The sequence below is a fragment of the Chiloscyllium plagiosum genome, unplaced genomic scaffold, assembly GCF_037043375.1.
Source record: "Chiloscyllium plagiosum isolate Xiang-an unplaced genomic scaffold, Cpla_swu_hap1 HiC_scaffold_35, whole genome shotgun sequence".
NCBI lineage: Eukaryota > Metazoa > Chordata > Chondrichthyes > Orectolobiformes > Hemiscylliidae > Chiloscyllium > Chiloscyllium plagiosum.
Genome location: NW_028270173.1, coordinates 60,691,257 through 60,820,265, shown reverse-complemented (window position 1 = coordinate 60,820,265; position 129,009 = coordinate 60,691,257). Strand labels below are relative to the sequence as shown.

General features: G+C 43.4%; 3 protein-coding genes and 2 pseudogenes across 4 annotated transcripts; 4 read left to right on the top strand and 1 right to left on the bottom strand.

The window, feature by feature from the left end:
- The first annotated feature begins 4,724 nt into the window (after positions 1-4,724).
- Positions 4,725-10,166, top strand: LOC122541638 (uncharacterized). The gene has a single exon (XM_087978786.1). It carries the CDS (start codon positions 5,186-5,188, stop codon positions 5,879-5,881), a length of 696 nt encoding a protein of 231 aa, XP_087834912.1. The 5' UTR covers positions 4,725-5,185; the 3' UTR covers positions 5,882-10,166.
- A 45,773-nt stretch (positions 10,167-55,939) lies between these two features.
- LOC148141033 (uncharacterized) lies at positions 55,940-112,489 on the bottom strand. The gene is made up of 3 exons (XM_087978803.1): positions 111,081-112,489; positions 108,527-110,285; positions 55,940-57,042 (listed from the first exon to the last, which is right to left on the bottom strand). The coding sequence occupies exons 2-3, from the start codon at positions 109,867-109,869 to the stop codon at positions 56,079-56,081; spliced, it is 2,307 nt and encodes a 768-aa protein (XP_087834929.1). The 5' UTR covers positions 109,870-110,285; positions 111,081-112,489; the 3' UTR covers positions 55,940-56,078.
- LOC122541587 (uncharacterized) lies at positions 84,164-101,613 on the top strand (annotated as a pseudogene). The gene is made up of 3 exons (XR_015752932.1): positions 84,164-84,256; positions 96,636-98,611; positions 98,713-101,613. The product of XR_015752932.1 is annotated as an uncharacterized LOC122541587 (transcript).
- On the top strand, positions 84,172-89,708 carry LOC122541604 (uncharacterized). Its single transcript, XM_043678472.2, has 2 exons — positions 84,172-84,256; positions 86,071-89,708. Exon 2 carries the CDS (start codon positions 86,537-86,539, stop codon positions 87,722-87,724), a length of 1,188 nt encoding a protein of 395 aa, XP_043534407.1. The 5' UTR covers positions 84,172-84,256; positions 86,071-86,536; the 3' UTR covers positions 87,725-89,708.
- Positions 112,490-116,379: 3,890 nt separating the features above from the next.
- LOC148141032 (uncharacterized) lies at positions 116,380-117,175 on the top strand (annotated as a pseudogene).
- The last annotated feature ends 11,834 nt before the right edge of the window (positions 117,176-129,009 follow it).

The following is a 129,009-nucleotide window of genomic DNA, read 5'->3' as shown; positions in this document are numbered from 1 at the left end:
TAACTTTTTCACGTTTAAAACGAGGATGGAATAACTTCTCTATGTTGCCACTCCACCAAACTCTCACAGAATAGATTCAGCACTTTCTGCGACAGCCCCAGCCTTTTCAGCCTCTCCCTGTGGCTCAAATCCTCCAACCCTGGCAACATCCTTGTCAATCTTTTCTGAACTCTTTCAAGTTTCGCAACATCCTTCCAACAGAAAGGAGACCAGAATTGCACACAATATTCCAAAATTGACCTAACCTGTACAATGGCAACATGACCTCCCAACTCCTATACTCAATGCTCTGACCAATCAAGGAAAGCATACCAAACCCCCTCTTAACTATCCTATCTACCTGCGATTCTACTTTCAAGGAGCTATGAACCTGCACTCCAAGGTCTCTTTGTTCAGCAAATGGGACTACATTAGGTGAGAATATCTGGTGGGCGTGGATGAGTTGGACCAAAGAGTCTGTTTCCATGCTGTACTTCGCTAAGACTCTCTTGGCCTCTGGTGATCAGCACTGCCTGCTAGCCCGTCTCAGGCCACAGTGATCAGCACCATTTACACACCTCCTTTCCAGACTCGAGAAAAAGCAGGACAGCAGGAATAAAAGCCAGAGATGACATTGTATTGAATGAGATCACTTACGGACCTTTCTCAACAGAAAGCAATTCCCCTCCTTCATCCCACGTTGATGCCCGTATCTGCCTAAGACAGTTCTCATACAGAAAAGCGAATGGGATGTTGAAGAACTCTTTAGGTACTAGCCACGCCAAGGCGTGGATCAGAATGTTGCCCAGAGAGAGAGAAAGAGAAAATGGCCACAATCATCCTTGTGTATTGCATATTGAACAATATCACCAATTATAAGGTTTAGACTAGGTCAGCCTGGTAGAGGTTCTGGGGGGCATAACTGAATAAAAACATCCTGGAAGTGAAACAAGATGTGAATGTTGAACCGATGCTGGGGGCAGCTGAAGTTACGCAGCAGGTAACCCGTAGGCAAGGCTATCAGTTGCCAACTCACGGGCACCTCCTTACACAATAAGACCCAACTCATACGTTGAGACATTTCACAAGTCCCAGAGCTTGTGCACCTTCTGTGTACTTCCACTTGCATCCCTTTCTCCTGTCCCTTCTCTTATGTGTAATCAACTCCCACATCCCTTTTGTGCATCATTGCCTTGGATGCTGTGGGTCTTCCTGCTCTGATCTGGTGTCAAATGCATCCGAGGATTCACATCCCACACTGATTTTGTCAGTTTGAAAGTCTCCGAGGAAGAAGAATGCACATTTCTAAACTAGAAATCTCTGGGGAACTGAGACAGCAGCTGCAACAAGTGAGGTTTTATTCAGATGGGACAACGACAAGTTTAAATCCCCACCTGATCTGCTGCTCAGAGTCACCTCCATTTAACCGGTCAGTTTCCCAAGTTTCATGAAACGCATATTAAAGAACAGAAACCAGCATATCCTATCATAATAGATGAAAGTTTTAATCTAAGATTGCTTACTATATCACATTTTCTGTGATACTGGACTCCTTTGGCTATACATTCTATGAGCATGATCTTAACCTACACAACCATCTGATGGAGGAGTGGCACTCAAAAGCTAGTGCTTCCGAATAAACCTGTTTGACTTTAACCTGATGTTGTGTGATTTTTAACTTTGTCCACCCCAGTCCAATACCGGCATCTCCATATCAGAAATATTTGGATTGACTGTGAGAGACGTCAATCAGAGAGCCCACCCACTCTGCCCATTGTCTCCTCTTCCTCTTCCAGAGCTGGTTCACTTCCTATAGGGACTGAAAACCAAGTGAGGAGATGGTGAGTGAAGGAGCAGCTTTTATACAAATTGTATCCCATACTATCCACACCAATCTTCAGGCAGTCTGACTATCCTGTGGGCAGTCAGGGGGTGGAAATGTCCCTTATGCTGTGTGAGAAGATCCAGCTGAGAGAGCTGTTTACTCGGTACTTTGTGCTGAACTGTGTGACTGGAGCTGTGTGTTGGATATTGAGTGTGTTTATTGGAAGCATTTCCCTCTGATTTCCAGGCTTGAGTTTTGTTGATGGCTCATTCCTGAACATCAGAAGGTGAGGTGACATTATCTGGGAGATGCAGAATGTCTGGGGATTCTTATTAATTTCTTACTTTTGAGTTGTGTATGTGTTGGGAGTTGACTATTATCCTGCAGACTGGGAATAGTCAGTTCTTTTTATATTGGGACCTGGATTTTGTCTGTCTTATTTAATCCTTCCATGGTATCACAGCACCCTGTCTCTGTGAACCTCTTAAGAAAAATAATTACAATGGCATAGAGCTTTTCACTGTGGGAAATAGAACCCACTCACTTCAATAATTTCAGTTCGAAACAAGATCTGAAGCAACAGTATCGTTTATTATACGCTTGCAAGTGTGGTGCCTAAAATAGACACACAGAGTTTAGCAAGTACATATCTTAGAGTCATAGAGATGTACAGCATGGAAACAGACCCTTCGGTCCAACCTGTCCATGCCGACCAGATATCCCAACCCAATCTAGTCCCACCTGCCAGCACAGCCCATATCCCTCCAAACCCTTCCTATTCATATACCAATTCAAATGCCTCTTAAATGTTCTTATATAGGATTCGTTTCTCTTTCCCTCCTCCCACTACTCTAAACCCGGCACCCATTACTATTGCCTTGTCTTATCTCTTGCCTTATCCGGTCTTGTGCACAACAAAATACAAGTTTTACTTGGCCATTTCACCACATCCTGCTGTGGCCCATTGTTAGGTATATCCTCCTTCACTACCATCTGTTTCCCTTACTTGTAACATTTCCTCCCATCCATATTGAGCCTTATGACCTTTTAATTCTGGTTTGTTTTTGTTTTTGCAGAAGTGGGAAACAGATGCTTATAACTACTGCTTGTATAGGCATATCTAACTTAACCCCCTCCCCTCACAGCACCTTATCTATTTGTCTGTAACATCTACCATTGTTTGTAGGCACATTTCATTCTTGTATGCACATTTTAGCTAATACAAAAACAATTATATATTTCCTTCACATAATTTTCGTTCTTGTTGACTCAGCTCTTAGTTGAAACAATTATACACTGGTGTGAGTTCATTTACCTTGCATAAGTAATTATGATTGCAGAAGTAACACTATTTTACCTATATCCCACATCACAAACACAGATGTCCCACAGTGCTTAAAATCCAGTTAAAACCTCAGAAGTGTGTTATCTGCTGTTCTGTCAGAAACATGGCCATCAAAGTGCTCAGAGCAAGCTCCCATAAATATCAATGTGATAATTTAGGTCATTTTGTTTGGTGGTGTTGGCTGAGATATACATGGGATCCTGACGAAATTTTAAAAGGCATTTGAATTCCAAATGACATGATTTCACATCTTATAATGTTTATTCTGACAAACCAGGTCAAAGCAACATTGTGTTAAACAATCCTTATCCACAACTAAAACAGTAAACTGCAGAGGAGACCTCCCTTCTTAATTTTTAACACCACGATATACTCATGCTACAGTTGTACTTTATATTCTGCAATCTGCACTCAGTATTTATAGGTGCCAGTCCAATGACATCCTTAACTTGCAATGGGCTTAGTTATTAACACATGAATTCGGTGCAGGAGTAGTCCATCTGGACCTTTGACCCTGCCCAGCTATTCAAAAAGATCATGGTTGATATCTATGTTGTCCTTTTTTCATGTAAGGGGGGGGCATGGTGGCTGTGCTTAACACTGCTTCCTCACAGCGCCAGGGACCTAGGTTCAATTCTAGCCTTGGGTGACTGTGTGGAGTTTGCGTGTTCTCCCTGTGTCTGCGTGAGTTTTCTCCACGTGCTCCGGTTTCCTTTCTCAGTCCAAAGATTTGCAGGTTAGGTGGATTGGCCAATGCTAAATTGCCCACAGTGTCCTGGGGTGTGTGAGTTAGCCATGGGAAATGCAGGGTTATAGGTAGGGGAGTGTGTATCTGGGTGGGTGCTCTTTGGAAGATTGGCGATGGGCCAAACAGCCTGCTGCCACACTGTAGGGATTCTATGTACTTCATGATGATAATCCTGGAATGAGGGCTGAGAGATTCTGGTGAAATACAGTGCTGCTGCTGATGATGATGATAGCTCACTGCGCTTCATGGACATCTGGTTTTTGGATCTCTCCTTAGTCTACTTCCCTCATGATGATGAAGTACCCATTCATCAGTTGGGAGGGGAGTAGTAGTTTTCCTTGAACTTGTTTCACCTGAAGCCCTGGCAATCCTTGGAGTTAATATTAAGGACTGTTCTACCTCCCAGTAGAATGGGACATATCCAAGGACAGTGACCATGAGTCTGGGATGTATCCAGATTGATATGATTTAGTGTTGATAGTTCACTGTGAATTAATGGCCCAGTCTAAATTCTGTCTGTCTTTCCCATTGCCCAAATGGTGCCTGGGACAACGGGGGACGTGGAGGGGTGGTTATGCTTGGTGAAGGGAAAGAAAGTAGCCACATTGTCTGCTCCGAGTCACTATCCATGGTTCCTGCTAGAAACACAGAGCGCGTTACAATCAGTTGAGGAAAAAGAAAGCACTTGTATCTGATTCCCCCAAACAGTTGAATAGGAGCCTATCACTCACTGTGGCACAGTCTCTAACTGAGCAGTCAGCCCCCTCAGCAAAGGAAGAGAGGGAGTTGGAAAAATTCATGTTTCCTCTTGCTGTTTTACAGAAGGATTGCACTGTACTACACCAGAGAATCAAAGAGGATATACACTGTAGATAGATCCTGATTATCACCCAAGGAGCAATTGCACAGCCGTGGGAAGACATTTAGTCCTGCACAGCATTGCTCAACACAGAGAAGGTTGGGCAGTGAAATCGTCATCTGGAAATCAGTCAGGTCAGGGGAGCTTTGACATACCATCAGATCTGAAACTGGTCAGTGGTGTGGAGCCTTCCATCAGAACCAACCTTTCTGAAGGTTCGGCTGTGGGTGATCGGTCAGGGTGAGGCTGGGAAGAAGTGTGAGTGGCTTCAAGTGTGGTGAGACCTTCAATCATTCATCAAGCCTCATGAACTACTGACCCTTTCCTCTGGGTAAAGAGGCTTTTCAACTGTGAAGTTTGTGAGGAGAGTTTCACAGACTCATCAGATCCCCAGCAACAGTGAATCACTATTAGTACAAGGTCAGCTGCATGGAAGAAAAACCTTTCAAGTGTGAATTGTGCAACAAATCATTCTGGTGCTCGTCAGACTTTCTTGTGCACCAACGCACTCACACAGGGGAGAAACCATTTACCTGTGACGTGTGTAAGAAATCATTCTCTCAGTCAGCGACCCTACGTGTTCACCAACGTATTCATACAGGGGAGAAGCCATTTACATGTGAGGTATGTGAGAAATCATTCACACAGTTATCGAGTCTCCGGGTCCACCAAACAATCCATACAGGGGAGAAATTCTTCAAGTGTGAAGTTTGTGATAAAGCATTCGCAACATCTACGAGGCTCCTGGAACACCAGAGCATCCATACAGGGGAGAAACCTTTCAGGTGTCAGGTTTGTAACAAATCATTCTCACGCTCAACTCACTTCCGTACACACCAACGCATTCACACTGGGGAGAAACCGTTCACCTGCCAAGTGTGTAACAAATCATTCTCACGGTCATCGAACCTCCTTGAACACCAACGTCTTCACACTGGGGAGAAAACTTTCAAGTGTGAGGTGTGCAATAAGACCTTTGCACAATTGTCAGGCCTGGTGAAACACCGACACACTCACACAGGGGAGAAGAAAATATTCACTTGTGACGTGTGTAATAAGGAGTTTGAACAGTTGTGGGGAATGTTGGATCACCGTCGCATTCACACAGTCGGGGAAGCTAAATGAGGTGTGTGACTGAGCATTCACACAGACAGTGACACTCATCAAATATGGACACAACCACACCGAGAAAGACTTTTTACTAGGCTGTGACAAATGCTTCACCACGGAACATTGCTGACCAAAGAGAAACCATTGAAATGTAAGGTATGCAGTTGTGTATTCACACTGTCAATGACACTGACATGTCCACGTAATGCAAGGTGTTTAATGAGGCCTTTGTACAGTCATTAGGCTTGATGTATCACAAAAGTATTCCTGCTGGGGAAACAACTGTTGATGTGTGAAATCTGTGACATTTTCTTCACAAACTCACCAGAACTGCTCCCTCAGAGAATCTCCACGGTGGAGTACTGCGTGCGAAATCCTTGACTCTTTTGTAACACCAGAAGGTTCAAGCAGGAGATGAACTCTTCCAGTGTAAAGTTTATAATAAGATATTCACCCCAGATCTCCAAAAATACCACTGGATCCAGACTTGTCTAAAATGTGATACACAGTGAGCGTACCTCCGGTCCGTCAATGCATTCATGTAAGGGAGAAACACTGTCTGTGTGAGTCCTGTAATAAAGCATTCAATTCGCGGCTCTCTTGGTACATCAGTGAATCCACACGGGAGACAAATCTTTCCAGTGGTGATGTATGTCCAGATTGTTTCACATTGTCCTCTCACCAGACACCGACATCTCCACATGGGCTCAAAGCTGAGTCACCTGCTTCCATGGCAATGAGAGCTGTCTGTGTTATTTACCCTGCAGTGCTCATGCAGGGGAGTTATTGTTCCAAAGTACTGTCTGTCTCAACAGTATCTATTTCAAACCTCTCCCACTATCAGTCCTATTGTTTCAAAAATGTGTAACACTGGGCCTGATTACCAAACATCACCAGAAGATATCAATATGTACAGAAGCTCCTGTATAAATTCAGCATTCTTTCACTTTCACCAAAAAAACAGTCAGGTAGTCAGTAGTTTGAAAGGCTTCAGTTTCTGATTGACCAGCACAGGCACCGGGGGTAATAACGGATGTACCTCAATTAGCCTCAGTATCTTTAGACTGTGGAGGAGGAGAAGAATCAGCCAGCAATCCCATTCCTCATCAGTGAGCCCAGCTGGGAGGTCAGAGGGAGGGCAGGATGTGCCTCGACTGTGACAGTCTCCACTGTCTCGCAACATTCACTCTGTCGCTGACCACATGCTGAGTGGTGACTCGAATAGAGCAGTATAGGCCAGTCAATATCTATAGACTGTCCTCCAGGCTAGTACCTTGAAGACAGAAGAATAAGCAGACAACAGCTTGTATATATTTAGGGCCCAAAGTGTTTCCTAGAGATGTGATCCGATAGAAATTAAAGCAGCAGAGACAAAGGTTTGACAAGAAAAAGATTAACTAAAATATGGTGTAAGTGATGGGTTTAACAATGGTGCTAAACAAGAGGGCACAGGTAATGATGCAGAGAGGTTCAAAGAGGGAATTCTGAAAATTACTGAATGCTGAAGGGGCATTACACATTGTTAACATGGGGTAGGGGAGAAGAGAAACCCTTCAAGTAAAATTTACATTCAAGCTTTCATGATACTTTGAACCTTTTGAGACACAGAGGAATCAGGTGTGTGTCTGATCCCCCAACCTCATACTCCTTCTCGCCTTCTCCCCATGGTACTTTTATATTTTACAGTTCTCTCTTGAATTCTCCATTGGGCCTGCCTCCACAACTCTTGAGCCTTATGTTCCAGACCCTAACCACTCACTGTATGAAGTATTGTTTCTAATGTCATCACTATCAGTTTTGCTAATCACCTTAAGCTTGTGTCCCTTCACACTGGATCCTTGCATGAGTGGGATCAGTTTCTTCTTGTTTGGTCTATCTGGACCCCTCGTGATTTTGAAAACCTTTATCACATATGCTCTTAACCCTCTCTTCTCCAGTGAGAATAGCCCCTCTTCTGCAATCTTATTCTATATCTGAAGTCTGTCATTCCTGGAGCCATTCACATGAATCTTTATTCCACCAACAATAATATCTTCACTGGACACAGCTCAGGTGAAGACAATATTTAATCTGGGTTTCATATGTAATTATCTTGCTTTTGTAATCTGTGCCCTTGTTGATAATTCCTAGGATGCCATTTGCTTTATTAACTAATCGCTCAAACTCTCCTGCAACTTTCATTGATTTTGCACAGCTTCACAGAGATCCTTTTGCTCCTCCACCCTTTTAGAATTGTACCTTTAGATTCGGTTGCTTTTCGGTGCTCTGTTTATCAAAATAAACCACATCACACTTTTGAGCATTAAATGTTATCTCCCATCTCTCTGCCCCATTTCACAAACCTGTTTATTTCCTTTTGAAATTTTACAGCATCCTCCTCACAGTTTATAACATTTGCACATTTAATGTAAATGTTGTTATTGTGCTGAGCACACCAAGATCTAGGTCATTAATTATATCTCAGGAAGAACTATGTCCCTTAGCACCAATCCTGGAGAACATCACTATAAACCTTTTTCCCACTTGAGATACATCCATTAATCACTCCTCACTATTTATTGTCACTCGGATCATGTTATAACCACGAAGCAATTTTCCTTTTGCTTAACTTTACTCACAAAGCTGTGTGTGGCATGTTTTCAACTGCGTTTTGGATGTCCATGTACACCATATTATCCAGGCTTGAGCTGACATGTGGCAAATATTATTTGCACCACACAAAGGCCAGGCAATAACTATCTCAACTAAATGACCATCTGACCAACTCCCTTTGGCATTCAATGTTAGCACCACTGAATCCCCTGCTATCAATATCCTGGGGGTTACCATTAACCAGAAACTCAACTGGATTTGCCACATATACACAGTGGCTATAGGAGCAGGTCAGATATTAGGAATACTGTGGTGAGGAACTCACCTCCTGACTTCCCAAAGTCTGTCCACCATGCACAAGGCATAAGTCCGGAGTGCAATGGACTACTTCCCACTTACCTGGATGGATGCAGCTGCAATAACACTCAAGGAGTCTGACACCATGCTTCATCAAGCCTTTCTTTTGCATCATCAGAAGATTTCTGGAGATTAGTTAAATACTCATTGCCCTTTATCTTTCCTTAGTTAACTCACATTTGCCCAAGTGACCTATTTTGTCCTGACTTATTATTTCTAGAAGGTTTACTCCTACTAATGTCAAATACTGCATTTATCTTACATTCATATTTGAACGAGGCTGTAATACTTGCAGTTTTTCCAATCTCCTGCTCCACACCCAATTCTCAGGGAAGACTGGAAAATTATGGCCAGTGCCTCCACAATTCTCACTTCAGCCAAATAATCTCATCTTTAAAGGCAGCCCAATGTACATTTACCATTTCACCTGATAATCTATTATTCTAATTTATCTTGCCAGATCTGTTCCTTACCCAACTGCAGTTGTTTTTTTCCTAGTTAACTATTCTTGTTCATGGTTGTTCCTTGTCTTTCTCAGTCACCACACCTAAACCTTCTGATATAATGGTCACTATACTCTGTGAATACCCCTCCTGATACTTGTACCTGTTCAGTAACATCCTCAATCCTGGCATTAGCAAGGTAACATACCATCTGGATTCATGTCTCAGGCCACAAAAACATTTGTCTATTCCTTGAACTATCAAGTCTCTTACTGCTGTTCCAGTCTTCAGGGTACCTCCCTGTAAAGATGTGCCAACTGTGGTGCCATGGTTCCTAGATCACCCATCTCTTTCATCAGGATTCAGAGCTCAGGACTGGCTGGAGAGTGAGATACATTCAGAGGTCCTGCACTACTTGCCTTCCTCTAACTTCCTAAACCCATTCCTTAACAGCCTTGCTCCAATTTTAATGTAATGGCCACTGTGCTTGTAAAGGTATCCAGTTCCCAGGAATGGGCAAGGGGTAGAAACAGACCTGTTGTGATGTGAATTATTGACAGATCCTCCTCAGGTGCTGGGTGTTTGAATAATACTATGGTGAATATTTGTACTCTTCTGTCCATGAAGACTACTATCCTGAGTATGGTGAGGGAGTGGGGATAAGCCTCTACAGATCTCTTGCATTCCCTCAGCCCGTAAACACCTTGGTGTTATAACAATGTGATACATTCACCTTACACCCTTCAGAGATTCATTTCATGATCGGGGAAACATCTTGAGTTATTTTCAGGTTCTTTGATATTTTGGCTTGACTCTAAATTTGGTGTAAGCTAAATATTGCGGTGATGTTCCTGTGTTGTTTTATCTCACAATAAATTCACTGTTTAGCTTAAGCCAAGCAGTCTAATTTCTTAGCCCAGTGTGTTTTTTTTTCACACAAACACTTAGGATCCTATGTAAGAGTCTGGTACACAATATACTGATCCATGTCTCTATGAACTGGGACAGTCCAGGGGTTTATAATGTCAGTATATAGAGTCATGGAATTGTACTGCATGGAAACAGACCCTTAGGTCTAATCAGTCCATGACGACCATAAACCCACAATAAACCAGTCCCATCTCCCCAAGCTTAGCCCATATCCTTCTCAACCTTCTGTATTCGTGTACTTATCCAAATGTTTTTTCATTTTTTTGACTATTAAAGATTCCAAAAGAATCACAACAAAAATATTAAACTACTGAATTGTAATAACTTTCATAAGTTAGAAGTAAATTTGCAATCTCAGGTGCTCTCAGTCCACCATTTCCCATGATGCATCCATATTCCTAAAAGAAAAACTTGCATATGTCAACTTTCACCACCTCAAGGTGTCAAAAAGCACTTCACAGCCAATGAAGTTAATGGTTGTAAGTAACTGATTTCATAAATCATGTGTTCCCAAAAGTAGCAACATGTCAGAATCAGTACTCTGGTTTTTGAAGGGAGCCAAGAAACTACAACCTTCTAACTCAGAGACAAAATGCACACTAAACCATAACCAGCCTTCAGTCACACAAACAGCCTCCTACCACCACCCTCTGCCTCCTGTCACTAAGCTAATTTTGGATCCAACTTGTAACTTACCTTGGATCCCATGTGCTTTTATCACCTTTAATCTTTCTTCCACATGAAGGCATGACCTTCCTTATTAAAGGCATTGCTGAAATTCATATAAACGACATTAGCTGAACAGCCCTGATCAACACACTTGGTCAGCTCCTTGAAACATTCAGCCAGATTTGTAAGGCATGACCTTCCTCCGACAAAGCCATGCTGTTTCCCCCAGATAAAACCTTTCTTCATTAGATATATGATAAAGTGGATATGAAACAATTGGCTCAAAGTGGTGTTGAAGGAAGAGGTTTTGCTTAACTCTTGTAATGCACATAAGAAATCCTGAGGATTTGGCATGTTTTAGAATTGAGCAAGTGGTGACCACCAACTTGTTAAAGACTGAAAAATTAGAATAAGTATAAATGAGCCAGAAACAATAAAACTGAATCTGAAACTTTTATAAATGTAGAAGAAAGAGAGCGACTGAAGTAATTGCTTTGGTCCTTCAAGCCAGAAATGGGAAATTGTCACAAGGAATGAAGGAAGGGAAAACAATTTGTTACATACCAACAATAGATTGCAATTAAGGATCAAGTAAAAATGAGGAATTCCAATCTTTCTCTGCTTCTGTTATTTACTTTCGGAGAAATTTGAGACAAAAAGCTGATGAATTTCTATGATATGATTCTGAGATTATGAGATGGTTAGGTTCAAAGAATAAATTGTTGAATACTCCAGAGAAACACTGCACTCATTTTATCTTGAGATCTCAGTCCTCACTTTTACCAACATTTGAATACACTCTTATGCATTGTGACTGTTGAAGTTTAAAAAAAACACATTCTACTGCCACAAGAGGTTCATTTAATATATTTTCTGCTTCTCCACCAACATTGATTACTGTTATTGGATTGCAGCTCTCCTTGTATTGGCTTAAATAGGATATTATAAAATGGAAAAAGGTGCAGAAAGATTTACAAGGATATTACTGAAGCTGGAGGGTTTGACTTATAAGAAGAGGCAAGATAGGCTGGGACTTTTTTCACTGGAGCATAGGAAGTTAAGGGGTGACCTTACAGAGATTTCTACGATCATGAGGAGTATGTTGCCAGGATTGGACAGCTTGAGCTATAGGAAGACACTGAATAGGCTGGGGCTGTTGTCCCTGCAGCACTGGAGACTGAAGGGTGACCTTATAGAAGTTTATAAAATCATGAGGGGCATGGATAGGGTAAATAGACAAGTTATTTTCCTTGGGATGGGAGAGTCCAGAACTAAAGGGCATAGGTTTAGGGTGAGGGGGAAAGATTTAAAACGGACTTACGGGGCAACTTTTTCACGCTAAGGGTGGTGTGTGCATGGAATGAGCTGCCAGAGGAAGTGGTGGAGGCTGGTAAAATTACAACACTTAGAAGGCATCCAGATGGGTATATGAATAGGAAGGGTTTAAAGGAATATGGGCCAAGTACTGGCAAACGAGACTAGTTTAATTTCGGATATCTGGTCAGCATGGACGAGTTGGCCAAAAGGCCTGTTTCCATGCTGTACATCTCTGTGACTATAGATAAGGTGAATGGCAAATGTCTTTTCCCTTGAGTAGGGGATAATTTTAAGGTGAGAGGAGAAAGATTTAAAAGAGGCAACTTTTTCACTCACAGTTCGTATGTTGTACATTCGAACTGCCAGAGGAAATGTTAGATGTAGATGTTGTTCTAACATTCAAAAGACATTTGGACAGGTACATGAAAAGGAAAGATTCAGAGGTATATGGACCTAGTTTAGATTAGGATTCTTGGTCGACAATGAGAGGCTGGGCTGAAGATTCTGTTTCCGTGCTGTAGACTCTATGACTGACAACAACATATAATATTTCTGTGTAAGGGGTTATGTCCCAAGACCATGTACAAAAGGCTTTTCAATTTCAAACCTTAAAGTTTGATTTGATTTAAAGTGGTGACCAATTAGAGCTGCAGGTGTCACTTTTGTCTGGGTCCCTGAAGCTGTGAAAGGTAGTAAAGTCCCTGGTGTCAGGAGGCATAAAACTGATGGAGAAAAGTGGGCTGACTCCAGAAGTGATGAACAACGTACTGATAGAGGTTCCCCACATCAATAAAGCCCCAACATCAGAAATCCTTCTGGGTAATCCAAGATGGAGGATGGGAAAAGATTTCTGGCTGTAACAGCTGCTCCTTTTTTGAGGTATTTTAGGTGCTGGAGGAGATTTCTTCGAATTCCAGGAGCAGCAATTACTGTTTTATATGCTGTTGCACTGATTTGGAACTTTGTGGAAAAACAAGTCAAAACAACAGCAGTTTTAAAAGGGAGAAGAGCAGACAAAGGAAGCACATGGTGAGGTCAGTGCAGGGGAGAGAGAGAGAGAACCTGCACAGTTACTGCCTTTGCTGTTTGAATTCGTGTATCGCTGGATATCGGAGTGGATAACAAACAGTGAATTTCGCAAATGATCTTGGAGGAACCGGTTTGGACGAAGTTCACAACGAAGTAGATAAGTGTATTGTTTTTAAGTGGGACATACAGAAAGTCTGCAGTAGTGAATAGTGTTGGTTCTTTCTTGATTATATATTTTTGGAGATATGTCTCATGATTAAACTCAAAATATAAGCCATAACTATTAATTTAACCTGAGGCAGTGTTTGTAGAGGAATAAGACGGTGTTATTTTCTGGGTCTGTAGATTGTGAAGGAGCAAAAATGGTCTTTAATAGAGTGATATGTGCTTCTTCTCAAATGTGGGAGTTTAAAGAGAGTTTAAGGGTTACTGCAGATTATATCTGCAATAAATGCTATTGGTTGCGAATCTTATCAGATCGAATGGATGGGTTGGAGAGACAGATAGAAGTGATGAGGAATTTGCAACAGCAACAGTGTGTGATGGATGGCAGTTATAGCAAGAGGGGCAAGTCTCAGATACAGTCACATAGATGGGTTAACTCCCGAAAAGGTAAGAGAGGTAGGAAGCTAGTGCAGGAGCCTTCTGTGGCTATACCTATTTCAAACAAGTATTCTGTTTTGGAAAATGTAGGAGGTGATGGGTTCTCAGGGGAATGTAGCACGAACACCTAAGTTTCTGGTATTGAGACTGGCTCTAACGAAGGGTATGTTGGGTTCCAAGAGATCAATTAGACAATAGACAATAGACGCCGGAGTAGGCCATTCTGCGCTTCGAGCCTGCACCGCCATTCAATATGATCATGGCTGATCATTCTTAATCAGTATCCTGTTCCTGCCTTATCTCCATAACCCTTGATTCCACTATCTTTGAGAGCTCTATCCAACTCTTTCTTAAATGAATCCAGAGACTGGGCCTCCACTGCCCTCTGCGGCAGAGCAGTCCACACAGCCACCACTCTCTGGGTGAAGAGGTTTCTCCTCATCTCTGCCCTAAATGGTCTACCCCGTATTTTTAAGCTGTGTCCTCTGGTTCGGCACTCACCCATCAGCGGAAAAATGTTTCCTGCTGCCAGAGTGTCCAATCCTTTCATAATCTTATGTGTTTCAATCAGATCCCCTCTCAGTCTTCTAAACTCAAGGGTATACAAGCCCAGTCGCTCCAGTCTTTCAGTGTAAGATAATCCTGCCATTCCAGGAATTGACCTCCTGAACCTACACTGCACTCCCTCAATAGCCAGAATGTCTTTCCTCAAATTTGGAGACCAGAACTGCACACAGTACTCCAGGTGTGGTCTCACCAGGGCCCTGTACAGCTGCAGAAGCACCTCTTTGCTTCTATACTCTATTCCTCTTGTTATGAAGGCCAGCATGCTATTAGCCTTCTTCACTACCTGCTGTACCTGCATGCTTGCCTTCATTGACTGGTGTACAAGAACACCCAGATCTCTCTGTACTGCCCCTTTACCTAAATTGATTCCATTGAGGTAGTAATCTGCCTGCCTGTTCTTGCCATCAAAGTGGATAACCATACATTTATCCACATTAAACTGCATCTGCCATGCATCTGCCCACTCACCTAACTTGTCCAGGTCACCCTGTAATCTCCTAACATCCTCATCACATTTCACCCTGCCACCCAGCTTTGTATCATCAGCAAATTTGCTAATGTTATTGCTGATACCATCTTCTATATCATTAACATATATTGTAAAAAGCTGTGGTCCCAGCATGGATCCCTGCGGTACCCCACTGGTCACTGCCTGCCATTCCGAAATGGAGCCGTTTATCACTACCCTTTGTTTCCTATCAGCCAACCACTTTTCAATCCAATCTAGTACTTTGCCCCCAATACCATGCGCCATAATTTTACTCACTAACCTCCTGTGTGGAACTTTATCAAAACCTTTCTGAAAGTCCAGGTACACTACATCTACTGGATCTCCCTCGTCCAACTTCAGAGTTACATCCTCAAAAAATTCAAGAAGATTAGTCAAGCATGATTTCCCCTTCATAAATCCATGCTGACTCTGTCCTATCCTGTTACTACTATCCAGATGTGCCGTAATTTCATCCTTTATAATAGACTCCAGCATCTTTCCCATCACTGAGGTCAGACTAACTGGTCTATAATTTCCTGCTTTCTCTCTCCCACCTTTCTTAAAAAGTGGTAGAACATTAGTCACCCTCCAATCCTCAGGAACTGACCCCGAATCTATCGAACTCTGGAAAATAATCACCAAAGCATCCACGATTTCCCGAGCCACCTCCTTCATTCCCTGGGATGTAGACCATCAGGCCCCGGAGACTTATCAACCTTCAGACCTAACAGTCTCTCCAACACCAAATCCTGGCAAATATAAATTCCCTTAAGTTCAGGTCCTTCAGCCACTGTTACCTCAGGGAGATTGCTTGTGTCTTCCCCAGTGAACACAAATCTGAAGTACCCATTTAATTCCTCTGCCATTTCTTTGTTCCCAGTAATATATTCCCCTGTTTCTGTCTTCAAGAGCCCAATTTTTGTCCTAACCATTTTTTTGCCTTGCACATACCTAAAAAAGCTTCTACTATCCTCCTTTATATTCTTGGCCAGTTTACCTTCGTACCTCATTTTTCCTCTGTGTATTTCCTTCTTAGTATTGTGTTAGGGGACTCTCTAGTCCGAGATACAGACAGACGTTTCTGTGGCCAGCAGTGAAAAATCAGAAAGGTGTGTTGTTTCCCTGGTGCCAGGATCAAGGATGTCTCTGAGAGGGTGCAGAATGTTCTCACGGGGGAGAGGGGCCAGCTAGAGGAACCAACACATAGGGAGGGAAAAGGTTGAGATTCTGAAAGGAGATTACAGAGAGTTAGGCAGGAATTTAAAAAGGAGACCCTCGAGTGTAGTAATATCTGGATTACTCCCAATGCTACGAGTAGTGAGGGCAGATGAATACATGGTTGAAGAGCTGGTGTATGGGAGAAGGATTCACACTTTTGGACCATTGGAATCTGTCTTTTGGGGTAGAAGTAGCCTGTAGAAGAAGGACGGTTTGCACCTAAATTGGAAGGGGACTAATGTACTGGCATGGAGATTTGCTAGAACTGCTCAGGAGGATTTAAACTAGTAGAGAGGGGTGGGGAGGTGTGGGGGACCCAGGGAGATAGTGAGGAAAGAGACTGGTACAGTTGAGAACAGAAACAAGTCAAACAGTCAGGGCAGTCAGGGACAAGGTAGGACTAATAAATTAAACTGCATTTATTTCAATGCAAGGGGCCTTACAGGGAGATGAACTCAGGGAATGGTTAGGAACATGGGACGGGGATATAATAGCAATTGCAGAAACATGGCTCAGGGATGGGCAGGACTGGCAGTTTAATGTTCCAGGATACAACTGCTATAGGAAGGATAGAAAGGGAGGCAAGAGAGGAGAGGGGGTGGCATTTTTGATAAGGGATAGCATTACAGCTGTGCTGAGGGAGGATATTCCTGGAAATACATCCAGGGAAGTTATTTGGGTGAAACTGAAAAATAAGGAAGGGATGATCACCTTATTGGAATTGTATTATAGACCCCCCCCCCCGCCTAATAGTCAGAGGGAAATTGAGAATCAAACTTGTAAGGATATCTCAGTTATTTGTAAGAAAAATAGGGTGGATATGTAGGGGGATTTTAACTTTCCGAACATAGACTGGGACTGCCATAGTGTTAAGGGTTTAGATGGAGAGGAATTTGTTAAGTGTATAAGAAAATTTTCTGATTCAGTATGTGGATGTACTTATGAGAGAAGGTGGAAAACTTGACCTACTCTTGGGAAATAAGGCAGGGCAGGTGACTGAGGTGTCAGTGGGGGAGCACTTTGGGGCCAGTGACCATAATTCTGTTAGATTTAAAATAGTGGTGGAAAAGGATAGACCAGATCTAAAAGTTGAAGTTCTAAATTGGAGAAATGCCATTTTTGACAGTATTAGACAAGAACTTTCAAAAGCTGATTGGGGGCAGATGTTCGCAGATAAAGGGATGGCTGGAAAATGGGAAGCCTTCAGAAATTAGATAACAAGATTCCAGAGAAAGTATAGTCCTGTGTGGGTGAAAGGAAAGGCTGGTAGGTATAGGGAATGCTGGAGTTCTAAAGAGGGTTTGGTTAAGAAAAAGAAGAAAGCATACGTAAGGTATAGACAGATCGAGTGAATCCTTAGAAGAGTATAAAGGCAGTAGGAGTATACTTAAGAGGGAAATCGACATGAAATAGCTTTGGCAAATAGAGTTAAGGAAAATCCAAAGGTTTTTACAAATACATTAAGGACAAAAGGATAACTAGGGAGAGAATAGGGCCCCTCAAAGATCAGCAAGCCAGCCTTTGTGTGGAGCTGCAGGAGATGGGGCAGATACTAAACAAGTACTTTGCATCAGTATTTACTGTGGTAAAGGATATGGAAGATATAAAAAGTAGCGAAATAGATAGTGACACCTTGCAAAATGTCCATATTACAGAGGAGGAAGTGCTGGATATGTTGAAATGCATAAAGGTGGATAAATCCCCAGGACCTGATCAGGTGTACCCTAGAACTCTGTGGGAAGCTAGGGAAGTGATTGCTGGGCCTCTTGCTGAAATATTTGTATCATCGATAGTCACAGGTGAGGTGCCGGAAGACTGGAGGTTGGCTAACGTGGTGTCACTGTTTAAGAAGGGCGGTAAAGACAAGCCAGGGAACTATAGACCAGTGAGCCTGATGTCGATGGCGGGCAAGTTGTTGGAGGGAATCCTGAGGGACAGGATGTACATGTATTTGGAAAGGCAAGGATTGATTCAGGATAGTCAACACGGCTTTGTGCATGGGAAATCATGTCTCACAAACTTGATTGAGTTTTTTGAAGAAGTAACAAAGGGGATTGATGAGGGCAGATGTGCTCTATATGGACGCCAATAAGGCATTCGACAAGGCTTCCCATGGGAGACTGTTTAGCAAGGTTAGATCTCACAGAATAAGCCATTTGGATATAGAACTGCCTCAAAGATAGAAGACAGAGGGGGTGGTGGAGAGTTATTTTTCAGACTGGAGGCCTGGGACCAGTGGAGTGCCACATGGATCGGTGCTGGGTCCTCTATTTTTTTTCATTTACATACATGATTTGGATGCAAACATAAGAGGTATAGTTAGTAAGTTTGCAGATGACACCAAAATTGGAGGTGTAGTGGACAGCGAAGAGGGTTACCTCAGATTACAACAGGATCTTGATTAGATGGGCCAATGGGCTGAGAAGTGTCAGATTGAGTTTAATTCAGATAAGTGCGAGGTGCTGCACTTTGGGAAAACAAATCTTCGCAGGATGTATACACTTAATGGTAAGGTCCTAGAGAGTGTTGCTGAACAAAAAGTTATTTGGAGTGCAGGTCCTTGAAAGTGGACTCGCAGGTAGATAGGATAGTGAAGAAGGTGTTTGGTATGCTTTCTTTTATTGGTCAGAGTACTGAGTACAGGAGTTGGGAGGTTATGTTGCGGCTGTACAGAACATTGGTTAGGCCACTGTTGGAATATTGCGTGCAATTCTGGTCTCCTTCCGATCGGAATGATGTTGTGAAACTTGAAAAGGTTCAGAAAAGATTTACAAGGATGTTGTCAGGGTTGGAGGATTTGAGCTATAGGGAAAGGCTGAACAGGCTGGGGCTGTTTTCCCTCGAGCGTCAGAGGCTGAGGGGTGACATTATCAAGGTTAACAAAATTATGAGGGGCATGGATAGGATAAATAGACAAAGTCTTTTCCCTGCGGTCGGGAAGTCCAGAACTAGAGGGCATAGGTTTAGGGGAAAGATATAAAAGAGACCCAAGGAGCAACTTTTTCATGCAGAGGGTGGTACGTGTATGGAATGAGCTGCCAGAGGAAGTGGTGGAACCTGATACAATTGCTACTTTCAAAAGGCACCTGGATAGGTATTTGAATTGGAAAGGTTTGGAGGGACATGGGCCAGGTGCTGGCAGGTGGGACGAGATTGAGTTAGGATATCTGGTTGGCATGGATGGGTTGGACTGAAGGGTCTGTTTCCATGCTGTATATCTCTATGACTCAAGCATAATCCATTTCCCCTCTGAAAATCCGTGGGATTCTTCAATTAGTCTGAACTGCAGTGACTGTCCCACCACTGGAAGTGCTGAGCCTGAAGGGTTTTATCCAGGTGCTGCTCCCAAACCTACCATCCCAAGACATTAAGGTCAGGAATACAGCTGTGTGTGAGTAACTTAGGCAGCACAGTCTTGATCCTGATTTTTAAAAATTCATTTGTGGGATGAGGGTGTCACCAGCTCAGGCAGCATTTATTACCCATCCATAGCTGCCCTTGAGAAGGTGGTGCTGAAGTGCCTTCGTGAACTGCCACAGCCTGTGTGCTATAGGTTGATCCACAATGCCCTTGGGGAGGGAATTCCAGGATATTGACTCAACGACACTGAAGGAACGGCGATGTGTTTCTAAGACAGGATGGTGAGTAGCTTGGAAGGGAACTTTCAGGTGGTGATGTTCCTATGTATCTGTGGGTGAGATTCTGCATTTTCGAAAGGCAAATCAGCGCAGGACTTATACGCTTCATGGTAAGGTCCTGGGAAGTATTGCTGAACAAAGAGACCTTGGAGTGCAGGTTCATAGTTCCTTGAAAGTGGAGTCACAGGTAGATAGGATAGTGAAGATGATGTTTGGTATGCTTTCCTTTATTGGTCAGAGCATTGAGTATAGGAATTGGGAAGTCATGTTGCTGCTATTTAGGATATTGTTTAGGCCACTTTTGGAATATTGCATGCAATTCTGGTCTCCCTCCTATCGAAAGGATGTTGTGAAACTTGAAAGGGTTCAGAAAAGATATACAAGGATGTTGCCAGGGTTGGAGGATTTGCGCTACAGGGAGAGGCTGAATAGGCTGGGGCTGCTTTCCCTGGACTGTTGGAGGCTGAGTTTATAAAATCATGAGGGACATGGATAGGGTAAACAGACAAGGTCTTTTCCCTGGGTTGAAGAGTCCAGAACTAAAGGCACAGATTTAGGGTGAGAGGGGAAAAATTTAAAAGGAACCTAAGGGGCTGCTTTTTCATGCAGAGGGTGGTGTGTGTTGCCAGTGGAAGTGGTGGAAGCTGTACAATGGCAACATTTAAAAGGCATCTGAATGGGCACGTGAATAGAATAGAATCCCCACAATGTGGAAACAGGCCATTCAGCCCATCAAGTCCACACCAACCTGCCGAAGAGTATCCCACCCAGACCCATTCCCCTATATTTACCCCTGACTAATGCACCTAACCTGCACATCCCTGGATTGTGGGAGGAAACTGGAGCACCCAGAGGGACCCACGCAGACACGGGGAGAATGTGCAAACACCACACAGACAGTCGGCCAAGGCTGGAATCGAACCTGGGTCCCTGGCGCTGTGAGGCAGCAGTGTTAGCCACTGTGCCACCCATGTGGTATTTATTTGGAGGGATATGGGCCAAATGGTTGCAAACGCGACTGGATTAGGTTAGGATATCTGGTTGGCATGGACAAGTTGGACCAAAGGGTCTGTTTCCATGCTGTACGTCTCCATGACTCTATGACTCCAAGTTGGGATTGGTGTGTTAAGGGATATTTGTTCATACTGTGAGGGTTTGCAGTGAGAGAAAAAACATTAATGTATTACGTTAGCAGAAGCTTGGCTCAGCAAGAATTTTTAAAGATTAGTTGATAAACTTTTGGGCCATTGGACGGAGACTTGACTGGAGTCCGAAGCAAGTAAAGTTTGTCTGAGAAAAATAGATTGATTAGAGTAGTTGAGCGAATGTTACCTCAGCGAAAGAATTTAGTTTGTGAAATATCCAGAACATTACCTGGTCTCTGGATTCAGCTATAGTACCACCAGGCTATCATCTCCCAAAGGAACCAAACGTACACACAACACTCCAAGTGCAGTCTCACTAATGCCTTGTACAGTTGCACTTACTTGCCTCTTTTAATATTGTATTATTTTAGCAATAAATGACAGAATGCTATTTGCCTTCCTTATTACCTGCTGTAACTACATACTAGTTTTCTGCAACTCAAGCACAAGGACACCCAGATCTGGCCGATATTTGACTCTAGGCTAACTGCCCACTAGCTAGCAATGGTCATATGCTGTGAATTACTTAAAACTAAACTGTGAATTTGAGGCAGTTGAGAGGAGATTTACCAGATTAATTCCAGAGTTTTAAGGTGAGAGGGGAAAGATTGAAAAAGGGAGTAACTTTTTCCTGCAAAGAGTGGTGCATGTATGGAACAAGCTGCCAGAGGAAAAGGTGGAGGCAGGTACAATTATAACATTTAGACCATAAGACATAGGAGCAGAAATTAGGCCTTTCAGCCGATCGAGGATGCTCACCATTCAATCATGGCTGATAAGTTTCTCAACCCCATTCTCCTGCTTTCTCCTCATAATCCTTGATTGCCTTGATACTCAAGAACCTATTTATCTCAGTCTTAAATATACTCAATGACCTGGCCTCCACAGCTTCTATGGAAATGAATTCCAGAGATTCACCACTGTTTAGCTGGAGAAGTTTCTCCTTAACTCCGTTCTAAAAGGTGTTCCCTTTACTCTAAGACTGCGTCCTCGGGTCCTATTCTCTCCTATCAATGAAAACATCTTCCCAGCATATACTTTGTCCAGACCATTCAGTATTCTTTAAGTTTCAACTGGATCTCCCCCTCATCCTTTGAGTATAGACCCAGGGTCTTCAAATGTTCCTTGCCTGTTAAGCTTTTGATTCCTGGGACCACTCTCGTGAACCTCCTCTGAACACGCTCCAAGGCCAGTACATCCTTCCTGAGATATGGGGCCCAAAACTGAACACAATACTCCAAATGTGGTCTCACCAGAGCCTTACAGAGCCTCAGAAGTACATTCCTGCTTTTCTATTCAAGTCCTCTCAAAACAAATGACATCATTGCATTTGCCTTCCTAACAAATGACTCAACCTGCAAGTTTACCTTGAGAAAATCCTGAACTAGGACTCCCAAGTCTCTTTGCACCTCAGACTTCTGAATTTTCTCCCAATTTAGAAAATACTACAGTCCATGCCTGTATTCTTCTGCTACTTCTTTGCCCACTCTCCTAATCTGTCCAAATCCTCCTGCAGCCTCCCTAATGCTACCTGTCCCTCTACCTATCTTTAGGTCGGCTGCAAATTTAGCCAGAATGCCCTCTGTTCATTCATCTCGGTCGTTTATGTATAAAGTGAAAAATTGTGGTCCCAACACTGCCTTGCAGAACACCACTTGTCACCGGCTGCCATCCTGAGAAAGACCTTTTTATCCCCACACTCTGCTTTCTGCCTGACAGCCAAGCTTCTATCCATGCTGGCACCTTGCCTCTAACATCATCTTACTCATAAAATCATAGAGATGTACAGCACGGAAATAGACCCTTCGGTCCAACTCGTCCATGCCGACCAGATATCCTTACCTAAGCTAGTCCCATTTGCCAGCATTTGGCCCATATCCCTCTACACCATTCCTATTCATATAGCCATGCAGATGCCTTTTAAATGTTGTAATTGTACCAGCCTCCACCACTTCCTCTGGCAAGTCATTCCATACACGCACCACCTTCTGTGTGAAAAAAGTAGCTCCTTGGGTCCCTTTTAAATTTTTCCCCTCTCACCCTAAATTATTTATCCTATCCATGCCCCTCATGATCTTACCCATGACTGAGGTTAGGCTTAATCGATCAGTAATTTTCTGTCTTTTGCCTTACTCTCTTTTTAAACAGGGGTGTCATGTTAACAATTTCCCAGTCTATCACCACTAACACCTCCATTATCTCTTCAGCTATCTCCCTTAGAACTCTGAGGTGTAGACCATCTGGTCCAGGTAATTTATCCATCTTCAGGCCATTCAGATGTTCTAGCACCTTCTCCTTGGTGATGGCCACAATACTCAGTTCTTCCCCCTAACTCTTCAGAATTTATGGGACATTACTCATGTCTTCCACCATGAAGACTGATGCAAAGAAATAATTCAGTTCCTTAGCCACTTCCTTGTTCCCCATTACTATCTCTCCAGTGTCATTTTTCTGTGGCCCAATGTCTACTTTTGCCTCTGTTTTGCTCTTTATATATTTAAAGAAACTCTTACAGTCTTCCTTTATATTACTGGCTAGCTTAACCTCATATTTAATCTTCTCCCTCTTTATTTATTTTTGTTGCCCCTCTGTTGGTCTTTGTAAGCTTCCTAATCCTTTGGTTTCCTACTGCTCTTTGCCACATTATATGCTTTCTCTTTTGCTTTTATGCTATCGCTGAGTTCCCTTGTCAGCTGTAGTTCCCTCATCCTCTCTGTACTCAGCCTCTGAAGTTGCCTTTATTCAGCTGTAATACTGCTGATTCTATCTTCTCCCTCTCAAATTCAGTCATGTTATGATCACTGCTTCTTAAAAGTTCCTTCACCTTAAGCTCCCTTGTCAAGTCTGCCTCACTGCATAACACTAAATGCAGTATTGCCTGTTCCCTCGTGGGCTCCACCACAAGCTGCTCCAAAAAGCCATCTTGTAGACATTCCACAAATTCCTTTACTTGCAATCCACTACCAACCTGATTTTCCCAGTCCTCCTGCATAATGAAATCCCCCATGATCACTGTAACTTTGCCTTTCCTGCACATCTTTCTATCTCCTAGTCTATCTTGCGTCCCAGCTCCTGACTATTGTTTGGAGGCTTGTATATAACTCCAACTATGGTTTTTTTTAACATTGCAATTTCTCAATTCTACCCAAGAGATTCTACACCATCTGACGCTGCTTCATTTCTTACTATTAATTTAATTTCATTTCTTACTAATAAGGCAACCCCAACCCCTCTGCCCACCTGCCTATGTTTCAGTAGGATGTATATCCTTGAATAATCAGCTCCCAATCCTGATCCCCTGCCAATTTCGATCTGCGCTACAAGCTCATTTACCTTATTCCTTATACTGTGTGTATTCAGATATAACACCTTCAGTCCTGCATTAACCATCCCTCTTCTCATTGTCATTTGTTTGTCCAGTGTGGTTGAAGTTTGATTGCTAATCCTTTCCATACACTCTGCCGTATTAGTGTTTGTGCTGGAGATTTTAATAGCCTCTCGAGTTTTGCACTCTTACCTCCTCCTTTATTTCGGGTTTTCTAATTTCCCCTATAACTGAACCTTCCCATCCCCTATTTAGTTTAAAGCTCTGTCTATGGCCCTAGTTATGCAGTTTGCTCGGACCCTGGTCCCAGCACAGTTCAGATGAAGACCGTCCCATCAGAACAGGTTCCTTCTCCCCAGCACTGGTGCCAATGTCCCATGAATTCAAATCCAATTCTCCCACACCAATCTATGAGTCATGCATTTACCTGCTTAATCTTATTGACTTGGTGCCAATTAGCTCGAGGCCCAGAATTTATTACCTTTCTGGCTCTGCTTTGTAATTTAGCTCCTAGCTGTTCATACCTCTGCCCTAGTTTTACCTGGGGTGTTGGTACCATGACCACTGGATCTTTACCCTCCCACTCCAAGTTCCTCTGCAGCCCAAATGAAATATCCCAAACCTGAGCACCAGGCAGGCAACACAACCTTCAGGACTCTTGATTCCAATCACAGAGAACAATGTCTATGTCTCTAACTATACTATTCCCAATTAAAACATTAAAAATCATGCAACACCAGGTTATAGTCCAACAGGTTTGTTAACAGGTTTGATGAAACAGCAGCACTTTGAAAGCTTGTACTTTCAAACAAACCTGTTGGGCTCCAACCTGGTGTTGTGTGATTTTTAACTTTGTCCAACACTGGCAACTCCACATCATGGATCCCAATTACAACCACATTTCTCGTTCTCACCTCACTTGAATGGCTCCCTGCACCACGGTGCTGCGGTCAGTTGACTCATCCTCCCTGTAATCCCCATTCCCACCCACACAGGGAGCAAAACTTTTGAACCTGTTAGATAATGACATGAGCTGAGGCTCCTGCAACTCTACCTGCCTCACTCACAGCCACACCCAGGTAAAAACAATGACTGCAGATGCTGGAAACCAAATTCTGGATTAGTGGTGCTGGAAAAGCACAGCAGTTCAGGCAGCATCCGAAGAGTAGTAAAATAGACATTTTGGGCAAAAGCCCGTCATCAGGAATACAGGCAGAGTGCCTGAAGGTTGGAGAGATAAATGAGAGGTGGGTGGGGGTGAGGAGAAAGTAGTATAGAGTACAGTAGGTGAATGGGGGTAGGGATGGAGCTGATAGGTCAGGGAGGAGGGTGGGGAAAGGTAGCAATGAGTACAATGGGTGGATGGGGGTGGGATGAAGGTGATAGGTCAGAGAGGAGGCTGGAGTGGATAGGTGGAAAAGAAGATTGGCAAGTAGGACAAGTCATGGGGACAGTGCTGAGCTGGAAGTGAACCTCTCCATCTCCATTAATGACGACCAACTTGACACCGACATTTTTTACAAACCCACCGACTCCCACAGCTACCTGGATTACACCTCTTCCCACCCTACATCCTGCAAAAATGCCATCCCATATTCCCAATTCCTCCGCCTCCGCCATATTGGCTCCCAGGAGGACCAGTTCCACCATAGAACACACCTGATGGCCTCCTTCTTTAGAGACCGCAACTTCCCTTCCCACGTGGTTAAAGATGCCCTCCAATGCATCTCGTCCACATCCCGCACCTCCACCCTCAAACCCCACCCTTCCAACCGTAACAAGGACAGAACCCCCCTGGTGCTCACCTTCCACCCTACCAACCTTCGCATAAACCAAATCACCCGCCGAAATTTCCGCCACCACCAGGGATATATTTCCCTCCCCACCCCTTTCCACCTTCCGCAAAGACCGTTCCCTCCGTGACTACCTGGTCAGGTCCACGCCCCCTACAACCCACCCTCCCATCCTGGCACCTTCCCCTGCCACCGCAAGAACTGTAAAACCTGCGCCTACACCTCCTCCCTCACCTCCATCCAAAGCCCTAAAAGAGCCTTCCACATCCATCAAAGTTTTACCTGCACATCCACCAATATCATTTATTGTATCCGTTGCTCCCGATACGGTCTCCTCTACATTGGCGAGACTGGACGCCTCCTAGCAGAAACTTTAGGGAACATCTCTGGGACACCCGCACTAATCAACCACACCGCCCTGTGGCCCAACATTTCAATTCCCCCTCCCACTCTGCTGAGGGCATGGAGGTCCTGGGCCTCCTTCACCGCCACTCCCTCACCACCCGATGCCTGGAGGAAGAACGCCTCATCTTCCACCTCGGAACACTTCAACCCCAGGGCATCAATGTGGACTTCAACAGTTTCCTCATTTCCCCTTCCCCCACCTCACCCCAGTTCCAAACTTCCAGCTCAGCACTGTCCCCATGACTTGTCCTACCTGCCAATCTTCTTTTCCACCTATCCACTCCACCCTCCTCTCTGACCTATCACCTTCATCCCACCCCCATCCACCCATTGTACTCTTTGCTACCTTCCCCCACCCTCCTCCCTGACCTATCACCTTTATCCTCACCCCCACTCACCTATTGTACTCTATGCTACTTTCTCCCCACCCCCACCCTCCTCTCATTTATCTCTCCACCCTTCAAGCACTCTGCCTGTATTCCTGATGAAGGGCTTTTGCCCGAAACATCGATTTTACTGCTCCTCGGATGCTGCCTGAACTGCTGTGCTTTTCCAGCACCACTAATCCAGAATCACAGCCACACTCTCCAGTCCCTGGTCACTGGCCAAATTTGAGTTCATTCGTCTAAGGTGTGTGACTGTTTCCTGAAACACAGCATCTCCCCCTCCTTGATATGTTACAATGTTTGAAGCTCAGCTCAGCTCATCGACTATGGGCCAGAGTTCTTCCAGTAACCAACATTTACTGCAGATATGGTCACTGGGAACCACAATACAAAAGGCATCTGGATGCATACATGAATAGGAAGGATTTAGAGGCATATAGGCCAAATGCTGGCAAATGGGACTAGGTCAGATTGGGATGTTTAGTCGACATGGACCAGTTAGACTCTACCTAAACCAAATATGTTAGTTAGAACTCTGCAGGTTATTAAAGACTGAGAAAGTCTAAGACCTCAGTTGTGTGGTTGGTCAAGGGAAAAGATCTCACAAAGAACAGGACTTCAATTGGGAGCAAGCAGCTAAGCCAAAACTACAGTTTTGATAGGGAAGGAATTTCTCTGCATTTTGAAACAGAGAAACTCCTCGCATTTTAAATTGAAAAAAAAAAGATTCATCAATCAGATTTTATTCAGGGATCTGACTTGGGAGCATAACAATTTCTCAGATGTTTTATCTATTGAACACATATTTTCAGGTAAAATTGGTCTTTGCCAGCGCAACTCAAGCTAATGATGAATTAAGAGTCAGTTGTATACTCTGCCTGACTGTCCTTTCCATTGATCTGTTATCTAGGGAGATGAGGTGCCGCTAGGCAGAGCAAAGAAAGAAGCCACATTGTCTGCTCCCAATCACTATCCAGTGTCTCTGCTGGAAACAGAAGATGTGTGACAGTCAAGTGAGGAAATCTGCATCTGATTCCCCCACACAAGGGAATAGAACTCGCTATGGAACATTGTCTAATTGAGAAGTTAGTCTCTTCAGTAAAGGAGATGGCGACGTTGCAAGAAATCATGTTTCCTTTTCAGTTTTACAGAAGGATTGCACCACACTCCACTAGAGAATACAGAGAGGATAGACTACACAGATATATCCTAAACATCACCCAAAGAACATCCAGTCCCTTCACAGCATAGAGAAGGTTGTGCAGTGAAAGCATCATTAGGAAATCAGTTGGGTCTGGGGAGCTTTGACATATCAGATCTGAAACTGGTCAGTGGTATGAAGACTTCCACCAAACCAACTTTTCCAAAGCTTCAGCTGTGAGTGATCAGTCACGATGAGGCTGGGAAGAACTGCGATTGGGTTCAAAGTGTGGTGAGCTTCAATCATTCATCAAGTCTCATGAGCCACTCAATCATTCGTATTGGTGAGAGACAGTTCAATTATAAGGCTTGTGAGGGGGACTCCATTGATTTATAAAATCTCCTAACACACAACCCGCATCTTTTGAACAATTGTTAACATAAAAGTAGCCACATGGAAGTGAAGCCATTTGAGTGTGAGGTGTGTCACTGAGCCTTCGTAAATTCATCAACATGAGATAGCCACCAGCATATTCAAACTGGAGAGAAGCCGTTGAAATGAGAGGTGTGTAACAAGGTTTTGCACATTTAACAAGCCTCATACAACACTGCCTTACTCACACAGCCGTTCACATGCAATGTGTGCAAACAATCGCTCTCCCAGTTGTCAACTCTTCAAGTGCACCAACACATTCACACGGCAAGAAATTACTTACCTGCAAAGTGTGTGATGGAACATTTGTATCACCATCGTGTGTACACAAATGAATTCACACAGCAGAGATGTGCAAGAAATCATTCTCTTCACCATCGAACTTCCATAAACACAAGCGCATTCACATATGGGGAAAAACCTTCACGTGTGAAGTTTGTGCCAGATCATTCGCAGAATTATACACACAGGGGAGAAACCATTAACAAGTGATGTGAGCAATGAGTTGTTCTCACAGTCACAACAATTCCACTCCATTAGAGAATTCACACTAGCAAGAAAGCATTCATATGCAACGTGCATGACAAATCATTCCCCAATCACTGAGCCTCCATGGCTGCCAACATATTCACATGGGAAGAGAAACCATACATGTGAAATTTGTGACAAATCATTCTCAAGGTCTCATCATACCTCCTGCTCCATCAGCAGATTCACACGCAGGTCTGAAGTTTGTGCTGAAGCATTTCTGATGTTCTTGACCCTCCTGGGCACCAAGGATTCAAACGGGAAAAAAATTCTTCAAATGCAATGCATTGATAAGTTTTCACCCATCCCTTAAAATTCTTGAAGCAACAGCAGATCCACATTGGTGAGAAGCCATATTAAAGTGTGACAAGGCTTTCGAACAGTGTATATGCTGAACAATAAAGCACTTAGACTGGGGAGAAATCCAATCAATCTAAATTCTATAGTAAAGCCTGAACATTGTTGCTTTATTTCCCAAAACATTACCGATCCTACACAAGGACTACCTGACTGTGTTCTTGTCCAATTTGTAGTCAGGATGTGTTTACCTGTACACAGTCTCACTGTGGAGGATGTTCAGTGGGACTGGGGCACAGAACAAGAAGCAGCTTTCACTCCCATCAAACAACTAGTGATGACATCACCAGTGCTGAGGGATTATGATGTAACAATGGAGTGACCCTGCAGTGTGATGTCAGTGAAACAGGACTTGGAGTAACCCCCAGGCAGTGAGGACAACCCGTTGTGTTTGTATCCAGAGTGTTAACACAAACTGAACAACACTGCCCACACATTGTATACTTTTCATCCATGTAGCTGTACAAAAGAAAGAAAATGATAGTAGGATCTGAGCACAAGCCAATGCAAATGATCTTTCTTGAACCCGCTTCTTTCTGCTCCACATCATTTGCAAGATGTTTAAAGGATGATTCATTTGCAGAGATATCAGTTGGAAATGAAGTATAAGAAGAGAAGCAGATGTACATTATTGCCATGCTGTAGGGAACTGCACTGTCTTTGAAGGAAATTGATGCTGGTACAGAGTGTGAAATATTTCAGATTCAACAAGAAGCAAGAAGACAAGAGTGGTCTGAAACCATTCAGGCACACCTATTGTTGTCAGAGAGTATTGGACAAGTGTATAGTATATTTTAGAAAGGATATGGTTCTCATGTGAGTTCTTCTGACAATACTTTTTCTCCACTCATGATATTTATGTTTTTTCTTTTTTAATCTATGTATATGTGGGTGTGTGTGAGTGAGACAGAGAGCGTGTGCACGCGCGTGTGAGAAACAGGGAGAAAAACACTATTTCCAAAACCAAGGATTGTTGAAAGCAAACAACCTAGCACCCATTAGCACCATTTACTACAGCTGCTGATTCAAGAAGTAGCAAAGGATGGCGATTAACCAAGGGTGTGTAGCAGTGAAGATTCAACCAGCAACAACTAGTTGGTTTGTGGACTACAGACAAGTTTTCAATGGAAAAAGCCTTCTGCCTGTCGACAACTATGTGATTAGTTCTCAGGTATCTGAACAAGACAGGGGGAAAGCAATCAGACCTCTCTCTGTTCTCTGCTCTAAAATCACTTTAAGTCTGAAGAACATTAGTTTATTTTTCCTTCAGCAGATAATGTAGGTTGTGACTTTTAATAAATAAATCAGAGACCTTTTTATGTTTGAAACAGCCATCCTGTGCCTCCTGCAAACCAATGAAAGACTCCAGAGAACGAAGACCAACAATCAACATACTGATCAGCACAAGAACCATCTCAGCAGATCGTCTGAACAGAGACCTCTTTCCCAATTTTCCCTTCATCAGTAACACCCATGTTTTTCCATGTACTTGTTTGTTTATGAGGGGTGGTTTATAATGGTATTAGAGTTCTAATTTCTGTAGATATGTGGAGACAAATAATAATTGTTGATTTGTAGCCAGAGTCTATTTATTTTTGAAATAAGTATAGAAACTTTTACTGTACTTTCTGCCAATTTGGATTTGAAAGACAGGTAAATTAGGGAGTTCTGCATACTTCAGTAAAATGCTTAATGATTGTGATGACTCTGGGAATAATAGCACTTCATTTCCAGTTCACTCTCCCTGTGAAGTGTGACAGTATGTGTAGGTCTCTGTGTTTGTGTGTGCGGGAAGGGATTTGAAAAGGGTAAAGTTTAATGTACATAAATCAAAAATTCTGTTCTTGTTAAAAGTTAACAATATGTTATAATAAATAGTTTTTTATTGTTACTGAGGTGAACTGGTATGGTGTACTTTTATCGTGGGGAGCAGTTCATCAAAGATAAATGGACAACTTTAAGTATTTATGGTGACTTCAGGAATACTGGGTTTTGATATTCAACAGTGCTTTTAATTCCAGTTTTTGTTGTGGTGGGATTTGAATCTGTCCCCAGAGAATTAGGAGAAAGTGAGGGCTGCAGATGCTGGAGATCAGAGTCGAGAGTGTGGTGCTGGAAAAGCACAGCAGGTCAGGCAGGATCTGAGGAGCAGGAGAATCGACGTTTTCGGCATAAGCCCTTCATCAGGAATCTCTAATGAAGGGCTTATGCCCGGAACATAAATTCCCCTGCTCCTTGGATGCTGCCTGACCCCTGTTGTGCCTCCCCAGAGAATTAGTCCAGTTGAACCGCTACACCATCACCTTCCTCATGCTTCCACCTTGCACTGCTTAGTGCCATGTGTTTGATACCATCATGACCTGACAAAGTCGAAGACTGTCTTTAAAGGGCACTTGTAGAGTGGACTTAGATGCAATGCTGATTTTTTATTCTTTATTTGTTGACAAAAAGATTAACCCTAGTGGTTTATAAAATCAGGTGGATTGGAAAGGTTTAGAGGGCCACGGGCCAAACGTATGCAAATAGGACTCGTTCACTTTCGGAAATCTTCTTGGCATAGACAAGTTGGGCTGAAGGGCCTTTTTCTGTACTGTATACCTTTATGAATTCCAGAGTACCACCTCAGTGACTCATAACACCAATAACACTTGGCGTGGCAACAATATTCCCAAGAGTCGCAAGAACCATCAGACACCAGATGAACAGATAACAGTATTGCACACATATCCCATAAGAAGACCTGAGCACTTAAAAGAACAAGACAGGTTAAGAAGGCGTTTGGTACGCTTGCCTTTTTTGGTCAAAAACGTTTTAAAAGTTCACACAACACCAGGTTATAGTCCAACAGGTTCTTTGGAAGTACAAGCTTTTGGAGCACTGCTCCTTCATCAGGTAGCTAGTGGGGCAGGAACACAGGACACAGAATTTATAATAAAAGATCAAAATGTTAAATAACTGATGCAATGTATTAAACAAACCTAGATTGCTGTTAAGTCTTTAATTCCTTAGAATGGGGTTGCAGGTTTTGATTGATTAGTATATAAATACCAGAACTTCTTTCAAGTCACAGTCCTGAGATAACTTAAGATTTTATCAGTGTAAACAGAGGGTGACATCTCAGTTTCAGACAATGCATTAAAAATGTGAGGTTAGAGTCTGTCTGTATCCCAACCTTCAGTCAGACTGGTCCATAGTAGGAATTTATTAAATGTCACATTTAATGACTGTCTACAGATTGTGTGCTTTTTGAACAACATAGAATGTATCTGCAAATGCAAATTCACCCCACAGACTTTTATGCATATGTGCATTCGTGTGTGCATGAGGGGAAAAGAGACTGTGTGAGTGATTGACAGAGAATGTGCATGAGTGTGACGGAATATCTGCCTGTGAGAGGGTGTGTATGTATGTGTGTGTGTGACAGAGAGAATGTATTGAGCAAAGGGTCACCTGTAGTGTGACATGAACTCAAGATCCTGGTTGAGGCCATCCTCATGGGTACCAAACTCGATCAGTGCATTGAGTATAGTAGTTGAGATGTCATGTTGTGGTTGTACAGGAGATTGGTTAGGCCACTTTTGGAATATTGTATGCAATTCTGGCCCCCCTCCTATAGGAAGAATGTTGCAAAACTTGAAAGGGTTCAGAAAAGATTTCCAAGCATGTTGCCAGGGCTGGAGGGTTTAAGTTATAGGGACAGGCTGAATAGGCTGGGGTTGTTTTCCCTGGAGTGTTGGAGGCATAGGGGCAACCTTATAGAGGTTTATAAAATCATGAGGGTCATGGATAGGGTCAATAGAGAGGGGCTTTCCCACACTCCTAATGAAGAGCTTATGTCCGAAACATCGACTTTCCTGCTCCTCAGATGCTGCCTGACCTGCTGTGCTTTTCCAGCGCCACACTTTTCAACTCTGATCTCCAACATCTACACTCCTCACTTTCTCCTGAATAAAGATCTTTTCCCTGGGGTGGGGGGAGTACAAAACTACAGGTAAATGTTTAAGGTGAGAGGAGAAAGATTTAAAAGGGACCTAAGGGGCAACGTTGTCACACAGAGGGTGGAGCCTGTATGGAATGAGCTGCCAGATGAGGAGGTTGGTACAATTACAACTTTTAAAATGGTATATGAATAGGAAGGGTTGAGAGGGATATGGGCCAAATGCTGGCAAATGGGACTAGATTTATTTAGGGTATCTGGTCAGCATGGATGAGTCGGACTGAAGGGTTTGTTTCCATGTTGTACACTGTATGAGTCTATGTGCAGGGACAGAGGAAATTGGAACTGAGTTCTTATTCCATGTGACAATTTTTTAAAATAACTTATGTGGAGAAAGTTGGAAATAATGTGTGTATTCTTTTTTTTATGAGAAGGAACATGTTTGGACATATACTTTTTAAAACTGTGGCATCCCATTAATATGACTTCTGACATTATATGTATGTGAAGGTATAAGGACAGCAACATTTTACACAGTGCATAGAATACTGTTTAAAATTCAAATTGCTCCAACTATTTCTGGAGCAACACGAGTTTCCCAAAGCTAGGAAATTGACTAGTGAATGGGGGATGACTTTCAGCAGCAGATCAGGTGGGGATTTAAGCTTGTCATAATCTTACTTATGGAGCTCTGTTTCCCTGGTAATTGTTTGACAGAGATTTTTAGTGTGGGAATAGTATACTTTATCCTTAGAGCCTTTCAAACTGACAGCATCAGTGTCGGTTGTGTATTTTTGAATGTGTTTGACAGCAGATCAGAAAAGAAAGACTCACAGTATCCAAGGCAGAGATGATGATGTTCAGTGGTGGGATCAGCACTGGAGAGAAGGGCTCTGGACAGTGTGAGTTCTCTGACGAAAAGGAAAATATGCCCCCACCACCCAACCTGGTCTCTAAAGAAAGTTGATCTCGATCTGAATTGCAATCTATCTTTTTCTCCACTATTGTTAATTTCAAACTTCTTAACTAAATTATCCAGAGCTTAGAATTTCTTTAAAGTGCACATACTCAGCTCTTAAAACAATGGAAAATTATGTGAATGTTGAAAATGTCAGAAGTATTGAGAAGCTGGAAATACGTAGGTGACATCTACGAAGAGAGAAGCCACCACTCTGCAGCCGTTGACATGCCTAATCATGTTGTCCTCCTCTTCTCAGTTGTCCAATGAGTGGAACTGTTATTGGTTGGCCACTTTGGCCTCTTCTGTTGAAGCCAGAGAAACTCCTTCAATGACTCTGTAGTGTAATCAAGGGTTTATTCTAAGCTCTCGCCTATGTCTCACTCACATTCTGACTCCCAGTGCAAATCCATCTGACAACATGGACACAAACTTTCATTCCTGCTTGGGGTAGAGTTAGAGGAATTCCTATCTCTGCAAAATCAACTTTTAGAAAATGGGTAGTTGGTCTTCCTATGTTCAATGTATGGGTGATGGGGCTGGTTAGAGTGAGTGACACAGGAGGACTTGAGGATGGATGCCCAGTGTGACAGCAGGATGAGCAGAAAGCTTCTTGGGCACTGCGTCAAAAGTTTAAAATCAAGAATTAACAGACAAAACGTTAATAACGCCTCATAACTTCCTCACACTCCACCACAGACTCTCCATGCTTCATCCAGGCCATCCAATAACCTATCTTCACCACATGATCCCACACCTTCTAGCCAATCAATGTCCCTGCACTTGCCACCCATGGTCTTTTATTGCCCCTACGACAACTCTTGCTAAAATTATGCCAACTCACTTAGAATCCACAATGAGCAGATCTCGGGGACCATGTCCATATTTGAAGAAATAAGTTTTGCAGACTCAGTACATTGATAAAAATACTCATTCATAAAAGCACATTTACTACGTTTATATCCTTCCACATGATGAAGCCTCATAACCAAAAAATATTTAATTCAACTGTAACAAACTTTGGAATTCACAGTCCCATATTGAAGAGTCAAAAAGCATTTGTGTTTGTCAAATTATGGAAGTGAAGGCAGCTTCTCTGATAACAGATCTTATGAAATCAGAAATGGAATACTAATCCTTTATGGGAAACTCTCAGACTTGTATCCATGGAATATAATGGAAAACAATAGCTATATTTTTTCACAATTCCCAAACTTCTTTTCAAATATTAAAAGATTTGGAGTTTTAAATGCCTCCACAGTCTTTGAAAGATTTGGCTGATCCATTTGATATCTTTGAGAGCTCTTTAGTACCTTAACAGTCCTTTGACAATCCTTCAATAGCTTTGACTGGCCTTGGTCGGCTTTGGCCACGATGATTTAATGTACTTCCTAATGCACAACCTTCTTCACTTTTAATCATTTGAAAAGTCACCTGACCTCTCCTAACAGACTTCATTGCCCAGATCCAAATTTCTCCAAATGGGACCACTGGCTTTCCCAATGAAATGCACTGAGAACAGACCGGGTCTGCTCCACATCTGCATTGTTAACAGACTGCAGCAATACCAAAATGTGATTTAAATGGAGATAGCTGATCCTTTAAAAGGCCAGATGACCTGTGAAGTGCACAACTGTGAAATCAGGGCCATCACTGTGAAAAACAGAGCTCACTCAATTCAATAATTTCAGTCCGAAACAAGATCTGAAGCAGTAGTATCGTTTATTACGCTCTTGCAAGAGGGGTGTGGTGTCTATTTACCAGGTAGTCACACACAAAAACCGAGTTTAACGAGTACACAATATTTATGTAATTCGTTTCTCTTTCCTCCTCCCATTGCTCCTCCCCTGTTTACATTTCCCACTACTCTAAACCTGGCTGTTTATCTCTAAACTCGTCCGGCCTTGTCCGTGACAAAATGTTTACCTCTGGCCTCATAAGTCCGTTTGACCACATCCCTCTTTGGTCTTATTGTTATATATCCTTCTTCACTGCCATCTGTTTCCGTGCTTGCCAAAGCAATAATTCCTTTTATTCTTTGCCCAAACTGAACCTTACGACCTCTTGATTGTGTTTTGTTCTTGTTTTTGCAGAAGCGGGAAACAGATGCTTATAACTACTGTTTGTACAGGCATATCTAACTTAACCTCCTCCCCTCACAGCACCTTATCTATTTGTTTGTAACATCTACCATTGTTTGCAGGCACATTTCATTCTTATATGCACAATTTAGCTAATACAAAAACAATTATATACTTCCTTCACATAGTTTTCATTCTTGTTAACTCAGCTCTTGGCTGAAATAATTATACACTGGTGTGAGTTCATTTACCTTGCATAAGTAATTATTGTTGCAGAAGTAACACTGCTTTACCTATATCCCACAATCACCAAAACTGCTGCCATGAAAATGGGAAATTACATGTTACAGGGACGGGGAAAGAAAAATGTATTTGAGACTGATTGGGTCTGAAGTGCACAAGAGATCTGAACCAAAGAGACAGAAAATTCTACTCCAGAGACATAATTTCATAAAATTATATTCAACAAATAAATTCACAAGCAAAATTTTGGTAGCAAACACTCTGAAGCACTAAGATCTATGTGCAGAGAAAAAAAAAACATCCTCTAATGACTTTATAATATCATAAAGACTATATATCTTTATTATCCTGTATTTTTGATTGTGGACTAAAAGGGAAAAGAACTGCTTTGAAACCAAAGTTTGTCGAAGCATTTTAAAAGCAGCAGACAGGTGGATTTTACGCGTGCCTTAAAATAACTCTGCAGTAGTGAGTAGAGTGGGTTCTTTTTTGATTATATGTTTTATTGAACCAAGTCTCTATATTAAACTTAAAATATAAGCCATAACTATTAATTTAACCTGGAGCAGTGTTTTGTAGAGGAATAAGACAGTGCTATTTTCTGGGTCTGTAGATCGAAAGAAGCAAAAATGGCCCTTAGTAGAGTGATATGCTCTTCTTGTCGGATGTGGGATTTTAGGAAGAGTTTATGGGTTACTGAGGATTATATATGCAATAAATGGATTGGTTGGAAAGGCAATTAGAGGCAATGAGGAATTTACAAGAGCAAGGGGGTGTGATGGATGGCAGTTATAGAAAGGGGGGAAAGTCTCATATACAGTCACACAGACGGTTAACTCCAGGAAAGGTAAGAGAGGTAGGCAGGTAGAGCAGGAGTCTTCTGTGACTATCCCCGTTTCAAACAAGTATGCTGTTTTGGAAAATGTAGGGCGTGATGGATTCTTAGGGGAATGTAGCACGAACATCCAAGTTTCTGGTATTGAGACTGGCTCTAATGTAATGAGAGGTACGTCGGGTTCCAAACAATCGATTGTGTTAGGGAACTCTCTAGTCCGAGGTACAGCCAGACATTTCTGTGGCCAGCAGCGAAACATCAGAATGGTGTATTGCTTCCCTGGTGCCAGGATCAATGATGTCTCAGGGAGGGTGCAGAATGTTCTCAAGGGGGAGAAAGGCCAGCAGGAGGTCATTGTACACATTGGAACCAATGACTTTGGAACAGAAAAGGTTGAGATTCAGAAGGGAGGTTACAGAGAGTTATGCACGAATTTTAAAAGGAGGTTCTTGAGAGTAGTAATATCTGGATTACTCCCGGTGCTACGAGCTAGAGAGGGCAGGAAGAGGAGGAGAGAGTAGATGAATGCATAACTGAGGAGTTGGTATACGGGGGGAGGATTCACATTTTTAGATCATTGGAAGCTGTTTTGAGGTAGAACTGACAAAAAGGATGGATTGCACTTAAATTGGAAGGGCACTAATATACAGACAGGGAGATTACCGAGAGCTGCTCAGGAGGATTTAAACTACTCAGGTGGGGGGAGGGAGTGTGGGTGGGACCCAGGGAGATAGTGAGGAAAGATTTCAATCTGAGACTGGTACAGTTGACAACAAAGGCAAGTCAAACAGTCAGGGCAGACAGAGACAAAGCAGAGAACAAGGTAGGAGTGATAAATTAAACAGCATTTATTTCAATGCAAGAGGCCTAACAGAGAAGGCAGATGAACTCAGGGCATGGTTAGGAACATGGGACTGGAATATCATAGCAATTACAAAAACGTGGCTTAAGGATGGACAAAACTAGCAGCTTAATGTTCCAGGATACAGGAAGGGATAGAAAGGAAGGCAAGAGAGGAGGTGGAGTGGCATTTTTGATAAGGGATAGTATTACAGCTGAACTTAGGGAGGATATTCCCAGAAATACATCCAGGGAAGTTATTTGGGTGGAACTGAGAAATAAGAAAGGGATGATCACCTTATTGGGATTGTATTATAGACCCCCTAATAGTCAGAGGGAAATTGAGAAACAAATTTGTAAGGAGATCTCAGTTATCTGTAAGAATAATAGGATGGTTATGGTAGGGATTTTAATTTTCCAAACATAGACTGGGACTGACATAGTGTTAAGGGTTTAGATGGAAAGGAATTTGTTAAGTGTGTACAAGAAAACTTTCTGAGCCAGTATGTAGATGTACCTACTAGAGAAGGTGCAAAACTTGACCTACTCTTGGGAAATAAGGGAAGGCAGGTGACTGAGGTGTCATTCGGGGAGCGATTTGGGGCCAGCGACCCCCATAATTCTATTAGTTTTAAAAGACTGATGGAAAAGGATAGACCAGATTTAAACGTTGAAGTTCTAATTTGGAGAAAGGCCAACTTTGACAGTATTAGGCAAGAACTTTCAAAAGCTGATTGGGCGCAGATGTTTGCAGGTAAAGGGACGGCTGAAAAATGGGAAGACTTCAAAAATGAGATAACGAGAGTGCAGAGAAAGTATATTCCTGTTAAGGTGAAAGGAAAGGCTGGTAGGTATAGGGAATGCTGGATGACTAAAGAAATTGAGTGTTTGGTTAAGGAAAAGAAGGAAGTACATGTCAGGTATAGACAGGATAGATTGATGAATCTTTAGAAGAGTATAAAGGCAATAGGAGTATACTTAAAGGGGACATGAGATACATTTGGCAAATAGAGTTAAGAAGAATCCAAAGGGTTTTTATGAATACATTAAGGACAAAAGGGTAACCCGGGAGAGAATAGGGCCCCTCAAAGATCAGCAAGGGGGCCATTGTGTGGAGCCGCAGGAGATGGGGCAGATACTAAACAAGTTCAAAGTTTGTGAGAAGATTTGTAGCTCGGGTGCTCGTTGTTGTGGTTCTGTTCGCCGAGCTGGAAATTTTTGTTGCAAACGTTTCGTCCCCTGTCTAGGTGACATCCTCAGTGCTTGGGAGCCTCCTGTGAAGCGCTTCTGTGGTGTTTCCACCGGCATTTATAGTGGTCTGTCCCTGCCGCTTCCGGTTGTCAGTTTCAGCTGTCCGCTGTAGTGGCCGGTATATTGGGTCCAGGTCGATGGGTTTGTTGATGGAGTTTGTGGATGAGTGCCATGCTTCTAGGAATTTCCTGGCTGTTCTTTGTTTGGCTTGCCCTATAATAGTAGTGTTGTCCCAGTCGAATTCATGTTGCTTGTCGTCTGCGTGTGTGGCTACTAAGGATAGCTGGTTGTGTCGTTTCGTGGCTAGTTGATGTTCATGGATGCGGATCGTTAGCTGTTTTCCTGTTTGTCCTATATAGTGTTTTGTGCAGTCCTTGCATGGGATTTTGTACACTACATTAGTTTTGCTCATGCTGGGTATCGGGTCCTTCGTTCTGGTGAGTTGTTGTCTGAGGGTGGCTGTTGGTTTGTGTACTGTTATAAGTCCTGGTGGTCGCAGTAGTCTGGCTGTCAGTTCTGAAATGCTCCTGATGTATGGTAGTGTTTAGTAAGTATACTAAACAAGTATTTTGCATCAGTATTTACTGTGGAAAAGGACATAGAAGATATAGAATGTAGGGAAATAGATGGTGACATCTTGAAAAATGTCCGTATTACAGAGGAGGAAGTGCTGGATTTCTTGGAATGCATAAAAGTGGTAAATCCCCAGGACCTGATCAGGTGTACCCTAGAATTCTGTGGGAAGCTAGAGAAATGATTGCTGGGCCCCTTGCTGAGACAGGTTAGATCTCACGGAATACAGGGAGAACTCGCGATTTGGATACACAACTAGCTCAAAGGTAGAAGACAGTGGGTGGTGGTCGTAGAAGGTTTTTTTCAGACTGCAGGCCTGGGACCAGTGGAGTGCCACAAAGATCGGTGCCGGGTCCTCTACTTTTTGTCATTTACATAAATGATTTGGATGCGAGCATAAGAAGTACAGTTAGTAAGTTTGCAGATGACACCAAAATTGGAGGTGTAGTGGACAGCGAAGAGGGTTACCTCAGATTACAACAGGATCTGGACCAGATGGGCCAATGGGCTGAGAAGTGGCAGATGGAGTTTAATTCAAATAAATGCAAAGTGCTGCATTTTGGGAAAGCAAATCTTAGCAGAACTTGTACACTTAATGCTAAGGTCCGAGGGATGTTGCTGAACAAAGGGACCTTGGAGTGCAGGTTCATAGCTCCTTGAAAGTGGAGTCGCAAGTAGATAGGATAGTGAAGAAGGCATTTGGTATGCTTTCCTTTATTGGTCAGAGTATTGAGTACAGGAGTTGGGAGGTCATGTTGCAGCGGTACAGGACATTGGTTAGGCCACTGTTGGAATATTGCATGCAATTCTGGTCTCCTTCCTATCAGAAAGATGTTGTGAAACTTGAAAGGGTTCAGATAAGATTTACAAAGATGTTGCCAGGGTTGGAGGATTTGAGCTTTAGGGAGAGGCTGAACAGCTGGGGCTGTTTTCCCTGGAGCGTCGGAGGCTGAGGGGTGACCGCATAGAGGTTTACAAAATTATGAGGGGCATGGATAGGGTAAATAGGCAAAGTCTTTTCCTGGGGTCGGGGAGTCCAGAGCTAGAGGGGATAGGTTTCGGGTAAAAGGGAAAGATATAAAAGAGACCTAAGGGGCAACTCTTTCACATCGAGGGTGGTATACGTATGGAATGAGCTGCCAGATGAAATGGTGGAGGCTGGTACAATTGCAACATTTAAGAGGCATTTGGATGGGTATATGAATAGAAAGAGTTTGGAGGGATATGGGCCGGGTGCTGGCAGTTGGGACTAGATTGGGTTAAGGATATCTGGTCGGCATGCATGGGTTGGACCGAAGGGTCTGTTTCCATGTTGTACATCTCTATGACTCTATGATTTCTATCATCAATAGTCACAGGTGCGGTGCCAGAAGACTGGAGGTTGGCTAATGCGGTGCCACTGTTTAAGAAGGGCGGTAAGGACAAGCCAGTGAACTATAGACCAGTGAGTCTGACATCGGTGGTGGGCAAGTTGTTGGAGGGAATCCTGAGGGACGGGATGTACATGTATTTGGAAAGGCAAGGACTGATTATGGATAATCAACACGGCATTATGTGTGGGAAATTATGTCTCACAAACTTGATTGAGTTTTTTGAAGAAGTAACAAAGAGGATTGATGAAGGCAGAGTGGTAGATGTGATATATATGGACTTCAGTAAGTGTTCAACAAGGTTTCCCATGGGAGACTGATTAGCAAGGTTAGATCTCATGGAGTATAAGAACTCACCATTTGGATACAGAACTGGCTCAAAGGTAGAAGACAGAGGGTGGTGGTGGAGGGTTGTTTTTCAGACTGGAGGCCTGTGACCAGTGGAGTGCCACAAGGATCAGTGCTGGGTCCACTACATTTCATCATTTATATAAATGACTTTAATATGAGCATAAGAGATATAGTTAGTAAGTTTGCAGGTGACACCAAAATTGGAGGTGTAGTGGACAGCGAAGAGGGTTATCTCAGATTACAACAGGATCTTGACCAGATGGGCCTATGGACTGAGAAGTGGCAGATAGGGTTTAATTCAGATAAATGTGAAGTGCTGCATTTTGGGAAAGAAAATCTTAGCAGGACTTATACACTTAATGGTAAGGTCCTGGGGAGTGCTGCTGAACAAAGAGACCTTGGAGTGCAGGTTCCTAGGACCTTGAAAGTGGAGTTGCAGGTAGATAGGATAGTGAAGAAGGCGTTTGGTATGCTTTCCTTTATTGGTCACAGTACTGAGTACAGGAGTTGGGAGATGATGTTGTGGCTCTACAGGACATTGGTTAGGCCTCTGCATGCAGTTCTGGTCTCCTTCCTATCGGAAGGATGTTGTGAAACTTGAAAGGGTTCAGAAAAGATTTACAAGAATGTTGCCAAGGTTGGAGGATTTGAGTATAGGAAGAGGTTGAATAGGCTAGGGCTGTTTTCCCTGGAGCGTCAGAGGCTGAGGGGTGACCTTATGGAGGTTTACAAAATCATGAGGGGCATGGATAGGATAACTGGACAAAGTCTTTTTCCTGGGGTGGGGGAGTCCAGAACTAGAGGGCATAGGTTTAGGGTGAGAGGGAAAAGATATAGAAGAGACCAAAGGAGCAACGTTTTCACTCAGAGGGTGGTATGTGTATGGAATGAGCCACGAGAGGAAGTGGTGGAGGCTGGTACAATTGCTACATTTAAAAGGCATCTGGATGGGTATATGAATAGGAAGGGCTTGGAGGGATATGGGCCGGGTGCTGGCAGGTGGGACTAGATTGGGTTGGGATATCTGGTCGGCATGGACGAATTTGACCGAAGGGTCTGTTTCTGTGCTGTACATCACTATGACTCTAATACTTTAGGTAAACTGAAACTCAGTGTAAGTACTGTTTTCACAACAGAGGTAATAGTGGAAGTGGAGTTGGAGACGAGCTAAGCCAAATTGTGTACAGAAACTGAGTTTTGGTTTACATAAGTTTGATTAGATTCCACACAGTGCGAAGCAGACCCTTTGGCCCAACAAGCCCACACCGACCCTCCAGAGAGTAACTCACCCAGACTCATTTCCCCCTGACTAATGCACCTAACACTGTGGGCAACTTAGCATGGCATTCCTACACACCTTTTGGAATTTGGGAGGAAACCAGAGTACCCAGAGGAAACCCATGCAGATGCAGGGAGAATGTACAAACTCCACAGACAGTCAACTGAATTAGGAATCAATCTCGGGTCCCTGGCGCTATGAGGCTGCAATGCTAACCTTTGAGTCACCATGCTGTCCTCAAAGGCCAATGATGTCAAAGGTGATGACAAAGGCCTTCTAGCTGCCAACAAATATTTGATTGGCTTCCAGGTAACTTAGCAACTTTGAGTGATGAATATTTTGGCAGAAACTATCGGACTTCTGGCGTAGAAGCCATTCTTGCTCAACAGTAAAGAGCATCTCAAGCCTGAAGATAATCAGTTTATTTCTCCTTTCCAGTTGTTGTAAGCTATGATTGATAAGCGAAAAATCTTTATTTTTACTTTAAATGTGAACCAGTAATGCAATGCCTTTTCCTTTTTGTCTGTCATTCCTAAATCCTGAATATTCCTGGATGTTCACTTCCTGTTGGAAAGTAGGATTAGGGTAGCTTGGAGATGTGTTTTATTGTTGTTGCAAATGTGTTGGGTCGACTGTGTGGCTCTATGACTTCAAAGAATCTGCAGAATCAGAATCAAAGAGCAGCACATCCCAATAACCCAAAACGACCATCTCAGCAAACCTTGTGAACAGGAAATATTGAACTGCCTTATCAATCATTTCCTCCACGCATAACATCCATTTTTTTTTTCCTTCTTGGCTATCTCTGTCTGAGTGTGTTCAGGGGGAGTTTATAAAGCTGGTTAGAATTTTAACTGGTATAGTTATGTGTTGATGGCTCATTATTGTTTATCCATAATTAGAATTTATTTATTTGCAATTGTCAAGTACAGAAATCTGATCTGTGCTTTTTCTGAACATGGGTCTAAAAGATGGGAAAGATGGGGAATTCTGTGCACTTTAAAAAATTTTTAATATCTGTTTGGAATACCCGCACTTGATATCCAGCACGCTACTCCAAGAAGATGTAACAATATGAAGGCGATTGCAATAAGTTTGTACTAGTGAACTGGATTAGATGATATACAACACAGACTCAGGAAGGAGAATCAAGCAGCAGTGAGAGTTGGGTACAGTTCTTCTGATGGAGGTACGTGTACCTTCATGACCTCTTGTTAGTATGGGTTAATATGCCACAACATTAATGTAAATTGTTATAGTTACTGATATGAACTAAAGTACATCTTTGTGCTAAAGAAAAGTGCCTCTTCTTACTCATGGTCTATACTCCGCTATAAACTACCAAATAACTCCTTAAACTAACTGAAGTATGGTCGTTGGCAACCAAAGAGCCAAGATATAAATAGTATATATGTGGTGACAATGATAGGCATCATCATACAATCTGTGTCAATGATTGGTTTTGTAATAAATATTAAGTCCATTTCATTCTCAGACTCACCTTGACACTGGACACCTTTTCATTGACCTGACTGGTTCACCTTTCAGTGTCTTGCCTGATTGATTAGATTAGATTACTTACAGTGTGGAAACAGGCCCTTCGGCCCAACAAGTCCACACTGACTCTCCGAAGAGCAACCCACCCAGACCCATTCCCCTACATTTACCCCTTCACCTAACACTATGGGCAATTTAGCGTGGCCAATTCACCTAGCCTGCACATCTTTTGGACTGTGGGGAGAAACCAGAGCACCTGGAGGAAACCCACACAGACACAGGGAGAATGTGTAAACTCCACACAGACAGTTGCCCGAGATGGGAATTAAACCCGGGTCTCTGATGCTGTGAGGCAGCAGTGCTAACCACCGTGCCGCCCAAATTACTTAGTCAGAATACTCTAACTGGATAATCAAGGAGATGTGCTTGTGTGCCATCAGTTTGAATGCATTCTTGTGTACATGGCAGAGTAATGGAAGATCAAAGGAAATCGCTGACTTGCACAAAGTGTATCAATTCAAGAAATCAGCTCAGAGGAAATAACCAGACTGTAAGGGAAGGGGAAATGTTTGAGAGAGAATCAGGGGAAAAGGAGATAGTGGAAACTTGTGAAGATCACATGGTTAATATTTGGCACTTGTGGGTCTGAGGAGGTGATCTATTGGAGTGAAACAGAATCTGCCAAGGTCTCCAATGGATAAGGCCATAGATTAAAGTGCAGATCAGTTCAAAAAAGAGCAAATATTACCCTCATGGAACTAAATGGCTTAGAATTAATAAATAACAGACTCACCATTTGAGAAACTATATTTCTATATCCTGAGAAATTAGCCTAAAAACAAAGGACAAGAATAATTACCTACTTTGAAAATAACAGGATCTGAATAATAATCAATAGTTTTCCATGAGCTGTGCAAGAGTGTGTGTACCATCCACATGCCCGAAATATAAAATCCAGGATTGTGGTGCACTCCTTCCTGTCATGTTCTGTACTTGGAGACCAAACCAATCAGCTCAAACACCTCGACTTGCTGCTGAAATTACCGAGAAAGTCAAAAGAACATATTGTCCATAAAACCTCATCAACAGATTGTTGGTTTTTAACATGCCACTAACACGGGGATGTAATTTATATGGTGGGACAATAGGGGTTGAGTAATGTCTCTACAAAACCTTTGCCCACAACTTCCACAATGACCATTAGAGCAGGTTTCACACAAAACAATCCAAAATTTCAAATCCTTCCTCATAAACATGTTTTAAATCGGGTTTAATGACTCCAAATATGCTTTATCTCGCTTAGTGGCATTATCACTAGACTAATAATCCAGAGACCCAAGTAATGTTTCAGGGACCTGGCATAGCAGATGGTGGAATTTGAATTCAATAAAGAGTCTAATAATGCTCAAGAAACCATTGTCAATTGTCAGGAATAAAACCCATCTGGTTCACTACTGCTCCTCAGGGAATCAAATCTGCCATCCTTACCTGGTCTGGCCAACATGTGACTCCAGACTCACAGCAATATGGTTGATTCTTAACTGCCCTCTGGGCAATGAAGGATTCGCAATAAATGCTGGCATGTATGAATGAAACATAAGTTCCTGTAATCAGTGTTAAAACGTTGTATACAAATGTAAAATATCAGCAAGAACAGACCATTCAGCCTAAGCCTACTGATTTGTTTGTGCTCTACTTTCCCATTGTTAGAAATGGGTAAAGTGTTGTTTTTGCAGATATAGAAAAAGCAAACAGAAAAGGGGTATAGCAAGAGAACTATTAACCCTGCAGGTATTTAGGGACTTTTCAGTGTATAATTTTGGTTAATTAAATACTAACTTTGGTGTGTAATTACTATAACAAAAAGTTCTTTTTGTAAAATTATGCTTTCAGCAAAAAGCTGAAATGCTTGAGCTATACAAAATGATACAAGTTAATGAAATGTCCGAGGATGGAATGTATCAGCAGAATTGATACAAAATGTTGAACCAGATCTCCATGTACTGTCGACAAAATAAATGTATGTGTCAGCACTTACAGAAAGGAAGGTTGCCAACCTGGGGAATGGGGAAGTAATAAGGGTGGAGCACAGCTGGGCAGTTGTCTGGCACAGTAAGAGAGATTGGGTAATTAGGAGTCTGGCAGGGGAGATACCACGATATCTAAGGAGGACCAGCCAATCTCAGAGCTATGACCTCATCAGCTGTCCGCAGCCCTGGGCAGAGAGTTCGAAACACAGTCTGGGTGACTGTGAAGAAGGTAGAGGGTCGTACACCGGTGGATCGCATCCTGTTTATTAAGAAGGTATTGCTGGGATGCTGTGGGTTCGCTGCAGCGGACGTGTACTGCCTGCAGGATTTCCCTGGGGCAGGCTACTTTGATGTGACCTTCAGAAATGTGAAGCAGTGCGAACAGCTCCTGAAGGTCTTCAAGGAAAAGGAAGGGGAGCCGTTGTTCTCCATCTTGTCGGCAACCCCATTGTGTGTGCTTCCTGCACAGAGGAGTCGGGTTGTTACAATCCATATGTACAACCCCCTATGTTCCAGCGGCTGATGTCCTGACCTTCCTGGGAAGGTATGTCCAAGTTGAGGGAGAAGCCACCGATGTGATCGACCCCTTTGGGATCTGGACCAGTAAGCAGCAGATCAGGGTAACTCTGAGGGTCAATGACAATGGGAACATTCTCCACCCACCCTCGAGCTTCGCAATTGGAGGGAGCAAAGGCTATCTGACATATGCAGGGCAGCCAAAAGTGTGCCGAGTCTGCGGGTAGTCGGACATGTGCTGGCGGATTGCAAAGTGACCATCTGCAGGAACTGCAAACAGGAGGGTCACCTGACTAAGGACTGTCAGGAAGAAAAGAGCTGCAACCTGTGCGGAGAGGCGGGCCACATGTACAAGACCTGCCCAAGACGGGGGGTCCCCACTTATGCACAGATGGCTGGCAATGCGAGCCGTGGACCCCCAAAGACCAGTAACGTCCACCCAGACAGCAGGGAAACAGAGTCTGGTGGCACCCAGAAAGAAGAACAGGCTGGAGTAGAGGAGGCGGCAGCCAGCGGAGAGATACAGCAGCTGATCCTAGCTCTAGCTGGGCAGATGGAAGCAATGGAGGAGGAGGTAATCGAGCAGGCAGAGGAGTGGATACCTGTTAAAAACAGGAAGAGAAAATCCGGCCAGGCCCCCAAAGCCTCCCAGCAAAGGGGGAAAAGACAGCTGCACGAGGGAGGGACGGACAGCTCTTCGGATGGGGAAGACGGGCGCAAAGAATGTCATCACCACCAGAAGAAGAGACAGAGCGCCGTAGATAAAGAGGAGGGCATTTCCTCCCAACCAGGAAACAACAGACCCCCTGAAGTCCACCCTCCACCCAGTGAGAACCAGGGGGTACCCACTGTCCCACAACTACAGGTAACTGAGAGCTGTGATCCTCTGACAGTCCCATTGTCAGACACAGAACTGGATGGTGCGGGCCCATGCCTTGGCTCAACGACACCGGAGCGGGTAAATGACCCCAGTGAGGAGCTGGATAGCTACCTCAGCCCAGCGAAGGTCCAGCAGTTCGTGCTCACCATGGGGATGCAGACAGCTACCCCAGAGACAGGACAGTCAAATGGACAATGGTAACCCCATAAACTGGGGGTTAAAGAAGTTTCCTTTGCTATCGTATAACAGGGCACCCATTCAGTAGGTGGGTTCCACTGAAGCCACAGCTAAATAATAAGAGACTGGATGGTTAATAAAGGGAACTGTAAATAGGATAACTGTAAATTCGAGTAATTCAATCTGTTCTTTAAGACATGCAATGTATATATCTATGAACGACATGACAAATTGTACAAGTACCAAAGATTTATTTCTATGAATAAAGTATATTTTGAAATAAAAATAAAAAAAAAATTAGGAGTCTGGAGAGACGACCTCACTCAGCTCAAAGGGTATAACTGTACACTAACCTAAGTTCTAATTTGCTCAACTGTCTTGAGCAATTGCAGCCCGTACTTGCAGTCTTGTTTCCAGTTTTGGAGGTCTCGTCCAAATTTTATTGAATTTTGTTTCTAACACCATCAATCCCAATAGCCCTTGATTGTTTGCGTTAAAGATTTGTTTTAATTGGTGTTAAAATAACCTAAGAACACTCACATCCCTCATAGAAATAGAAATGTTAACATTTATCTGTTCGTCCCAAGATCTTGTGAAACCCCAACATCTCCAGATATATCTCAGACTTTACAGCAAAAACTCACATTTGGTGAGAAAATGTTGAAGACATTTTGCCTTCCTGTGTTTGATGGAAGGAGGAACAGGCAATCTCCTCAAACATGACTGACTTGCAGCCCCAAGTCCAGAATGCTCCCCCCTTCACTGAGGTTATTTAAAACATCCACAGGGACTCAGCTCAATTCATCCAACCCCCTCACAATCCCGCTTCGAACTACATTACCCATGCTGCTATAGGGTCCACGCTTGCGCGGTGATCGACGTTAGTATAGAAACATGAAAGAGCCGGTCCGCAGTGCCTGGCGGGAGTTGTAGTTCTGACTCCTTTCAATGTCGGTTGGGAGCTAGCGTTCGGGAGTTCGAATCTTAGAACGCGCGAGCTCGAGCAGCTGTCACACGGTGAGTGTTACAATTGGAGGTGCGTCCCTGGCGGCGTGAACAGGATTCACAGCCTCTTCCGCCTCCAGCCAATTGCCCCCATCCAAACAAAGAGAGTAACAGTTGGCCAGGAAAAGGAATGGACAATGGTCAACCTTGGAGAATCAATAGCTGCTAACAGGGTGCATTATTGAAGGTCAAAGGCTTGCATCATTCCCAAGTGAAAAATTAGCTTCCCCTAGCACTTCCCCCATTGTTTCCCTGGAGGGGTTGCCTCACGACTGCCCTCAGGATTTGGAGATTCCATTTCTGCTCCGACGAATGTGATGTTATTTGAACAGCTTGTAGCCATGAATAAGATGATGGACAGTCTTTGGCAAGTCATGAAGTGAGTTACTTGCTGCAGTAATCCTCGTCTCTTGACCTACTCCTGTAACATCGCATATATACAACTAAAAGTCACACAACACCAGATATAGTCCAACAGGTTTATTTGGAAGTACTAGCTTTCGGATCACTGGTCCTTCATCAGGTAACTCCAAAAGCTAGTACTTCCAAATAAACCTGGTGTTGTGTAATTTCAAACTTTTTCCACCCCATTCCAACACTGGCACCTCAACATCATATATATGACTGGTCTAGTTCAGTTTCTGGTCATAGGTATCCCAAGAAAATGATGGATTTGGTGATGGTAATGACTTTGAATATCAGGGGGTACTGGGTAAATTGTTTCTTGCTACTTTTCATTGGATGTTGTCCAGATATTGAATTTGTATTGCTTCAGTATCTGAGGAGTTGTGAATGGTGCTGAACATTGTGCAATCATCAACGACTATCCCTACCTTTGAACTTATGATGGAGCTCATTGATGAAGAACCTGAAGATGCTTGGGTCTACGATACTCCCTAAGGAACTGTCCGCAGAGCTGTTCTGAAGCTAAGATGATTGACCTCCAACAATCACAATCATCTTCCAATATTTCAGGTCGGACACAAACCAGCAGACAGTCTTTCCCGATTACCATTGATTGCACTGATTTTAAGGAAGGGTCACTCGACCTGAAATGTTAACTCTGATTTCTCTCCACAAATGCTGCCAGACCTGTTCAGCTTTTCCAGCAATCTCTATTTTTGTTTCCCATTGATTGCAGTTTTGTTAGGCCTCCTCAATGTCACACTTGGTCAAATGTGCTGTGATGTTGAGGGCAATCACTCTCACCTCTGGATCTCAGCTCTTTTGTCCATGTTTGTAATGAGGTGAGAAGCTGACTGGCACTGAAGGAACCCAAACTGGATTACTATTGAGCAAGTGTTGCTTGGTTGTACTGTTGATGATACCTTCCATCACTTTACTGATGATCGAGTATAGACTGACAGGTTGGTAATTGGCTGGGTTGGATTTGTCCTGCTTTTTGTGGATATACCTGGTCAATTTTCTACATTGTTGGGTAGTTTGGCTAGTTCTAGAGCACAAGTCTTGAGTACATTTGCCACAATGTTGCCAGGGCCCAAATACTTTATCCCTATCTTGCTATCACATGAAGCAAATCAAGTTAGCTGAAGACTGCGACCTGTGAGGCTGGGGAACACTGTATGAGACCGAGATGGATCGTTCACTAGGCATCTCTGGCTGAAGATTGTTGTGAATGTTTCAGCCTTACCTTTTACACTGATATGCAATTCTCCCCTGTCATTAAGGTTGGGGATATTTGTGGAGTTTCCTCCTCCAGTGAGTTGTTTAATTGTCCACCATCATTCACGACTGGATGTAGCAGGACTGCAAAGATTATATCTGATCCATTTGTTGTGAGATCACTTAGCTCCATATGTGATTGGCTGTTTGGTGCATAATTCGTCCTGTTTTGTAGCTTCACTAGGGGGACACCTCATTTTGAAGTATGTCTGCTGCTCTTGCTATGCCTTCCTGCATTCTTCATTGAACCAGGGTTGATTTCCTAGCTAGATGGTAACAGGAGAATGGAGAATATGCTGGGCCATGATGTTACAGATTATGCTGGAGAATGACTGTGATGCTGCTGTTAGTCCTCAATGTTTCATAGAGTCATAGAGATTTACAGCATGGAAACAGACCCTTCGTTCCACCCAACCATGCTGACCAGATGTCCCAGCCCAATTTAGTCCCATCTGCCAGCACTCAGGCCTGAGTTGCTAGACCTGTTCAAAGTCTGTCTCATTTAGCACTGTGATAATGTCACACAACATAGTGTAAGGTATCCTCACTGTGAAGTACGACTTCATTTCCGCAAAGAGAGTGCAGGAGGTAGTCTGTCATGGACAGATGCATCTGTAGATTGGTGAGGATGAGGTCAAATACATTTTATCCTCTTGTTGGTTCCCTTATTACCTACAATAGACAGTCTAACAGAAATAACATGTAGGCTACTATTAGCAGAGGACCATTGAAAAACAGGGAAGTTATGTTGAATTTGTACAGAACCTTAGTTCAGCCACCCAAAGTGCTGTGCAGTTGAAAAGGACACCAAAGAACTGGAGAAGATGCAAAAAAAATTGATAAGGATGAGATTGAGAATTGAGAGATTTTAACTTCAGGAAAGACTAAACAGTCCAGCACACTTCTCCCAGAAAATAGAAGGCTGAGGTAATAAATGTCTTTAAACTGATGATGAGGATATAGAACTTGCAGCCAGAAGGAATGGTTGAGGAAATAGTTTATATGCATTTGTTAGGAAGCAGGGTACATTCCATGAGAACGGAATAGAGGGATCCGCTGAACAGAGTGAGATAAAATAGGCAGGGAGAAAGCTCATGTGAAGCCTTCCATCAAAAGACAGCAGTTGGACCAAATGGTCTGTCTCTGTGCTTTAAAATTTAAAATGAAAACAATGCTGGAAATTCTCTGCAAGTCAGGCAACATCTGTGGAAAAAAACAAGTTCACTTTCAGCTTGAGATGATTCTTCATCAGAAACTAGACTGGAGTTGGTTTTCTCTTTTGTCGGTTAACTCTCCCCATTTTTGCTAACACTAACTGGCACCACCTGCACTTCAGAGTTGAGCTGCTTTTCATTTTCATTCCTCAGCGCTGGTCAGCCTGAAGTCAACAAATCACAATCACTTCCAAGCACAGAGATACTCTTCAAGTCACAGACACTTTGCAAGCACAAGACCCACCTCGAGACTGGAGTACTTCCCAAAGTCACTGCCATATCTGGTTTTTGCTCACTCACAGCATAGGATCATTCCCTGAGACCCAGAGTCACTCCCAAACAATGGCTCAATTTCTACTCCTGCTCTGTTCTCAGTTCTCCCTCTGCCTTTCAGTCTTCTGTGCTTATCCCACTTGTGCATATCATGATTGACTTGGATGATATGGGTTTTCCTCTTCTGATCTACTGACAAACAATTCAAAGCTACACTGATGTTGTCAGTTTTAATGCCTCCGAGGATGAAGAATTCCCACACTAGAAATCTCTGAGCAACATTCACCCGGGAACAGAAACAGCAGCTACAATAAATAGTTTTATTCAGGTGGGATAATGTCAAGTTGATATGCCACCTGATCGCAAAGTCACCATCATTTCACTGGTAACTTTAGACAATGCCCCACACTGTGTGTAAAATCATTCTTGCCAACAAACCTTTATTTACCTATGATTAAATCAAAGTCACATGAATATGGAAAGCCATAGTGTTAAAACTTATGTTTCCTAATGTTCCTGTTTCATCAAAAAAAGTTTGCATGCACTATCATTTGCAAGTTACTTCATACACATAGTCCATGAAGAAAATGATCATATATGAACAAAACAACTCTTCGCTGCTTCAAATCGTTTTTGGTTTCAATTTTGTCAGCTACCATGCAGCGCGACACACATTTTTAAAGCATTCAGATCTTCTGATGTTATATATGTAGTTGTTATACATTCATCCTGGTTTCTGCTGGTTCCAATTTTGAACCAAGGCTGTATTGAGGTCAGGAGATGAGCAGCTCTGGCAGAATCCGAACTGGGCTTCACTGAGTAGGTATTGTTGAGCAGGTGCTGCTTGAAAGCACTGTTGATGACACCTTTCACTACTTTACTGATGAGCAAGAGTAGACTGATGGGGTGGTAACTGGCTGGGTTGGATTTGTTTGCTTTTTACGTTCAGGACATACCTGGGCAATTTTCTACGTTGTTGGGTAGATATCAGTGTTGTAACTGGACTGGACTTGGTTAGTGAAATCGAGTTGACCTCATCAGCTGTGGGCTGTTAAGGAGCAGCTTCCTCGGTTCACTTTCAGAATGCATGATTGAAGTGACAACTTTTCGACACAGACTCAAGTTTCCAAGTGAACTAATTTCTGATGACTAAGTTGAATGTTTGCACTTTGAATAGTTTCCTAATTCTGAGCCCTTGCAACGATTTTTAGGTTTATGGAAGTGAGATATAGCTTTTTATTATTCATTCAATTTTGTCACATTTTTAATGGTACTTCAAGTCTCAATAATATTTTAACAATTGGAACAGTTGCCTGGGTGCCATATGACATCAGTCTCTGGACTATACAACTTCCCCTGTTTTTAGTAGCTATGTTATTCCCTCTAAGTTTGCCTCCTACATATGAGTACCAGGTCTGTTGATTAATTTTTCAATGACAACTTTGGCAAATTTTACCATCACATTTCCATTTAACTGGGGTTGTGAGGAGATGGTGTGTGGTGCTGAATTTTCCCATCATTCAGGAAGTGTCTGAATTGAGATCTTTGTCACTGATCACAATGTCAAGAATGTCATGTCGACTGAAGTGTGCTTTCAGAAATTCTACAATCTCATTGGGAGTCCTTGATGTCAGCTGCTGTCACTCCCTGCTGTCCCAAAGTAGTCAACTGTGATGAAATAATCAGTTCCAGTGAGAGTGAACAGCTCGACTCCAAGCTTCATCCATGGGTTGTCTGGGATGTCACAAGTCATGAGCAGCTCTTTATCTTGTTTACCTTGATGTTCAAGCACTGCACTGGCTGATGTGGTCCTTCACCTCATTGCTCATGTTTGACCAGTAAAGCACTTCTCTGACCTTCCTCAGACTGCACTCGATTCCTTGATAGTTTGTATCAGGTGTGTTTCAACAATCCTTTTTTTCATCTTTTTAGAGATAATGAGCCTGTTCCCTTTGTAAAAGATGCCAGATTGGATGATCACTTCATCTCTGTTTGCTCAGTACTCTCTTACAGTCACAGGGGTGTCCTTAATGGTTTCAGGCTATCTTTTCATCATAACTTACTGTAACATTGTTAAAAATCACGCAACACCAGGTTATAGTCCAACAGGTTTATTTGGAAGCACTGGCTTTTGGAGCGCTGCTCCTTCATCAGGTAGTTGTGGAGTATAAGACCGGAGGACACAGAATTTATAGCAAAAGTTTACAGTGTGATGTACCTGAAATTATATATTGAAAAAGACCTGGATTGTTTGTTAAGTCTCTCATCTTTTAGAATGGGCATGTTGGTTTCAGTTTTTTCATATGTAAATCCCAGAATTTTCTTAAAGTTACATTCTCAAGGGAACTTTAACAATAGGTGCCATGTTTGCCCCAATAATGCATTAAAGGTGTGAGGCTGTCTGTGTGCCCCAATGTTCAGACTGATTCTAATCTAAAAAAGGGATTTACAGAATCTTACATGGATTCATGTAGTTTTTGAGCAAAATAAAATATAATTCTGCAAGTACAAATTCACCCCACAAACTAATGTGTGTGTGTGTGTATGTATGTGGGTGTGCATGTGCGGTGCAGGTATGAGTGTCTGTGAGAGACTGTGAGTATGTTTATGTGTGTAACTGTGAGTGTAAAGGGGTATAAGTCTATGAGAGGTTGCGTGTGTGAGTGTATGTGTGAGCGTATGAGAGAGAGATTGTGTACGAGAGAGGGGCTGCGTGGGTTCATGGGTCTGCAGGTGTGTGTGTGTGTGATATGATATGAACCCAAGGTCCTGGTTGAGGCTATCAGCCTTTGCTCGGCCACTTTGTGTTGTCGCCTGCTGCCTGTAACATTTGAAGAGGTGCATTTCATTGAGTAGTTTGCTTGATCTTAGTAAGACACTTTGTCTGTTAGATTCTTCTCTCTGCTTTGTTGCTGATTTGCAGTGCTGAAAATGTGTTGCTGGAAAAGCGCAGCAGGTCAGGCAGCATCCAAGGATTAGGAGAATCGACATTTCGGGCATAACGTCGATTCTCCCGTTCCTTGGATGCTGCCTGACCTGCTGCGCTTTTCCAGCAACACATTTTCAGCTCTGATCTCCAGCATCTGCAGCCCTCACTTTCTCCTGCTGATTTGCAGTGCATATCGTGCTGTTGCTTCTGGTTGAATCTAGAAGATTTCTGTACCAGTATCAAGTTTTATCAAAGACAATATGGTTCTCAACAGCACATTTGTGATGTACATCTGCTTCCCTTGCTTGTACTTAATTTCCAGAGATATCACTTGGAAGTGAAGTTATGTTTCTTGCAAAAACTTTGGAACAAAGAGAAGTAATTTGAGAAAAATCAGTTGATTTGGTTGTAGTCAGACTCCACCATCACTTTCGCTCTCCCATGCAATGAAATCCTCACATGCAAAGATAATAGCCAGGTTCTCTTTCTCAATCTGTACAGTTTCGCTCAGTGTCTAATAGTGCTCTGGATACAAACACAACAGATTTATCCTCACTGCCTGGGGGTTATTCCAAGTCCTGTTTCACTGACATCACACTGCAGGGTCACTCCATTGTTACATCATAATCCCTCAGCACTGGTGATGTCATCACTAGTTGTTTGATGGTAGTGAAAGCTACTTCTTGTTCTGTGTCCCAGTCCCACTGAACATCCTCCACAGTGAGACTGGGTACAGATTCATACTCTGAGCACAAGTTGGGCTAAAATATGGGCAGGTTCATATTCCAGGAGGTCCAACAGTTGTGCCAAGACTTTATTACATATATCTTGATTACAAAGTTCATACTTGAAGATTGAATCCACCATGTGGGTCCTCTGATGCAGCAGGAGCTTTGATAAACCGGAGAACAATTTCTCACACAGCTCACACATGAGCAGTTTCCTCCCTGTGAATGCGCTGGTGTCTGCGGAGGGTCGATGACTGCGAGAATGATTTGCTGCAGACCTCACACTTAAATGCTTTCTCCCCTGTGTGGATAATTTGGTGTCTGCGGAGGGCTGATGATCCCAAAAAGGATTTGTCACAAACCTCGCACATGAATGGTTTCTCACCTGTGTGGATACGTTGATGCGTGTAGAGATTTCCTAACTGTGAGAAGGATTTGTTACACATCTGACATGTGAATGGTTTCTCTCCTGTGTGAATGCGTTTATGTCTGCGTAGGGTCGAGGATTCCAGGAACGATTTGTCACAAACATCACATGCAAATGGTTTTTCTCCTGTGTGAAGGTACAGATGTGTGCGGAGATGTGATGATGACAAGAATGACTTGTCACACACATCACATACAAATGGCTTTTCCCCTGTGTGAATCTTCTGGTGTGACAGGAGATTGGATGATCTGTAGAAAGCTGCCTCACACAAATCACACCTGAAGGGCTTCTCCCCTGTGTGAATCCTCTGGTGTCTCAGCAGTGTCGTAGATGTCAGAAAGGTTTTCTCACACACCTCACACTTAAATGGCTTCTCCCCTGTATGACTGTATTGGTGTCTGTGGAGATTCGATGACTGTAAGAATGATTTATCACACACTTTGCACACAAATGGTCTCTCCCCCGTATGAATCCGTTGGTGTCTACGAAGGGTTGATGACTGTGCAAATGATACGTCACAGACCTCACATGTGAATGGTCTCTCCCCTGTGTGAATGCGTTGGTGTGCTTGAAGGTTTGATGAATCAAAGAACGATTGGTTGCACACTTCACAGCCAAACAGTTTCTCACCTCTGTGAATCCGCTGGTGTCTAAGCAGGTTTCCTAACTGTGAGAATGCTTTGTCACAGACCTCACATGTGAATGGTTTCTCCCCAGTGTGAGTACTCTGGTGTCTCAGAAGAATTGTAGAAGTTGTAAAAGCTTTACCGCAAACCTCACACTTGAATGGTTTCTCTTCCATCTTCCTGTTCTTGTGTTAACAACTGTGCAACAGATACACCCTTGTGTCAAGGGATTGTATGGGCCTGAGGAGCCCCCTTCACAAACCTAACACTTGAACAGTCTCTCACCTGGAGAAAGCAGCTAGTAATTCATGAGGCTCGATGAGTGATTGAAGCTCTCACCACATTTGGAACCACTCACACTTCTTCCCAGTCTCATCCTAACCGATCACCCACAACCGAACCTTGAGAAAGGTTGGTTCTGGTGGAAGGCTCCAGACCACTGACCAGTTTCAGATCTGATGATATGTTAAAGCTCCCCTGACCTGACTGATTTCCAGATGATGGTTTCACTGCCCAACCTTCTCTGTGTTGAACAATGCTGTGAAGGAATTGGATGTCTTCCCACAGTTGTGCAGTTGTTCCTTGGGTGATGGTCGGGATGTATCTGCATTGTCTATTCTCTCTGGTGCAGTATGGTACAATTTTTCTGTAAAACAGGAAAAGGAGACATGATTTCCTCCAGCATCCTCTTTCTTTTGCTCAGGGGCTGACTCCTCAGATTTTTTTTATTCATATCTTCACAGGATGTGAGTGTTACTGACGAGATGAGCATTTGTTCCCATCCCTAATTGCTTGGAATAGGAGGTGCTAGGCTGCTTTTATGAACCACCTCTGTCCATGGTGGTGTAGGGATCTCCACAGCACTGTTTGTAATGGATTTTGAACTGGCCACAATGAAGCAGTGGTGATACAGTTCTGAGATAGATTGCTGTGTGGTTCGGAGGGGAATTGGCAAGTGGTGGTGTTGAACACAAAATAAGAACAAGAGGAGGCAATTCAGTCCCTCAACTTACTCCGCCATTCAATAAAATCATGGCTGTTGTAATTTTGGCATCAACTACACATACCAATCTACCCATTGCTGTTCCTTGTCCTTCTAAGTGTTGGAGGTCACAGGTTTGGAAGATACTTTCAAATGTGAGTTGCTGAGTTATTGCAGTGCATCTTTAAGATGGTACACACTGTTGCCAGAAAGTGGCAGTGTTGAAAAGACTGAAAGTTCAAGATGCTGGATGGGATGGCGATCAAATGGACTTCTTAGACCTGGACAGTCTTGAGTTTTCTCAGTATTGTTGGAGCTGTGCTCATCCAGGCACATTCAAAGTATTCCATTGCACAAAGGGTGTTGAAAGAGAGTTAAGACATCATTAAAATAACATAGAGTCATAGAGATGTACAGAACGGAAACAGACCCTTTGGTCCAACTCATCCCTGCCGATCGATATCCCAACTCAGTCTAGTCCCATCTGTCAGTACCTGGCCCAAATCCCTCCAAACCCTTCCTATTCATATACCTATCCAAAAGCCTTTTAAATGTTGCAATTGTACTAGCCTCCACCACATCCTCTAGTTTTCCAGGTGTGGTGAAACCAAAGCTTCGTGCCTCCAAAACATGATTTCTACCCCAAGTACACAAAGGGGTAGAAATCATGTTTCGGATGCACGAAGCTTTGGTTTCATCATACCTGGAAAACCAGGAATAGTTCCAGGAGGAGATATTACCCTTGGAGGGAGTGCAGTGTAAATTTACTGGTTTGATCCTTGGACTGTAATGGTTACATGATGAGGAGAGATCAAACAAACTTGGGTTATATTCTCTGCACTTCGGAAGATTTGATCAATACTTCCAATTCATTATGGGGACAGTGACAAAGTTTAAATACCCATTTGGTCTGCTGCTCAGTCACCTCCACTTCACCGGTCACTTTCAGGAAACTTATTTCATTCCAAACATATTTGGATTGACTGTGACAGACATCAAACAAAGAGTCTACCACTCTATCCATTCTCTCCTCATTACTGTCAACAAATAATTCACTAATTACCATTCCACAGAATAATAACAAGCTACCAACACACAGGACTCAACAATCGGAAATCAGTAAAGATCATCAGAACTCTGCACTGCCCAGATAATTACACCTCACCTGCTCATATACAGAAATGAACCATCAACAAAACTCAGCCTGGAAATCAGAGGGAAATGCTTCCAATTAGCACACTCGATATCTAACACAGCTCCAGTCACACAGTTCAGCACAAAGCACCGAGTAAACAGCTCTCTCAGCTGGATCTTCTCACACAGCATAAGGGACATTTCTGATTATCCACAGGATAGTCAAACTGCCTGAAGATTGGTGTGGATATTATGGGATACAATTTGTATAAAAGCTGCTCCTTCACTCACCATCTCCTCAATTGGTTTTCAGTCCCTATAGGAAGTGAACCAGCTCTGGAAGAGGAAGAGGAGACAATGGGCAGAGTGGGTGGGCTCTCTGATTGACGTCTCTCACAGTCAATCCAAATATTTCTGGAGCAACATGAATTTCCTGAAACTTGGGAAACTGACTGGGAAATGGAGGTGACTTGCAGATCAGGATTCAAACATGTCACTATCCCATCTGAATAAAACCTCACTTATTGCAGCTGCTGTCACAGTTCCCCTGGTAAATGTTTGACAGAGATTTCTTGTGTGGAAAGAGTATTCTTCATCCTCAGAGACTTTCAAACTGTGAATATCAGTGTGGGATGTGTACCCTTGATATGTTTGACAACAGATCAGACGAGGAAGACCCCCACAGCATACAAGGCAGAGATGACATGCACTGGTTGGATTAGCACAAAGTACTGAGAACACAGGAGGGTGAGTACACAGGAGTGGGGACAAAGGAGCAGCGAAGTAACTGGGAGAGGAGATTGAGCCAATGTTCGACGAGCAGTGTTCCTCAAGGATTGACTCTGACTTATAAACATAGAAAATAGGTGTAGAAGTAGGGTACTTGGCCCTTCGAGCCTGCACCACCATTCAATATTATCATGGCTAATAATGTAATCTCAGTGTCCCATTCTTCCATACCCCTTGATCCCTTTAGCTGCAGGACATGTCCAGCTCCCTCTTGAATATATCGAATGAACTGGCCCCAACAGCTTCCTGTGGGAGAGAATTCCACAGGTTCACAACTGAGTCAAGAAATTCTTCCTCATCTCAGTCCTGAATGGCTTACCCCGATTCTTAAGACTGTCATCCCTAGTTCTGGACTTACCCAACATCGGGAATGTTCTTCCCACATCCAGCCTGTCCAGCCTCATCAGAATTTTATATGTTTCTATGAGATCCCCCCCCATTCTTCTAAATTCCAGCGAGTATAAGACAGCTGATTCAGTCTTTCCTCCTATGTTAGTCCTGCCATTCCAGGAATCAGTCTGGTAAACCTTCACTGAACTCCCCCAATAGCAAAAATGTCCTTCCTCAGTCTAGGTGACCAAAACTGCACACAATACTCAAGGTATAAATATCCTTACTCAAATCCATTACCAGCATGTTTCCTCACTGTTTGCTGCACCTGCATGCCAACCTTCATCAACTCTTCTACCATGACAACCAGATCTTGTTGCACGTCACGTTTTCCTAAACTGCCGTCATTCAGATAATAACTTGCCTTCCTGTTTTTGCAACCAAGTTCGATAACCTTATATTTATCCACATTATATTGCATTTGACAAGTACACTATATTTGCCCACTCAGCCAATGGCCAAGTCACTCTGCAGCCTCTTAGCATCCTCCACACAGCACACACTGCCACCCAGCTTAGTGTCATCTGCAAATTTGGAGTTATGACATTCACTTCCTTCAACCAAATTGTTCATGTATTGTGTCAACAGCTGGGATCCCATCAGTGGAGCCAGTGGTACCCCACTCGTCACTGCCTGTCACTCTGAAAAGGATCCATTTATTCAACTCTCCGCTTCCTTTCTGCCAACCAGTTCTCTATCCATAACATCCAATACCATGAGGAGAAAGTGAGAACTGCAGATGCTGGAGATCAGAGTCGAGAGTGTAGTGCTGGAAAAGCACAGCAGGTCTGACAGTATCCAAGGACCAGGAGAATTGACATTTCGGGCAAAAGCCCTTCATTACTGAAATGTCGATTCTTCTGCTCCTCGGATGCTGCTTAACCTGCAGTGCTTTTCTAGCACCACACTCTCAACTTCAATACCATGAGCTTTAACTTTGCTTCCTAGTCTCTTGAGTGGAGCCTTGTCAAAAGCCTTTTGTAAGTCCAGATACACAACATCCACTGGTTCACCCTCGTTCCACTCTACTGGTCACATCCTCAAAACATTCCAGAAGATTTGTCAAGCATGCTTTCCCTTTAGTGAATCCACGCTTACTAGAACTGATTCTGTCATCACTTTCCAAATACTCAGTTATTAATAATTTACTCCAGCATTTTCCGCACCACCGATATCAGGTTAACCAACCTATAATTCCCCATTTTCTCCCTCCTTCCTTTTTTAAAGAGTGGCAAATGTTTGTCCTCCAGGAACAATGCATTGCTCAGAGAGTCACATTATGCCTAGTAAAGTGACTCTTTAGTTGGGGTGTGATTGTGGTTTGGAGACTGAGTCCAGTATGACCAACTCTGACAAAATAAAATGCTGGACATTTGGACAGATTTTTGACCTATTGATCCAATGGTGGGAGAGGAGCTGTTGAGGGAGAGAGGTTGGTATGAATAAAGAGGGTGGGTATGGATAATTAGTGATAGTCAGACCTTGTTTAATTTCTCCCTACATATTTATAGGAACATACGAACAGTAATGGGTCATTCAGCCTCTCTCGCATGTTCCTCCATTCAATGAAATCATGGCTGATCTGTTGCCTAACTCCACTAATCTGCCCTAGCCAATCTCCTTTCAAAACTTTGCTTCACAAAATATTATCCATCTCAGATATAAAGTAGGCCCTGTAGTAGGGGTGTGGAATGCACTGCCTGCAAAAGTAGTAGACTCGCTAACTCTAAGGGCATTTAAATGGTCATTGGATAGATACATGGATGAAAATGAAATAGTGTAGGTTAGGTGGGCTTCAGATTGGCTCCACAGGTTGGCACAACATTAAGGGCCAAGGAGACTGTACTGCGATGTAATGTTCTATATTCTATAAATCCTTCTTGTTCACATACCCATCCAGATGTCTTTTAAATACTGTAATTGTACCAGCCTCCACCAGTTCCTCTGGCAACTCATTCCATACTCGCACCACCCTCTGTGTGAAAATGTTGCCCCTTAGTTATCATTTATCTTTCCCCTCTCACCCTAAACGTATGCCCTGTCGTTCTGAATTCCCCCACCTCTATGACTCTAAGAGGGATCTCTGTTTGTTAAAGAATTGGTGTCCTGTCTCCCTCCTCAGCACAGATTACAAAAGCTTTGCCGGTGTAATTTCAACTCGCCTTGGCACCATGATGGACCACATATCCACCCAGACGGCTGGTGCATTCACAATAACGTCCACATAGAGTTATACAGATGTACAGCATGGAAACAGACCCTTCGGTCCAACCCATCCATGTCGACCAGATATCCCAACCCAATCTAGTCCCACCTGCCAGCACCCGACCCATATCCCTCCAAACACTTCTTATTCGTATACCCATCCAAATGCCTCTCAAATGTTGCAATTGTACCAGCCTCCACCACTTCCTCTGGCTGCCCATTCTATACACGTACCAACTTCTGCATGAGAAAGTTGCCCCTTCGGTCTCTTTTATATCTTTCCCCTCTCACCCTATGCCCTCTAGTTCTGGACTCCCCGACCCCAGGGAAATGACTTTGCCGATTTATCCTATCCATGCCCCTCATAATTTTGTAAACCTCTGTAAGGTCACCCCTCAGCCTCCGACAGGGTAAACAGCCCCTGCCTGTTCAGCCTCTCCCTATAGCTCAAATCCTCCAACCCTGGCAACATCCTTGTAAATCTTTTCTGAACCCTTTCAAGTTTCACAACATCTTTCCGATAGGAAGGAGACCAGGATTGTACACAATATTCCAACAGTGGCCTAACCAATATCCTGTAGAGCTGCAACATGACCTCCCAACTCCTATACTCAATACTCTGACCAATAAAGGAAAGCATACCAAATGCCTTCTTCACTATCCTATCTACCTGCAACTCCACTTTCAACGACCTATGAACCTGCACTCCAAAGTCTCTTTGTTCAGCAACACTCCCTAGGACCTTACCATTAAGTGTATAAGTCCTGCTAAGATTTGCTTTCCCAAAATGCAGCACCTAGCGTTTATCTCAATTAAACTCCATCTGCCACTTCTCAGCCCATTGGCCCATCTGGTCAAGATCCTGTTGTAATCTGAGGTAACCCTCTTCGCTGTCCACTATACCTCCAATTTTGGTGTCATCTGCAAACTTACTAACTGGACCTCTTATGCTCGCATCCAAATCATTTATGTAAATGACAAAAAGTAGAGGGCCCAGCACCGATCTTTGTGGCACTCCGCTGGTCACAGGCCTCCAGTCTGAAAAACAACACTCCACGACCACCCTCTGTCTTCTACCTTTGAGCCAGTTCTGTATCCAAATGGCTAGTTCTCCCTGTATTCCATGAGATCTAACCTTGCTAATCAGTCTCCCAGGGGAACCTTGTCGAACGCCTTACTGAAGTCCATACAGATCACATCTACTGCTCTGCCCTCATGAGTCCTCTATGTTACTTCTTCAAAAAACTCAATAAAGTTTGTGAGACATGATTTCCCACACTCAAAGCCATGTTGACTATCATTAACCAGTCCTTGCCTTTCCAAATACATGTACATCCTGTCCCTCAGGATTCCCTGCAACAAATTGCTCACTACCGAGGTCAGGCTCACCGGTCTATAGTTGCCTGGCTTGTCTTTACCGCCTTTCTTAAACAGTGGCACCAATTTGCCAACCTCCAGTCTTCCGGCACCTCACCTGTGACTATCGATAATACAAATATCTCAGCAAGAGGCCCAGCAATCACTTCCCTAGCTTCCCACAGAGTTCTAGGGTACACCTGATCAGGTTCTGTGGATTTATCCATCTTTACCCATTTCAAGACATCCAGCACTTCCTCTTCTGTAATATTGACATTTTGCAAGATGTCACCATCTATTTCCCTACAGTCTATATCTTCCATATCCTTTTCCACAGTAAATACTGATGTAAAATATTCATTTGGTATCTCCACCATTTTCTGTGGCTCCACACAAAGGCCGCCTTGCTGATCTTTGAGGGGCCCCATTCTCTCCCTAGTTACCCTTTTGTCCTTAAAATATTTGTAAAAACCTTTTGGATTCTCCTTAATTCTATTAGCCAAAGCTATCTCATGTCCCCTTTTTGCCCTCCTGATTTCCCTCTTAAGTATACTCCTACTTCCTTTATACTCTTCTAAGGATTCACTCAGTCCATCCTGTCTATATGTGATTATGCTTCCTTCTTTTTCTTAACCAAATCCTCAATTTCTTTAGTCATCCAGCATTCCCTATACCTACCAGCCTTTCCTTTCACCCAGATAGGAGTATACTTTTTCTGGAACTTGTTATCTCATTTCAGAAGGCTTCCCATTTCCAAGCCATCCCTTTAACTGCGAGCATCTGACTCCAATCAGCTTTCGAAAGTTCATGCCTAATACCATCAAAATTGGCCTTTCTCCAATTTAGAACTTCAACTATTAGGTCTGGTCTATCCTTTTCCATCATTATTTTAGAATTATGGTCGCTGGCCCCAAAGTGCCCTCCCACTGACACCTCAGTCACCTGCCCTGCCTTATTTCCCAAGAGTAGGTCAGGTTTTGCACCTTCTTTCGTCGGTACATCCACATTCTGAATCAGAAAATTGTCTTGTACGCACTTAACAAATTCCTCTACATCTAAACCTTTAACAGTATGGCAGTCCCTGTCGATGTTTGGAAAGTTTAAACCCCTACCATAACTACCCTATTATTCTTACAGATAGCCGAGATCTCCTTACAAGTTTGTTTCTCAATTTCCCTCTGACTATTGGGGAGTCTATAATACAATCCCAATAAGGTGATCATCCCTTTCTTATTTCTCAGTTCCACCCAAATAACTTCCCTGGATATACTTCCGGGAATATCCTCCCTCAGCACAGCTGCAATGCTATCCCTTATCAAAAATGCCACTCCCCCTCCTCTCTTGCCTCCCTTTCTATCCTTCCTGTATCATTGGTATCCTGGAACATTAAGCTGCCAGTCCTGCCCATCCCTGAGCCATGTTTCTGTAATTGCTATGATATCCCAGTCCCATGTTTCTAACCATGCCCTGAGTTCATCTGCCTTCCCTGTCAGGCCCCTTGCATTGAAATAAATGCAGTTTAATCTATTCGTCCTACCTTGTCCCTGCCTGCCCTGACTGTTTGACTGACTTCTGTTCTCAACTGTACTGTCTCAGATTGATCTCTTTCCTCACTATCTCCCTGGGTCCCACCCCCTCCACCTTACTAGTTTAAATTGTCCCAGACGCACTCCGATATCCCGTGATACACGAATTCAAAACAGCAAAGGCAGTAACTGTGCAGGTTCTCTCTCTCTCCCCTGCACTGACCTCACCATGTGCTTCCTTTGTCTGCTCTTCTCACTTTTAAAACTGCTGTTGTTTTGACTTTTTTTTTCCCAAAGTTCCAAAACAATGCAACAGCATATAAAACAGGAATTGCTGCTCCTGGAATTCGAGGAAATCACCTCCAGCACCTAAAATACCTCAAAAAAAGGAGCAGCTATTACAGCCAGAAATTTTTCCCGTACTCCATCTTGGATTACCTATGCTCCGGGACATGATCCATTTTTCCCAGAGGGTTAGCTTGTCGAGCAACTTCTCTCTTGATCAGGAAAAAGCATTCAATAGAGTGGATCACGAGGATCTGCTCAGGACTCTGAGCTTTCAGATTCGGGATGTACCTTATCGCCTGAATCCGACTACATTACAGCGGAATGCCTTGTGAAGGTTAATGGGTATCCCTATGCTTTGGAAGAGGAGTACTTTAGGGCTGTCCCCTTTCAGGCCAGCTTTCTTCTTTCTGCAAGGAGCCATTCCTGCGACTCTTGCATAAGCAACTGTTGGATCTGGCTCTACGTGGGCCAGGGCTGGTTGTGATCCTTTCAGCTTATGAAGATGACACGCTCCTCATGTTCACGGACCCAGTGAACTTGCAGAGAATGCATGAGTGCAAAGAGGTCTACTCTGTGGTGTCTTCCGTGAGGATCAACTGGAATAAACGTTCCAGATTTCTGGTAGGTCCATGGCAAATGGATCCCCTGCTGGGGGAGCTCCGGTGCCTCTCACCTCCTCTACCTGGAATGCAGTAGCCCACAACCTGAGCTGTCTCAAGGAGGTCTCCCCGTGACCGTTAGAATGGGATGGCAGTGATTCCTGTTAGGGCCACTCCTGCACACTGTCCACTTTCTTACGTTTGCCCGCCACTTGGATACACCTTGGCATGACATTTTGCTCTCCGGCAGCAGAGAGCCTCAGTAGAGGGCACTCAACAGAGCCTTCTCCATCAGGACTCTGGGGTGGAGAGTGCTGCATGCTGTGGTCCCATGCAATCATAGATTAACTTCACAGGTTCCAGGCCATGTCTACTTTCTGGTGGCCTGGAGCAAAGTTTTTCAAGATTGTTTTTCAACACAATCTGTTTGCAGCCTCTTTTTAGTTTTTTGAAGGGGGCTGCTCCTTAAATTTTGGTTGTATTTCACTCTAAACTCCCAATCTACAGAAACCCAGTGTGAGAAAGGGTGGACGATTCTGAGGACCTTGTCCTGGGCCTGCTCCTGGGCCTGGCCAAGGTCCGGTTTGTCTGCACCTCTTTTGCGGTTACATCCGGGCTCTGATGTCCCTGGAGAGAGAGCATACATTGCTCACAGGCACTGAGGTGGGTGCACCACAGGGTTGGGGTACATCATCAGCCCAAACAATGTTATATTAATTTAGTACATTTCTATTTTGTTCTGTAAGTTTCCATTGGACTGTTAGTTTGTATTTGGTTTCGATATGATGCCCTAGCAAGGGCTGTATTATCAGTATTATTATTGTTGACTTTTTGTTTTTATAAAAGAGTCAAGAGAAATTTACTTTGTATTTAACCCCTAGCTGTCCCTGTCCTGGGGGTGTTTGATAAGGATGGTGAGGGAACTTTACTTTCAGTTTTCTTTCATTTCAAAGAGTGGAAGGAGTTTTGCTGTGTATTATGTCTCATGCTGTTGCTGTCCTGGGAGTGTTTGATGTTTCCCTTCAGTTTTAAAAGAGTAAAAGACCTCTCCTCTATATCTAACCCCATGCTGTCCCTCTCCTGGGAGTGTTTTACTGGGACATTGCTTTACTTCCAGTTTAAAAGAGTAGAAAATAATTCCATGAACTAACTAATCCAAACTTTTAACTCATTGACAAAAATATTCCTGTAATCAATGTTAAAATATTTCAGTTTGAGTCTGTAATAGTATCCCTAATAGAAGGTCTGTCCCAAAATCTTAAGGTCCTCCATCCCCTCCCTTCACACAATCCACATCCAAGAGCTGACTTTATTCAATTCCTATCAAGTTCTTTTTGATGTCTTGAGTTTGTTAAAGTGGATACGTACTCTTTCTCTTTCAGGAAAGTTCTGCTTCCTATGAACCTGAAATTATCAACCTACTGATTGAGAGACTATCCCAGCTCACAGTAACATTGATCAATACACTATGTAGAGAAAGAACTAAAGCAAATTAGCATTAATGGGAAAGTGGTATTGGGGAAATTGATGGGATTAAAAACTGATTAAGGTCTGATAAGTTAAATCCAAGAGTATTTGCAGAAGTGGCCCTAGAAAGAATGGATACATTGGTGGGCATTTTTCTGAAACAGTTTCAATGTCACTCCACTTTTTACAAAAGGAGGTAGAGAGAAAACATAGAAACTAGTTAACCTGACATCAGCCGCTTGGAAAATGCCAGAGTCCGTTCTAAAAGATTTAATTACAGGGTTAGACAGGGCCAGCAGGGACCAAATACTCAGAGGCCTTGATGGAGTGGATGTAGAGAAGATGGTTCCACTCATGACTTTGTGCGTGGAAAATCATGTCTCACTAACGTGATTGAGTTTTTTGAAGAAGTAACGAAGAAAATTGATGAGGGCAGAGTGGTGGACATGATCTATATAAACTTCATGAAGGTGTTCAACAAGGTTACTCATGGTAGACTGGTTAGCATGGTTAGATCACATGGAATACAGGGAGAACTAGTGATTTGTATACAGAACCGGCTCAAAGGTAGAAGACAGAGGGTGGTGGTGGAGGGTTGCTTTTCAGACTGGAGGCCTGTGACCAGTGGAGTGTCACAAGGATCGGCACTGGGTCCACTGCTGTTTGTCATTTATATAAATGAATTAGATGTGAACCTAGGAGGTATAGTTAGGAGCGGGAGCGGGAGAATCGATATTTCGGGCATAAGCCCTTCCTGAAGAATGGCTTATGTCCGAAACGTCAATTCTCTTGCTCTTCGGATGCTGCCTGGCCTGCTGTGTTTTTCCAGCACCACATTTTTCAACTTCAGAAAAGATTTACAAGGATGTTGCCAGGGTTGGAGGGTTTGAGCTATAGGGAGAAGCTATTCTCCCTAGAGCATCAGAGCCTGGGGTGTGGCTTATAGTAGTTTATAAAATCATGAGGGGCATGGTTAGGGTAGACAAGGTCCTTTCCCTGGATTGGTGGAGTCCAGAATTAGACGGTATAGGTTTAGGGTGAGAAGGGAAAGATTTTAAAATAGATCTGAAGGGCAACTTTTTCACACAAAGAATGATGTGTACATGGAATGAGCTGCCAGGGGAAGTGGTGGGGGCTCGTACAATTACAACATTTAAAAGGCTGGGTACATGAATAGGAAGAGTTTAGAGGGATATGGGCCAAGTGCTGACAAATGGGACTATTTAATTTAGGATATCTGGTTGGCATGGGCAATTTGGACCAAAGGGTCTGTTTCCATGCTGTACATCTTTATGACTCTCGTCGTAGTCTATGACCTGAGGGCACTGCCTCAGAGTGAAGAGATGACTCTTTAGAACTGAGATGAGAAGGAATTTCTTCAGCCAGAGGATGGTTAATATCTGGAACTTTTTGCTGCAGAAGACTATGGAGGCCAAGTCATTGAATGTATCGAGGCCAAAGATAGATAGGTTCTTGATTAGTAAGGGAATCAACAGTTTGGGGAAGAAGCAGGAGAATGAGATTGAGAAACATATCAGCTATGATTGAATGGAAAAGCAGACTTAATGGGCTAAATAACCTAATGTTCATCCTATATCATCTGGTCTTATGGACTTACAAAAGCAAAATCATGCTTGACAAATCTACAAAAACGTTTTGAGGATATAACAAGGAGAGTTGATAAGGGGGAGATAGTGAATGTGGTTTACATGGACTTTCAAAAAGCTTTTGATAAGGTCCCGCATAAATTCATGTGCATGTGACTTTTGACTTTGATAGAGAATTGGTTGGCAAATTGGAATGAGAGTCAGAATAAATGGGTCTTTTTCCAAGTGGCAGGCACTGACTATTGGAGGCCAACGGGCTCATTTCTTGGACCCCACCTATTCACAATATACAGTAATGATTTCGATAATGGAACTAAATACAATATCCCCAAGTTTGTAAACAACGCAAACCTGAATGGGAGGGTGAGCTGTCAGAAAGATGCAGAGATGCTTTAGTGTGATTTAGACAAGTTGGGTGAGCAAACAAATGCATGGCATGACATATAATGTGGATAAACGTGAGGCTATCCACTTTAGTAGCAAAATAAAGGAAGACACATTACCTGAACGCTGACAGTTGGGAAAGGCGGGTGGTAACAAAGAGACAAGGGTGTCCTTGCACGCCAGCCATTGAAAGTAAGCAGATAGGTGCAGCAAGAGGTGAAGAAGGTAAATGTTTTTCATAGTGAAAGGATTTGTGGAGCAGGAGTGACTTGCTGCAGTTGTACAGGGCCTTGATGAGACCACATTAGGAGTACAGGTAGCTCTCCAATAACGTCATAGTTGTGTTCCACCGAAACCTCACTTAATAGAAAATCATTTAATTAGAAATAATGGGACCGATGGGAAAAGTCGGTTAGGGATAGACCACCAAACAAAACACTCACAATCACCAAAAATCACCCAAAAACCTAATGCAAAGCATAGCACAGCCTGAATGAAGGTTTAAATCACATTTATTAACTAAACAAAAGTAAATTTAACACGTTATATTGAAAAAATATTGTTAATGCAGGGATGGAGGATCATCATTATCACCACCTCGAGGTGCAGTTGTGGTTACAGAAGTGGATGGCTGTGGTTGATTTCATCTGACTGTTTCTTGGTTTAGCTCATGTGATATGCAGATACAAGAACAAATTAGAAAGGCAAATGGTATGTATAAGGGGAACGCGACTCTGAGGAATTATATAGGGCTTATACAAGAATACAGGAATTATACAAGAATATTCTTGTCTCAAAGGGAGAGCAATGAACATTCATCAGTTTAATTTTCAAGATGAAGCTGCTCAATGTATAGTACTGTACCTCTCACATGCTCTGACAGCAGCTGATATCGGCACAAGCGCAGAATGGCACAGGCATTTCGGCGCTGATGTCAGCACATGCACAGAGATTTCGGTACTGATATTGGTGCATGCACAAAATGGCGCAGAGACTTCAGCGCTGATATCGGCACATGCACAGAATGCAGCATGCAAAACAATTGCCGATGAAATCACGCTATTGCGAACAGAGGTGAGCATTCTCAAAACTACCATTCCCTAATTCTTCAGCAACGTGAAAACCAAACTGCACTGCCAAAACAAGCTTTATACAAGAATGGCCTGTAATGTATGCAGTTTTGGTTTCCTTATTTGAGGAAGGATGTTCTGGCTAGGGAGGGAATGCAATTAAAACTTACCAGAATGATAAGTCACCATTGGCCAGAGGATCATAGGACTGCACTCTTGTTAGAAAGAGACAATTTGTGGCATGTTTAACCTAAGAGTCACCCCGCCTCAGGCAAGGTTGACACGGGGGTCCTTCAGGGTAACCACAGCTGATATGGGAATTGAATCTGTGCGGTTGATAACACTCTGCATTGCTAACCAGCCATCCAGCCAACGAAACTAACTGACCTCCAACGAACAAATAAAGAGAGACTGGCTTGGTTTTGGTCTACATTCTTTGGGATTACAACAGTGAGGCGGGTATTTCATAGAAACCTGTAAAATTCTAACTGGCTTAGACAGGGCGAATGCAGGAAGGAATTTCCTGATGACCAGGGTGTCCATTCTAAGGATATGGTTTAGACCATTTAGGACTAAGATGAAGAGAAATGTCTCCACCCAAAGAGTGGTGAACCACAGGAAGCATTTGAGGCCAAATTTTGAATGTTTTCAACAAAGAGTTCAATATAGTTTTTAGAGCTAAAGGGATCAAAGGTAATGGGGAGAAAGCAGGAACAGGGTCCTTAGTTGGAGGATCATATCGAATGGCAGAGGAGGATTTTAATGGCCTAACCCGACTCCTATTTTCTATGTTTCTGTGTGGACAGTACTTTTACTGTAGGTTTCTGAGTATTTCCATAATTAAAGACACACCATGCTCAAGTATAGTGTTGATTAAATTTTAAAAATATGGATTATTGAGTTATAAATCTATACAGAAGATTAATCAAATAACAAACAAACAACTCAATATTCAAATAAATATAATCTGCATATTCTGGACCAAACACTGAGAATGCCAGGGAAACTTGGCAGATAGGTCTGGCACTATCTGTGGAGAAGGAAACAAAGTTAGTGTTTTGAGTCCGGTATGGCTTTTCTTCAGAATTGAGTATTTTTATACTTTTGACAGAGGCAGACGAGGAGCAAGAGGGCAGAAGGTGTGGAGATCTAGAATAGAATACAAAGGTGTTGTCACTGGTGGCAGAAGAGAAAAGTATGAGATGTGTGAGGGGGGCTTCACAGGCTCCTAAGATTTCCTAATACACAAGTTGCATGTGTTGTACAAACTGTTAACACAAGGCCAGAAAAATGGAGTAGAAACTCTTCAAGTAAGAAAGAGCATTTGTGCAGTTATTGATGTTCATTACATTCCTATTAGGGATAATCCATTCATATCTGAAGTGTGTGACAAATCATTCACAGAATCACAAGATCTCTACAAACTCTGATGCAATCACACAAGAATGTAACTATTTATATTTGAGGTATATGATAAATCATTTGCAGAGTTGTCAAACTTCCGGGCACACAAACACATTCAAACAGGCGAGAAACTATTGATATACTAGGTGTGTTATATATCATTGTCAAGGTTATCCAATTTCCTGTTATATCAGAGGATTCACCATGGGGATTTCACTTCAGTTGGGAAGTTTAGTATAATAGTAAATAGACATCTTCAAAACTCCTGTGACATTTGAGGATTCACGAAAAGGAAAAGCTCTTAAAGTGCAATACAAGGGACAAAATTTTCACTCAAACCTTTGACTTTCTGAAGCATTAGAAGATACTGATAAGGAAAGCTGTATTACAAGACTTCCACACTGTCAGCCTAACTCGTGGTCCATCGACCCAGTCACTACAAAAGAAACCCTGCTGGATTGAGTTCTATGATCAAACCTTCCCAGTGAGCCCACATGAGAGACAAACATTTCCAAAGTAAAATGTACTCGGATATTTCTCTCTCATGAGACACTGATATCTCAATATGGGCTTGGCGGGTCATCTATTCCTGTTGCACTGAGAACTGTCTGTGTTGTTTCCTTGCCAGTGCTCACACAGCAGGAGCTGTCATTCCAAAGCACTATCTATCTCAGCAGGATCTGTCTCAAACCTCTCCGACCATGAGTCCAAGCATGTTAAGGTGGACAAGTCAATCTTTGATCTAATTGTCAGGAATCACCAAATGAAGATATTGATATGAAGCTCCTGCTTGAGCACATATGCCACTGTGTCTCTAGTAGGAATTCCTCAGCAACAGCAATAAGGTGATTCAGGAGAATGTAAGGCAGGATTTTCCTGCTGTGGATAAGAAATACTAGAGAAGAAATAAGACTAAATTACTCTGCAGAATAAAAGACTTCATTAAATTTAAAACAACAGAGAGCAGTAATAGAATTTGCTGGGGTTTTATGGAAAAGCTGCTTCCCCAAGGGCAGATATTGAAGGTCACCCTGGAAGACCCACAGGTTTCCCTGAGCAGAAAGCGATTCCCCTCCTTCATGTCATGTGTAATTGGCCATCTGACAATACCCCATGTGAACCTAATCACACTGGATAATCCCACGATGCTTTCATTGTCAGGAACTCCAACATCACACCCATATTTGGGGAAGGTGAGGGAGCTGATGGTCGACTGATTAGGGACAAGGTCTATCTTTTCCTTCTGTGGCTGATGCCACAATTTTATGCAGGACAGACTGAGGAGGAGGTGTTGTTTATTGATGTCTGTGTCTCTCTGAGGCAGCTCGCAGAAATAAATGGAATGTTAAAGAACTGTCTCAGGTACAAGATGCAGAAAGGCTTCAGTGTGACTTGAATAAGTTGAGTGAATAATCAAATACATGGCAGTTAAATGTAATGTATTTAAGTGTGTGGTTATCCATTTTGGTAGCAAAGGCAGGAAGACAGGTTATTGTCTGAATGGTGACAGACTGGGAAAGGGTGAAGTGTAATGAGACCTGTCGCTGAAAGTAAGCATGCAGGTGCAGCAGACAGTGAAGAAGGAAAGTGGTATGTTGGCCTTCATATTTAGAGGATTCAAGTACAGGAGCAAGGACGCCTCACTGCAATTGTACAGGGCCTTGATGAGACCTCATCTAGAGTGTTGTGTGCAGGAAGGATGTTCTAGCTATGGAGGGAGTGCAATGATGGTTGACCAGACTGATAGTTAGAATGGCAGGACTGATGTATGAAGAGAGATTGGATCTATTGGACTATATTCACTGGAGTTTAAAAGAATGATTTGATTTATTGTTGTCAGGTACAATACAATGAAAACTGTTTTACCACTTTTGCAGCTTGTATCATTCAAAGTGTACCAGGGTAGTAGAATAGAATGCAGAATACAATGTTACAGCCATAGAGAAGGTGCAGAGAGAGGGCGAGATCAACATTAGCATCTGAGAGGTCCATTCAAAAGTCTGGTAACAATGGCTAAGGAGCTGTTCTTCCATTTATTCTGACGTGTATTTAAACTTTCATATCTTCTGCCCAACAGAAGAGGGAAGAAGAGAGCATAATTGATGTGAGAGGGGTCTTCAATTATGTTGGCTATTTTCCTGAAGCAGCACAGGGGGAAGGTCAAGGAAAACTACACAATTCTAAAAGGACTAGACAAAGTAAACTCAGGAAGAATGTTTCCACTGACTGTGGAGTCCAGAACCAGAGGTCATAGTCTAAGTTACAGAGTAGGCCATTTCAGACAGGGATAAGGAGAAATGTCTTCACCGGAGAATTGTGAGCCTGTGGAATTCTCTGCTCCAGAAAGTTATTGAGGTCAAAATATTGAATGTTTTCAAGAAGGAGGCAGATTGGGCGAAAGGGATCAAAGGATACAGAGAGAAAGCGGTACAAGGTACTGAGTAGGATGATAAACCATGATCAGATTGAATTGTGCAGCAGGCACGAATGGCTCAATTGTCAACTACAGCTGCTATTTACAACATTTCTACGATAGGTGAGTGAATCAGGACATTCCGAGAGAGGTGAAGGGAGGTGGAGGGGCACGAGAAGATGTGAATGTTGAGAGTTGGAAATTCGAGCTGAAGAAGAGCTGGACCTGTACAGGAGGTGACTGCTAGACAGGGCGGCCTGTCAGGTATCAACTCATAGGGTAGATACACAATGAGTCACAACTTATTTTCTGAGTCATTGAGACAACGCACAAGTCTCATAGAAAATTAAAGATAATCAGTCTCCTCTCTTGTTCCCTTCTGTGCCACTAATCCTTGTGTGCCTTTCAAAATGTCCATATTACAAAGGAGGAAGTGCTGGATATCTTTGAATGCATATAGGTGGATAAATCCCCAAGACCTGATCAGGTGTACCCTAGAACTTTGTCGGAAGTTAGAGAAGTGATTGCTGGGCCTTTTGCTGAGATATTTGTATCACCGATATTCACAGGTGAGGTGCCGGAAGACTGGAGGTTGGCTAATGTGGTGCCACTGTTTAAGAAAGGTGGTAAGGATAAGCCATGGAAGACCAGTGAGCCTGATGTCGATGGCGGGCAAGTTGTTGGAGAGAATCCTAAAGGACATGATGTACATGTATTTGGAAAGGCAAGGACTGATTTGGGATAGTCAACATGGCTTTGAGCGTGGGAAATCAAGTCTCACAAACTTGATTGAGTTTTTTGAGGAAGTAACAAAGAGGATTGATGAGGGCAGAGCAGTAGATGTGATGTATATGGATTTCAGGAAGGCGTTCAACAAGGTTTCCCATGGGAAACTGATTAGCAAGGTTAGATCTCACAGAATACAGGGAGAACTAGCCATTTGGATACAGAACCGGCTGAAAAGTAGAAGACAGAGGGTGGTGGTGGAGGGGTGTTTTTCAGACTAAAGGCCTGTGACCAGTGGAGTGCCACAAGGATCAGTGCTGGGCCCTCTACGTTTTGTCATTTACATAAATGATTTGGATGCGAGCATAAGAGGTACAGTTAGTAAGATTGTAGATGACACCAAAATTGGAGGTGTAGTGGACAGTGGAGAGGTTATCTCAGTTTACAACAGGATCTTGACCAGATGGGCCAATGGGCTGAGAAGTGGCAGATGGAGTTTAATTCAGATAAATGTGAGGTGCTGCATTTTGGGAAAGAAAATTTTAGCAGGACTTACACACTTAATGGTAAGGTCCTGGGAAGTGTTGCTGAACAAAGAGACCTTGGAGTACAGGTTCACAGCTCCTTGAAAGTGGAGTTGCGGGTAGATAGGATAGTGAAGAAGGCGTTTGGTATGCTTTCCTTTATTGGTCAGAGTACTGAGTACAGGAGTTGGGAGGTCATGTTGCAGCTGTACAGGACATTGGTTAGGACACTTTTGCATACAGTTCTGGTTGCCCTGCTAGAGGAAAGATGTTATTAACTTGGAAACGACGTAGAAAAGATTTTGCAAAAATGTTACTGGGACTGGAGAGTTGGAGTTAAAAGGAGAGGCTGGATAGACTGGAATCTTTTTCCATGGAGCATAGGAGATTGAGGTGTGATCTTATAAAGGTTTGTAAAATCATGAGGGGCATAGTTCTGGTGAATTGCAACGGTCTTTTCCCCAGGGCAGGTGAATCCAAAACTAGAGTGCATCAGTTTAAGGTGAGAGGGGAAAGATTTAAAAGGGACTTGGAGGGCAACCTTTTCACACAGAAGGTGGTGGATATATGGAATGAACTGCTAGAGGAAGTGGTAGTGCAGGTACAACTACAACATTTAAAAGACATTTGGGCAGGTACATGAATAGGAAACATAAACAGGCTAAACAAAGGGAAATGGGACTACTTTCATTTAAGAAACCTGGTCAGCATGGATAGTTGGACTGAAGGGTCTGTTTCAATGCTTTATGACTTTGTGATTGTAAGGCTAATAGTTACTCCTTCAAGTTAACATGCGGTATTTTTTTAATGTGATGTGGGTTTCTGCCTTGATTATCCTTACCGAGAGTGAGTTTTAAGTCATCACCACCAGAAATATTGTGATTGGCTGTGAGAGACGTCAATCAGAGAGCCCACCCACTCTGCCCATTGTCTCCTCTTCCTCTTCCAGAGCTGGTTCACTTCCTATAGGGACTGAAAACCAAGTGAGGAGATGGTGAGTGAAGGAGCAGCTTTTATACAAATTGTATCCCATAATATCCACACCAATCTTCAGGCAGTCTGACTATCCTGTGGGTAATCAGGGGTGGAAATGTCCCTTATGCTGTGTGAGAAGATCCAGCTGAGAGAGCTGTTTACTCGGTGCTTTGTGCTGAACTGTGTGACTGGAGCTGTGTGTTGGATATTGAGTGTGTTTATTGGAAGCATTTCCCTCTGATTTCCAGGCTGAGTTTTGTTGATGCCACATTCCTGAATGTGAGAAGGCGAGGTGTAATTATCTGGGAGGTGCAGCGTCAGAAAGTTATACAGCATGGAAACAGACCCTTCGGTCCAACCAGTCCATGCCGAACATAATTCCAAACTAAACTAAACTAAACTGGTTGCTGCTGACCCGTATCCCTCCAAATCTTTCCAATTCACGTACCTACCCAAATGTCTTTTAAACATTGTAATTTGACCCACATTCACCACTTCCTCAGGAAGTTCATTCCACATATGGCACCGACCCTCTGGGTAATCCAAGATGGAGGACGAGAAAAATTTCTGGATGTAACTGCTCTTCCTTTCTTGAGGTATTTTAGGTGCTGGAGGTGATTTCCTCGAATTCCAGGAGCAGCAATTACTATTTTATGTGCTGTTGCACTGATTTGGAACTTTGGGAAGGAAAAAGTCAAAACAGCAGCAGTTTTTAAAAGGGAGAAGAACGGACAAAGGAAGCACATGGTGAGGTCATTGCAGGAGAGAGAGAGAGAGAGAGAGAACCTGCACAGTTACTGCCTTTGATGTTTGAATTCGTGTATCGCTGGACATCGCAGCGCATCTGGGAAAATTATCAAACAGTGAAATTCACAAATGATCTTGGAGGAACTGTTAGATGAAGTTCACAGCACAGAATCAGATAAGTTAATCGTTGTTTAAAGTGTGGCCTACAGAGAATCTGCAGTAGGGAGTAGTATAGATTCTTTCTTGATTATATGTTTTTGGAGATATGTCTCTTGATTTAAGCTTAAAATATAAGCCATAACTATTAATTTAACCTGGGGCAATGTTTGTAGAGGAATAAGACGGTGTTATTTTCTGGGTCTGTAGATTGTGAAGGAGCAAACATGGCCTTTAGTATCTGCCATAAATGCTGCTGGCTGCGAAACTTATTAGATTGAATGGATCAGTTGGAGAGACAGTTAGAAGCAATGAGGAATTTGCAACACCAACAGTAAGTGATGGATGGCAATTATAGGAAGGGGGGAAAGTCTCAGATACAGTCACATAGATGGGTTAACTCCAGGAAAGGTAAGAGAGGTAGGCATCTAGTGCAGGAGTCTTTCGTGTATATACCCATTTCAAAAAGGTATGCTGTTTTGGAAAATGTAGGGGGTGATGGATTCTCAGGGGAATGTAGCATGATTAGCCAAGTTTCTGGTATTGAGACTGGCTTGAATGCAACGAGGGGTACGTCGGGTTCCAAGAGATTAATTGTGTTAGGGGATTCTCTAGTTTGAGGTACAGACAGATGTTTCTGTGGTCAGCAGTGAAAAGCAGAATGGTGTGTTGCTTCCCTGGTGCCAGGATCAAGGATGTCTCAGAGAGGGTGCAGAATGTTCTCATGGGGGAGAGGGGCCAGGTCATTGTCCACATTGGAACCAATGACATCGGAAGGGAAAAGGTTGAGATTCTGAAGGGAGATTACAAAGTGTTAGGCAGAAATTCAAAAAGGAGGTCCTCAAGAGTGGTAATATCTGGATTACTCGCGGTGCTACGAGCTAGTGAGGGCAGGAAGAGGACGATAGAGCAGATGAATGCATGGCTGAGGAGCTGGTATATGGGGGAAGGATTCACATTTTTGGATCATTGGAATCTCTTTTGGGATAGAAGTGACTTGTACAAGAAGGACATATTGCACCTAAATTGGAAGGGGACTAATATACTGGCAGGGAGATTTGCTAGAGCTGCTCAGGAGGATTTAAACTAATAAGGTGGGGGGCGGGGGGGAGGGAAGGTGGAGAAGACCCAGGGAGATAGTGAGGAAGGAGATCAATCAGAGACTGGTACAGTTGAGAATATAAGGGAGTCAAACAGTCACGGCAGGCAGGGACAAAGTAGGACTAATAAATTAAATTGCATTTATTTCAATGCAAGGGGCCTAACGGGGAAGGCAGATGAACTCAGGGCATGGTTAGGAACATGGGACTGGGATATCATAGCAATTACAGAAACATGGCTCAAGGATGAACAGGACTGCAGCTTAATGCTCCAGGATACAAATGGTATAGGAAGGGAAAGGGAGCAAGAGAGGAGGGGGAGTGGCATTTTTGATAAGGGATAGCATTACAGCTGTGCTGAGAGAAGATATTCCTGGAAATACATCCAGGGAAGTTATTTGGGTGGAACTGAGAAATAAGAAACGGATGATAACCTGTTTGGGATTGTATTATAGACCCCGCAATAGTCAGACGGAAATTGAGAACTAAAATTGTAAGGAGATCTCCATTATCTGTAAGAGAAATAGGGTGGTTATGGTAGGAGATTTTAACTTTCTGAACATTGACTGGGACTGCCATTGTGTTAAGGGTTTAGATGTAGAGGAATTTCTTAAGTGTGTACAAGAAAATTTTCTGATTCAGTATGTGGATGTACCTCCTAGAGAAGGTGCAAAACCTGACTTACTCTTGGGAAATAAGGCAGGGCAGGTGACTGAGATGTCAGTGGGACAGCATTTTGAGGCTCGCGACCATAATTCTATTAGATTTAAAATAATGATGGAAAAGGATAGACCAGATTTAAACATTGAAGTTCTAAATTGGAGAAAAGTCAATTTTGACGGTATTAGGCAAGAACTTTCGAAAGCTGATTGGGGGCAGATGTTAGACAATAGATTAGATTACTTACAGGGTGGAAACAGGCCCTTCGGCCCAACAAGTCCACACTGACCCGCCGAAGCGCAACCCACCCATACCCCTACCCCTACATTTACCCCTTTAACCTAACACTATGGGCAATTTAGCGTGGCCAATTCACCTGACCCTGCACATCTTTGTGACTGTGGGAGGAAACCGGAGCACCCGGAGGAAACCCACGCAGACACGGGGAGAACGTGCAAACTCCACACAGTCAGTCGCCTGAGTCGGGAATTGAACCCGGGTCTCTGGCGCTGTGAGGCAGCAGTGCTAACCACTGTGCCACCGTGCCGCCCACAATAGGTGCAGGAGTAGGCCATTCTGCCCTTCGAGCCTGCACCACCATTCAATATGATCATGGCTGATCATCCTTAATCAGTATCCTGTTCCTGCCTTATCTCCATAACCCTTGATTCCACTATCCTTGAGAGCTCTATCCAACTCTTTCTTAAATGAATCCAGAGACTGGGCCTCCACTGCCCTCTGGGGCAGAGCATTCCACACAGTCACCACTCTCTGGGTGAAGAAGTTTCTCCTCATCTCTCCTAAATGGTCTACCCCGTATTTTTAAGCTGTGTCCTCTGGTTCGGCACTCACCCATCAGCGGAAACATGTTTCCTGCCTCCAGAGTGTCCAGTCCTTTAATAATCTTATATGTCTCAGTCAGATCCCCTCTCGGTCTTCTAAACTCAAGGGTATACAAGCCCAGTCGCTCCAGTCTTTCAGCGTAAGGTAGTCCTGCCATTCCAGGAATTGATCTCCTGAAGCTACGCTGCACTCCCTCAATAGCCAGAATGTCTTTCCTCAAATTTGGAGACCAGAACTGCACACAGTACTCCAGGTGTGGTCTCACCAAGGCCCTGTACAGCTGCAAAAGAACCTCTTTGCTTCCATACTCAATCCCTCTTGTTATGAAGGCCAGCATGCTATTAGCCTTCTTCACTACCTGCTGTACCTGCATGCTTACCTTCATTGACTGGTGTACAAGAACACCCAGATCTCTTTGTACTGCCCCTTTACCTAAATTGATTCCATTGAGGTAGTAATCTGCCTGCCTGTTCTTGCCACCAAAGTGGATAACCATACATTTATCCACATTAAACTGCATCTGCCATGCATCTGACCACTCACCAAACGTGCCTAGGTCACCTTGTAATCTCCTTACATCCTCCTCACATTTCACCCTGCCACCCAGCTTTGTATCATCAGCAAATTTGCTAATGTTATTACTGATACCATCTTCTATATCATTAACATATATTGTAAAAAGCTGCGGTCCCAGCATGGATCCCTGCGGTACCCCACTGGTCACTGCCTGCCATTCCAAAATGGAGCTGTTTATCACTACTCTTTGTTTCCTATCAACCAACCAACTTTCAATCCAAGTTAGGACTTTGCCCCCAATATCATGCGCCCTAATTTTGCTCACTAACCTCCTATCAAAAGCTTTCTGAAAGTCCAGGTACACTACATCTACTGGATCTCCCTCGTCCATCTTCAGAGTTACATCCTCAAAAAATTCCAGAAGATTAGTCAAGCATGATTTCCCCTTCATAAATCCATGCTGACTGTGACCTATCCTGTTACTACTATCCAGATGTGTCATAATTTCATCCTTTCTAATAGACTCCAGCATCTTTCCCACCACTGAGGTCAGACTAACTGGTCTATAATTTCTTGCTTTCTCTCTCCTATCTTTCTTAAAAAGTGGTACAACATTAGCCACCCTCCAATCCGCAGGAACTGATCCCGAATCTATCGAACTCTGGAAAATAATCACCAGTGCATCCATGATTTCTCAAGCCACCTCCTTCAGTACCCTGGAATGTAGACCATCAGGGCCCGGGGACTTCTCAACCTTCAGACCTAACAGTCTCTCCAACACCAATTCCTGGTAAATATAAATTCCCTTCAGTTCAGGTCCTTCAGCCACTGTTACCTCAGGGAGATTGCTTGTGTCTTCCCCAGTGAACACAAATCTGAAGTACCAATTCAATTCTTCTGCCATTTCTTTGTTCCCTGTAATATATTCCCCTGTTTCTGTCTTCAAGGGCCCAATTTTAGTCTTAACCATTTTTTTGCCTTTCACATACCTAAAACAGCTTTTACTATCCTCCTTTATATTTTTGGCCAGTTTACCTTCATACCTCATTTTTTCTCTGCGTATTTCCTTCTTAGTAATCCAGGTAAAGGGTTTATTGGTCAGGTAAAGGGTTCGCAGGTAAAGGGACGGCTGGAAAATGGGAAACCCTCAGAAATGAGATGACGAGAATCCAGATAAAGTATATTCCTGTCAGGGTGAAAGGAAAGGCTGATAGGTATAGAGAATGCTGGATGACTAAAGAAATTGAGGGTTTGTTTAAGAAAAAGAAGGAAGCATATGAAAGGTATAGACAGGATATATCGAGTGAATCCTTAGAAGGGTGTAAAGGAAGTAGGAGTATACTTAAGAGGGAAATCAGGAGGGCAAAAAGGGGACATGGGATAATTTGGCAAATACAATTAAGGAGAATCCAAAGAGTTTTTACAAATACATGAAGGACAAAAGGGTAACTAGGGAGAGAATAGGGCCCCTCAAAGATCAGCATCTAATGTGTGGAGCCACAGAAAATGGGGGGGATACTAAATGAATATTTTACATCAGTATTTACTGTGGAAAAGGATATGGAAGATATAGACTGTAGGGAAATAGATGGTGACATCTTGCAACATGTCCAGATTACAGAGGAGTAAGTGTTAGATATCTTGAAATGCATTAAAATGGATAAATCCCCAGGACCTGATCAGGTGTATCCTAGAATTCTGTGGGAAGCTAGAGAAGTGATTGCTGGGCCTCTTGCTGAGATATTTGTATCATCGATATTCACAGGTGAGGTGCCAGAAGACTGGAGGTTGGCAAACCTGGTGCCACTGTTTACGCAGGGTGTTAAGGACAAGCCAGGGAACTATAGACCAGTAAGCCTGATGTCGGTGGTGGACAAGTTGTTGGAGGGAATCCTGAGGGACAGGATTTACATGTATTTGGAAAAGCAAGGACTGATTAGGGATAGTCAACATGGTTTTGTGTGTGGGAAATCATGTCTCACAAACTTGATTATTTTTTTTTGAGGAAGTAACAAAGAGGATTGATGAGAGCAGAGCGGTAGGTGTGATCTATATGGACTTCAGTAAGGCATTTGACAAGATTCCCTATGGGAGACTGATTAACAAGGTTAGATCTCATGGAATATAGGGAGAACTAGCCATTTGGACACAGAACTGGCTCAAAGGTAGAAGACAGAGGGTGGTGGTGGAGGGTTGCTTTTCAGACTGGAGGCCTGTGACCAGTGGAGTGCCACACGGATCGATGCTGGGTCCTCTACGTTTTGTCATTTACATGATTTGGATGCGAGCATAAGAGGTACAGTTAGTACGTTTGTAGATGACAGCAAAATTGGAGATGTAGTGGACAGCGAAGAGGGTTACCTCAGATTACAACAGGATCTGGACCAGATGGGCCAATGGGCTGAGAAGCAGCAGATGGAGTTTAATTCAAATAAATGCGAGGTGCTGCATTTTGGGAAAGCAAATCTTAGCAGGACTTGTACACTTAATGGTAAGGTCCTAGAGAGTGTTGCTGAACAAAGAGACCTTGGAGTGCAGGTTCATAGCTCCTTGAAAGAGGAGTCGCAGGTAGATAGGATAGTGAAGAAGGCATTTGGTATGCTCTCCTTTATTGGTCAGAGTATTGAGTACAGGAGTTGGGAGGTCATGTTGCGGCTGTACAGGACATTGGTTAGGCCACTGTTGGAATATTGCGTGCAGTTCTGGTCTCCTTCCTATCGGAAAGATGTTGTGAAACTTGAAAGGGTTCAGAAAAGATTTACAAGGATGTTGCCAGGGTTGCAGAATTTGAGCTACAGGGAGAGGCTGAACAGGTTGGGGCTGTTTTCCCTAGAGCGGCGGAGGCTGAGGGGTGACCTTATAGAGGTTTACAAAATTATGAGGGGCATGGATAGGGTAAATAGGCAAAGTCGTTTCCCTGGGGTCGGGGTGTCCAGAACTACAGGGCGTAGGTTTAGCGTGAGAGGGGAAAGATATAAAAGAGATCTCAGGGGCAACATTTTCACACAGAGGGTGGTACGGGTATGGAATGCGCTCTCAGAGGAAGTGGTGGAGCAACATTTAAGAGGCATTTGAATGGGTATATGAATAGGAAGGATTTGGAGAGATATGGGCCGGGTGCTGGCAGGTGGGACTAGATTGGGTTGGGATATCTGGTCGGTGTGGACAGGTTGGACCAAAGGGTCTGCTTCCATGCTGTACATCTCTATGACTTTATATGAACCACCCTTTTTCTAAAAAATTTACACCTCATCTTTTTAAATCAGTCTTCTCGCACCTTAATAATGTGCTCCCTCACCTTGAAATCCCCCATCTTAGGGAAAATTAACTTTGTGTATACCTCTCATTATTTTTATCAACTTCTGTCAGGTTGCCTCTCAATCTCCTATGCTCCAGTGAAGAGACTCAGCCTATCCAGCCTTTCTGTGTAAGCCAAGCTTTCCATATCCAGTAACGTCCTGGTAAGTCTCTTCTAAACCCCCTCCAGCTTAATAATATCCTTCCTACAACTGGGCAACCAGCACTGGACACAGTATTCCTGATGAGGCTTCACCACAGGATTTTTACTGATTTCCTATTGTTGAGTTCTGTGTCTGTTTGGAGCTGGTTTGTATCCTGTGGACCATTTGATTGATAAATTATTTATAGAATGGAGGCAATCCTTTCCTGGGTCCTGGTGATCAGCACGGTCTGCATCTCCCATCGCTTACCACCACCCCCCCCCCCGCACCCAATCATATATTCATATATATATATAAATACACACACAAAACACCTTAACTGGTCTTCCCATTTAAGTACAGTGACAACAAGAGCAGGTCAGCAGCTAGGAATCCTGTGGTGAGTAGCTAACCTGAGACCCCAAAGTTTGTCCACCATCTATAAGGTACAAGTCAGGAATGTGATGGAATACTTTCCGCCTGACTGGATGACTGCAACTCTGAAAACACTTGGGAAACTTGACACTGTTCAGGACAAAGCTGCCCACTTGATTGGCACCCCATCCACCACCTTCAACATTCATTCCACCAGTGAGGGACACTTGCAGCAGTGTATAACGCTCTCAATTATAAGCGGAGCCCATGTCCTAGTGGTATTATCGCTAGACTATTAATCCATAAATTCAGCTAATGTTCTGGAGTCCTTGGTTTGAAGCCCACCATGGCAGATGGTGTAATTTGAATTCAATAAAAGAATTTGGAATTAAGAATTCATTGATCATCATAAAACCATTGTTGATGTAAGCAAAAATTCATTTGGTTTTTGGGAAGGGAATCTGTCATCCTTACATGGTCTGGTTTACATGTAACTCCAGACCCAGAGCAATGTGGTTGGCTTTTAACTGCCCTCAGGGCAATTAGGGATGTGCAATCAATGCTGGCCTAGCCTGAGGCGCTCACATGCCATGAATGAATTTAAAAATATCAGCTTGGCCAACCTCCTCGCTAGGTGGGCCTTATTACAATTTTTCACTTAGTTGGAAGGTGTATGCAAACTTTAGAAAGGCAAGGTTTGCCATGAATGTGAACCTGTATTTCAGGGGGTGGGAAGTGGTTGGAGGCTGGGGAGAAACAATTCCAATCCATTAAATTGATCATTTCCATGAATAATTATTAAAAATGACATTTCAAAACTTCTAGCCAGCACAACAAACTTGCTGTCTGGTTAAGAAGCAAAGCTACGGAGTGGCCAGGTCTCAAATCCTGGTCACCAGGCAAGGGAGGAGGAGAGACCTACCCAACTATGATCCTACCTATACCATCTCACTCCCTACCCATACCTTGCCTCTATATCACAAACATCCCAGGATCAACTCTACTCCCCCTCACACATGACCTGACTCTTGCTCTCCATGCCCCCTCCCCTGAATTTCACTGTCCTCCTCTTTGAAAGCCTCCCTGCCCCATTCCACATAACCACCTCCCCATAGCATAGCAACAATTCACAACCTTTCCGACAGCACCTTCTAAACCTGAAACCTTTATCATTGAAAGGACAAGAGCATCAGATACATGGGAACATCATCTCTGCAAATTTCCTTCCAAACTATGCACTAACCTGACTTGAGACTACTTCACTGTTCTGTCACTGTTGCTGGCAATCAATCAACCGAAGCAGTTCAAGAAGGCTTCTCATGGGCAGTTAAAGATGGGCAATAAATGCTCGGCAGTTAGATCCTCTGAAATTATATTCAAAAAGACACCAAGGAGTTGGACCCTTCAGCTCAGGAGGAGAGGGACTTGGAGGAAATCATGTTTCTCTTCCTGTTTTACAGAAGGATTGCACTGTACTACACCAGAGAATACAGAGAGGATAGACACTGCAGACAGATCCTGACCATCATCCAAGGAACAACTACTCAGCTGTGGAAAGACATCCAATTCCTTCACAGCATTGCTCAACACAGAGAAGGTTGAGCAGTGAAACTATCATCTGGAAATCGGTCAGATCAGAGGAGCTCTGACATATCATCAGATCTGAAACTGGTCAGTGATGTGGAGCCTTTAATCAGAACCAGCCTTTCTGATTCTTCAGCTGTGGGCGATCGATCAGAGTGAGGCTAGGAAGAAGAGGAAGTGGCCCCAATCTTCACTGAGCCTCTTGAACCACTGACTCATTTCGACAAGGTGGAAACTGTTCATGTGTGAAGTGTGTAAGGAGGATTCCACAGGCTCACAAGCTCTAGCACAAAAGTTGCATCACTAAACAACCACCTGGGGGAAAAACCATTCGAGTGTGAGATGTGTGACCAGGGTTTCATGCAGTCATCGATGCTCACAAAACACCAAAATATCCATACTAGGGAGAAGCCATTCATTTGTGGAGTGTGCAATAAATCATTCTCTCGGTCATCACACCTTCGCAATCACCGATATGTTCATACAGGGGAGAAACCATTTAAATGTGAAGTTTGTGATAAAGCTTTTGCAACATCTACGACCCTCCTGAATCATCAACGCATTCACACAGGGGAGAAACCCTTCAGCTGTCAGGTTTGTGACAAATCTTTCATCTACTCTTCTGATCTGAAGACACACCAAAGGATCCACACAGGGGAGAAACCTTACAGGTGTGACATATGTGACCAAGCCTTCACACACTCGTTGACTCTTGTGAATCACCGGCGCATTCACACTGGAGAGAAACCATTCAAGTGCAAGTCGTGTGAAAAATCATTCTCGCAGTCATCACACCTCCGCTTGCATTTACGCATTCACACTGGGGAGAAACCATTTGCATGCCAAGTTTGTGACAAATCATTCTCGCAACCATCGCACCTCCGCATCCACCAACGCATCCATACAGGAGAGAAACCATTCATATGCAAAGTGTGTGACAAATCATTCTCGCAATTATCGAACCTCCGACTCCACCAGTCCATGCACACAGGGGAGAAACCATTCACATGTGATGTTTGTGACAAATCATTCTCGAAGTCATCGTGTCTCCTTGACCACCAACGCATTCACACAGGGGACAAGCCATTTATGTGCAAGTTGTGTGACAAATTATTCTCACGATCATCAGCCCTCCTCAACCACCAACGCATTCACACAGGGGACCAACCATTCACGTGTGACGTGTGTAACAAATCATTCTCTGTCTCGTCAACTCTCCGCGTCCATCAACGCATTCACACAGGGGAGAAACCATTCAGGTGTGAAGTGTGTGACAAGTCATTCACCGACTCATCAACTCTCCGTGTACACCGTCGCACTCACACAGGGGAGAAACCATTCACATGCGAAGTGTGTGACAAATCATTCTCGGACTTATCGACCCTTCGTGCACATCGACGTGTTCATACCGGGGATAAACCATTTATGTGTGTTGTGTGCAAGAAATCATTCTCACAGTCGTCAAACCTTAGGAGACACCAGCGTTTACATACAGGGGAGAAACCATTCAGACGTGAGATTTCTAATTAGGCTTTTACTGACGATGCTTTTGTGAGACACCAAAGAATTCATGAAGGGTGAAGTCCTTTGAATGAGAGGTATATGACAAACCCTTCACATGATTATTGAGCCTGGAAGTCCTTCACTGGAGTGTTGGTCCACACTGGAGATAAAGTCTTCAGGTGTGATATTTCAACAAAATGTTTGGGACATCATTGAACCTCCTGATATAGCAGACGATTCACACTTTGAAGAACAGGATGTGAGAAATGTTACAAATCTTTCTTGCATTTAACAAACCTCTGCGCACACCAACACATTCACCCAGGGGAGAAACTAATCAACTGAGGTGTGAGACAAAGCCTAGATAGATTTAAACAGCCATCTGCAGTAGCAGGGGAGGGGCCCATCCATCGTGTATGCGATTTGCAATAAAACTTCTGTGACAGTTTCTTCCTGTGTAGACACCTGTTTTCTGTGTGTGGTATGTTTAAACAGAAGCGGAGGGCGACCAGGTGTGCGTCGGCTACATGGCCCTGCACTTTATATGCAATAGTGCTCTTGATAAACCAGAAGATGCAAAACATTGGAATCAAGCAGCATTATCCCAGAGTTGTCATAGATGTGAATACGCTCAACTGAACCCTTCAAAGTTCCCAACTTACCTGACTGACAAATGCAGGTACAAAGAACTCATCAGATTTCTATCCAAAAGAAGAAAACAGCTATTCATTGCAAATCAATTTTTTTTAACTGAAGGCAGAAAAGAAACATGAATGACTAAATACACCTCCCTATAACTTCAATTTTACCCCTTTGCAAAATTCCCATAAGACACACAAACAGGTGCACAAAGTGCTAAGATAAAATACAAATAATAAAGATGGGAGACACAAAATGTCACTGAAACACAGTTCTGGCACCAATTTGGATTGCAGGCACTCATTCGATATTTTCTTTCGACTCTTCGGTGATGACATGAGGTTGTGGACACACAGATTGTCACTGCCCCTTTTCCTTTCACAAAGGGAATTTGCAATGTCCTTTTACTTCTGCACTCACAGAACAGAGGCCAAGAAAAATATTTTTTTCCTCCACAGACTAAATGTTCTAGCTGTACTCTCCAAACACAAAGCTATACCCACTGGCCAGGAGCTAGTCAACAAATTGTTACTGTGCTGAGTACTGCTGATCACACACAACTAATCTTTGTTCAAAGAACTGATTAAAAGTCTGTCACAGGGACTCGAACCTACACAGCAAGGTGTCTATCACTACTGGACAAGGGCCACATTGTGGATAAACATTTCTATGTTCAAAATTGCAACAATCCATTGTTTTAATGTATCTTTTTTTACTATGTTTAACTCTACTATCCAAAAACAAACAGAAGTATTCCTTGTAATGTTGAACAGGGTTGAGGTGAGCATTGGCCAGACCCCTCACGCACTTCTCCCTTGTACAAGGTATACTCAAAATTGTCTGTTGTGAAGAATGTTTCAATAACTGTCCTGATACAGGTTGGAAGCACGCTTTAAGTGCAAGTATGTGACAATGTGAAACATGTTAAAGTCCCTGGTATGAGCTGGAATGGACACTGTTCTGACATGCATAAATCTTGTGGAATAACCCACTCTTCCCAGGAAATCTTCATCCCTCCCTGCTGCTAATCTCCTCAAGCCCTCAGTCCTATACTGGAGTGTTAAACAGCAGTTGTTGTGCTCAAGTCCTGGAGTAGGACTTGAACCCCCAACCCTCCATTGCAGAGAGCAAAGCTATGTGTTCAAGTCCCTAACTCTAGATGAATTCGTCTATGAACGTGGATTAAAGTTGTCGGGCCAGGAATTGAATGCCTGAGGCTGTAGACTCGCAGTACTACCCCACCACAGTTTAATGAGAAACAATCGTATTATAAATTGAATGAAGAAATTATCTTGTAAATGATAATATTTTGCATTGATCACGAAGCCAATCAGATCACTCTTCAATAAAACTCTTCCAATTGGTCACAAAAGGTGTACAGTGTTTGCTTTAATAAAACTCCTTGACAAATATTCAGCAACACACTGCACAGATTGAACCACAAATCTTACAGTACAGAAGGAGACCTTTCACCCCATTGCATCTGAACCTGTTCTGTTACCTGTATCAATCTCCTATCTTTCCCCATATTCATCCACACGATTTCTATACATATAATCATCCAATGAGGTATAGTTAGTAAGTTTGCAGATGACACCAAAATTGGAGGTGTAGTGGACAGTGAAGAAGGTTACCTCAGATTACAACGGAATCTTGATCAGATGGGCCAATGGACTGAGAAGTGGCAGATGGAGTTTAATTCAGATAAATGTGAGGTGCTGCATTTTGGGAAAGAAAATCTTGGCATGACTTATACACTTCATCTTAAGGTCTTAGGGAGTGCTGCTGAACAAAAAGACCTTGGAGTGTAGATTCATGGATCCTTGAAAGGATAGTGAAGAAGGTGTTTGGTATGCTTTTCTTTATTGGTCAGAGAGAGTACAGGAGTTGGGAGGTCATGTTGCGGCTGTACAGGACATTGGTTAGGCCACTGTTGGAATATTGCATGCAATTCTGGTCTCCTTCCTTTCGGAAAGATGTTGTGAAACTTGAAACGGTTCAGGAAACATTTACAAGGATGTTGCCAGGGTTGGAGAATTTGAGCTATGGAGAGAGGTTGAATAGGCTGGGGCTGTTTCTCCTGGAGCGTCAGAGGCTGAGGGGTGACTTTATAGAGGTTTATAAAATCATGAGGGGCATAAATAGATGAAGTATTTTCCCTGGGGTGGGTGAGTCCAGACTGGAGGGTATGATTTTAGGGTGGGAGGGGAAAGATATAAAAGAGACCGAAAGGGCAATGTTTTCATGCAGTGGTACATGTATGGAACGAGCTGCCAGAGGAGGTGGCTAGGACAATTACAACATTTAAAAGGCATTTGGATGGGTATATGAATAGGAAGAGTTTGGAGGGATATGGGCTGGGTGCTGGCAGGTGGGACTACATTGGGTCGGGATATCTGGTCAGCATGGACAAGTTGGACGAAAGGGTCTGTTTCCGTACTGTACATCTCTATGACTCCATGACTAAGTGAAATGGATAATGGGGCTCTGTAGATGTAATATATCTGGACTTTCAGAAGACATTTGATAAGGTGCCACAGAGAAGGTTGATATGCAAGGTGAGGTCACATGAGATGCAAGGTCATATTTTACTTTGGATAGAGAATTGACTAACCAACAAAAAGCAGAGTTGGGATAAATGGGTCTTTTTCTGTGGGAAGAGTCTTCAATTATGTTGGCTATTTTCCTGAAGCAGCAGAGGGGGAAGGCCAAGGAAAACCTATACAATTCTAAAAGGACTAGACAAAGTAAACTCAGGAAGAATGTCTCCACTGACTGTGGAGTCCAGAACCAGAGGTCATAGTCTAAGTTACAGAGTAGGCCATTTCAGACAGGGATAAGGAGAAATGTCTTCACTGGTGAATTGTGAGCCTGTGGAATTCTCTGCTCCAGAAAGTTATTGGGGTCAAAATATTGAATGTTTTCAAGAAGAAGCTAGATTGGGCAAAAGGGATCAAGGGATACAGAGAGAAAGCGGTACAAGGTACTGAGTAGGATGATAAGCTATGATCAGGTTGAATTGTGCAGCAGGCCTGAAGGGATCAACTGCAGCTGCTATTTACAACATTTCTACGATAGTGAATCAGGACATTCCGAGAGAGGTGAAGGGAGGTGGAGGGGCACGAGAAGATGTGAATGTTGAGAGTTGGAAATTCGAGCTGAAGAAGAACTGGACCTGTACAGGAGGTGACTGCTAGACAGGGCGGCTGTCAGGTATCAACTCATAGGGTAGATACACAATGAGTCACATCTTACTTTCTGAGTCATTGAGACAACGCACAAGTCTCATAGAACACTAAAGATAATCAGTCTCCTCTCTTGCTTCCTTCTTTGCCACTAATCCTTGTGTGTCTCCACACTCTTTCCTGTGGCCCTCCTTTCTGTGCATGTGCTAACCCCACTACTGCATACTATCACTGCCTTGGATTCCGTGAGACTTCCTCTTTTAATCTGCTGTCAAAAACATCAGAGGCTATACATCCCATGCTGATGTTGTCAGTTTGAAAGCCTCCAAGGATGAAGAATGCTATTCCCACACTGGAAATCTCTGTCAAACATTTACCAGGGGAACTGTGACAGCAGCTGCAATAAGTGAGGTTTTATTCAGATGGGACAATGACAAGTTTAAATCCTCACCTGATATGCTGCTCAAAGTCACCTCCATTTCCCCGGTCAGTTTCCCAAGTTTCAGGAAACTCATGTTGCTCCAGAAATATTTGGATTGACTGTGAGAGACGTCAATCAGAGAGCCCACCCACTCTGCACATTGTCTCCTCTTCCAGAGCTGGTTCACTTCCTATAGGGACTGAAAACCAAGTGAGGAGATGGTGAGTGAAGGAGCAGCTTTTATACAAATTGTATCCCATAATATCCACACCAATCTTCAGGCAGTCTGACTATCCTGTGGGCAGTCAGGGGTGGAAATGTCCCTTATGCTGTGTGAGAAGATCCAGCTGAGAGAGCTGTTTACTCGGTGCTTTGTGCTGAACTGTGTGACTGGAGCTGTGTGTTAGATATTGAGTGTGTTTATTGGAAGCATTTCCCTCTGACTTCCAGGCTGAGTTTTGTTGATAGAGTCACAGAGATGTATAGCATGGAAACAGATCCTTCAGTCCAACCCATCCATGCCGACCAGATATCCCAACCCAATCCAGTCCCACTGCCAGCAGCCGGCCCATATCCCACCAAACTCTTCCTATTCATATACCCATCCAAATGCCTCTTAAATGTTGCAATTGTACCAGCCTCCACCACATTCTCTGGCAGCTCATTCCATACACGTACCACCCTCTGCGTGAAAGAGTTGCTCCTTAGGTCTCTTTTCTATCTTTCCCCTCTCACCCTAAACCTATTCCCTCTAGTTCCGGACTCCCCGATCCCAGGGAAAAGACTTTGCCTATTTATCCTATCCATGCCCCTCATAATTTTGTAAACCTCTATAAGGTCACCCCTCAGCCTCCAACGCTCCAGGGAAAACAGCCCCAGCCTGTTCAGCCTCTCCCTGTAGCTCAGATCCTCCAGCCCTGGCAACATCCTTGTAAATCTTTTCTGAACCCTTTCAAGTTTCACAACATCTTTCCGATAGGAAGGAGACCAGAATTGCACGCAATATTCCAACAGTGGCCTAACCAATGTCCTGTACAGCCGTAACATGACCTCCCAACTCCTGTACTCAATACTCTTACCAATAAAGGAAAGTATACCAAACGCCTTCTTCACTATCCTATCTACCTGCGACTCCATTTTCAAGGAGCTATGAACCTGCACTCCAAGGTCTCTTTGTTCAGCAGCACACCCCAGGACCTTACCATTAAGTATATAAGTCCTGCTAAGATTTTCTTTCCCAAAATGCAGCACCTCGCATTTATCTGAATTAAACTCCATCTGCCAATTCTCAGTCCATTGGCCCATCTGGTCCAGATCTTGTTGTAATCTGAGGTAACCCTCTTCGCTGTCCACTACACCTCCAATTTTAGTGTCATCCGCAAACTTACTAACTGTACCTCTTATGTTCGCATCCAAATCATTTATGTAAATGGCAAAAAGTAGAGGACCCAGCACCGATCCTTGTGGCACTCCACTGGTCACAGGCCTCCAGTCTGAAAAGCAACCCTCCACCACCACCCTCTGTCTTCTACCTTTGAGCCAGTTCTGTGTCCAAATGGCTAGTTCTCCCTATATTCCATGAGATCTAACCTTGCTAATCAGTCTCCCATGGGGAACCTTGTCGAACGCCTTACTGAAGTCCATATAGATCACATCTACTGCTCTGCCCTCATCAATCTTCTCTGTTACTTCTTCAAAAAACTCAATCAAGTTTGTGAGACATGATTTCCCACACACAAAAATCATGTTGACTATCCGGAATCAGACCTTGCTTTTCCAAATACATGTACATCCTGTCCCTCAGGATTCCCTCCAACAACTTGCCCACCACTGAGGTCAGGCTTACTGGTCTATAGTTCCCTGGCTTGTCTTTACTACCTTCTTAAACAGTGGCACCACGTTTACCAACCTCCAGTCTTCTGGCACTTCACCTGTGACTATCAATGATACAAATATCTCAGCAAAAGGCCCAGTAATCACTTCTCTAGCTTCCCACAGAGTTCTCGGGTACACCTGATCAGGTCCTGGGGATGTATCCACTTTTAACCGTTTCAAGACATCCAGCTCTTCCTCCTCTGTAATCTGGACGTTTTGCAAGATGTCACCATCTATTTCCCTGCAGTCTATATCTTCCATATCCTTTTCCGCAGTAAATACTGATTGAAAATATTCATTTAGTATCTCCTCCATTTTCTGTGGCTACACACATCAGATGCTGATATTTGAGGGGCCCTCTTCTCTCCCTAGTTACCCTTTTGTCCTTAATATATTTGTAAAAACCCTTTGGATTCTCCTTAATTCTATTTGCCAAAGCTATCTCATGTCCCCTTTTTGCCCTCCTGATTTCCCTCTTAAGTATACTCCTACTTTCTTTATACTCTTCTAAGGATTCACTCGGTCTATCCTGTCTATACCTGACATATGCTTCCTTCTTTTTCTTAAGCAAACCCTCAATTTCTTTAGTCATCCAGCATTCCTTATGCCTACCAGCCTTCCCTTCACCCTGACAGGAATATACTTTCTCTGGATTCGTGTTATCTCATTTCTGAAGGCTTCCCACTTTCCAGTCGTCCCTTTACCTGCGAACATCTACCTCCAATCAGCTTTTGAAAATTCTTGCCTAATACCGTCAAAATTGGCCTTTCTCCAATTTAAAACTTCAACTTTTAGATCTGGTCCATTCTTTTCCATCACTATTTTAAAACGAATAGAATTATGGTCGCTGGCCCCAAAGTGCCCCCCCACTGACACCTCAGTCACCTGCCCTCCCTTATTTCCCAAGAGTAGGTCAAGTTTTGGACCTTCTGTAGGTACATCCACATACTGAATCAGAAAATTGTCTTGTACACACTTAAGAAATTCCTCTCCATCTAAACCCTTATCACTATGGCAGTCCCAGTCGATGTTTGGAAAGTTAAAATCCCCTACCATAACTACCGTATTATTCTTACAGATAGCTGAGATCTCCTTACAAGTTTGTTTCTCAATTTCCCTCTGACTATTGGGGGGTCTATAATACAATCCCAATAAGGTGATCATCCCTTTCTTATTTCTCAGTTCCACCCAAATAACTTCCCTAAATGTATTTCCGGGTATATCTTCCCTCAGCACAGCTGTAATGCTATCCCTTGTCAAAAATGCCACTCCCCCTCCTCTCTTGCCTCCCTTTCTATCCTGCCTGTAGCATTTGTATCCTGGAACATTAAGCTGCCAGTCCTGCCCATCCGTGAGCCATGTTTCCATAATTGCTATGATATCCCAGTCCCATGTTCCTAACCATGCCCTGAGTTCATCTGCCTTCCCTGTCAGGCCCCTTGCATTGAAATAAATGTAGTTTAATTTATTAGTCCTACCTTATCCCTGCCTGCCCTGACTGTTTGACTCACTTCTGTTCTCAGCTGTACCTGTCTCAGATTGATCTCTTTCCTCACTACCTCCCTGGGTTCCCCCCCCCCCCCCCCCACCTTACTAGTTTAAATCCTCCCAAGTTGTTCTCGCAAATTTCCCTGCCAGTATATTAGTCCCCTTCCAATTTAGGTGCAATCCGTCCTTCTTGTACAGGTCACTTCTACCCCAAAAGAGATTCCAATGATCCAGAAATGTGAATCCTTCTCCCATACACCAGCTCCTCAGCCACGCATTCATCTGCTCTATCCTCCTATTCCTGCCCTCACTGGTTCATAGAACTGGGAGTAATCCGGATCCTACCCTCGAGGATCTCTTTTTTAAATTTCTGCCGAACTCTCTGTAATGTCCCTTCAGAGTTTCAACCTTTTCCCTTCCAATGTGGACAATGACCTCCTGCTGGCCCCTCTCCCCTGTGAGAACATTCTACACCCTCTCTGAGATATCCTTGATCCTGGCACCAGGGAAACAACACACCATTCTGCTTTTTCTCTGCTGGCCACAGAAACGTCTGTCTGTACCTCTGACTACAGAATCCCTTAACACAATTGATCTCTTGGAAGCCGACGTACCCCTCGTTGCATTAGAGCCAGTCTCAATACCAGAAACTTGGCTGTTTGTGCTACATTCCCCTGAGAATCCATCACCCCCTACATTTTCCAAAACAGCATACCTGTTTGAAATGGGTATGTCCACAAAAGACTCCTGTCCTAGGTGCTGACCTCTCTGACCCTTCCTGGAGTTAACCCATCTATGTGACGGTACCTGAGACTTTCCCCCCTTCCTATAACTGCCATCCATCACATACTGTTGGTGTTGCAAATTCCTCATCGCTTCTATCTGTCTCTCCAACCGATCCACTCGATCACATCCAACAGCATTTATGGCAGATATAATCCGCAGTAACCCTTAAACTCTCTTTAAACTGCCACATCTGACAAGAAGTACATATCACTGCAAAGGCCATTTTTGCTCCTTCACAATCTACAGGACCTAGAAAATAACACCATCTTATTCCTCTACAAACACTGCCCCAGGATAAATTAATAGCTATGGCTTACATTTTAAGTTTAATCAAGAGATTTTTCTCCAAAAACAAATAATCGGGCTCATTCCTGAATATAAGTCGTATGACTCATTGGCTTGTTTCTCACTGTAATTCTGTCTATGTAACTTTCCGTGGTTGGATTTGAATTCTCATCTCAGGACTGTTAAACCATGAACATAACAATTTAGCTGCTTACCTACAGGCATGTTTATTGAAGTTATTTTAATGTTTTCTTCATAGATTTTTACCTGAAGGCCTCGGCCTTTCCCAAAAGCCTGGCTTGGATTTGATAATTTTTTCCCAATGCTGTGGCTGAGAGCTGCAATTGGGATGTGCAGTCTGAGTGAGTACAGTGTTTTTAATTTCTGAGAATAAACCAGAACCCTTCAATTAGCTACGCTGAAGCAATTTTTTCCTTAACTTTTAGCCCAATGTGGTGAAACCAAGTGGATGAAATTTCAAAATCTCCATTGAAATAACTTCCGCTGACTGTGTTTAATATGTAAGGCATACAACTGTGGCATGAACTGAGCACATTGTCATGTGATAGCCTTTTAATACACTGCCTGATTATAACTTCCATCGTCCTGACAGCATTTGGGAAGAGAGGCGCTGGAAAGAGAAAACGAAGTCACCATATTGTCTGCTCCTGGTCACTGTCCAGGATCCGTGCTGGAAACAGATGGTATGTGTCTGTCAAGTGAGGAAAAGGAAAGGACTTATGCCTTATTCCCCCACACAGGCAATAGCAGACTGCCACTCACTGTGGAATAGTCTCGAAACTAAGGAGTCAGAAGAATTGCACCATATTACATCAGAGAATAAAGAGATGATAGATACCACAGATAGATCCTGACCATCACCCATGAAACAACTGCAAAACTGTAGAGATACGTTGAGTTCCTTTGAAGCATTGCTCAACACAAAGAAGGTTGGACAGTGGAACCATCATCTGGAAATCGGTCAGGTCAGGGAGCTTTGATGCTCATCAGATCTGAAACTGGTCAGTGGTGTTGAGCCTTCCATCAGTACCAACCTTTCTCAAGGTTCGGCTTGGGTGATCGGTCAGGGTGAGGCTGGGAAGAAGTGTGAGTGGCTCCAAGTGTGGTGAGAGCTTCAGTCATTCATTGAGCCTCATGAACCACTGGCTCACTCCTAAAGGTGAGATACTGTTAAAGTGTGAGGTGTATGCAGAGTGCTCTATGGGCTCATAAAGATCTCCTGAAACACAAGGTGTATCTGTTGTACAGCTACATGGAAAAGGAACATTTCAAGTGTCAAGTGTGTGACTAAGTCTTTGCACAATTAGCAATGATCCAGAAACACCAACACTTTCACACTGCGGAGAAGCTATTCACGTATGAGATGTGTGATAAAGCATTCACACGGTCATCAAGCCTCAAGGTCCATCGGACAGTCCATACAGGGGAGAAACCCTTTAAGTGTATGGTTTGCAGTAAAACCTTTGCGACATCTACAAGGCTGCTAATGCATCGAACGATTCATACAGGGGAGAAGCTGTTCACATGCAATGTGTGCAACAAATCATTCTTAAACTCATCTGACTTTCGTGTGCACCAACATTTTCACACAGGAGAGAAACCATTCTCATGTGAGCTCTGTGACAAATCTTTCTCAGGCTTATCAACCCTCCGTAGACACCAGCGGATTCACACAGGGGAGAAACCATTCATATGTGAGGTGTGCAAAAAATCATTCTCACGGTTAACGAACCTGCAGATCCACCAACGCATTCACACAGGGGAGAAGCCATTCACATGTGAGGTGTGTGACAAAACATTCTCACGCTCAGGAACCCTGCGCAAACATCAACTTATTCACACGGACGAAAAACCCTTCCCATGCGAATTGTGTGACAAATCATTCTTGCAGTTAACCAGCCTCCAGATCCACCAACGCATTCACACTGGGGAGAAACCATTCACATGTGAAGTATGTGACAAGTCGTTCTCAGCCTCATCAACCCTCCTAGTACACAGCCGTATTCACACAGGGGTGAAGCCGTTCACATGTGAGGTGTGTGACAAATCATTCACACGCTCAGGAACACTGAGTAAACATCAATTTATTCACACGGGTGAGAAACCCTTCCCATGCGAATTGTGTGACAAATCATACTTGAAGTTAACCAGTCTCCAGATCCACCAACGCATTCACACTGGGGAGAAACCATTCACATGTGAAGAATGTGACAAGTCGTTCTCAGCCTCATCAACCCTCCTAGTACACAGCCGCATTCACACAGGGGAGAAGCCGTTCACATGTGAGGTGTGTGACAAATCATTCTCACACTCAGGAACTCTGCGCAAACACAGTCGTTCTCAGACTCATCAACCCTCCGCAAACACAGCCGTATTCACACAGGGGAGAAGCCATTCACATGTGAGGAATGTGACCAATCATTCTTGGATTCATCAACCCTCCGCAGGCATCAACACACCCACACAGGGAAGAAACTATTCAGATGTGAGGTTTGCAGTAAAGCTTTTGTAACATCAACAAGTCTTCTAATACATCAGAGGATCCACACAGGGGAAAAACCATTTCGGTGTAAATTGTGTGACAAGTCATTCTTGTGGCCCTCAAACCTCCTTCGACACCAATGCATTCACATGAGGGAGAAACCATTCAGGTGCAAGGTGTGCAACAAAGCCTTCGCACAATCATCGAGCCTCCTGGTCCATCAGATAATTCACACAGGGGAGAAACCCTTCAGGTGTGAGGTGTGCGTTAAATCATTCTCACGGCTATCGAGCCTCCACCGACACCAGCGCATTCATACAGGGGAGAAACCATTCAAGTGTGAGGTGTGTGCCAAATTGTTTTCACAGTCATCGCACATCTGCAAACACCAACGTGTTCACATGGTAGAAACCACTTAAGAGCATGGTGTGGAACAATTCATTCCCCTCTATGTATACCAACGTTCACATAGTGGAAAAAACATACATGTGTGAGGTTTGAGATAAAGCTTTGTGACATCTTTGACACTCCTGAAGGACCAGAGCACTCACTGAGTGGAAAAAAAAAATCAAGTGTGAGCTTTGTCTTTCATCAAATCCTCTGCACTCCTGATACATTAGTGGATTCACAAAAGGGAGAAACCCTTCAAGAGTGAGGTGTACAACAACTCCTTCTGACACTCATCGATTTTCCACACATATCAACACATTCACATGACGGACAAGCTGCTCAAGTGGGATAAATCATTTTCAAAGTTTTGGAACCTCCTGTCCAATGCGGAGATTTGCACAGAGAAAGATTCTTCAGGTGTATTGTTTCTGACAAACCTGTCAGCTCTTTCTTTCACCTCTTGAAGGAACATCCATCCATCCTGGTAACAAACCATTCATGTGTGAAGTGTGTGATAAGGCTTTCGCATCGGCATGTCTTCTGATCCATCAACACGTTCACACAGGGGAGAAGCCCTGTCAGTGAATTCTGTGATACAGTTGTCAGACCTCCTGGAATATCAGTGAACCTACATGGCAGAGTAGCCTTTCCAATGTGACTTGTGGCAAGATTGTTTCACCTCTTCCTTCCCTCTCCAAATGGACTCAGAGCTGGGTCAACTGCTTACTGAGGGCTGTCTGTGTTGTTTCCCCTCCAGTACTCACACAGAGAGAGCTGCCGTTCCAAAGCACTGTCTGTCTCAGCAGGGTCTGTCTCAAACCTCTCCCACCATCAGTCTCATTGATTCAAGAAGGTCATAGTAATCTTTGACCCAATCACCAAATATCACCAAAAGAAGACATCTGTACATATACAAGTTCTTGCTTCTGCAGAAGCCATTGTGTCTTGAGAATGGTAGTAGAACTAGTGAAGAAAGAAATAGAGAGAAAAAGATCAGAGGGAATGTGCAGATGAGAAGTACAGAATGAGATAGAGAGAGGAGTGGAATAGAGACAGACATTGAGGAAGTTTGGAAGTGGTGGGGATGTGGTTTGGGGCAGGACAGAAAGAGAGAGAGAGAGAGAAGCTATGACCAACATTCAAAAATACTCACTTTACACATTTACAGTGTAATTTATTTAATTATGATTTTGCAACTTTTTTTTAATGTTAGTCCATTATTTGGTAAATTATGTTGTGAGTAAAGCTTAATGTAGAGAGGTTTGGGGTAGAGAGAAGAAAACCTGTTCTGGAGTATGTCCAATTTTGTTCTGTCCCCCTTATGATTTTCTTTCAATGTCTCTGCTACAGAAGTGTCTGTCTGAGGATCGGCTTTTTCTGACTGTCTGTGTTAGGGTGACCTTTGATGTGTCGAAGAGGCCTACATTCCAGGAAACTGCTGCTTCCAGACTAGTTTGATTTCTCAAATTTCTTCAAACTTCAGCTCTAAGGAGCCCCTAAAAATAGAAACATGGCCTTTGAGTAAATCTCAAATAGAGACCTCAGTATTTTGACCACGGTTAGGTAGGGAAATAGGGATAGACGTGACAGAGATAGGAAGGGTTTGAGGCCATGGGGCAATTTGTATCTGAGCATCTGGCCCGTTATCTGTGACCAAAGACTCTGGGAGTCTATGTATTGCAAAAGCTGCATGCAGCTTTTCTATTGTCATCCCAATGTTTAAGAAATTAACATTTTGCATGGCCAGTATGGAAAATAAAGAGCATGAAAGCATGGGAAGGGTTAAAGCATGAAGACCACTGGCAATCTGTGGTCTGTGGAAGGCAGGATGGAATAAGAATAGTGGAATGCTCTTACATCAAATTAGCAGAGTAAGGTTAAGGCTGAAAGATCACTATGGCGAGATGAGATAACAGTTAGTAGAGCTAGTTTTCCTGTTAAGTGTTATTATGACAGAATTGGGACCATACATATTTGGGACATGATATTAAAATATCTAATTAATAGTAGAGTCAGCTTGAGACAGGAGACTATTGTAATGGATGGAATAGCTAAATATCTATCATGACAGATTGGTCTGGAATGAAAGACCATTATTGCAAAGAGTTAGTAATAAATATCTAACTGTAACATTAGAATAACATTAAGTAGAATGTACAACTAAAGAGATAATGGGAACTAACATCACTGGTTTATTGTGTGGCTAGAGTGAGGTACTTTGATTAATATAGTTGGACATGCTGATAAGCTAACAGAAACATGATAAAAAAATATTAAAAACCACAGACCCTGAGGTTCGTGGGTATTCGAGAATCTGCTTTCTCGGTGTCACGGTTTTTTGTTTGTAAATAAAAGACCGGCTTCTTGAAGAACTCTCTGCGTCTCCTGCTTCTCTACATTTTCTCCACGGCACCAACCACTTTGAGTGGGCGTCCACAATGACTAAGAGCATTGAGCTCATGAAAGGACCCACAAAATCAATGTGTGACCAAGCCCAGGGTTTACCAGGCCACTCCCATGAAAGTGGAGGAAGCTGCTGGTGGTAATTTCTGTCCTTGTTGGCACTCTCGGCACTGTCCACCAATGCAACTAGGTCTGCATCCAATCCTGGCCACCGGACATGACTTTCTCCAACACTGTGGGCAGCACGGTGGCACAGTGGTTAGCACTGAAGCCTCACAGCGCCAGAGACCTGGGTTCAATTCCCGCCTCAGACAACTGTCTGTGTGGAGTTTGCACATTTTCCCCGTGTCTGCGTGGGTTTCCTCCCACAGTCCAAAAATGTGCAGGTTAGGTGAATTAGCCGTGCTAAATTTCCCATAGTGTTAGGTGAAGGGGTAATGTAGTGGGGTGGGTTGCTCTTTGGAGGTTCAGTGTGGACTTGTTGGGCCGAAGGGCCTGTTTTCACACTAATTAATCTAACCTAATCTTCATTTTGGAAACTCCTGAGTTTAGCCAGTATCTGGCAATGACGTTTGCTCTTGCTCCCCATGATATGTTGTTTTCTACTGTGATATGGTCTCTCCCGGTCATCCCTTAAGTTATAAATTCTAGATAAAACAGACTTAATTTGTATAGTTTCTCCTTAAAATCCAGATATCATTCTTATAAATCAACATTGTACTCCCTCCAAAGCCATTATATCCTTCCTAAGATCTAGTGCCCAGATCTGCTCACAGTTGTCCAAGTGGTTTTGGAATAGTGCAGCGTAATTTTTACATCCTTGTACTTCATTTCTCAAGATATTAAGGCCAGCATTCCATTAGCTTTCTTGATTATTTTCTGCATCTGTTTGTAACATTTTAAAGATCTATGCACCTGAACCCCCAAATCTATGGATATCCTGTGGACATTTGAATTCATAGTAGCCTGAATTCTCCTTTTTTGATCTAAAATGGAAAACCTCACACTTGCCTACATTGAACTCCATCTGCCATTTTACCTATTCACTTATCGACACTATCATCGACACTATCTACAGTGTCTCCTAACTTTTGGTCATCAGCAAATAAGGAGATATAACTTTCTATGCCATTATCCAAGTTGTTAATAAATATTGTAAATAATTGAGCCCCTAACACAGATCCTGGGGACATCACAGGTCACATCCTGCCAATTTGAGTACCTACCCATTATTCTTCCTTTACTGTTTGGAATGCTTTTTGGAAGTCCATATAAACAACCACGGACATTCCCGTACCAAGTAGCATGGTCATCTCTTGAAAATAATCAATGAGGTTTGTCAGGCATGACATATCTATCATCAATCTATGCTGGCTGTTCCTGAATAACTGAAAAATTTCAAGTTGTTCAGTTACCCCATTCTTGATTATAGACTCAAACAATTTGTCCACCAAAGATGTTAGGCTAGCTGGTCTGTATGGGGTAACTGAACACCTTGAAAATTTTCATTAATTGACACTGTCGGTTTTACTCGGCAATTTGAGAACCAGGGGAGTTGGTATCTGAATTTTTGATGACATTAAGACGACTGGCAGAGGCATGTGTCTTTGGTTTAACTCTTAATGAGATGCTGACAGACTGTCTGGTACATGGGATTAATGATGTAACCAAGCAAAAGCACCCAGTAGCTGAAACCCAACTGGACGCTCAGACGCCCTAGTTCTAGACTCCTCAATGAGGAAAACATCCACCATCATCTAGTCTGCCTAGCCCTGGGAGAATTTTATGTTTTTCAATCTTCTCTCATGCTTTTAAAATCACGTGAATACAGGCCCAATCCAAACAATGTCTCATAGGCAGTCCTGTAATCCCACTATTAGTCTAGTGAATCTCCATTGCATTCCCTCAATGACTAATATATCCTTTCTGACGAAGGGAGACAAAAACAGTGCACATTACTCCAGATTCGGTCTCACCAAGGCCCTGTATAATTGCAGTAATGACACCCCTATTTCAGAACTCAAAGCCTCTTGTCATGAAGGCCAGTATACTATTTGCCTTCTAAACTGCTTGATGCACTTGCCTGTCTTCCTCAATTGGACAATCAGATCCCCTTTTACATTCACAGTTCCCAATATGACCCCATTTAAATAATACTCTTCCTTTTTGTTTTTCATACTAAAGTGTACACATTCACATTTAGTCATGTTTTATTTTATCTGGCACATATTCATCCACTTATCAACTTGTTTAAATCACCTTGCAGTTTCCTTGCATGCTCTTCACATTTCATAATCCCATCAAGTTTTGTATCCTGAGCAAACTTGGAAATGTTGCATGTAGTTTCCTTATCCAGTTAATTTATCTGTTTTGTGAACAGCTGGGACCTAAGCACTGATCTGTCCAGTACCCCACTAGTCAGTGCCTGTCACTTGGTAAAATACCCATTTTTTTCCATTCTGATTTGTGTGTGTCAACCAATTCTTACTGCATGCCTATATATTAACCCTTATTCCATATGCTTTAATTCTACGAACCTCTTATGAAGGACCTTATCAAAAGCCTTCTAAAAATTCAAATACACCATATCCACTGGTTCTCCCTCATTTATTCTACTAGCTGTATCCTTAAAAGAAACTCCACTAGCTTTGATAAGTATCATTTGCCTTTTATGAACACATTCTGGCTTTATCCAATCCCATTAATGTTTTCCAAATGTTCTATTATCACATCTTTTATAATAGACTCTAGTATTTTCACCACTACTGATGTTAGGCTAACTGGTTTGTAATTCAGTATTTTCTCTTCCTTCTTAAATAGTGGGATTTCATTTGCCACTGTAGTAACTGCTTCAGAGTCCACGGAAGTTTGGAAGATGAAAACCAACACATTCAATATTTTCAGGGCCACTTCATTTAGTACTCTGGGATGTAGAGTATAGGCCTTGGTGATTTGTCAACTTTTAACCCCATTAATTTCCCTGGCACCATGTTCTTATTAATACTGGTTTCCTTCAGTTTTGCTCTTTCACTAGATCCTTGGTTCTCTAATATTTCTGGGAGGTGATTTGTGCCCTCTTTAGTGAAGACAAAACCAAAGTAAATGTTGAAGAGGATGACACTGACCAATTGTTCCTGGTGATGAAAGTGGAGAGAGTAAGCCAGAGGAAATTAAGGAATGTAGGAACAGGACTAATCCCATCAGCCTGTTGCATCATTCAATTAAATCATGGTAAATCTATATCTTAACTGCATTTACACATCTCAACTCTGTAACCCTTAATCCCCTTTCCAGACAATAAATCTACCAATTGTAGTAGTCTGAGAATTTCCCCCGATGTCATTGTGTGTTAATGAAGTGACCCAACTCTCCGGATGTAGAATGACCCCTACTTTACTTGGTGATGTGTATTCGATGATCCGCTTCAGATGGTGAATGTTTGATTAATACCATGGGTAATGTTTGTACTGTCCTAGCTGGAGGACAACTGTCCTGAGTATGGTGAGGGAGTGGGGGTGAGTCTGTACAGACCTGAGTTTCCTCAGCCCGTCAAATCTTGATGTAATAACAAAGTGGCATGTTCACTTTACGGTCTTCCAAGATTCATTTCATGTTCGAGAAACAAACGTGAGTAATTTTCAAGTGTTTTGTTATTTTGAATGATTCAGTATTTGATATCAGCTGAAAATTGTGTGCTTTATCTGGTGTTTCATCTATTACCTGTACAGATTTATAATTCATAATAAATTCAGTTTTTCAGCTTAACTAAAACTTCCTGATTTGTCAGCATGCTGTGTTCCTATTCACTGAAATATTCAAGATTCAACAGTAAGAGTCCTATACACAATACATTGACCAATATCACTGGTATATTTTCTCCACTAACATTTTTATCCCTTCCCATTCACAGGAAGCATAACCTTTCCCTGAGGATTCAAGATTGGATAAAAATATCAACTTACATAAACTATGAAAGCACTTTCTAGCCAATGAATTGGAGTTAGTTGTTAAGAGAGAAAATGTGACCCGGTTTCTGTACAGCAAGTTCAAAACTCCAATGTGATAACAACTAAATAAGCTGTCATTGTGACAGTGAATGTGATTCATGTTGGGCAGGATATAGGGATGATGGAATCCCTAAAGCGTGGAAGTATGCCATTTAGACCATCGAGTCCATACCAACCCTCTGAAAAAGCATCTGACTCAGATCTACCCCCTCCCTATCCCTGCAACCCTGTATTCCCCATAGCTAATCCACCTAGCCTGCACATCCCTGAACACAATGGACAATTTGGTATGTCCAATCCACCTAGCCTGCACGTTTTTGTCTGAGGGTGCACACGGAGGAAACCTATGCAGACACAGGGAGAATGTGCAAACTCCACACAGACAATCACCTGAGGGTGGAATCCCAGGTCCCCAGCGCTGTCAGGCAGCACTGCTAACCACGGAGCCTATGCACTGGGCCACTATAACACCTATGCTCTTTGATAATGTGATGTCATAGAGTCATACAGCACGGAAACAGACTATTTGGTCCATTCAGTTCATGTCGACATATAATCCCAAACTAAATTAATCCCACCTGCCTATGCTTGACCCATATCTCTCCAAACATTTCTTATTCATGCACTTAACCAAATGTCTTCTAAACATGGTAATTTTACTCACATCCACCACTTCCTCTGAAAATTCATTGCCCTCATGAACCACTCTGTGTAAAAACATTGCTCCTCATGGTTTTTAAAAATCTTTCTCCTCTCACCTTAAATATACACTCCCTAGTCTTGAAATCTCCCACTCTAGAGAAAAGACAACTGCCATTCACCTTATTTATACCCCTCATTATTTTATAAACCTCTACAAGGTCACCCCTTAACCTCCTACACTCCAGTGAAAATTCTCATCAGTGCTCCAGCTATTCTTTGAGGTATTTTTATAAGGATGCTTTCATTAGCATTTTCGCTACGTGACACTCCAAATCTTGTTTAATACTTCAGGACTATAGATGCCTAGCTACACAGTCACGTTGCCTTCTTAACTTCCAAGCTAACCCCTGCTGACTGCTTTCTGACACAAGGCTTTCTGAGGACCACTGTAGATTTCTTCCTCTTAGCTTGAAACTCAGCAATGTCTTCAGTTACTTATCCTTTATGTTATCTCAACTGAGCTCAAATCCAACTTACATACCATGCGGTGAATATTAAAGATAATACTGTCATGTTTCACTGAGGTAGACCAGTGGAAATTTAGCTCCAGTGCTCCTGGAGTTGTCACAAAATTTAAACACTTGAATATAAGTACATAATGTTTCCCAGTTTACCTGATTGGCAGATCCAGTTTGATAGAAAGAATGGACCAAGCTTCTGTACTGAAGAAGAATTACTATTTATTACAAGTAATTAGATTTTGTCTATAGATAAACAATTATAAACCATCGGCAAATAACATGATAAAATGAAATCCTAATCACAATAACTCCACCTTTCATACACACGCAGACAACAAACAGTCAAGGAAAAACAGGTTGTGGCAAAGGAGAACTATGGAGTAGTTCTGTGGTTTCTATTCAGGAGAGTTTGAGCCATTCCTATGTTTTGTTTGCTGGTCAGAACATTGCTTTCCAGTTGTCTTTCTTCAAATACTTCCACTGGTTTGCAAGAGATAAAAGGTGGTTGCTTGCCAGGTCTCTGACTTATCAGTTAAAAAGTTGCAGCTTATCAGTCGTGACAACTGCTATAGGAATGATAAATGGGTTTTCTTCAGCTTCAAAGTAGGTTTTTAATGCAGAAAGCAGATAGACCTAGCTTCTGTGCCGGTAGACGTCAAATCACTTCTATCTTGTTCCCAGCCCAGAGGTGTTTAGTTACCCAAGAACCAATCACACACCTTTGTCTTTGATAACTGGTTACTAGTCCATGGACCAATGCAACTCCTTGGTTCCTGTTTATCTGCAACTACTTCAACTACCGCTTGTGCAAACAGCTGTACAAGCACAATGCATGCTGCAAGTGTCAGGTTACTCACTTTTTAAAACATGCAGCAAACCTTTAAAACACTGATTTCAAAACAATTCTGACTCATTTCAGACCATAATTTAAAAAAACATGAAAATAAAACGACAATCCATACAGTGTTTTCTCTGCTTTATGTGCATGTCTGCCCCTCCCTATCTGTATAATCTCTTCCATCTCCCCCCTTATTGCACTGGAGTGTCAGCCAGGACGTTTTGCACTGTAGTCAGAGAGCGAGACTTGAATCCACAACCTTCTGACTCAAAGAACAAGATTGGAGGTTCAAGTCTAACTCCAGATGTATTGTTTCATGAACAAGGATTAGAGTTGCTGCCAGGGTCACACAAGAACATAAAAATTAGGTGCAGGAGTAGGTATTCATCCTCTTGAGCCTGCTCTGCCATTTAATACCATCATAGCTGATCTCATCTTGGCCTCAACTTCACTTTTCTGCCCACTCCCCATAACCCCATTAATCCTCTTATAATTAAAAAAAATGTCTATCTCAAAGTAATTCCTCAGGTTCAGGGCCCGTCCACAAACATTTCCCATTGGCTTTTATTGAAACAAACATGTTGTAAGATGAGTGGAGACATTATCCATTCAATGTTTATACAATGGATTGATCAGGAAGCCAATCAGGTCATTGGTCACAGTATCAGTTTTTAAGTGATTGCTACAAAAAAACCTTGACAATGATGCAACAATAACATGTACATCAGTTGCAGCCAAGAGTTAAAACAAAAGGGTCAAATGCATCACAAAGCTTCATTATAACCCTCATACCTGAAGGGTTACATGCATGTAAATGGCTTTTCAGTGTGAATTAGTCGGTGTTGCATGAGAGTCGATGACTGTCTGAAGCTTTTTTCACAAACCTCACATTTGAAGGGTTTCTCCCCTGTGTGGATCCTCTGATGGAGAAGGAGGTACCATGACCGTGAGAAGGATTTGTTGCACACCTCACATGTGAATGGTTTCTCTCCTGTGTGAATGCGTTGGTGTACACGCAGGTTTGATAATCGTGAGAATGACTTGTCACACATCTTGCATGTGAATGGCTTCTCCCCTGTGTGTATTGTCTGATGTGTCAAGAGATTGGAAGATTGACTGAAAGCCACCTCACAGATCTCACACTTGAATGGTTTGTCCCCTGTGTGAATCCTCTGGTGTCTCAGCAGCCTTGAAGATATCCGAAAAGCTTTATCACAAACCCCGCACTTGAAGGGTTTCTCACCTGTGAACGTGTTCTCTCCAGTGTGTATAAGTCGGTGTTGCATGAGGGTTGATAACTGTCCAAAGGTTTTGTCACAGACCTCACACTTGAAAGGTCTCTCCCCTGTGTGAATCCTCCGGTGTTTCAGGAGCCTTGTTGATATTGCAAACCCTTTTTTGCAGATCTCACACTTGAAGGGTTTCTCCCCTGTGTGGGTTGTCTGATGGACCAGGAGGCTTGATGAACACGTGAAGGCTTTGTCACACATTTCACATCTGAATGGTTTCTCTCCTGTGTGCACAGCACGGTGTACCCGTAGGCATGTTAACTGTGGAAACGATTTATCACATACCTCACATGTGAATGGTTTCTCTCCTGTGTGAACACGTTGGTGTGCACGGAGGCTTGATGACTGTGAAAATGATGTGTCACACACATTGCACGTGAATGGTTTCTCTCCTGTGTGAACGCGTTGATGTCTGCGGAAGGTTGATAAATCGGAGAATGATTTGTCACACACTTCGCATGCGAATGGCTTCTCCCTGCTGTGAGTGCGTTGGTGAGCACGAAGGGATGATGAGTGGGAGAACAATTTATTGCACACATCACATCTGAATGGCTTTTCTCCAGTGTGAGTGCGTTCATGTTCAAGGAGGGTTGATATACGTGAAAATGATTTGTTGCACAGTTTGCAAATGAAGGGCTTCTCCCCAGTGTGAATGCGCTGGTGTGCACGGAGAGTTGATGAATGAGAGAATGATTTGTCACAAACCTCACACGTGAATGGCTTCTCCCCAGTATGAATGCGCTGGTGTTCAAGCAAGGTCGATCTACGAGAGCATATTTTGTCACACACTTCACATGTAAAAGGCTTTTCTCTAGTGTGGATGTGTTTGTGTTTCTTGAGTGTTGATGACTCTGTGAAAACTTGGCCACAGATGTCACACTTGAATTGTTTTGCCTCCATGTCGCTCTGAAGATGCACCTTGTTAAGAAATTTTATGAGCCTATGGATCCGTCCTCACACATCTCACAACTGACCAGCTTTTGACCTGTAAGAATGAGTCATGAGCCTCAATGACTCTCACCACACCTGGGGAGACTCACACTTCTTCCCAGCTTCACCCTGACAAATCACTCACAGCCAAACTTTCAGAAAGGTTGGTTCTGTTGGAAGGTTCCACAGCACTGACCAGTTTCAGATCTGATGATACATCCAGGCTCCCCTGACCCGACTGATTTACAGATGGTTTCACTGCCCAACCTTCTCTGTGTTGAGCAACACTGCAAAAGGACTGGATGTTTTCCCACAGTTATGCAATTGTTCTTTGAGTGAGGGTCAGGATATGTCTATCCGCTCTGGTTTAATACAGTGCAATCCTTCTGTAAAACAGGGAAAGGGAACATGAGTGTGAATTTTCCGTCTTTCAGTTAAAAGGTTTTGTCAAGTGAGGTTCCTGTCTCCCAATCTGCCATGGCTCAGGGTAACATTTTTCATTGTTTCCCACACTTCTTCTCTTGATTATGCAACTGGTCTGGTGGGCACCTTTCTCAAGGAATCACACAACCAGAGAGGTAGAAGTGCTCACCACTGCCGTGACCTTCTCATGTTCACGCACTGATGCTTAGTTTTACCCCACTTCAGACACTCCAAAGCAAGAACTCGCCTTCATTCTGTGGAGTCTGACTGTTATTATCTGGGACATGGCCCAGCCGCTCCTCCTTCACAGACAGGGACTGGTAGGTGTTGCTGGATGGGGTGATAGAGTGGAAGGCAGTGATGGACTACAGGAGGCCACACAGCCAGCCCCAGGCCAGTCTGAATGCAAACTGCAGCCTGTGTTGGTGATGCATCCCAGTACAAAGGGACACCAGCAATATGTGAGGAATAAAAAAATGATCTTCTCAGCCATCTCGCACTCACAGGGTCACCACTTAATCTAACTCTGCTACTCCATTTGCCTCTCTCCAAGGTTCATGGAATACAACTCTCAATATTGCACATATCATGTGCGTTCTCACCAACCCCATACTGCGAACCCTTCCTGCACTTTGCATTTCCTACTCCCTCACTGGTGACACCTCACTGCCTCTCCTGCTCATGCATCATTTTGTCTCAATGTCAGAAAAAAGAGGTCCACCCCACCAGACTCATGTCTCCACAGCACCCAGACTAACCTGCCTGTAATCCCTGGACTGAGTCCTCTTCAGCTTCAGGTCTTAGATCCCCAAATTCTGGGAGGACCAAGTGTCTGACAGAACGTGATCAAAGTTTCTTGGCTGATTGTGGTAGTATCTGTTCCTGACCTCCACCTCACCAGGACTGCTCCCATTTGACTTTCATATATGACCATTTACTTGAAGCATATATAATGAGTTTGCCACGTAAGCTGCTGAAACATGGCCCAGGTCTGACATTGAGTAAGCAGGGTGCTGTACAGTGATAAGCCTCCCCTTGACTGTTCGTTGCTCCCCACTGTGACAAGCTGCTTGCCTCTCCCTCCGCACTAACAAGCAATACAAGCCACAGGGGCACAATGACCTGGTTGAGGGCAGAGAAGGACGGATTAGTAAATTTGCGAACGACACTAAGGATAATGCCAAAGGATGTTGTCCGTTACAGAGGGACATAGATAAGCTGCAGATCTTGGCTGAGAGGTTGGCAAGTGGAGCTTAATGTGGAAATGTGTGAGGTGGTTCACTTTGGAAGGAGTAACAGGAATATAGAGTACTGGGCTAATGGTAAAATTCTTGGTAGTGTAGATGACAGAAAGATCTTGGTGTCCATGTACATAGATCCCTGAATGTTGCCACCCAAGTTGATAGGCTTGTTAAGAAGGAATACAATGTGTTAGCTTTTATTGGTAGAGGGATTGAGTTTCGGAGCCATGAGGTCATGGTACATCTGTACAAAAGTCTGGTGCGGCCACACTTGGAGTATTGCGTACAGTTCTGGTCACAACATTATATGAAGGATGTGGAAGCTTTGGAAAGGGTTTAGATTAGATTAGATTAGATTCCCTACAGCTTGGAAACAGGCCCTTCAGCCCAACCAGTCCACACTGACCCTCAGAGGAGACCCTTCAGAGGAGGTTTACTAGAATGTTGCCTGGTATGGAAGGAAGGTCTTGCGAGGAATGGCTGAGGGACTTGAGGCTATTTTCCTTAGAGAGAAGAAGGTTGAGAGGTGACTTAATTGAGACATATTAGATAATCAGATGGTTAGATAGAGTGGACAGTGAGCCTTTTTCCTTGGATGGTGATGGCTAGCATGAGGGGACACAGCTTTAAAACCTCTCTCTGTTTCTCATTGAGTGGCATAATGGATTAATGGTTAGCACTGCTGCGTCACAGTGCCAGGGACCCGGGTTCGATTTCAGCCTCAGGGAACTATCTGTGTTGAGTTTGTACATTTTCCCTGTGTCTGCGTGGGTTTCCTCCGGGTACTCCAGTTTCCTCCCACAATCCAAAGATGTACAGGTCAGGTGAATTGGCCATGCTAAATTGCCCATAGTGTTAGTGCATTAGTCAGGGGTAAATGTAGGGTCGGGGAAGGGTCATGGTGGGTTACTCTTCGGAGGATTGGTGTGGACTTGTCGGGCCAAAGGGCCTGTTTCCATACGGTAGGAAATCTAATCTAATCTAAATTGAGGGGTGATAGATGTGGGACTGATGTCAGAGGTAGTTTCTTTACTCAGAGAGTAGTCAGAGTGTGGAATGGCCTGCCTGCAACAGTAGTAGACTTGCTGACTTTAAGGTATTTAAATGATCATTGGATAGACATACAGATGAAAATGGAATAGTGTAGGTTAGATGGGCTTCAGATTGGTTTCACAGGTCAACGCAACATTGAGGGCCGAAGGGCCTGTGCTACACTGTAATGTTCTATGAACATTAAAGATAGTGAGTGCTAATAAAGCAATATGACCCACACAGAGGCTGGAAGGTTGTAAGCCAGTGCTGAAGTCAATGAGTGGACGCTGAGAAAGCAATATGAAGTGGACAGAGGTTGGCAGCCTCCAAGTAAGCACAGAATGAGTGAACACTAAGAAAGCCAATCTACAGCCATAAGGTTGACTAGTGTTTATGCAAGAGATGCATGTATGTTACTATGCACATGAATTCCTGAGATCCATATTGAAGTATTGAAAGTCTAAAGTACTGTGAGTTGGTGCAAGAGCAAGTGTGATGAAATGATGGTTTGTTGATGCTGACCCCATCGATGAAGGTTCAAGGTGGATGGTGACAATGGAACATTCAGGGACATTATTGTGAGGATGTATTTGGAATGACTGGGACAAGGAACTCAATGTAATGCAGCCTGCAGGTTATCTTTGTGTCCTGGTCAAGATTAGCCCCTCAATTAAAATCAGCAAAACCAGATTAATTGGTCATTCTCACATTGCTGTTTGTGGGAGGTTGTTGGACACACATCGGCAGCCATTTTCCCTTCAGTACAACAGTGAACACTTTATTGGCTGGAAAGTGCCTTAGGATGTCTGGTGGTCATGAAAGGCTCTATCTAAATGCAAGCCTTGTTTGGAAAGAGATGCAACATCTAGACCTCAAAGTAAAAAAAGTGTCAGAAACCAAGGGGTGACCTTACAGAGGTTTATAAAATAATGAGGGGCATTGACAGTTATGAATAGAGCAGGGACATCGAATACTGAGGGATATAGGTTTAAGATGAGGGGAAAGGTTTTAAAAAGACCTGAGTGGTAACTTTTTCACGCAGCATGTGGTGCATGTTTCGAACAAGCTGCCAGAGGGAGTGGTGGAGGCTGGTACAATTACAACAATTAAAAGGCATCTGACATTGGTATATGAATAGGAAGGGTTTAGAGGCATTTGGGTCAAATGTTGGCAAATGGGATTAGGTCAGATTGGGATGGCTGGTTGGCTCGGATGAGTTGGACTGAAAGGTCTGTTTTTGTGCTGTGTAATTCTATAACTGACCATTCACAGTCCACACGACAATAACCAGTTCCCAACACACACACACATATCTGGACAATAGGAAATCAATAAGAATCCTCACAGAATCAGCACCTGCCAGATAATTACACCTCACCTTCCCATATTCAGGAATGAGCCATTAACAAAGCTCAGCTTGGAAATCAGAGGGAAATGCTTCCAATAACATTCAATATCCAACACACAGCTCCAGTCAAACAGTTCAGCACAAAACACCGAGTAAACAGCTCTCTCAGCTGGATCCTCTCACACAGCATAAGGGACATTTCCACCCCTGATTGCCCACAGGATAGTCAGACTGCCTGAAGATTGGTGTGGATATTATGGGATACAATTTGTATAAAAGCTGCTCCTTCACTCACCATCTCCTCACTTGGTTTTCAGTCCCTATAGGAAGTGAACCAGCTCTGGAAGAGGAAGCGGAGACAATGGGCAGAGTGGGTGGGCTCTCTGATTGACGTTCTCTCACAGTCAATCCAAATATTCCTGATGTGGAGGTGCCCGTGTTGTACTGGGCAGACAAAGTTAAAAATCATACAGCATCAGGTTATAGTCCAATAGATTTATTTGGAAGCCCCGAAAGCTAGTGTTTCCAATTAAACCTGTCGGACCATAACCAAATATTTCTGGAGCAACATGAGTTTCCTGAAACTTGGGAAATTGACGGGGAAAATGGAAGTGACTTTGAGCAGCAGATCAGATGAGGATTTAAACTTGTCATTGTCCCATCTGATCAAAATCTCATATTTCTCTCAGTTCCCACAGTTGTGCAGTTGGTCCTCTGGGTGATGGTCAGGATATATCTGTGGTGTCTCTCCTCTCTGTATTCTCTGGTGTGATATGGTGTATTATAGAGTCATAGAGATGTACAGCATGGAAACAGACACTTCGGTCCAACTCGTACGTGCCGACCAGATATCCCAGCCCAATCTAGTCCCACCTGCAGCGCCCAGCACATATCCCTCCAAACCCTTCCTATTCATATACCCAACCAAATGCCTCTTAAATGTTGCAATTGTACTAACCTCCACCACTTCCTCTGACAGCTCATTCCATACACATATCACCCTCTTATGAAAAAGTTGAGTGTGTTTATTGGAAGTATTTCCCTCTGATTTCCAGGCTGAGTTTTGTTGCTGGCTCATTCCTGAATGTCAAAAGATGAAGTGTCATCATCTGGGAGGTGCAGATTGTCTGAGGATTCTTACTGATTTCCTTTTGGTGAGTTCTGTGTGTGTGTGAGTTGGGAGCTGGTATAATCCAGTTGACTGGGAATTGGTTAATTGTTGTAGAAGAGGAAGGGAAAAGAATGAAAACAGAACAGTTCACCTCTCTGACTGACATTTCTCGCAACCAATCCAAATAATTATGGAGCAACAGAAACAACATTTTAAAAGAAATTCTGTGTCTGTACATGACATTGTCATGATGGCTGGGTCCCCAATTCTCTTTAAACTACCATTACTGTTGGTTAATCCCCATTTGCCTGTATGGGTGCAGTTGAAATAACACTCTCAAACTTGACATCATCCAGGAATGAGCTACCCACTTGACTGGCACCACATCCACCACCTTAAGCATTCACTCCCTTTACCATCAAAGAGCATTGTGGCAGCAGTGTATCATTTAAAAGATGCACTGCAGTAACTCACAAAAGCTCATTCAACAACTCCTTTGAAACTTAAGACCCCTAACACCTCAAGGACAAGGGTAGAAGATGCATAGGAACTCCAAGTCACCAACCTGACTTGTAACTATATAAACATTTCTTCACTGTAGTTGGCTCAATATCCCAGAGCTCCCTTCCTAACAGCCCTGTCAATACCCTGACACCCCTGACCCAATGAACTGTTGTGGTTCAAGAAAGTAGCTGAATTGTAGCAGCCATATCCTGTGAATATATGAATAAGAAATGATTGAGGAGTCAGCCCCTTCAGCAAAGGAGGAATGGGAGTTGGAGAAAATCATGTTTCCTTTTCCTCTTTACAGAAGGATTACAGGGTACTATACCAGAGACAAAGAGAGGATAGACATTACAGACAGATCCCGACCATCAGCCAAGGAACACTGCATAACTGTGAGAAGATATCCAGTCCCTTCACAGCGTTGCTCAACACCGAGAAGGTTGGGCAGTGAAACCAACATCTGGAAATCGGTCGGGTCACAGGAGCTTTGACAGATCATCAGATTGGAAACTGGTCAGTGGTGTGAAGCCTTCCATCAGAACCAATCTTGCTGAAGGTGATCAACTGTGGGTGATCGGTCAGGGTGAGGCTGGGAAGAAGTGTGAATGGGCTCCAAGTGTGGTGAGAGCTTCAATCATTCATTGAGCCTCATGAACCACTGACTCATTTATACAGGGGAGAGGCATGCAAGGATGAAAAACAGGCTCATAAGGTTTCCTAACACAAGGTCCATCTGTTGACTGCCTTAAGCACAAAGATAGGTATATGGAAGTGAAACCCTTCAAGTGTAAGATGTAGGAGCGAGCTTTTGCAAGGTCATGGATGCTCATGAATCATCAACGCACTCACACGGGGAGAAATCATTCACGTGGGAGGTGTATGACAAGAACTTTGCACAGTTGTCAGGTCTGTTGAAGCATTGGCTCATTCACACTGGAAGAAAATCATTCACATGTGAGGAATGTAACAAATCATTCTCACAATCTTCGACACTCCAGTGTATTCACACAGGCGAGAAACCACTCAGGTGTGAGGTGTGTGACAAATCATTCTCATGTTCAGGGAATCTCTGTAACCATCAATGCACACACACACGGGAGAAACCATTTAGGTGTGAGAAGTGTAACCAAGCTTTTGAACAATTGTTAGGCCTGGTGAATCACCAATCACACTGGTAAAAAACCATTCACATGTGAGGTGTGCGATAAATCATTCTCACAATCATCAACCCTCCTCATGCACCAATGCATCCACACAGGGAAGAAACCATTCAGGTGTAAAGTGTGTGACAAATTGTTCTCATAGTCAGGGAATCTCCACACACACCAACATATTCATCCAGGGAAGAAACCATTCAAATATGAGGTGTGTGACAAATCATTTTCAATGTTCATGGAACTCCAGAAACACCAACATGTTCACACATGGGAGAAACCATTCACATGTAACATCTGCAACAAATTACTCTCACAGTCAGAGAACCTCTGCAGACACCAATGCATCCACACAGGGGAGAAACTGTTCAAGTGTGAGGTGTGTGAGAAATCATTCTCTGACCCATCAAGACTCCTGTTCCATCGGACAATTCACACGGGAGAAACCATTCACATGTGATGTATACAACAAATCATTCTCACAGTCAGAAGCCTCTGCCAACGTAAATGCAGCTGCATGGGAGAAACCATTCACATGTAAAGTGTGCAACAAGTCATTCTCTAGGTGCTGGAACCTCCTGCTCCATCAGGTGATCCACACAGGGAAGTAATCCTTCAATTATGGGGTGAGTGTTGAACCCAGTGATGTGTTTGACGACCTGGTAAAAGATAGGATTCACACAGGGGAGAAACTCTTCAGGTATGATGCTTGTAACAAGGCTTTCGCACAGTCAGAATATCTCCTGTTCTGTCAGTGCTTTCACACAGGAGAGAAACCCTGTCAGTGTGATCTCAGGAATAAAGGCTTCACACAACCTTCCTGGAAACTTGCTGTTTTCTACATCAACTTCTTCAATTGTTCTCTTTTCCCTTTTCTTCATCTCTCTCTGTCTATCTCTCCATTCCACCATCACAATGACCAGGGATAGTGAGAAAGTTCCCCATTTTAAACTGTGAAAACGAAGCAGAAATTCCATTCAATAGCATTAGGTTAACAATGTTATTAGGACTACATCAAACGATTTTTAACTTTTTCTCCTCTTTATGTGACAGAACAAAAGCCTGGCTATTATCTGTGGGTTTGTATGCTGCTTAAGTAATTGCTGACCACAGCTCCTGAATCTCTATCTTGCAAAGGCTGAGCATCAGCTATCAGACTCTTCCACCTATTTCCCTCTGGACCATGGCCCCACCACTCGTCATCAAACTGGCATTTCCATGGTTGTCACTGATCTCATCTCCTGTCACTGACCTTCCCTCCACAGTTTCCCACTGAATAGTCTCCCAACACCAGACAGCTCGCTTCTACCTTCTTCCTAAAATCTATAAATAAGACCAACCTGGCAGATCCTCATTTCAGCCTTTTCCTGCCCAATGAATTTATCACTTTCTGTCTTGACTCTGTTTGCGCCCCCCCCCCCCCCCCCCCCCTTGTCCAGTCGCTTCCCACTCACATTTATGGTTCTTCTGACGCATTACATTAGTTCATCAATTTCCAGTTTCCTGGTATCAGCCATCTCCTTTTCACCATGGACCATGCAGTCCTTCTACACATCTGTCCTCCCATCAGGATGGTCTGAAACTTTCCATTTCTTCCTCATTAGTCTCCATTCACAAAGAGCATGTTCTCACTTTGAATAATTTGTCCTTTAGTTCATCTCGCCATCTCCAAGTCAGAGCAGTAGCTATGGGTATCCCAATGGGTTGTACCTATGCTTGTACCGGATATTCAGTTGTCTAGGGTATATGTGAAATATTCATTATTCCAGTTTAAGTTGGCTCCATCCCAGAACCCTTTTCCAATACATCGATTACATCATTGAGACCTTCCTGGTCTCAACTTGAATTAGAAAGATTCATCTATCCTTTTCCCAGCTTCACCTAATCCATCTCTGAATCTTTCCTTCCCTTGATTTCATGGTTTCCATTACTGGGGACAGAATTACTGTCCACCAAAATCCACTACAAACCTACCAACTCCCCCAGTTATCTTGAATACAGTTCTTCTAATCTGTTTCCTGTAAGGTCTCCATTTCTTCCTCAGGGGTGCTTCAACCTTTTATCTCAGTGAAGGATTCCCCCAGTCATCATGGCTGACAGCTGTATCTGACCCATTTCTTGTTCAGCTGCCTCCTCTCATTCCCAGTAGTCCAATCCACTGTCTCTTCTGACACACCTCCTCACCCACCCTTCTCATGTAGAAAGTATACCACTGGCCAATTTTACTCCTCCCTCCTTAGTGCCTCAGGGCCCAAACATTCTGGTCTATTCTATTTGCTGCTCTCCAATGGAGAGAACAAATGCAGATTGGTAACCCTTTGTGATATCTCTCTGTTTTTAAGAATGACCCTAACCTTCCAGTTGCTTGCCATTTCATGGCATGCCCTGCCACACTAACATTCCTGTCTTCAGCCCACTGCAGTATTCCAGCAAAGCCTAATGCAGGCTGGAGGATCAGCACCTATTTACAACTGAGGCACTTTACAGCCATCAGGACTCAGCATTGAATTCAACAATTTCAGACTGTGAACTCTGTCTTCCATTTTGATTACAACCCCTCCATTCACTCACCACTCCCATTGTCTTGTTTGCTGAGTATGCTCCCTATTTTCTTAATACCTATACTGCATCAATGTCACTTCTCTACTACCATAAACTTCTTAGCCTTTTACTCTGGGCACCCTCACCATCTGCTCTTCCTCCCACTTTGTTAACAGCATAAAAACCATCACTTATCAGCCCCCTTCAGTTCTGAAGAAGAATCATATTGGATGTCAAACATTAACTTTGTTTCTATCTCTACAGATGCTGTCAGATCTGCTGCGTTTCTTCAGTTTTTCTGTGTTTTTAAAATATATACTGGAGTCATCAATATGGTTGTTGGTGCCGCAATACCGAACAACACTGAAAAGGCTCAATGTAATTTGCAAATAAGCACAACTTGCAGAAAAATCAACACTCTCAATATTCCCATCTTTAAAAACAATTTGTTTTTAAAAATTGTGAGACAATTGAGGCAGTTTTATTTAAGACTCTTACATTGTGATCTGATTAGTTTCATGATCATTGCAGCACATAAGCATCCACTGGATCATGTTCCAAGAATTGAGATGTATTTCATACCCCTTTTCATTGACTTTTAGCCCAAGGAATACATCAATTTAGTAATTTATGTGCTGATTTTTATTAGTATTTGGTAGTGGATTTTGCACTTAGATATTGAATTGTAGACATCATTCAAAATCCCACATGTGGGGAATGGATAAAAGAGTGGTTGAAGAGAGGAAAGTAACAGTGTCTGAAGAGATCGACAATAGACAGCCTTCTAATCACTACTTAGTGGACAAGGGTCGAAAAGATGTGTTTTTTTGGCTCAAATATCTGCAAGATCTTGTTATTTTCTAATTGACAAGATAAGAACTGCGGCTATTTACCTTTAAGAAGTCCTTGGATAAGGAGTGCTGAAGTTTTTTTATAATTAAAGATCGAAACCTGATGACCCTGAAAAGAACTGCCTTAAAAAGCCACAAGATGGGCAGGGCCAAATGTGAATACAACAACCTGGAAACAATTCCAGAGCAGACAGAAACTGTTCTGAGGAAATCTTACTGAATGCAAAATAAGAACTCTGTTTCTCTCTCTTTGGGTGCGGCCAGACCTGCTGAGTTTATCCAGTATTCTGCTTTTGTTTTGAGCATGCACACTATTTTATCTTTATCGCAGATCAGTGAGGATTGGATTAAAAAAAAAGTGCCACTGTTGTCTGACATCCTGAAGGGGGTGTGAGCATCGGCCTGAAGGGGGTGTGAGCATCGGCCTGAGTGACACACTTCACACAATAAACTTCAGAAGCTTGAGAAGATCAGCGTATTCATCAGAGGAATTGGTCAGGTCAACCTTTGAAGTCTTTAACAGTCTTGTTCGGCAGTTTGACTACCTCAGAATGGACCTGGAAAGGCCAATTGCCAGTTTTATGAGTTTATTTGTTGCAGCTCCATGTACAAATATTTATGAATATATACTCAGTAAAGAAACTGGATTTCACTACACACTTGTTCTGCAATGTTATGTATCCAGAGGAGGAGAAAGTGAGGACTGCAGATGCTGGAGATCAGAGCTGAAAATGTGTTGCTGGAAAAGCGCAGCATGTCAGGCAGCATCCAAGGAACAGGAGAATCAACGTTTCGGGCATAAGCCCTTCTTCAGGAATGAGGAAAGTGTGCCCAGCAGGCTAAGATAAAAGGTAGGGAGGAGGGACTTGGGGGAGGGGCGTTGGAAATGCGATAGGTGGAAGGAGGTCAAGGTGAGGGTGATAGGCCGGAGTGGGGTGGGGGCGGAGAGGTCAGGAAGAAGATTGCAGGTTAGGAAGGCGGTGCTGAGTTCGAGGGATTGGACTGAGACAGGGTGGGGGGAGGGGAAATGAGGAAACTGGAGAAATCTGAGTTCATCCCTTGTGGTTGGAGGGTTCGTAGGAGGAAGATGAGGCGCTGTTCCTCCAACCGTCGTGTTGCTATGGTCTGGCGATGGAGGAGTCCAAGGACCTGCATGTCCTTGGTGGAGTGGAGGGGGAGTTGAAGTGTTGAGCCACGGGGTGGTTGGGTTGGTTGGGTCCGGGTGTCCCAGAGGTGTTCTCTGAACCGTCCACAAGTAGGCGGCCTGTCTCCCCAGAGGAGGAATCAAGAAGGTGGTTAGTTGGGTAAAAAAAGGTGTGTACAATTTCTTCACTCATTTTACAATGAGGGTGTGTTTCAATAAATGGAGGTCAGGGACATGGTGTAATGTAAGTACAGGAAACCTAGACCTATTCATGTGATCCTAACAACTTTAATCCATATCCATGGAATATTCCATCTGGAGTTAAACTTGAAGCAACAATCTTGTTCTTGGAGTCAGGCAGACACTGCAGCGTAGGACTAAGGAGTGAAAGTGACTACAGAGAGAGAAAGGGATGAAGTCATGGAGGGATTTGAAAACAAAAATCTCCCTCAAAATAACACTGGGAAGAGAGAGCTATTCTTTGAGTTTTATTCCTGAACACTGTTGGAACTGTGCTTAATAAACAGAACTTCACTGACTCAATGAAACAGAATCATTCATCAGCAGAGCTGGAGCCTTAAGATGTCCATTCAAGCTTATAACAGGGTCTTTACCACCTCACAGTTTCAGGAACCCAGACACAAAGATACCACTGCCATCTGCAGATCTAACTAGTTATGACTTTAAATCAAATCAAACTTGCAAGTTGCCAAGTTTACAGGGTCAGGAACAGTCTGTAGACAAACTTCGGATGGAACCTGTTAGAAACTGGATCTAATAGAACAGAAATATTACAAGTTTTAAAAAATTATTTGTGGGTCATTGGCATTGTTAGCTGGCCAGCATTTATTGCCCATCCTTAGTCACATTCCTGAACTGCTGTATTCCAGATGCTGAGAGTTAACGCACAACGTCCTAAGTGAGGGAATTCCAAAATTTTGACCTAATGACAGAAAGAAAACAGCGATATATTTCCAACACAGAATAGTGAGTGGCTTGGAGAGGAACATGCAGGTGGCGTTCCTATGTGTCTGCTGCCCTTGTGCTTCCAGATATCAGTGGTCGTGGGTTTGGCCGGGGCTAAGGATCTTTGCTGAATTTCTGCATTGCACTTTGTAGGTAGTACTGCTGCTCCTGAGTGCCAAAGGTGGAGGGAGTGGAAGCGTGTGGATGTGGTGCCAATTAAGTGAGCTGCTTTGTCCTGATGGTGTCAGATTAGATTAGATTAGATTAGATTACTTACAGTGTGGAAACAGGCCCTTCGGCCCAACAAGTCCACACCGACCCGCCGAAGCGCAACCCACCCATACCCCTACATTTACCCCTTTTAACCTAACACTACGGGCAATTTAGCATGGCCAATTCACCTAACCCGCACATCTTTGTGACTGTGGGAGGAAACCGGAGCACCTGGAGGAAACCCACGCAGACACGGGGAGAATGTGCAAACTCCACACAGCCTGAGTCGGGAATTGAACCCGGGTCTCTGGCGCTGTGAGGCAGCAGTGCCGCCATGTCTTGAGTTTTGTTGAAGCTGCACTCATTCAGGCATGTGGGGAGTATTCCCTCACACTCCTGACTTGTACCTTGTAAATGGTGGGCAGGCTTTGGGGAGTATTTCTAGCCATTGACATGCTCATGTAGCCACGGTGTTTATGTATGGCAAGTTAGAGTCATAGAGTCATAGAGATGTACAGCATGGAAACAGACCTTTCGGTGCAACCCGTCCATGCCGACCAGATATCCCAACCCCATCTAGTCCCACCTGCCAGCGCCCGGCCCATATCCCTCCAAACCCTTCCTATTCATATACCCATCCAAATGCCTCTTAAATGTTGCACTTGTACCAGCCTCCACCACATCCTCTGGCAGCTCATTCCATACACGTACCACCCTCTGTGTGAAAGAGTTGCCCCTTAGGTCTCTTTTATATCTTTCCCCTCTCACCCTAAACCTATGCCCTCTAGTTCTGGACTCCCTGACCCTAGGGGAAAGACTTTGCCTATTTATCCTATCCATGCCCCTCATAACTTTGTAAATCTCCATAAGGTCACCCCTCAGCCTCCGACGCTCCAGGGAAAACAGCCCCAGCCTGTTCAGCCTTTCCCTGTAGCTCAGATCCTTGTAAATCTTTTCTGAACCCTTTCAAGTTTCACAATATCTTTCCGATAGGAAGGAGACCAGAATGGCACACAATATTCCAACAGTGGCCTAACCGATGTCCTGTACAGCCGCAACATGACCTTCCAACGCCTGTACTCAATACTCTAACCAATAAAGGAAACGCCTTCTTCACTATCCTATCTACCTGCGACTCCACTTTCAAGAAACTATGAACCTGTACTCCAAGGTCTCTTTGTTCAGCAACACTCCCTAGGACCTTACCATTAAGTGTATAAATCCTGCTGAGATTTGCTTTCCCAAAATGCAGCACCCGCATTTATCTGAATTAAACTCCATCTGCCACTTCTCAGCCCATTGGCCCATCTGGTCCAGATCCTTTTGTAATCTGAGGTAACCCTCTTCTCTGTCCATTACACCTCCAATTTTGGTGTCATCTGCAAACTTACTAACTAACTGTACCTCTTATGCTCACATCCAAATCATTTATGTAAATGACAAAAAGTAGAGGGCCCAGCACCGATCCTTGTGGCACTCCGCTGGTCACAGGCCTCCAGTCTGAAAAACAACACTCCACGACCATCCTCTGTCTTCTACCTTTGAGCCAGTTCTGTATCCAAATGGCTAGTTCTCCCTGTATTCCATGAGATCTAACCTTGCTAATCAGTCTCCCATGGGGAACCTTGTTGAACGCTTTACTGAAGTCCATATGGATCACATCTACTGCTCTGCCCTCATCAATCTTCTTTGTTACTTCTTCAAAAAACTCAATCAAGTTTGTGAGACATGATTTCTCATGAACAAAGCCATGTTGATGACTTCCCATGCACAAAGCCATGTTGTTGTTGGTAGTGGGGATTCGGTGATGGTAACACCACTGAATATCAATGAGGTGGTGGTTATATTGACTCTTTTTGGAGATGGTCATTGCCTGGCATTTGTATGGTGTGGATGTTACTTGTTACTGGTCAGCCCAGGCTGGATATTAAACAAATCTTGTTCCATTTCAACATGGACCACTTCAGTATCTGAGGAGTTGTGAATGGTGCTGAACACTGTGCAATCATCAGCAAACATCCCCATAATATGTTGGAGATAAGGTCTTTGATGAAGCAGCTGAAGATGGTTGGGCTTAGGATACTCTGAAGATCTCCTTAAGAGATGTCCTGAATCTGAGGTGACAGATCTCCATCAACCACAGTAATCTTTCTTTGTGCCAGGTATGACTCCAGCTAGCAGAGTATTCCCTTAAGTTCTGCTCGGGCTCCTTCATGCTACACTCAATCAAATGTGGTCTTGGTGTCAAGGGCTGTCACTCTCACCTCACGTCTGGAACACAGATCTTTTGTCCATGTTTGAACCAAAGCTATAATGAAGTCAGGAGCTGAGTGGCCCTGGTGGAACCCAACTGGGCATCACTGAGCAGGTTATCGCTGAGCAGATACGGCTTGATAGCACTGTTGATGACACCTTGCATTGCTTTACTGATGATTGAGAGTAGACTGATTGGGCGGTAATTGGCTGGGTTTGATTTGTCCTGCTTTTTGTGTACATGACATACCTGGCAACATTGCCAGGTAGATGCCAGTTTTCTAACTACTCAAACAGGTGAGGAGAGTGGCAAGTTCAGGAGGACAGGTTTTCAGTACTACTGTTGTCAAGGCCGATAGCCTTTGTGGTACTCAAAACCTCCAACTACTTCTTGATGTCACATGGAGTGAATCAAATTGACTTAACAGTGGTACTTGTGATGCTGGGGACCACTGGAGGAGGCGAACATGGATCATCCACTCAGCACTTCTGGCTGAAGATCATTGCGAATGCTTCAGCCTTATCTTTTGCACTGATGTACTGAGCTCTTATATCAAGGTTGGGAAATTTGTGGAGCCTCCCTGTGAGAAGTGATTTTGGTTTGAACTTTAAGATGTGCCTGAACCACAGAAAAGACAAAGCTTGTGTTTCCTTTAGAAACCACAGAAAAGACAAAGCTTGTGTTTCCTTTAGAACATTTTAACATTTTATATATTTAAAAGTAGAATAGTGTCTAACAATTCAAGCTGCAATTGATTGATGAACACAGACAGGGAAGAATGAGACCTTGGCTGATAAGACTGAGGATAGCGAAACGACTCGAGAAGACATCAGTTACAAATTAATGCAGAAAACATCTGCTGATAAGACCCTAGACAGACAAAGAAGAATAGGTCTTTGACTAATGAGACTACGGGGTGAGAAAAACAACAACTCTAGAGACTCTGAAGACATTTGTTACAGACTTTAAAATAATGATTTCTTTTAAAATGTGAACCTCGTGGCTCTTTGGAGCTATAGAGGGGAGGAGCTTATACTGTATTTAAACGAGAACTTTGTAAGCCTCTGGGCTCTCTTTCTCTTGAAGGAGTGCCCAACTCTGCAGACTTGTAATAAAACTTTGTTTTCCTGAATTTGTCTTAGAGCGATTATTGAGAGGCGATTTTCGTTTCTAACAACTTGGGGGCTCGTCATCCGGGATCAACACTCCGGCCGCAAGGGGAGTTGAGGAAGGATATCGGAGAAGGTGCACCCTGCTGAGTTCAGCAGTCCCTGATTCCTTGCTTGTCGCCCCGCGCGGCTTGAGCGAGTGATATCCGGGAGGCTCAGGAAAACAAAGGAGGGGTGTACCCGAGGCAGTGGGGACGGTTAACGATCGAGTAATTTCGGTGCACCGAACCCAGGTAAGACAAAACTTGCGGGGACCGTGTTTCCGGAGGACTGGGTACCTACGGGGTGCCTGTGGATTTTTTTTCTACAGAGACGTGGGACTCAGGAATCTGGAGGCCGGGGCTCGCCTGTGAGGGATTTTGCAGAGACCGTGTTTGAGGAGGAACGTGTACCTACGGGGTGCCTGTGATTTGTGTCACAGAGACGTAGGACACAGGAATCCAAAGACCGGGGGTGCCTGCAAAGGAACCTGGGCGATCACGGGACTGAAGGTCCGGGAATTGGCTACATTGTGATAGATTATCACGGGAAAAATACGAAGTCCTCGGAAATGGGAAATAAGGGATCTTAGGTGATTAAGGCAAAGGTAGGCTTAAACAGGGACAATAACACATACCCCGGGGTACCTGACGATAGTCCGTTAGGGAGAATGCTAAATAATTGGGATCAGGCTGGAAGAAAGGGAAAATCTTAAAGGAAGATGGTAAAATACTGTCAAAAGTGGTCCCAGAAACCTATTCAGGGCGACTCAGTGTGGTGGCCTAGATTCGGTACTGACAAAGACTGGGTCCGGCAAGCCCTCATTTTATATGTCAATTCAAAACCTGATGTTAATCTGGAAGAAAGTGATTATGCCCTTTGTTGGCTGCCGGTTACGATATCTTGTCAAATGCAGGTAACTAATAAAGACTCGAAAGGGCAGAAAGAATGGGACCCTTTAGATCACTTACCGCCGCCCTACGTGACCCCGTCTGCCCCACAGAATGTTCCTTCGGGTGACGACGATTCAGGGGAAGGGGAAGAAGATGGGGAGGAATCACAAACTACCTCAGGGGTACAGACCAGATCTCAAGCTGAAAAGGGTCACAGACAAAACCCTGTCTCGATTGCAAGAATGAATCCACTCCGGGAAGTGCCCATGGGGGGCGAGGAAGGAAGGATGGGATATGTGAACGTCCCCTTGACGAGTACTGAAGTACGGAATTTCAGGAGGGAGATGAAGGGTCTACTAGAGGACCCCATGGGACTTGCTGAACAATTGGATCAGTTCCTGGGTCCGAATACTTACACGTGGGAAGAGATGTGTTCCATCATGAAAACATTGTTCTCTAGCCAGGAGCGTCAGATGATACGACAAGCTGCGCTCTTGGTCTGGGAGAGAGAGGGGGGAGAAGGAGGGGAGCAGAAGTTTCCCCTCACCGACCCCGAGTGGGATAAGAACACGGAGGGAGGACGGCGCAACATGAGAGACATGCGGGAATATTGGATAAAAGGAATAAGACACGCAGCCCCGAAGGGGCACAATTTTACCAAGGCCTTTGGTAATCATCAAAATCCGGAGGAAACCCCTACGGACTTCCTAGACAGGATTAGGAAGAATGTGCAGCAGTTTGCTGGGGTGGACCCTGAGACGGACGTGGGGCAACAACTCATACGGGTAGAGTTTGTATCAAAGGCCTGGCCTGACATACGGAAGAAGTTAGAGAAAATGGATGATTGGGATAGTAAATCTTTAAGTGAATTACTACGAGAGGCGCAAAAGGTGTTTGTGAGAAGGGACGATGAGAAGCAAAGGAAGGCGACAAAGATAATGATGCAAACGGTGCAACAAATGACAGCTGGAAGAAAGGAAATGGGAGAGCCGTGGCAGAAACAGGAAAGGGGAGAGTCGTGGCAAGAGCAGAGGAAAAGAGAACCATGGCCGGAACAAAGGAAGGGTGGAGGAACTCGAGGCCGCGACAGGGAAACGAGGAGGACACTCAGATGTTACTATTGTAATGAAGAGGGACATTTTAAACGAGAGTGCCCCCGCTACAAACGGGAGGTGAGGTCGTACGCCCTGATGGAGGAAGATTAGGGAGGTCGGGGGTTCCTACCCTTGGGGCAAAAGGACTATCGACAGGAACCCCTGGTAAACTTGAAAGTAGGGCCCCAAGGATCGGAGATCACATTTATGGTGGACTAGGGAGCCGAAAGATCAAGTATAATCCAAATACCCCCCGGCACCCGAGCAGGAGGAAAAGTTATGGGGGTATCTGGAATTGGAGGACAGAAATTACAAGTCCCAGTGGTAGAGGACGTGGAAATTGGATATGAAAACAGAACTACTAAACGAGACCTCCTTCTACTGCCATCGGCGGGATTTAATTTGTTAGGAAGAGACTTGCAGGTCAAACTAGGGATCGGAACGGTACCAAGTAACGGGGAAATGGTGGTAAGGTTGTTCGCCCTCACCGAAGATGATGATCAACAAATAGACCCGGAAGTATGGTACCGAGAGGGGAACAGAGGGGGTCTAAACATCAAACCTCTCCAAATCACCATGTTACCAGGAAGAGGCCCGGTAAGAAGGAAACAATACCCGATTGCTATGGAAGGACGGGAGGGGTTACAACCTGTGATAGAAAGATTAATCACAGATGGACTACTGGAGGAATGTATGTCCCCTTTCAATACTCCAATACTCCCTGTGAGAAAGCCGGATGGGACGTATAGGCTGATGCAAGACCTGCGGGGGTTGAATGAAGTAGTCCAGGCTAGATACCCGGTGGTACCTAATCCCTACACGTTAATGAGTAAAATTCCCCCCGAACATGAATGGTTCAGCGTAATAGATCTGAAGGATGCTTTTTGGAGTTGCCCCCTTGACGAAGAAAGTCGGAACCTTTTTGCCTTTGAATGGGAGAATCCCTTCACAGGACGAAAGCGACAGTTAAGATGGACGGTCTTGCCACAGGGATTCACGGAGTCACCCAATTTGTTTGGACAAATACTGGAGCAGATCTTAGAAGGATTTCAGTGTAACGCGGAGAATCAATTGCTCCAATATGTCGATGATCTCTTACTCTCAGGACCAAGAGAAGAGGAGGTACGAGCAGACACCGTTGCCCTGTTGAACTTCCTGGGGAAACAGGGTCTACGCGTCTCCAGGACAAA

Excerpts from the sequence above, each read along its gene's own strand:
- LOC122541638 (XM_087978786.1), top strand. The coding sequence starts at position 5,186 with ATGGAAGAAAAACCTTTCAAGTGTGAATTGTGCAACAAATCATTCTGG.
- LOC122541604 (XM_043678472.2), top strand. The coding sequence starts at position 86,537 with ATGTGTGACCAGGGTTTCATGCAGTCATCGATGCTCACAAAACACCAA.
- LOC148141033 (XM_087978803.1), bottom strand. The coding sequence starts at position 109,869 with ATGGAGGCAAAACAATTCAAGTGTGACATCTGTGGCCAAGTTTTCACA. Across the intron at positions 57,043-108,526 it reads AGACAGTCATCGACTCTCAT|ACACCAGAGTACTCACACTG; the intron begins GCAACACCGACT and ends AATTCTTCTGAG.